At 31.9% G+C, this 144,179-nt stretch overlaps 4 protein-coding genes across 6 annotated transcripts in view; 3 read left to right on the plus strand and 1 right to left on the minus strand.

Annotated features, from left to right (window-relative positions):
* The first annotated feature begins 22,592 nt into the window (after positions 1-22,592).
* Positions 22,593-120,145, plus strand: LOC115887806 (voltage-dependent T-type calcium channel subunit alpha-1G-like). Of its 2 annotated transcripts, none has more exons than XM_030907315.1 (26): positions 22,593-22,706; positions 23,843-24,077; positions 43,718-43,901; positions 56,810-57,089; positions 59,797-59,889; positions 62,666-63,013; positions 64,477-64,656; positions 68,833-69,016; positions 79,356-79,621; positions 80,692-81,071; positions 83,712-83,924; positions 86,005-86,155; positions 91,574-91,864; positions 93,984-94,172; positions 96,813-96,986; positions 101,054-101,301; positions 101,362-101,473; positions 102,413-102,568; positions 105,943-106,283; positions 107,383-107,575; positions 110,096-110,245; positions 110,304-110,874; positions 112,820-113,193; positions 113,962-114,576; positions 117,011-117,710; positions 119,438-120,145. In XM_030907315.1, exons 1-26 carry the CDS (start codon positions 22,611-22,613, stop codon positions 119,485-119,487), a joined length of 6,774 nt encoding a protein of 2,257 aa, XP_030763175.1. In that variant the 5' UTR covers positions 22,593-22,610; the 3' UTR covers positions 119,488-120,145. The 2 variants fall into 2 exon arrangements, with proteins under 2 accessions (XP_030763175.1, XP_030763174.1); XM_030907314.1 differs by lacking the exon at positions 86,005-86,155 and adding an exon at positions 89,965-90,130 and having other exon boundaries at positions 22,603-22,706; positions 117,011-117,695.
* Positions 120,146-128,785: 8,640 nt separating this feature from the next.
* On the minus strand, positions 128,786-139,734 carry LOC115887753 (luc7-like protein 3). Its single transcript, XM_030907240.1, has 6 exons — positions 139,591-139,734; positions 139,412-139,523; positions 138,611-139,350; positions 138,381-138,547; positions 135,250-135,347; positions 128,786-129,066 (listed from the first exon to the last, which is right to left on the minus strand). Exons 2-5 carry the CDS (start codon positions 139,514-139,516, stop codon positions 135,292-135,294), a joined length of 1,068 nt encoding a protein of 355 aa, XP_030763100.1. The 5' UTR covers positions 139,517-139,523; positions 139,591-139,734; the 3' UTR covers positions 128,786-129,066; positions 135,250-135,291.
* A 1,643-nt stretch (positions 139,735-141,377) lies between these two features.
* LOC115887815 (GTPase Era, mitochondrial) lies at positions 141,378-143,272 on the plus strand. 2 transcript variants are annotated; one of them, XM_030907327.1, is made up of 7 exons: positions 141,378-141,483; positions 141,602-141,858; positions 141,914-142,038; positions 142,098-142,272; positions 142,389-142,563; positions 142,808-143,011; positions 143,070-143,272. In XM_030907327.1, the coding sequence occupies exons 2-7, from the start codon at positions 141,646-141,648 to the stop codon at positions 143,246-143,248; spliced, it is 1,071 nt and encodes a 356-aa protein (XP_030763187.1). In that variant the 5' UTR covers positions 141,378-141,483; positions 141,602-141,645; the 3' UTR covers positions 143,249-143,272. The 2 variants fall into 2 exon arrangements, with proteins under 2 accessions (XP_030763187.1, XP_030763186.1); XM_030907326.1 differs by having other exon boundaries at positions 141,403-141,858.
* A 616-nt stretch (positions 143,273-143,888) lies between these two features.
* Positions 143,889-144,179, plus strand: part of LOC115887755 (RNA polymerase II transcriptional coactivator) — a 958-nt gene continuing 667 nt past the window's right edge. Inside the window, exon 1 of the mRNA XM_030907242.1 lies at positions 143,889-144,179. This exon is cut by the window's right edge and continues 31 nt beyond it. Within this exon, the coding sequence (XP_030763102.1) occupies positions 144,148-144,179 (32 nt within the window). The 5' untranslated portion in view covers positions 143,889-144,147.

Consider the following 144,179-nt stretch of genomic DNA (forward strand, 5'->3'; position numbering starts at 1 on the left):
ACGACATCCAAAAAATAACAGAAAATAAAATTTACCTGTAAATAAAAATGACAGAGAACTGTCACTGTTGTTGGGTAGACTAGTTTTGTATTGTATACGATATTAGATTTAAGAATAAAAAAAAATTGATAGTAATAAAAATATATAACGTCTAACATAATATTAAATAAAACTTTTCAAATATTTTTTTAATAAATGTTTTTAATAAGACAAAATTATTTAGGATAGAATATAATATATATATATAAACATCAACATGTTCAATTTTGGCTTGTTAGGTTTTGTGAATAAACATGTCCCTTCTCTATATAGCCAGACAGAAACTACAAATTGAATTTTACTAAACAAACTTCGGTTACTTAGTCGGCTGATGCGGCAAATGTTAAAGTATTTCGTGTTTGTATTGGACGGAGATTAGTGGTAAATTAGGATAGTATAGAGGCTTAGTTTATTTTCCTAAAATTGAGGATATATTTAAGTATCTATTGATATTTCAAATATGATGAACAAAAACGCGTCTTTTCAATCAGATTCATGCAGATGGGAGGGGGGAAGTTAATCACCGAGACCTTATGGATCTATTGTGTCCCTCTTTCTTGAGTTATAACTCATCATACAGCCTCAGGGCTTTGACAAAAGTCAGTATCTGAGACGCTTTTATAGAAGTTAGTTCTCCATCTCCGATATCAGTCGTACCAAAATTTATGGCACGAATTGATGATGAATTGATCACTCAGTGATGAGGTGTTCTGGAGTTTCCCCATTCTCCTCACAGAATCTGCTTACGACGTTGCTTCTCAGCTTAAGTCCACAGAGGTGTTCATTGAGGAGATGAACTGTCAAAAACCCCGTAATAATCCGAAGATTATTCTAACTTAAATCAAAGAAAATCTTTGATTTTTCTCAGTCATAAGTGCTGAGAAGAAAGTCATCCAGGTTCATGAGTTCTGCTTTAAGTTGGGAAAGAGAACAATTCTGATCCAGTTAGTGAAGTGTTCGTTCTTTTTCTAGCTAGATAAATAAATGTATGGCTCATGCATCTGTAGATTTTAGTAGATCTTAAGATAGTTTATAATTTCTAGATAATTCTACATAGTATAAATAATACATTCCATTTTCTTGATTCTTAAATAGCTGCAAATTAAATAGTAGTAAGTTTTTAGCCGACCATACCAACAGGTATGGTAGGCTTTATTAAGATCGGCAAAAAAAAAAGTTTTTTTAATTTCACTCAAAATGATTTATTTGGGCCATAAATGACCTAAATACAAAATATTTTCATGGTGTCTGTCTGTCTGTCCGCCTGTCTCTAACACGATAACTCAAAAACCGCTAAACCGATTTTAACCAAATTTCGCACAAAAATACTGTGGCACCCGAGAATCTGGCCATTAGTTTTTGGTGGGGATGGGTGGTTGGTAATGGGGTATGGGAGGGGGTTAAAAATTTAAAAAAAATCGTAACTCCAAAATTACCGTAGCTAGCGAAACGCGGTTTTCAATTTAAGATTAGGAATAATATTTGCAACAAAATTTGTAATAACATCAAAATCAGTCAAAGTCGCAGTTTTTGAGATAAAAAAAATTGGAAAAATTCCTTTACTTTGAAACTAAAAGAACTGCCTACCAACTTTTTATTAACATATTTTAGTATGGGCGGTTATACGCGCCTCCCGGCGCCAATTTTTTCACATATTTTCACTAGTAATACCACTAGAAGTCAAATTATTTCCGGAAATTTTTTCGAGCTCATGAATATTTTGAAAATTCTCCCGAGTCGAAAACGAGGGATAATTTTCTAAAAATATTCATGAGCGAGAAAAAATGTCCGGATTTAATTTGACCTCGTGTGGTATTCGGTAAGAAAATTCCACACCAAGAAAAGAAATGATTATTTAGTTACTATGATAACTAAGTGACACCTAAACCTAAAAACTATTTCAGTTTTGAAGCTGTCAAGCGGCACGACTCAAAAAAAATGTTTCGCTTCGGTTAAGAAAGCGAAGAAAATATTCTCCAGGAGATTAAGCAGTTGACACCCGCGAATACTAGGAAATCGAAATCAAGCGTATGGAAGCACTTTACAAACTTTCATCTCAGCTTTGTAATTGAAATGTATCAAAATTATCATGTAAACAAATAAAAACCAGACTCTCAAAAATATATTCTGTCATTATAAACGTCAAAAAATTTCCAGTATAATTCGCTATTGGGTGCCCACAAGGAAAAAATGTTCACTAAAATTTATCCGTTGCCATGGTGATTTGTCAAAAAAACACGTTTTGATTGGTTAAAAATTACAGGTGTGGAATTTTCAGTAAAATAGTTTCGGCATTTTTTTCTTTTTAACGTATTTTTAATATCTGCTTAAAACGTCATTTTTTGGCGGTATTTCTGTCATATTATGCAGCAAATTCGATCAATCTGCATTATAACTATTGCCACTAGAACGCACGACACTACCGCAGTTTAATGCCGGTCTGAATTAATAAAAGCCTTCATAGCTGGCTCGATGGGACCGGCTTAAAACATTCAAAACCGAAACGTCAATTTTGAATTGGTCGTCGAACGAACCTCTGTGTGAAATTCGTCGGTCTAGTGAGATTTCCAGTTCGACACGCGACATTACGAGTCGGTTTTATTTTGATAGCATAGCATCGACGTTGGGGTGATACAATATTTCAAATATTTGTATGAAATTATACTTGTTAATCCATGTCATTCATATATGTAATCAATGTTTGAATACTACCAACATTATATTTCTTTATTTTTTTTTGTTATTAGGTTTAGCATTACCATCATTTTTATTTGAAAGTGGTAGACAATATCTCGTTTAGTCATTACCAAAAAAAGTGATGTTATAGTGTAGTCTAAACTAAACTTTTAGGTATCAACTAGTAAGTAGTTTAAATTTTTGGATGTTGGGACTTTATATTTTAAGGCAATTCATTATATAGTTTTGTAATTCAATATCTAAAAGAACTTTTAAAGAGGGAGGTATTCTGGTAGGGAATGTAGGAAGTCTGTCCTGTGACCTAAATAACACTGTGGGAATTTTCTCTAAATTGAATTTTTTGGTGTGTTGATGCCGAAGTCGACCCACATTTTTCTTCAATATCAAATCGTTAGTCCCACTCTGATGAAGATGTAAACAAAACGTCGTATCCAACTTTGCATTGTGGGACCGTGTGCACCGTCCCTCACATAGCCTACCCACCAAATTTGATTGCGTACATAGTCCAAGTTGGCCTTAGTCAAATCTATCGACATACCAAATTTCATTTAAATTGGACGATTTTTTGATGCCATTCATTGATGATGGGGTTTCGTAGTGCACGAAACGTCGTCAAAATATCATGAAAAGATGGGGTTCGAAGAGCTTCGTCCCCCTGGCTCATATAGGGCCCGAATTATGACGCTCCTAGATCGTTACCACTTTTCCTCTCGCGTTTCGTATGTGGCCGTGTCACGACTTTCAATTTTTACTCCCATCGCGCCTAAAGAAGTTTCGATGACGATTAATGATATTCTCCATATAATTTTGCGTACAAAATCACAGCGATCTCCATTTCGTATTCATCGCTGACGCCGTTCTTTTTTCGATCATATTGTATTATGATATAGACTTATTGAGCTTAAACATTGTCTATCTTTCATATTAGGCGAGTCCAATTCCTGAAGTGTATATGAAACATGGCCAATTTTTTTAGATTAAAAATATACCTAATAATAGCTCTCCTGTATAGCGTTTAACGCCTTGACAGTAGCAATGTACAGCTTGCCATGCTAGAGTCGTTTGGTATACAAGGAAGATAATGGGCTAGCACTACTTTTCAACCGCCTATTATTACCTCAGGATTGTGAATCGCAAGTACTTATTTAAGGCTGAGTCGATCTAGGTACCTAAACTATTTTTATTTTATTAAAAATAGTCGGTTGATGAACTGCCGGCTGTAGGATTCAAACCCACAACCTTTAGATTGGTAGACGAGAGCTGTACCTCTACGCTACTGGGCACCTAAAATAATAAACATATAAAAATATACTTCAAACTTTTCAGATTTCAAAGGTTTAAGCAAATCTTCAAAGATTTTTTGCTTAACGCTTGCGAATATAATGGATTTAGCCTTTAGCCTTTTATTATTACTATTCAGATAAAAACGGTAAGGGTGCAGATACAATACATACCCACTATATGTAAAATATCTGTCAGTTATAACTCTCAGAGTTTTCTCCTTCCAAGTTTGTTTAACCACATCCAGCTTAGCACCATCAATTGATAACTTCCCCTGACCAAAAGGAACTGGATAATGATTTCTATTGCACCAATATTTTTTTCAAGGGTTTATACTATTTTGTATATAATTTATTTTTGGAGATATATATTATGTAAATATGAGTTAATTTTATCATAAGAGTAAGGTCAAATTTATTTAAGACGTTCTAGAAGATAGTACCAAGAATCGTACTCCTTGATGATAATAGAAACCAGAATCAACATAAAGATTTTACAGAATTAGATACAGGATTTTAATTTTAAACATAAATTTAAGCATCATCAGTGTGTGAACGCCGGAAAAAATACCAATTCCACGATAATAAAATTATTCGTTTAACAGAACGAAATTTAAAAAGGAAGTCTTTGCAGCTGAACCACTTTTTCTGATTTCATTAACAATTGATAACTGATTTGATTGAAATTTACATCTATTGAAAATTTTACACAAAAACGTTTAGAAATTTATTAATTATTATACTAAATACACGTGATACATCTCTTTGGACTTTACTATTTTATTTTAACTATACAAGTACTATATTACCTTGATTAAAGCTTCCGCTTACTGCAAGCGATTGACGCTATTAAAATGTTCAATTATAAAATTTTCTCATTGTGCTTTATCATTCTCTTAACCTATTGTTGTCATGTTATACAGTTTACTCGCAGTTTATCACATTATATTGTATCTATTGTTATCGGGATACACTAGTCAGCTACAAATAAATGCACAGTTCGCAATGATAAAAGCTCAACCGATAGAGGCCGCTTAAAACATTCAAAACCTGTCAATTCCGAACTAAACCTCTGCACAAAATTCGACGGTCCGTCGAGATTTCCAGTTCAGCATGCGAGCATTACCAGTTGGTTTTATTTTGATGGCGTTACGTCGATGTCCGACTCGTAAAATATTCTGAATATCTGTCTGGAAACTTTCGGGAAGTAAAGTTTTATAGCGGTATTGCCAGGCGCCAATTTGTATATCGATCGATATAGGTTTTTTCTAGTAGTGCGGTCCAGACAGACCTATTTGGAGCTGTATGTGGAAACTATATAGTTGGTAAAATGCGCTAGTTTCCCGCAAAATATATTAGGTAATCCTAAATGATTATTGGTAATTGATTTGTAATAATTTGGAGATCTAGAGCACCAAAATATTTAGATCGGAACTTTTTGCAAATCATTATTTAACAAAAAAAAATAGATACACCCATTTTTTAATATATTTGATTTCTTTATAATATTTCATGAATTTTGTAATTATACACTCTATACCTTTGTATACCCAGTTATACAAGATGTTTCAAAAAATATGTGCCATCTCTCATGGGGAGATTCTTCTCATAAAAATAAAATTTATTTTTCATATTAACATAGGTCAGATTCTGCTTTGTTTCGTAGCTACAGGGGGTTAAAGTCTTTTTTGGATTTATTATAATTTATTTTCCAAGTGCTTTTAGCAATTTGAATGAAATTTTGAGGGTAAAAGTTACTATAAGTGTAACATTTATTTATCTCGTGATATTTTATCGATTTTGGTCTCTTTGATGAGATAAACGCAATTTAATTAATTTGCCTTAATTCAATTCTCATGGCAACCTTTAAAAAATGTAATGTCATTAACCAAAATATTAAATAAGTACTCAGTGATTATGAATATGAGTACAGTTACAAGATGTTAAAACTTTAAAAAATAGGGCTTTTGTAACTATCTTAAATACCATTTTTTTGTAGGGAATTTGCTGTGTTACACTGTTACATCAGTGTTATAAATAATTCGTCATGTTTAAATAATTCTTTGACAGAATTGCGTTTATACCATCGAGATGATTGAAATGAACAAAATATCAAGATAAAAGGAAATTAAAACAACTTTCGTTGCACGTCATCAATGACACCATGCGTCGTCTTATGGAGTTTGCTGGTGGTCGTATTATGATGTGCAACCAAAGTTATTTTAATTTCCCTTATATAACTTTTATCCTTGTTTTAGATTTTATAGAAGAAGAAGAAGAAAGAAGAACTTTTATCCGCCATTAAATGGCCTATGGAATTTTTAGTTATAACAGGAAAAAAATCAGTGGCGCACATCTTTTTTTAGAAAAATATTCCAGTGATAACTCATAGAAGCTAGATATCTCATAAATCGAGATAGATAAATCATAGCACGTATCTGGTGAATCTCTCGACACTTTTTTTAACATTAAAATATGTAGCACCCTAGCATAGTAACTTTTACCTTCCTAATTTCATTCGAATCGATAAAAGCACTTGAAATAAAATTATAATAAATAAAAAAAACGTGAGGAATCTCCCCACGAGAGATGTCACATGTTTTTTGAAACACCCTCTATAGCCTAAACATCATTATTAGTGAATAGTTCAAACATTGTATCTTAAGAGTCCATTTCACTAGTCCGAAAAAGTAGCAAAATAAGCGTTCGGCATTTAACGTTTTATGTAAAACTGGCTAGCTATTTTTACACAAATGAAGAAGGAAATTAAAGATAAAGGATTATACTGTCAAGGTGTATTACTGGTTGCATAACTGCATACTGCTAAAAAGTCGCGGCGTGCCTTGAGGAACCTGGCGCATTCGCCAGAAAGTAAAGAAAATTATAGAATTCTTTAGAAAAATCTAGAAACAACCGCCAGGGGGTATATAAGGCCCGCGCTTTGACAGTTGGACAAGTTTAAAGTTTAAAGTTGGAAGTCTGAAGATAGTCTGAAGTTTGATAATACCGCGAAATACCGTTAGAGTAATAGTAGTTGCATAAGTTGTGTTGTAAATAGTATAAGTTGTGTGTACAGAGTGAAACAAATAAATTCGTTAAGTATTTTATCGTGAGTTTAAATAGTGGACCCACGGAATCCGTAACAATTGGTGTCGGAAGTGCGATTCAAGAGGATTTTAAGAAGAAATTAAGTGGATTGGAAGATATTTAGACCGAATCAGAGTATTTTTATGGTTGGTACAAGGGAGCAATCGAAGAAAATGGAAGAAGTAAGCAAATTATTGGGCGATTTCATGGAGAATATGAGAAGAGAGAAAGCAGAAGAAAAAGAAGTAGAAAAATTACGCCGTCAAGAAGAACAGGACCGGCTTGACAAAATTTTTGAAGATTTGAAAATTCAACGACAACAAGAAAAACAAGAAGAACAAGAAAGACTACGTAAAGATAAGGAAGAGGAAAATTACAACGACAACAAGAAAACAAGAAGAACAGGACCGGCAAGACAAAATTTTCGAAGATTTGAAAATTCAACGACAACAAGACAAACAAGAAGAACAGGACCGGCTTGAGAAATTCTCGAAGATTTCAAAGTTCAACGAGAGCACGACAAACAAGAAGAACAGGACCGGCTTCAGAAAATTCTTGAAAATCAAGAAATTAGACAAGAACGGTTGGAGAAAATTGTTGAAGATTTAGAAGTGCGTCGCCAGAAAGAAAAATTAGAAGATCAAAACCGATTTAAGAAGAACTTTGAAGAACTGGAAAAAAGGCAAGACATCCACCTTCAGGAAGCCGTAGAACATCTCGAGGAACGCCTTCAGCAGAAAATGGAAAAATTAGAGATGGACCTACAGAAGACCAAGGTACTAGTAAACACACCTGGCGTTCAAGGAACAGCGAACCTTAAGGCCCCGACCTACGATGGACAAACGACATGGACAATGTACCACCGTCAGTTTGAAGCAGCCGCCGCTGCCAACGGATGGACTGACAAGGAGAAAGCAGCGGCACTTGTCATCGCGCTGCGCGGCCCTGCCCTGGAACTCTTGCAAACTATTCCTGCAACCCAACAGCAGGAATACGAAACCTTGGTTGCTGCATTGGACAGAAGATATGGCGATCAACATCGACGTCAACTTTACCAGGCCCAGATCAAGTCACGCCTGCAGAGGTCCGGAGAGAGTCTGCAGGAATTTGAAGCAGACTTACGTCGGCTGATTCACCTAGCGTATCCTGAAGCACCGGAAGGATTTAGGGAGGAACTCGCTGCTCAGTGCTTTATCAGGCGCAGAGGGCGCTGCAAATATCCTGATTTTCTACCAGCAGCGAAGCACTGGTCAGGGCGCTGGAAATCGAAGCTGCTTTTAGCGCCATCCCTAGACCGAAGATAAGATCGGTAACGGTAGAGGAACAGCCCGAGAGTACCCACAGAAGTTTGGAGGAGATGTGTAGAAAATTCGACAAACTATGTGAGCTACTAATAAACAAGTAAGTCAACAACACCCAGACAGAGAACCAAAGAAGATTCCAGGACATGAGGTGCTATGGATGCGGCAGGAATGGCCACATCAAACGGTATTGTCGCATCCAAATGCGATTCCATTCACCATCCAGAGAACATCGGCACATCGGAAGATCCCAGGACATAAGTTGCTATAGATGTGGCAGGAATGGCCACATCAAACGGGATTGCCGCGTCCAAATGCGATTCCGTTTACCATCGAGAGAACATAGGCACCCGGAAATCAACACTAATGAGCGAGTATTGGCTGAAGAAAACAGAGCCCCTAGGATGTTTTCCGTTAGGAGTCTAGGAAAAACCGCTGACAGTTTGGTGATCAACGGGAAGGTCAATGGTAGAAGAAATCGAATGACTGTGGACACAGGCGCTATGGTATCGTTGGTGCAGACTAACTCAGTGCGAGGATTGAAGATGATGCCTCTTAGAAGAAGAGTGTATTTACGTACAGTTACGGGGGAAATGGCCGTTGTACGGGGAGAGGCTTTCATGGAATTGGAGTTAGGGAATTTGAAGTTTCGGCATAGCGTTTTAGTGGCGGACATTGAAGATGATTTTATCATGGGTATGGATGTGATCAGTCAACATGGTTTTTCGTTTGATCACCATAGAAACATCCTGAAAATCGGAAATGAGGAATTTTCTGTATCTAAAGAGAAGAGACCAGGAAATATGGAAGAAATATTATCGAAAATTGTGATGATACCTGGTGATACCAAAAGACTGTGTTCGGGAAAATAGAGAAAACCTCTGGGTGCCGTGTAGGACGGATACAAATTATCGGCAACGAGCCAGATCGACGACGGGCTAACCTGGACAAGAAAATGCAACATCGCGAAAGCACTATCAGAGTAAAGAATTTTAAACTGAGAACTGACGAACAATGGACGACGATACAATTGAGGAAAGATCAAATGGAAGATCCAGACATTGGAGCAATACTACGGCTCAAGGAAGGTAACGGCGAGAGACCACCGTGGCAGGATATTGCGGATAGAGGGCTCGTTTTTAAAGTTCTCTGGGCTCAGTGGAATTCACTGGTTATTGAGAATGGATTGTTAAAGCGTACGTGGGAAAGTGCGGATGGCAGGACAGTAACAACTCAGTTACTGGTACCAAGGAAGAAAGTTACCCAGGTATTGGAAGAAATTCATGGTGGTAAAACTGGAGCCCATCTTGGGGTAAACAAGACCCTGAGCAAGCTGAGAGACCGTTTTTACTGGGTGGATTATTGCGAAGATGTCAAGAAATGGTGTCAACGTTGTAAGATTTGCGCAGCTAGACAAGGACCAAATACTCGATCTGGGGAAGAAAGGGAACAGGATAGCGTTGGACTGTCGTTCGAAAGAATCGCTAGGAAGGAAAGATTATTGGACATTCATAAGGCCGCTAGAAGTAAGATTGCGCTAGCCAGTGACCGGATGAAAGCTCGTTACGACCTCAGAGCTAATTCTACGGGATTTCAACAGCACGATAGGGTATGGTTGTATAACCCACAGCGCAAGAAAGGAAGGTCCCCAAAGTTAACTCCAGCTGGGAAGGTCCTTATACAGTCATCAAGAGGATAAATGATGTTGTGTATCGGATTCAACGCAGCCCTAGAAGTAAGATGAAAGTAGTTCATCTGGATCGATTGAAGAGATACCAGACAGGAAACCTTGATCGGGACGATCAAATTTGAGAAGGGGGCAATGTCAAGGTGTATTACTGGTTGCATAACTGCATACTGCAAAAAAAAATCGTGCATTGAGGAACCTGGCGCATTCGCCAGAAAGTAAAGAAAATTATAGAATTCTTTAGAAAAATCTAGAAACAACCGCCAGGGGGTATATAAGGCCCGCGCTTTGACAGTTGGACAAGTTTAAAGTTTAAAGTTGGAAGTCTAAAGTCTGAAGATAGTCTGAAGTTTGATAATACCGCGAAATACCGTTAGAGTAATAGTAGTTGCATAAGTTGTGTTGTAAATAGTATAAGTTGTGTGTACAGAGTGAAACAAATAAATTCGTTAAGTATTTTATCGTGAGTTTAAATAGTGGACCCACGGAATCCGTAACAATACTATATCCGTATTGTAGCACATTTTTAGACAGCTTCTTTACTTTAAAGATTTTGATAGTCAAACATCAACAAAATATTCCTTATGTTTGAACTAAATTTTCTCTAAAATAAAGACATAATTTAAAATTCGTTACAATACGGAAATAGATTGAAGTTTTGTGATTACAGTGATATATAATTTATATGGTTTTGTTTTGGTCGCTATTTTATGGCAAATGCTGAAGCTCTGCAAACCTTAATCAAAGCACGTGTGTTTTCGAGGCAGATTTCTGAAATATAATATATATTTCCTTCTGCCACACACCCGAATAGTACAGCATAATAGACTCTTATAGAGAAGACACTTATTAACCAGATACTTATTTCAAAAGTAACATTTCGAAATATTCGTATATCATTGACTGAATCAAGTAAATAATAATAAGACTTTGAATCAAGCAAATCAAAAAAGTTATCATAACTCATTTTTTCTGTTGTAAGTATCAGTATCATAGACTAACTCAAAATATAAGAAAATATTAGACAAAATTATTACTCGAAACCATAAACATGGTGTAATAAACTTAAATGGAAAATCGGTGGAAATAAAGTAGCGACTGTGTGTATCGCGGCAAGGTCTGCACCCGAACTAAATCAAAATACAACGGCACGGAAACCGACGCGTTGTATTCAGCAGCTGCTGTTTCCTGGCTGTAATTTTCCGAAATAGCACAAAGTGGCCGGATCCAAATTTCCGCCATTAAGGTGCGGTGTAGTTTTCGGCGAAACACCGACCGTGAAGAAGGAATCTCATGGATTCCAACCAACAAAAAAAAATAAAATAAAATAATAATTTTTCAAATATTTTCATTGATTATTTTCTTGTTTTGTCACATTTATTTTCCTCTAAAAATGGGTAATAGTTATGACTGTAATTTACTACTGTTGTGATTATTTTTAGACAGTTGTTTAGTCTAGATTTAACATAAAAAATCTTTTATAATGTAAAATAGTTTATTTTGAATAGTGTGTATGATTATGGAGAGTTTCAGGAAAATAGCTAAAAGAATTCTAAATATTTGGATCTACCATACGATAGAAAAAGACGGCGTCAAAGACGGCCGGTTAATGACAACTAATAATAATTTGCGCGAGGGAAAGCCCTAGATGTCATTTACTTGACGGCTTCTTTATTTTTTAATAGCGTTTGTTGTTAGTTGATCTTAAGGAGGATGTAATATTTATTTTTATATTGAATAAAAATGATTCCTAAATTGAAAATTAAATAAATTAAAATATTTGTTTCCAAATAGATTTGTGTTTGGAAACGTTCTATTTTTTTTAAATCTTTCTATAATTATTAGTGTTAATTTTTGACGTTTTATGTACATTTTTAAAAAATTACGTCTATTATAGAGATTGACCTCGTCAAAATTATCATAAATTCTCATTCCCCAGCTGACTTTGACGCCGTTTTTTTCTATCGTATGGTATCATATCTATACAGTGCAATTTTTAATGCACTACCAACTACCAACTACATAATTTTATAAGTTTTCTGATACTTGTTGATTCCTTAGTTATTCTTAGTTATAAGGAAAATATACTCCGAAATATTAACTTCTTTGTAATTAATAATTGGTAAAAATTCTTCTAAACCAGGTACTAAAATGTGTAGTTAATCGAAATTAACACATTTTATTAAAAAAATATCTAATTGAATATCACATCCGGGTTAACGGAAAGTGGGCATAAGCAATATGGATAACTCCTAAAATTCTACCATATGGAATATGTATATTAGTTTCGCTTTTCGCTTTTCCTTTGAAAGTATTACCAATTTGTGATACATACACTGCTGGCAAAGGAATATTAGCAATAGGAGGTTTTCAATGCGATAAAAAAAGATGGTAAGGCTGCAAAATACACTGCAGTGCAACAGAGACGGATAAAGTGTCTTTTCCCTACCATCGTATAGGGGAAGTGATCATAGAAGTGATACGACGAGAGAGCCCCTGCGAGAAGGGGCGCCGGGCGGGTCTTTAAGACGCTTGTGTGGGGGCTACCGCCTACTAATAGAACAGAATCGAAAAAATAGAAACAGGACGGACAGTGTTGCCATTCAATTAAATCGAAATTATGTTGGCTTGTCAAAATCCTAAATCTTCTAATCCCATTATCTTGCCTACTTAATGAAATATTAAATAAAGTACGAAACAATTTTAAGAATGTTTTCTCTAGGCACATAACTTCTTTCTAAAACGAAAAGTAACATGCAAAACTTTGAAATCATTTCTAAAATAGCAAGTGCAATTCTATGAAATGGCAATACTGTACGATCTTCCTAGCAGTCGCCCCGACACAGTCGGTCGGCGGCGGCGCTTGACAAAGCCGCGGCTGTGACAAAGGAATTAGGCCGAAAAAAACTTTATAAGGAGTAGCCGAACAGGGTTGCCGGGTTGGTTAGATTATAATTCCATACGAGAACAAAATTCTCGGTAGATCTTCAACAAAAATTAAAAGTACAGAAACGAAATAAAATATAATATTTAAGTCCAAAATTAGCATTCCTATGTGTCGTAATAATAGATCACTCAAATAAAATACAAATATAATAAATATAACAAGAATTAGAAATAGCTAGGTATATTATTTGATATTAAAAAAAATATTGAATTAAATAATATTAATATATTAATAAAAACATATAAAACTATAACAAGTAGGGATAGCAGTCACAAATTAGTGTAGCAGTCACTTTTTACCTTTGTACAAATTTTGATCAGTGATATCTAAAATTAATTTCATTTCAATGGGAAAGCTGTAGCAACTCTCAACTCTTTTTTCATATTATATATTTTTTGACGGGAAAATCACTAAAATATTTGTCCGAATTTAGGTTGTTTCTTAACTTAAATTTTGTTTTTGTTTACATTTTTGGGGAAAATATGGGTTCAACTTTAGTAGATGAATGAAATAAAATCTTTTCAAAAGATATCAACTTCTTCGGGCATGTCGCCAATACCGCGCCTAATAAGGAGTAATAAGGATTTTTAGGAATATCTCTGTAACTCTGCAACTAGACAGAACGATGACCTGTATGTGTGTTATTACTAAATAAAATTTAATGAAACCATAATAAAGTCAGATTATACAGATTCCAACGCGGCAGTCGCTTAATTTTTAGTCAAATAAGTCAGCTTTTTAAAAGTGCTTCTATTGTAAAAACTAAAGACGCAGTTGAATATATCGTTAGATTTTTCTTTAAATCGGTAGATCGGTAGCTTACAGACGAAACCGGGAGTGACGGTAGTCGGAATAGCGAGGTGCGGAGGCGCGGGAAGGGAAATAAAATAATGGCGATAAATAAAGGGCAGGGAGATGGGTATCATGAGTGGATGGGAGGTGGCGGAATTTCCAAAATTTGTTATCTTATTGGAGTTTGTCTAAGTAGACAGTCGTAGTGGAAGTGGAAACGGGGAAGTTGTTGTCCATCTCTGTTTAAGCATAGACTTTTTATAGGCGTTTCATTCCAATGCATGTAATTCCTATGCCTAGAGATCCATTGCCGGGCCTGTATATCGTTGAAAAGGCGAATTTAATCTCGAAGGAAATTTGCCAAAAATATTTCGTTTAAAATTCTTTATTTTTTTCTTCATTTCCTGTTAAGTCCATAATTTTCTCAGTTCATTTCCTGTTAAACCAAAGGCGATATTTAATTGATTTAAATAGAAATGTGTGTTAATAAAGAAGTCAAAAAAGTTAAGGATTTGAATAATTCATTCATAGAGAGTTTGACCAATCAGAAAGTTTAAAGTGAAGTTGCTTCATCAAATTAACAAACAGTGATAATCTCTTTAGAATCTAGTCTTTGCTCCATTTAGTTTCTTGGTTTTTTGAGTGCTAAAGTCAAAGACTAACGCAATTAGCCATTCTTCCTCTACCGGGTGCGTCTCAAAAGTGGCTCACTCCCTATAACTTTTTTATTTTTTCAGATAAAACAACGAGATTTGGTATGTTAGTATATGACATAAATTAGGATTAATTGACGTACACAATTGTTTTCGGTAACTTCCGGTTTCACCGGAAATAACTACAGCTTTTGATTTTTAAATGGCATCCTCGGTATTTTTTTACTTTAGTCGATAGAAAATGACACTCTTAATAGAATGACATATCATATGACAACTTCTCTATGTCAATAACTATTTTATTTTGTAGATTTTCTTATAGTGGCGAAATACCCATAAGTCCTTTTCGAATTGCTTAGGTATGTTTTCGATTTTCCAAAAAATTACGTGTCCTTTTGTAATCTCGTATAATATTTATTATCAATTTCCTCTAAATTTAATAAAATATATGCGGTTTCTCTTTACGCGGTGCTTTCAACTTTTACTCCTGTACTCATAATTAGAAAAAAATAACGTCAAAAATATACATGCTTAGTTACATAATTCAATTTTAACTGTAAAATTAGACGAATAAAAACGGGCACACGTCTCTTATAATCAGATTTTGCAAAAAATACGCCACGTTGTCGGCAGTCACGCAATCAAATCATGCGCTTATACCAGTCCAACTAACCGAATTCACGGCACTAATCGACTACGCTTTTTAAATTAATATGTCCGGCATTCCGATTCGTCCATCTCTTTATCGTTTGGAGGCATCTGCAGCGGCAAATTACATTCGTTTCCTACTCGATTCGCTTATCGCGATTGGCTCGCAGATAATTTCCTTTAAAAACTGTTTTTCGCTCCCTTTAGGGCACCACGACCAAAAAGACAAAATGTCGCAGCTCATTTCCTCTGCGAGCCGATTTGGCAGTTTCCGTTTGATTTCCTCTCGGGTGATTGGATCAACTTGACCGCCAACATTTTAAATAAATATTTTTTGGAAGGAGGCTCATAAGAGTACATTTCGTTATCATTATCATCATTCTCAGCTTGTTCAACCGTTTCCAATTATGGTGTAACCTTCCTCATATGTTTAGATACTCTCTTTGTAGTTAAGTCCATTGTTGTCTATTGTTGGATATGCGGGCCCAAGTTATCCATACTAGTTTCCTAATATCATAGTCCCATTTCAGGTTTTGTATTCGTCTAGGTCTTTTAATTACACGTGGGTACCATGCTGTAATTTTTGTGGTCCATCTGTTGTCCGTCCTTCTTGCCTGGTGTCATGCCCATTGCCACTCGAGGGATTTTATTCTGTAAATGACATCTATTACCTGGATCTTTTGTTGTACCCACTCTATTCCTTTACGGCCTTTCTTGGTTATTCCCAGCATATTTCGTTCCATTGAGCGACCTGCACTTTTCTTGTAAGAGTCCAGGTTTCGAATGCATAGGTCATCACTGGTAGTACACATTGGTCGAATGTTTTCTTATTTAGATAAAGTGGCATTCCACATTTGAAGGACTTGACATCAGCGAATCTTAGACGGTTAGGATATTCTCCATCTATTTTTAATCCTATGTTGGTCCAGTCTAGTTAACGTTTCTTTATGTCTGCTAAAATAAAACTACAATATCCAATTTTTTGTTTTACTAGTAGATTGTAGCTGGTATGGGAGGGAGGAACATAATCACTGCGACCTTTTAGATCTATTGTGTCTGCCATTCTTGAGTTATAACGCATCATACCTCAGAGCCTTGACAAAAGCCCGTATTTGAGAGGGTTTTAAAGAGGTTAGTTCACCATCTGCGATATTAGTTGTGCCAAAGTTTATGGCACAAATGATTGATGAGGTGTTCTGGTGTTTCCCCATTTTCGACACAGAATCTGCATTTGCCGTTGTTTTTTTAGCTTCAATCTACTGAGGTGTTTATTGAGGAGACAGTGTCCTGTTAAAAACCCCGTGACAATACGAAGATTTTTCTTGGTCGTAAGTTCCGAGAAATTTCTTTTTTTTAAGTGTCTTAAACCGATGGAGAATTCGCATTCCCGCTGCTAAAGATTAACAAATCCGCCTACACAAACTCCTACACACAATTCTTATAAAATAAATCAAATTATCTTCAACTGTATTTAAAGATTTTTTAAGAATTTCTCTCTTTTTACAAAGCAAAAATTTACGAGTATAACTCGAGTTTTACATTTCCTGTCAAAAAATATTCTAAGAAAAGATAGCGCGAGATTTACTAATTTTCAGAAAAAAATTATATAATAATCATGAAAAGATTTAAATCCTAAATTATTACAAAGTTCTCTCATTCACACAGATATTATTACTAAAACCGTATGCCTTTAGGGCAAGTATTTCTTGAAATCTGCTGGTCAGTGGTTTTTTACTAGTCAAAAATTTGACTAGCCAACAAAAAGTGCTTTACGTTTAAGCTTTACATTATCTCACCCCGATGTCAGAAGCAAAAAAACAGAAAATTTAAAGAAAAACTATTTAAACTGTGTAAATGTATCTACAAAAACACTTTAGTTTTATAGTACAGACGCGTCTATTTAAACCATTGACGTTTTATAAACTGACAAAAGTTTTTAGTAGCGAAATCCTCAGGATTTTTTTAAAGGATCCTGAAAAACATTTGTAAAATCAAATATCAAGTTCGATAAATAAAGTAGCTATTAAAATACTTTGAAAGTATTTCAAAATCAACTCTCCCTAACAAGGGTGACAGTCTCTTGGCGAACTTCAGGTTCGTCACGCATTCTGATATGGCATTAATCTAAGTTACTTCAATCCGACACTGAAGCAGTAAAGCTTTACACCGAAAAATAAAGTCACGCCTACCGAGGACGATAAAACAAAGTGTCGGCCCGGACAAAATTTCGTAAATTTACGCCATCAATTGTCACGCCTATCGAGCGGGTAAAGCTAATGCCCCCATAAAATCTAAAGCCTACGCCCTCCCGCCTGACGTAATCATTAGTGGGGATAATATACAAGTGTTTTAGTAGCTCTATAGGCACTAAAAATCGTATCGTGTAACATTTATAAACGCAATACCAAATAAAATTATAATTATTACTCCTATTAAATGATATATGCCAGATTTGTTAAAAAACATTTCATGGAAGAGAATTATACAATATGGTTGAATGGTAGAATTAAATTCGATGTCTATTTATTTGCTTAAAAAAGAGTGTATTCTATTTTTTATTTTCGTTAATTGTTCAACAGTTAGTTGTTTTTAACAACTAACCTTGTAATGAGTTGAGATAAACAAACCATATTTCCCTCTTGATCATGTAAATTGTAGAAATGTAAATAAAAAAAATGTAGAAATGTGTAAAAACTTGTAAAAATAACAAATGTGAAATATAATAATAGTTTAAGTGCCTCAAGGCTGGGACGATTCTTTTGTTTTTCTAATAATAAAGCCCAAGGCTCTAAAAGTCCGCAGTACAATCTTCGATAAGTGTGGTGTACTCCCAAATCACGAACAGTCAATTCACGTTGGATTTCTTCGTTATACAGGGTGTCCCAGAAATGAGTGCAGATATTTTAAGGGGTGCTAGATCTGGTCAAAATAAACATATTTTCTCTTTACCATTTTTAAAATAAATTGAAAATAACCGAGTTATTTAAGTTTGAAAATTTAAAAAAATAATCGCAATATTTTGAGAACCGCCGGCAGATATCGCCATCTACATCCAATTACCCGGAGCAAGCCCGGATTTCAGTTAATTCGACGCACTGTGTTGCCATAGGGACAAGAAAGTATATGTTAAAAGTAAGTCATAAAATCACAACACCTGAGGAGTTTGCAGAGATGCATTACATTTTGGTGCACCTTACATTTTTAAGATTGTGATATTATTACATAAAATAAATTAAAAGTTAAATGTTTAATAATGTGTTAAAAAATGTGTTAAAAAAGTTAAATTAAAAAACTTACCCAACATTAAAAAAGATACTTATGACAGATTGATGTAACTGCGACAGTTCTCTTTTTCGATATACACTTAACTAAAATACACTTCACTGTGCTGCTTTACTTGTACATGCTATTATAATAACTACTAAAATAACAGTCCCCATTTTTAACACATTATTTTCATATAGGCCTCATCACAATTTGAATCACTCATTTACAAAACACCTTGAAAAGCACACATTACTTTGAATACCTTTCTGAATGAATAAATGTTGAGAATTATTGTCTCTTACCGCCACTATTGTCACTTCCGAACTACTTTCAATCTAAGAAAATACATGTTTCACTCAACAATTTTAAATACGTATTTTGTTTTTTCGCTATTTTTTCTATGTATTTCAACAATTCCATCGACAGCCCAATCGTCGCGTCGGCCGTCGGCCAAGAGAGCGGCGCATCACTGGTAACTGCTCCTTTGTCGCGCCGCCGTGTCGAGCTTGCGTCATGCGAGGTTGCCGTAGTTTCAACAATTTCAAATTCAAGACACTCGAAGCAATCAAATTCTTATTAAATTTTAAAAATAAAACAGAAAAACATGAAAGGAAACAAACAAAACACAAATGAATTGGTTATTGATAAGGTCACAAAAAAGAAATTTCTAAAATGTTTATCGTAATTCAGAATTCAATACATCGAAAACAGCCCGACGAATAACCAATTCATTTTTATTTTGTTTATTTTCTTTCATGTTTCTCTGTTTTATTTTTAAAATTTAATACGAATTTGATTGCTTCGAATGTCTTGAATTTGAAATTGTTGTAACTACGGCAACGTTGCTTAACATCATCGTCTGACGCAAGCCCGCCACGACGGCGCGGCGACCGGCGACTCAAAGGACCAATTCACACGCGGCGGTTCTTGGCTGACGGTTAGGCCAGAGAAGAACGACCGGTTAGGCTGTCGATGGAATTGTCGAAATATATCGAAAAAATAGCGAAAAAACAAAATACGTTGTCAATAATTGTTGAGTGAAACATGTATTTTCTTAGATTGAAAGTAATTCGTAATGTGGCGATAAGAGACAATAATTCTCAACATTTATTCATTCAGCAAGGTATTCAAAGTAATGTACGCTTTTCAAGGTGTTTTGTAAAACAGTGGTTCAAATAAAACAGGGAAACATGAAAGAAAACAAACAAAACAAAAATGAATCGATTATTCGTTGGGCTGTTTTCTAAATTTCTTGAATTGAATTTTAAATTACGATAAACATTTTAGGAATTTCTTTTTGTGACCTGATTGTGAATAATATGAATCATTTTATTAAATTTATTCCAAAATAAAGTTATTTTGCAGCATAACAAAGATTTTCGTAAACGTCATAAACGTAATGTTTTAGTTAATATTCGGTGGTTTTTGTTAAGTTTTCATTGAAAGGGTAAGTACTAAAAATAATTAATGTGTTTTTTTTCTATCATTATTGATAATGAGCACTGATAAAAGATTAAATTTAACATTCCTAACTAATTTTTTGAGTAGAAATTTGTCTATGAATTTATAAATGTAGAACTATGTTCCGCCGAATTATGTAGAATGTGGATAACATAGGAGGTTGCAACACTGCAAGGTTTAGATACACCGTAGGGAAATCTCAGGTGAATAATGTCAAGAAAAATTTTAAATTTTCAACATTTTTTTTCGCAAAAAAACCTCATAGGCGTGTTTCTGGGGTTGAACTATACTACCAGTTAAAATATTTGCACTTATTTCTGGGACACCCTGTATAATAAATATTTATGCAAAATTGGGTTTTAAGCTGCAAGAAACGACAGAGCATTTTTCAATATTTAAGAGGAGTTTGTTATTTGTACACCAGTTCGCTGTTATTTCCAGCGATTCCTGAAACTTTTGACAATCATCAACAGAGCACACCTATGAAAAAATCAATTAAATGTCATCCGTATACAATAAAATGTTGACATTTGAATGCTCAACAACACTATTTATAAAAATGTTGAATAAAAAAACTCTGGGGATGTACCAAACAAAGCAACCGAAATATTATCCAAATATTCCAAAACAAGGTACTACGAGGTATTGTTGACGCACCGTGGTATATTCGCAATGGCAATCTACATAAGGACTTAGAAGTGGATGATGTCGACAATGTTATCGGGAAATATGCCTTAAGACATGAAGAGAGGCTCCATCAGCACCCCCAAGGCCCACCAGCTCCTGGATAGTGATGGCTTAGTTAAAAGAATGAAAAGAACAAAACCATTTGAACTAGTGTCGTGAAAAGTGTTACTATAGCCCAGTGCATTCCAACATAGTACTCCAACAGACCTGACAGAACCAAATTTACTATCATAGGATTAGTATTTTGTATTTAACCGTAGCAAATTAAGTCAAAAACAAATAGTTTATTAGTGAAATTTTACTAGATTGCTATACTAAATTGCCCAAGAGTGATAAAAAAATAAAAATGTTGAATAAAAGAGGATTCGGAATTGACCCCTGGGGAACCCCATTCACCTCAAAAGACATTTGACCACAGCATTCCACAATTAATTCGCTGCCACTCAAATACGATTTAAAAAAACTTAGTAAACTGAGGGAAAAACACAAAGTTTCCAAATGGGAAATCAAAACACCGTGATCCAGCTTGTCAAATGCCTTTGAGAAATCGGTATACAGTACATCTACTTGATGTCGATGGTCAAAAGCGTCCGCAATGAACTGCGTGATACACATGAGATTTGAGGTCGTCGATCTATCCCTAGTAAACCCATGTTGCTGAGATGCCAAACTACTCCTACATTCAAAAGTGAGTATGTCAAAAAGAACCAGCATTGGAACAAGCATTGGACAAAATTAAACATTAACGAAACATATATGCTCGAAAACACACGAATGCAGACATAAGTTGATCAATCTAGTTAAAATACAAGCACAGTCACGCAGAAGAAAAGATGAAATTTTATCAGGGCCAATGGTTCCCTTATTTATTTTATTTATATTAATTATTTCGTTCTCAGAAGCCTAGGCAGTCTAAAATGTTTTTTTCGGATACTTTGACAATATTGATTCTGGGTGGTAGGTTGCTTAGATGTAATACACTCCAATAAAAAGGAATGACACCAAGAATCATTATGACTGTAGCTGCATTATTCTAGGAGGTATTGCTAAAGCACCTTGTTCGAATACTGATCCCCTAATGTCTGTTCGGTGGGGGCGAAGCGATACCGCACCGAAAGTCGCGATAGACGCGCTAAATTGATTTAGGCATCGAGTGAAATCTTGACAAGTCGCCGCCGTATATGTAAGGTCGTTGGGATTGCGTGGAAGTGAAATTGATCCCGTTCCGCGTGTGCCTGATAAAGCTGCGAATTTATGGGGCTCCGAATAGGGAAGATATTCTAATGGTGCAAGCTGAATCTCTAAATATTACGCTGTGAAAAGTGATTTACCTTGCCAGACGAGTTTCGTTGCATTATAGATATCGCGAACTTAAGATATAGAGTAATTCTTATAGTAGAAAATCGTTAGGGTCTGGAGTTAAATGGAAGATATACTAAGTATGTTCTCGATATCAGTGGGGTCTCTCTAGATACTACGTCAAAAGCTGATAAAAAAAGCAACCCTAAAAGCAACCATTGGCACTAACTTAACAGATTTTAGATATTAAGGATTGATGTTGCTTTTTATATTTTTATTTGGACTAGGCGCCTGTATTTGCCAAAAAGATATACAGGGTGGCCCATTGATGCGATGAAGTCCAATATCGTCGTTTATGTCGAAGATATGAAAGTTTTATACAAATGTTTTGCATAGTTTATAAAGGGGCATATATTAAAAATATTTTGTTGTATATAGATTGTCACAAAAAAAAGTTATGATAAAGTTTTAAGTTTTTTTTTAAATTGCACCCCTCATTTTTGCAATATATATAATACTCATTTTTTTACTCTAAGTTAAGGTAGTAGGTTTTCTCTAAAAATGAAATAAAACTGAAAACAAATTAAGAACCACTCTGAAACGAGCTGTTAACACCAGGTTAGTTTTATTAATAAATCAATATTTCAAACTAAAGCATAATGCAATTATTTTTGATTACTTTACATCAAAAATGACAAATTAAACAATTTACATCTTTATCAATTATTTCCTTAACATATTAATACATGGTTTGAGAGAGTATCTATGATGGTTATTCTCTTAAACTGCATCACGCTGGGCATGTACCAGCCCTGTGTGGATAAGGATCCTTGCGTTACCAACAGATGTAGGATACTTCAGGTAAGTTTTATCTTTGCATTTTATGACTTAGAATTTATTATATAAGATTTCTATTTGAAAATTAAGCGGGGCACTCAAAATTCTCCTTCTTGAAAAGCAATTTGTCTGCCTACAAGAATTTAATTAAAATTTTGTCAGCTTGTGCTTTATGTAGCTTTTCATTATGCCAGTAGTTTTGAACTATAGCTATAATACCAGGAATATTCTTAATTTTAGTTTGCTTTATTTTCCGTCATGTTGCAGTACAAGGTATCCCATTTTCGTGTATTTTATGGGGTTTCTCGTTTATGAGTAGGAATACAAAGATACGGTTTTCACATCACTGTCCTACTTTTTTATGAAACAAAAGATGCTACATACAGGTTTGTCCTAGCTTTCTTGTTTTCTGAAATACAGGGCTAATTTGAAAATGTTTGAAAACTGAATTCTGTAGAGTTTTTCATGTAGAATGCAGTGGCGTAACTAGTTTTTTGTTGGAAGCTGTCATTTTCCAAGTATGAGTCAATGTATATTATTTATGCCTTGTGAGCTGCCTAAATGTAATACACTTTATACTTATTTTAAATAAAATTGCATTAATTAAGTTTTTAACATAAATCTACTTAGTTTAAAAAAGCCATTATGGGTTTATTTTATTTAATTTAACCAGGTAATTTAGCTTGCCATCGTGTTATTTATATTTTTGATGCTTTGATGATTTGCCTTTGATGATTACCTAATTTAAACCAGCCACCTATGTTAAAAAGTTAAATAATGCATTTTCTACCTTGTTTATGAGAATAAGTATAGAGAATATTATATTTTTAGAAAGATCATAACAAGGCAAATAAAATATAAAAATAATATACAGGGTATTCCATTTAAAAAACATAATTTTGAGTCATTGAATTCTACGTAGGTTCTGTGTTTCTTTATTTTCATAAAAAAGTAACACATTATTGTGAAAACCGTATCTCTGTACCTCTACTCATAAGCGAGAGTAACTAACTAACTCTGTAAAACACACGAAAAGGGGACACCCTGTACAATAGATTAATTACAAAAATAGAAAGATTCGGAACTATTATTTTTATTTCCCATAAAAATAATTCAAAATATAAATTAGTCAAATACTATAATTTTTTTTCTTTTTTCAGACGTTTGATGAGTTCATATTTGCCTTCTTCTCATTGGAGATGACGATCAAAATGATTGCCATGGGAGTCTACGGTCGAGGGGCGTACCTAGCAGACTCATGGAATAGATTAGATTTATTTATAGTTATTGCTGGAGCTGTGGAATATGGGTTACCTAGTTTTAATAACATCAACCTCTCACCTGTTAGAACCATCAGAGTCCTTAGGCCACTCCGGGCTATCAATAGGATACCAAGTAAGTATATTGATTATATTTCGTATCATTTTGACTATTACAGAATATTTCGTAATGTGTTCATACTACTACTACTACAGCCATTACTCGCTGACGAGTATTTAACACGCATCAAAAGATGGTTACACAAGGCGTTTTTTTTTCAAGAGTTTTACTGTGACTGAAAAGCCCTATACCTAATGTTATCTCTCTTTCGCGCTCTGGACATTCAAAAACCTCATTACTTTGTTGCCTTTTGACTTTTTGGTTGTCATTGTTAACTGAGTTTACAATTCTTCCCCATTGCGTTCTATTATTTCTCTTCTTCCCACTGATTCTGCATACTTATTCCCTTTAAGTTTTCATGGAAAATATCCTTGTTTCTTTTGAGTTGTCCACCCGGTTTCCTCTTACCATTACAAGCTCACGGTAAAGAAGGGTTTTCGGTAGGCGGTATCTTAAGCGGGACTTAGTAAGCATGACTTCGGCGCTCTCGCAGCTAGGTTTTTAAGGACCAATACGTTTGACACATGGTAGTACCATTTGATTCTTAACAGTTGTCTAAGGTGTCTCTGGGGTTAATTAATTAATACATTAGGTTTAAACTATCTGAATATTTCGATCAAAAGGGTACAGAACTCGATTCGAAATGTCGAGATGAATTAAACTCTCTTGATTTCCACTCCATTCACGTCATTTATATATTTATTTATTATGGAAATAAATTATCCTAGTACAAGAATATGCCCCTATATTTTCAATTTCAAATACAGCTAATTTTCAAACCATTTTCGAATGCATGAATGCAACTGTTAGACAGCATAATAGATCATGACTTGCAAATCTTTTAAGTAAATTATTAATCTGAGAACGATTCTACACATTAGCATCAATCTGGACACCACACTGCACCAAGTCAAATAATCCTTCCCCGTACTTTGCATAGTTAAATCTAATTCCTGGCGAATTGGCTTGTTCTACATCGGATTTCGACCGTTAGATTACTTCTAACACGACAGTTTCGGAATTTTAATCTGATTTGCTTCATGTTTCTTACTCCATTTTGAACAAATTGGACAATAAAAATATGAAGTGAGTTTTTTGGAGACAACAAAAATTTGAATAAAACGAGATTAGAATTATTTTTATGGTTAAATTTATTATCCTGTTTATTATTCCTGATTTAGGTAATGTAAATTAATTATCCCTATAATGTAAATTAATTATCCCTATAATGAAAGGATCAATATTAATTAATGGTAGTCATCTACCAAAAGTGTGATTTCTGTCAAAAGAATATGATATATGTATACGCATAAAAAATCTAAAAATTAATAGAAAAATTATTTTCTTTTATCGAAAAATTGCAAACAGTTAAAAATATCTTTAGCGATCCAAGTATGGAAATCTTCACTATACCGGATGTTTCACGAAAGTGGCTCACTCCTATAACTTTTCTATGTTTTCAGTAAATAAACGAGGTTTGGTATATTAGTATATGACATAAATTAAGGACTGATTGACGTATTCAATTGTTTTTGGTCACTTCCTGTTTCACCGGAAATGACTACAACTTTTGATTTTTAAATAACACTCGGTATTTCTTACTTCATTCATGACGAAAATGGCATTCCGAACAGAATGAGATATCATATGTCAGCTTTTGACATTTTCAGTTAAAAAATAGCATTTTTTATTTCAATTTTTCAAGTAGATTGCCATGGCCATAAATGTAATGAAAATTTGGCTCGAAATACTAAGTATGTCATACCAAATTATTCGTAAAAAAATGCTTTTACCAAATATGATAATGAGCCACCCTCGACATCAGACGATCAAATCTATGTTTCAAAGACTCCTTGACTAAAAATTAGAATTTTTAACACATCCATTGCTCTTTAGATTGAAATTTAAGCGAGAATGTTAAAAGTTGATATATGAAATATGAAAGTGGATATATGGGAGTGTTCTTTTCTATGAAATAAAGTAAAAAAATACGGAGGGTGCCATTTAAAAATCAAAAGTTGTCGTCATTTCCGGTGAAACTGGAAACGACCAAAAACAATTGAATGCATATGATTTATGTTATACAGTAACGTACTCAATCTCGTTGATTTATCTAAAAAAAATAAAAAATTTAGAGGGGTGAGCCACTTTTCAGAAACATATACATACATACATACATACTGCCATTACTCGCTGACCAGTCTTCGACACGCATCAGAACATGGTCACGCAAGGCGTTTTCTTTCATGAGCTTTTCTGTGACTGAAAAGCCCGATACGTGATGTTATCTGCCTACCGCACTCCGGACATTCAAAAATATCATTGCTTTGTTGCCTCTTTACTTTTTAGTTGTCGCTGTTAACTGAGTTTACAATTCTTCTCCATTGAGTTCTATGGTGAGCTGCTTCTTCCCACTAATTCTGCATGTTAATCGCCTTTAAGTTTTCGTGGGACATGTTATTGTACCTTTTCAGTTGCCCACCCGGCCTCCTCTTACCGTCTACAAGTTCACCGTAAAGCAGAGATTTTGGTATGCGGTTTCCTTGCATTTGGGAAACCCCTGGTGTATGGCAACCACTAATCAAATGTATAAATGATAACATCATCATAAATGAAGGACATATGCTTAGCACCCAACTCCTTCACAAGTGACTTGCTCTAGAATAGAAGCACAAGTAGTTTTATTATTTAAAATAGTTACACTTGAAAACGTTCAGTTATAAATGAAGACAGTGGATATTCAAAACTCTTTTACTATCAATACTGAGCCATTATCCACCACATTCAAAAAAGATAATAATCTTTTAAGTAAACTATATTCTATTGCGCCTCGATTGATGTAATCTTCTTTGGATATCTTTACTAAAAAACACATTTAAAAAAATCCAGATTTGTTTTGTGTAAAACTACTGAGTTTACAAGCAGACAATTTATTACTTCAGCAAAAACGAAATACCTAATGATATTTATCTTTTATTTAATTTTTAATACGCGGACCTGGATTATTTTATTTCACGATTTAGTACCTGAGAGAAAAAATACTGCTTTAAAAGTCATGACGCACCGCTTGATTTTATTGAGAAAATAAACTTTATTTGGAGAATGCCAAATATATCTAGCGACCATTAAAAAAGTCATTGCAGTTCAATTTATAGCTCCACGTGTAGAGCACAATAATCACTTTTTTCCGACATTAAGTTTAATAGAAACAGTTCATTCCAAATAGATATGTTTTATCTTTCTCCACCACGTTACTGATGGAAATACACAAAAATCCATCTGAAGCAAAAAAAAGTGCGTAATTGGTTGAAAAATGCAGAGCTCAAATTTTCAACATATCCGAATTAAAAAAAGCTAAAAGCACATTTTTAATTTTGCGTTGCTGTTAGACCTCCTGGTGTCTAGAATCTGAAAATAATTTACAGCGGTTTCTCTATAAATACGTTTTCCTTATTATAGGACCACCTTGTACAGGGTGGTCGAAATTGGTCTGCTCTAATAGAGAAGACCTATCCCCCCTCTCTCTCTCTCTCTCTTTTCAAATTTTCATACAGATTTCAATTTAAAAACTTTACACGACTTAAATAATATCAAAATTTAATAAGTGAATGACAGCTGTAATTTTACAATTTAACACAAATAACATAATGAATGATCGTGATCCTTTAAGGCCAGCTACCTAGGTAGAGAGAAAAAAACCTAATATTTCGCTCATTTTTAGAAATAGACACCCGCAACTTTATGTTGTTGAAAGGGCTAAATACCGGTATGTTTTAGAGTTTATAACCAACTGTTCCATTTAAAAAAATATATAGTTATTTTTCACAAAAAGTGCAATTACAAAATAAAATCGAGGGTTTAGGTTGTTAATTTAAGGTTGTAGCTGAACAAGTGCCTTAATAATGTTTTTACAGATTATTATTGAATTAAGTTGTTCAACTTTTTTTTGTTTTTGCGTTGAGGAGGGAAAAAATCTTGCATAAGATACCCAAAGTTGGGTAGTGCCGGATTCCTACCGGCTAAAAACCCTCCTCCGACTACCATTTTACACTGGAATCCGCTCTCACATTGCTTCAGTGCAAAGGGTGTCTAGATTTATCTTATCATGCTCTTTGTCTCTCTTCGCTCTCTTTACAATTTATGATATTTCGGACTATCCGATATATTAGCGTCCATTGTTCTTCCCCTTCAACTAAGTATATGATAAATGTGGGTAAGTCGATGATGCACTATCAACCCTACAACGATCATACAAATATTTTTTAAAACACCCATGGCCAGACAATGATTGACTCATGAAGTAATCCACTTCTCCGTATGATCTGTTCAACCATAATTGAATGTCGGGTATTAACTTGTATGTCCATCTGCCATATGTTCCGGTATTCCATTTGTCCTGCCACTGTTGAAGAAGTTTTGTCCTCGCTAGATTCTTATCCATACCGTTCCTGTATGAGCAGTTCAATAGGTACTATTTCAGATAAAACCCCTATAGCCTCTCCAGATACCGGTTTGTGTGTGCTGCATACTCTAATAGCCATGATACGTTTGTATTGTATATATGACATGATATCTATGTCGGCTTTGCTATATCTAGATAGGAAATAGACTTTATCTACAATTTCATTGCTTTGTTGCCTCTTTTTGGTTATCGCTGTTAACTGAGTTTGCAATTCATCTCCATTGCGTTTTATTGTGCGCTGCTTCTTTCCACTAATTCTGCATGCTTATTCCTTTTAAGTTTTCGTGGAAAATATCTTTGTACCTTTTGAGTTGTTCATCCAGTTTCCTCCTACTTTCTACAAACTCACCGTAAAGAAGAGATTTTGGTAGGTAGTTTTCTTGCATCCTGCATAGGTGACCAGCCCAAGTTAAGCGGGATTTAGTAATCATGACTTCAACGCTCTTCACAGCTAGCTTTTTCAATGCCCGTTACGTTTGAGACATGGTGGAACCATTTGATTCTTAAAAGTTGTTTAAGGTGTCTCTGTTGCAAATTGTTCAATACGTTCATGTCGCGGCAGTATGGCACCCAGGTTTCGTTTCCATATAACAAACTTGGGGATTATTATTGCTTGGTACATTGCAAGTTTCCTTTTTGTATTCAAGTCATGATTGTAGAAAACACTGTGGTTTAATTTCCAGAATGCTTTTGAGGGGCTGCTAATTATGTGCTGAATTTCAGAGTCGATATTGGCCTTTTCCGAAATCATCCGAGGTAATTGAATTCTGCTACATATTCCAATAGTTCTTCTCGGATTTTTATAGCATTGTTGTGATTTTCCGGAGGAATGCACATGATTTAATTTTATCCATGTTCAGCTTAAAGCCTGTGAAGAATTCTATTCTTGGTCAGAAATAAATATAAATATTTTATACTCCTTCCTGGTTAACAGAGTAGAAAAGTAATAAAATATATAAATGAGTATATTTTCGAGATCTAACATTTTGATTGATTATACGATGTAAATTTCCGGATTGTTAAGAGCGGAAGAATTTCATAAATTAGTCATAAATTTCAAAATCAAAGTTATAGAATTCGATCGGGACAAGTGCCAATTTCAAAGGAACGTTTCGCGTTCAGCAAAAAGATTACGTTCGAGGAATTTATAGCAGTTTCGTGAAAGTTGTTTTAATTGAATTAAAGTTGCCTTATCGAGAGAGGGAAGGGAAATGGAAAAAGTTGTCGAGGAAATCAAAATACTTCGTCTTTTTGGGAGTATTTAATTCATTAACAAAGTCTTGTAATTGCTAATTAGAGACCCTTGAAATATTCAATTTGAATGTAAATGAAAAAATAATGAATATATATTAAGTCAAGCATGAATACTGCTCATTGTGTCGATATTAAATATAATATTCTGTACACCTCTAATTATTTCTTAACTGTTAATCCTGAACAATTTTTTCTTACCAATCGTACATTAGAAATATTAATTATAGTACAATTACAATCGTACTATATTGTTCTATAAATTTTCGTTAATAGAACAATATATTCATAAAAATTTGATATCAATACAATCCTCAAAAATTATTTATCCTCATGTTCATCATCATTTTCAGCTTATTCAACCACTTCCAATTATGGTATAGCCTCCCTCAAATATTTAGATGCTCCCGTTGTAGTTTGGCCCATTGTTGTCTATTGTCGGCTATGCGGGCCCAAGTTATCCCTTCTAATTTCCTATTATCATGGTCCCATCTCAGGTTTGGTCTTCTTCTAAGTCTTTTAATTCCTCGTGGGTACCACGCTGTAATTTTTATGGTCCATCTGTTGTCCATTCTTCTTGCCAGGTATTCTGCCCTTTGCCATTTGGGGGATTTGACTCTGTGGATGACATCTATTACCTGGGTCTTTTGTCGTATCCACTCTATTCTTTTACGGTCTCTCTTGGTAATTCCCAGTTCTATTGAGCGTTATGCGACCTGCAGTTTCCCTATGGTGTCCGTTTTAGTGTCCAGATTTCGCATGCATAAGCCATGACTGGTAGTACACATTGGTCGAATGCTTTCTTCTTTAGATAGATTCGGCTTTAGATAGATTTCGGCATTCTAGATTTGAATATGATTAAGTTTCTTCCATAAGTATTCCATGCTAACTTAATTCTTCTGTTGATATCTGGTAGTAGAGATCCTGAGCTTTATATTAGCTTTGTATTGTTGTAAATATAGGTATATATTCTTCTACTATTTCCAGTGTTGTGTTATTTATTAGACTGTCTTTTTTTCCACTAGTTCATTGTACATTAATTTAGTTTTTTTCTAAATTCATTTTAAGACCCACTTTATTGCTGGCTGTATTTAATTCATTAATTTGTGCTTGTAGTGCTTCAGGACGATTGGCAATTAGGACTACGTCATCAACGAATCTTAGATGGTTAAGGTATTTTCGATTTATTTTTAATCTTTTTTTGGTCCAGTCCAGTTGACGGAAGATTTCTTATAATATTGCTGTAAACATCTTTTGGGATATTGTGTCTTCTTGTCGTACCCCTTTGCCAGTTGGAAAGTCTGGGGTTGTTGGCGAGAGTTTCTATATAAGGCCTGTCAATACCTTGTTTCGCTAGGGCTTCTATTATTGCCTTAGAGTATATCGAGTCAAAAGCCTTCTCAAAGTCTTTAAAGGCTATGGCTAGTGGAAGTTCGAATTATTTTGTATCCTGCTCCTTCTCGTGGTTATGCAGCGTCTAGCGTGTTTTGTCAGATATATCAGACGAATATTCAGATATAAAGATGAATAAAAATAAAAACAAAGTTATTTAACATTTTTTATAAGTTATGGATTTAAAAAAAATGAAAATACTAAACGGAGAAATAATGTCCTACAACAAATTGATAGCAGTAACACATTCTTTTTAAAGTAAACTACGTATGAAAGGCGAATAAAAACAAAATGATTATGTCAGCTTCGTAAATTGACGCCTGTTTAAACGAATCTTCAATTTTTACACAACATAAAACTTTTACGCTCTAACGTGGAAAGTGACTATGCATAGCAACTTTGCTAGCGAATTTTAAACCATTTGTAACTTGACGAAGATAACTTTTCATCGCGTAAACTTTTTACATAGCAGCGCGCCTCTCATAAAATAGGGTCTATCAGCGTTACGATCGAAATTTCATTTCAAAATTGCTTTATTTTACAGTTAGAGTTCGTGTTAGAGGGGAGTAACGATATGCAAAATACAATAAAACGATATAAGTAATGTAAATTCTAATATAAGATACTGATAACAGAATAAGTATTTCAATGTAGTTAAAAAATGTTTTAGAAGTTTTATTTTAAATTATTCATGTATAATTATGAATTGTACCTTTTAATATTTCATTTTATTTATTTATGCCAAATATTTAGTAATAAACAACTAAAAAAATTATAAATCGCATTTTACTTGGAAAAAAAGTATTAGAGAAAGAGTCCATCACAGCCACGTAAGTTATGTATAGATCAGACTCACGAACTTCAGGTAAAGTCGAAGAGGTCAATTTCTCGAAGTCAAAATTATAATTGTGTTGATAAACCCTGGCATATAAAATAGACTCTTTTACTTACCTCCCTTTATGTTTGAAAAAGAGAAAAGAATGAGTAATCTATAATAGGCTTCGTTTAGGTCATTGTAAACAAAATATTCATAGCCTTTTTCGTTTCTGAGCTACAGGGTCTTTTTGAAAAATTTTCAAAAGTCCTAGTTTCTTATTCTGTAAAATAATATTTTTGAAGATATATGAACTAAAGTTATGTTTTCTAATATAGAATACCCTTACCATATGATCTGGCTTGCTATAAGCTACTGAACACTATATATCACTCTATATTTATGTTCACTCTCTACTGCAATATTTAAAAGTTTTCATTAAAATATCATTTTTGTTAATAGGCCATGATTGATAATAAAAGAGACTAAAGAATAATTACAAGTATATTTTTTATATTCTTCTATAACTCTATTTTGATTTTGAGACCCACTAATAAATTCTTTATATATCATTAAAACTTAACATTCTACCACTATTTGTAAATCTTGGGAGCTATCGTACCCGAACTTTTAGAAATTCCTTTAGATAATTTACGTGAAATATATTTTCAGCAAGATGAGAGCAAGATGGGCTCACCACATTGAAAATATTAGAAATTTTTTAACTTCCCAAATCAATGAATTGGAACTAAGTTTCAACTACAACAATGTCGAAGCGCTAGCAAATGCTATCAAGCAAGGTTTTATATATTTGCAAACCCATCCCGTCATAAAAACAGAGATTCAGTGGCAATATTTTAAAAGTAAACTATTTCAGTCTCAAATAAAATTTTAATATAAAAATGTAACTATATTTCATTAAATATCATTGTAATTTTTTTGCTATCAATAGATAATGATGATGATGATGATGATGCAAATAATTTTTTATTATTAGACCGTAATAACGGTCTACTAATAAAAAAATTATACCTTTTAAATATTGCAGTAAATAGTGAAAATAAATGGGACGTCAAGTTGCAAAACCCATCTTGGCCCAAAAACGTTGTTTCGAGATAATAAGCAAAAACTGTTTTAGCAAATGTTTGAAGCGTTATTTTATAAGAAAAACGTGTCCATTAAGTAGAATTATTGTTTTGTATCTGGTTTTTGTAGAAATAAAAATTAATATTTAATTTTATTAATAAAAATTCATATTTAATTTTTATTTCTACAAAAACCAGATACCAAAAAATGATTCCACTTAATGGGCACGTTTTTTGTGTGCGTTTTGGTTTGCGGGGTTTGCTACAGCAAGATATTTGCATTCTAACAGAATTATTAGGTATGCTATTTTATTAAAATTAAGTAAGCCTTTTGAAATAGATAAGACCTCAGTAGTAATACTATACTTGTGTAAAAATGACTGTAATAATTAATTAAAATGTGTAATATGACTGTAAAAAGCAAATATAAGTGGATAAGGCGGATTTTGCTGCAGTAACGTAATTTGTAGTTAATTTTTTTTATATTTTTAGGCGACTTTTTCTGCAGTTTGGGACTATGTTTATATCGATTGTAGCATAAAACTATTAATGTATATAATTAGTCTATTTTTTTAAAATGAATAGGGCGTGTCTTGCAACTTGACGCCTCAAATATATAGTGATATTTTAGAGAATCTCATAGCAAGACTGATCATATGCTTTATAAATATACAGGGAATCCCATTTGAAAAAGAAATAACTTTAGGTCATATTTTCAAAAATAATTTTTGTAGGAAAAAAGCCCTACGCCATTGTATTTTAGGTAAAAAGTTCTATAAGGATCATTGTTCACTTTCTCGATAATTTTCACAATAACGGAGATACGGGGACTGCTTCCAATCTTCCATTTGACAAAAAAGTGGGACAGGTTTGTACAAACCGCATCCTCCTATCTTTACTAATAACAAAGATACCGTACGATTTCAACGAAAAAGGGACACCCTGTGCAAAAAGGGACATACAACTGCAATAAATAAAAACGTAGAACAGACAACAACTGGTGATTTCCTTAATTGGTCAACTCCTAAATGAAAGTGGTGAACGGCTTTTCGCGCTCGGTTAATTCTAAATTGAAAATAATACCGTCATCTCTTCGCCGGGACTGTTAAAAATTAAACTCCATCTGTGGCTCTCTTTCCGACCAATAAAAAGCCGGCGCTGAAAATAATAATAAGTACGTGGGTCGACCTGGACGGCCGACGTTTTATTTATACATTTAATTTCCCCTCGGCGAGTTCGCTAAAGGCACTGGACAGGACGTGTAGGTCCGTGTTTGCTTTAAATTTTGCATAACGGATTTTCGGAACACGTAGTGAAAAAGGAAACGGTTTGCGGTAGGTTAGAAAAATGACTTGAATTTCCTGCAAAAGTTCTAGAAAGTATCGCATTTTTAATTAGGGCCATTAAATTCTAACATTACGAGGGCTGAGGCCATAGGGTTCCAAGCGACATTTTCATTTTTCTTAGAAAAATGAATTTTAAAATTTGATACTTGATAAATTCATTATAACAGAAATCAAACTGAAATATATTTGGGAACGTTGTATAGGGATTTATCTATAAAAACATACACAAAAAGCTGCTAGAAAAAACTCGAATTATGTATTTTTTCGTTTTTTTAGAAAACGCTGTTACTGTACTTGGAACCTTGTGGCATTATAAGCACTGTACTTGAAACTCTATGATTCTAAAAAGAAATCTGGCTGTGTAAAAAAGCTAAAGTAAAATTTGGAAATTACTGTAATTTTCGTATAAATGTATGTTCTAAAATGCTTAGTTTCAGAGATACAGGGTGTAGAAATCTTATATTTATTTCGATTTTTTCGAAATCATTTATGATGTAACGTCAATATTTGGATTAAAATTGGTATCTGGAAGTTTTTTGACATGAGAAATCTGATTTTAATGCCAATATTACTCCTACTTGTAGAGGGTGCCACATACATATTTTTTAACTGGTTTGAAAAGTAATTTTCAAACCAAAAAAAAATGGTCTTTTGTTAGAAGTCGCTACGAGTAATGGTTCTCGAGATATTTGGAATCGAAATTATGAATACCTATCATCATTGACATAAATTAAACATGTTGACTAAATATGTAGTTATTAGACTGAAATCATAAATTTGAAATGTTTTTATGTCAAAAGTTCAACAGAAACTGTTTTATCATCATTTTTTCGTAGAAAAATTTATGACTAATTTGAAAAAAAAAATTCCCTAATTTATTATTTCAGTCAAATAACTATCTACTTAACGTGTACTTTTTTGTCAATCATGACATATTAACTATTTGCATTTGAAATATCTTGAGAACGGTTGCTCGTAGCGAATTTTACCGAGAGACATTTAAGTAAAAAGGTGTGAAAATGTATACTTTTTCACTCAGTAGTATTATACAGGTAGGTAGTAAACACATGTACGTGGCGATCCCTACAAATAGAAGTTATTGATATAAAAATCAAATTTCTCATGCCAAAAAACACCAATTTTTATCCAAATATTGACGTTACTTCAGAAATTATTTGGAAAAAAACCAAAATAAGAATGAAACTTCTACACCCTGTATCTCCGTAACTAAGCATTTTAGGACATACATTTATAAGAACTTTTTTACTATTTTTATCTACAGAATATGCTGCCGAAGTTTCCCGAATACAGTTCGGACCACCCTGTATATTTTTTCTAAAAAGAATTGTTAAAACTTGTAGTAAAAGATAATACTTAAGAAAAGTATGCATGACCAAAAAAGAGTTTATAAAAGATTTGAACTAAAAAGCTAGCAAGCTTCTCAATCTAAAGGAAAAGGACTTAAAGAACCCCATACAATTACTCACTTAACGCTCAGTGAGGTTAATGAGTTCTCACAATAGCCTACCTTGTTCAGTAGGTTTATCAGTGCCTATAATGTAAATAAGTTACAGTTAACAAATCACACCTCTTCATGCCGATCAAAATTAGCATTTTTGATCAAATTTTAACGACCTGGAAAAATTTCCAGGGTACCCATTTTGCAATCTCTTTACATTCATAATATTACAATTGTACTGTAGAATACGCAAACTTTTATTTAATTTGCATTTGTGTAAACAAAACTCCGAATATATTACAAGTATTAATTATATTTAACATTCCCATTTTGGATAAATCTCATATTATCATGTTCATGTAAATACGCCGATATGGTGCTATATTTTCTGATTTTAAACTGAACCAGCCAACACTTGATAGAGTTATATTTTAACTATATAAAACCATTATAAAGCGGGAATGTTGATTATGTTTGTATATTATAACAAATTTAAATGATCGTAATAATATTTATCAACAGCACTGGTTGAAAGCCGAACGTGAACTCCAAAATTACAATAAAACAAAAATTACTTTATTATATCATCCGTTTGATGCAAAAACTCAACCAAAAATATCAGTTTACAACATAAGGTTTGTTCTCTCAGCGTGTTCCCAACATGTTTGTTATTTCTTCCAAACCGGTGTTAATGCGCAGGTCTCAAATAATGCAGTTTCTTGTCGATTTCAAACCTCTGTGCGAACAGCGAATCCCCTACTCTTCTTTTTTAATCTAACAATGCCACTAATTTTAACTCCTACGTAATACCGAATAAAGAAGAAAACGAACAGGGAATTAACCAAAGGCATCTTTTAATGTTTTTGGTTTTGTTCTTTTTAATCTTTTAATTTCTTGTAATTTTGATTCTTGGGCCTGACCAGTTCGTCCACCAGCTCTTCTAGGTCTGTGTCTGTTTCCGAAAATTCGGACGCTTCAGACTCTTCGGAAGATACAAAATCGCTCATTTCTTTTCTTTATTTTTTGAAGAAAAAAAACACTAAACAAAACAACACACGTTTTGTAGGTTAAGTTTACCAATTAATGACGTCGGGTCGCAATACGCATGCGCCGTACACTTTACTTGCGAAAGATCCGCGAACAGGTCTGACTGTCAACTAACCATCAGAATTTTCTGTGCGAACAGCGTACTGTTGGTTGGAAACCAATCAAAAATTTCTGTGCGAACGCGTTATACTCTATTGCGCATGATTATCTGTTGGAAATATGTTTCTTACAGCTGTGAGTCAAACCTATAGTCAAAACACTGACAAACCTATAGTCAAAATTAAACTAACATTGCAAATAAATAGTACTCATTCTGTGGTTGTTTTTTTGTGATACATCGGTTAGAAAGACCGTTTAGAAAGTACGTTTATCGTTTTTTTAGATGTATCAAATTTAATGAGAGTAACTTTACCTCTACACATGTTTCGGCTTGTTATGCCTTGTACAAGAGTTTTTTAGATCTAACCGTCCGACTACATTGTAATGATAATATATTTGATATGGTGATGGTTTGGTTTAAGGAGTTTATAATAAAGGTAATAAAAAATGTGTGTTAGAAATCTTTTCGTAGAAAAAAATTGTTTTTAGATGATTTTAATATTTCCAACTATTCAAGGTAATTTAAGCGTCTGTCTTTTGTTTCTCTATGTAATAACTTAATTGAGTTTTATTAATTGTGTGACTATTTAATATGCAATGGGTGCTAGACCGGAACTTTGCTGGAGATTATTAATAGTTTTTAAAGGTGTGCCGTTATAACAAGTCGAAACATATGTAAAGATAAAGTAACTCTCATTAAATTTGATACATCTAAAAGCGTGTTTTACTAAAATACTAATAACATTGTATGTGTGTTTATAGTGTTCACCATAAGTTGTTTAAATTCATCACTGTTACCTAATTCTCTAAGCTTTTCTCTAATTAATTATATTATTTAGATATTTTTTTTACTAAAATTATCAGAAAAAGAAATAAAACTCAATTACTCTAATGTACAATATAGTGAAAACCACAAATTTGAGATAATCTTCCCCTCGCTGAAAATTTACCTAATGTGTTCTCTCTAAGTCATACTAAAAGGTCTTTATCTCTCTCTAAGATTTCGGATTAAGTATCTAGTAGACTCTAAATTTAAATTAATCAGTTTCTCGATTGAATTCCACTTAATTATTAGTAAGTAATTTGTGAATAAAATATTAGCTCTCTCATTGAGTAATTAATAATTAATACCTTTCATTACATTAAGTGCAAAGGAGCAAGACTTTCTATTCGAACTCAAGACGGGAAAAATAATCAAAGAACATCTATAGTATGTCCCCGGATTGTCTTTACAAGAGGAAAAAAACTTTTTTATTGTTGACATTTTGAGAAAAATTCATTCTTCATAGAAATTGTTGTTTGTTCTAAAATGGTTAATCCCGTTAATAATTTTCCAAATTTCCATACCGTTTTAGAGAAAATGAAAAAAAAAACTGGAAATACAGTTGAAAAATTAGTCTTAAAAATCAAAAAGCGTTTCTATGGTAATATAATTTCGTTTTTATTTTTTGACAGATTGTTATTGATATAATTTTAATTAACGTCATATTTTTTGCTGTTTTAAAATGTTAAAGAAGCACAAAATGTTTTAGTTCAATGCTACGGAAAGGGCGATAATAAACTCACCGGCAAAAAAAACGGCCACCAAAAATTAGACCCAATTTCAAAGTTGGATCTCTCGCGAACCACTCATTAGATTTTGATATTTTTTTTTAAATTGTAAATTAATTCCTTTTTAACGAATGCTACGTTAGAAATTTTTATTCCGAATTTGTTTTGAGCATATATAGGGCACAACAATCAGACGAAGTTTTTCGACCGTACTTTGTAACACCCTGTAGGGTGCAGCAGAGGTAGTAGCTATTGCTAAATTAAATCACATTGTAGCTTCATCTTTTGTGAGCATTTTGTTTTTTTAATCACCACATTATCTCTTTTTGTATTGGAGATATGCTGTTTTATAACGAACGTCTCGGAAAAATGCTTCGCAGGCAGAAAGTTTTATGTATAAATAATCAAGACGACATAGGCGAAAACTGATTTATGAGTATTTGCAATATGACAACAACGGCTGTCAAATTAAAAAATGCTATTATCTGTCACGGATGTTGTTCGTATTGTGGCTTTAATTGGGGATGGGAGAAGTCAACCTTATGTCTCCGATACCCTGGGTACTGGGTATATTTCAAACAACAGTCCAGGATACCTGGAATCGGTATATGGAAAAGGGAAATTTCACCAGGCGAGTGGACACGAGATATTAGTCTCTTAAAATTTCCTTTACCTTTCTATTTAATTTTCATGTTTTAGTTTTCAGATTAAACTTACCTACGTTCTGATGTTTGATTTGTTTTTACAGCTTTTTTCGATGCGTTTGTTTAAAGCAGCGTATCTCCAATACAAACAGAGATAATGTCGTGATTAAAAAAATAAAATGCTCACAAAAGATGGGGCTACAATGTGATTTGATTTAGCAATAGCTACTGCAGTTGTTGCACCCTAGAGGGTGTTACAAAGTTCGGGCAAAAAAGTTCGTCTTATTGTTGTGCCTTGTATACGCTCAAAATAAATTCGGAATAAAAATTGCTGACGTAGCATCCGTTAAGAAGGAATTAATTTACAATTGAAAAAAAAATCATCAAAATCTAATGAGTGGTTCGCGAGAAATCCAACTTTGAAATTGGGACCAGTTTTTAGTAGCCGTTTTTTTTACCGGTGAGTGTAGTTATCAGAAAATGTGATACTTTAACAACAGCAAAAAATGTAGCGTAGTATAATTACTGAAAAAATAGTTAAAATTAGAACCAAACATTCTAAACTTTAAATATTTTTTTATTAAATTAAGCACAATAGAGCGGGATTTTACTCGAATTACAAACAAAAGAAAATGCTCAAACGGCAGCTGTACAATGGGGATTTGATTTCCCAATTTATCTGTCAAAATCAATATTTAAATAAAGCCGACGCCTTTCCTTTCCCTCAAGGCAGATTTTCGTCAATAGAGCGGCCGCTCACTGGCATCGAAATAAACAAAATTTAATAGAGCCGTCAGATTTTTCCCAATAGCGCTCTATATATTTGGAAAAGGCGACAGTCACAAAAAAGCCACCGCAAGTTATATTCGTCAAAATAGGATTCAATTTTTTGGGCTAAGAGATCGCACCATGTTTCCTCAATTTCGCAGTTTCGAGAACATGGGTTATTGTTGTTTGCCTGTTTGATTTGACTTTTGTTTATCTTTGGAAAAAATCTCTATGCCAAGGGTCTAATTTTGTTATTGCAACCGAGAATTATGCGAAAATATAGGGTCATATTTTTAAATATAATTTGCATAATGAAGAAAATTTTGAGAGGTATTTACAGCTTTTCGGTATTTTATCGTCTCTGAATATTGAGAGAGCAAAAACATTTTTGTAAATTACAAAATGAAAATTATACATTAATAAGTTATGATGAGATAGAAGTTTAATCAAAAGTATCTATTTAATTAGAGTTAGATTTAATTTTTTTATATATTTAAAAAAATAGTTCCACACTATACAGGGTGTTTTTAAAAAGCATGTGCCATCTCTCGTGGGGAGATTCTTCACGTAAAAATAAGATTTAGTTTTTATATACCACCATAGGTCCGATTGTGCTTTGTTTGCCAAAATACTGCAACAGGGTTTTAAAGTCCTAACTTTGTTTTCGATTTATTATAATTTTTTTCCATGTACTTTTAGCGATTTCAATGAAATTTTGAGGATAAAAGTTACTATCAATGCGACATATTTTAATGCTAAAAAAGTGTCGTCATATCCACCAGGGACGTGCATATGAGTTATCACTGGAATGTTTTTCTAAAAAAAAGAATGTACGCCACTGGATTTTTTTTTTCATTAGAGAAATAGTGTAAGCCGTTTAATGCCAATTAAAAGTTGTCTCTTGAAACTTTGTCGACATCAGCCTTCTTGATGAAATAAACGCAAGTTTATTTATTAATTTGCTTTGATCCAAGTCTAATAGCGATTTAAAAAAAATAATATCATTAACTTGCAAAAGTTTTAAATAAGTATTCATTGATTCCTCATCAAAAAATATAAAAAAAGTTCCTATAAATATCGGTGTGGAAATGCATAGTTTTAAAATTGCAGGATGTTAAAACTTTTTAAAATTAGGTCTTTTGTAATTATCTTTAATTCTATATATTTTTTATTTAAAATTGTAGTAGGTTGGACTAATAATAATTAAAACTAACAGTAATAATATTTAATAATAAATTAGATAAAATAAATAGTTTATTAATTTTATTTTTAATTTAATTTTATTAATTGTGATTAATAAAATTGCGTTTATCTTATCAAGCAGATCGAAATCGATAAATTATCAAGATACAACTTTTAATTTGCATTAAACAGACTATACAATTTTGCTATCAAAAGAAAAACATTAGTGGCGTACAATCACTAAAAGCACTTGGAAGAAAATTATAATAAATCGAAAAAAACGGAGACTAACCCCTTGTAGATACAAAACAAAGCTGAATCGGATCTATGTTGGTATGAAAAATAAATCCGAGGAATCTTCCCAGGAAAGATGGCATATGTTTTTTACAAACAACCTGTATAACATAGTAACATTCTCGTTAAAACATCCAAATAATTCAATATTTCATCTTAAAATATATCTTTTATTATCTATTGACATTTATATATAGTATAATTATTGATTATACTAAAGGTGCCCGGTGGCGTAGAGGTACAGGCTCTCGTCTACCAATCTCAAGGTGTGGGTTTCTATTCCCACACTCGGCATTTCATCAGCCGACTATTTTTATTAAAATAGAAATAGTTTGGGTACCTAGGTCGACTCAGCCTTAAATGAGTACTTGGGATTCACAATCCTGAGGTAATAATAGGCGGTTGAAGCGTAGTGCTAGCCACATTACCTTCCTTGTACACCGAACGGCTCTAGTATAGCAAGCTGTACCTTGCTACTCCCAAGGCGTTAAACGCTATATACGGGAGCTATTATTATTATAATTATTGATAGTATAATCAAACAAGGATAGGGTTTTTCAGTGAAAAATATCAGAAAAGTGCAGAAAATAATAAAAAAAATACTCGATCGCCGGTTTGGACTTTTCATTATAGTTTTGACTTTTATATATATTGAGAAAATATGAATATATAATCTATACCATGATAATGTTTACTATATTTGTAATAAAAATAAGAAAATATTTAAAGTATACTAGTGAGTCATTACCCATCAAAAATGTATAAAATCGTTGACAAAAACATAGTGTTTGAGGTAGAATATCAAATTCTACTTACTTATTTGTACATTCGATCCATATAGTATTTATTATTTTACTTGTTATTTCGTCTTTAATTATACATGGAAAAATGGTTTAATATTGTTAGATATCCTGACTTTAGTTCATCAGTTGAGAATAACAAAGCTTTTTTGCAGAATGTCATTTAACTTTTTAGCTTAAGTTAATCTCCATTTTGCTGGAGAATATAATAGGCGTGTGTAATAATGTATAAAACAATGAGAACTGTTGGTTAGCTCGACTAGAGGCTGTCAGTTTCACATTTCACAACGATAAATCACATTTTAGTTAATAAATCATCGTGTCTATTAAACACCACCAAATAATACACTTAGTGCGTTGATGTAAGTTAAATTTTCTAATTCTATAACTAGAGTATTAAGTGATTTACCGTGTGCAAGGTCTTGCAGTTGCATAATTAAGACTTAAATTAAGAACTGTTTGAATATGACAATGAATGCATTATTTTTATAAAGGTAATTTAAAAGCATAAAATCGATTGAGCAACCATTATGGGATTTTAATTATAATAGAATAGTTAAATAAAAAACTACATAATGTATTACAAATTTAGCATAAATATAATTCCTTATACTTGTTCAACAACACAATATTCTCAAACCTTCAGTAAACAGATAGATCTTTCGAAATTAAAAGGAAAAAGCTCACTTACGTACACATTAATATTCATTATTACAATGAACGAAAAGAGCTTCATTGTTGTCCTTCCAAATTTTGTCATTATCATTTCAGTAAAAGACTGTGAAATAAGCTCCACTTGACTGTTACGGTTACCATTTACAATTCAAATATATTTATTAGTTAAAGTGTATTATTAGACTGCTGCTAAATTTGGCGTTGTATCTTGAGAGAAAACATACAAATCAAAATTATATCAGTTAAATTAACTAAACTGTTTTTATAATTATTTAAAATTTAGATTAAATCCTTAAAGCATATTTTTGATGCCATTCAGTTTCCTTAATTCTTACCGTCAGATCAATCTTCACCATAACAATTTCTTAATATGATAGATATGTTATTATGTATTAAATAGCCGCTACACTATCCCCGATATGTTTCACGAAATATTTCTGAAAATATTTCGTGAAACATTTCGCAAAATATTTCTGCAAATAGTACGATAAATATAAGCCCGTGTTATAAAAATTAGTTCCCACCTTTCCTGAAATTCATCGAGACCGGCCGTGATTGGTTGTTTGTTTTTTATTGTTAACCCAGCTTAACAAAGAATTACCCAACCTACACAAAGAATCATAAAGTTTGTATTTGTTTTATAATGTCGAAAAATATAAATTTATTGTTACGTAAAACTCTGTAACCCGACGTTTTAGTTATGACGCAGCATCTTTTATAATAAATATTTATTAAAAAGTTATAACAAAATAACTATTTTATTATATCATTTTTTCCCTTTTTTAGGTATGAGAATATTGGTGATGCTGCTGCTGGATACGTTGCCCATGTTAGGCAATGTCCTTTTGTTATGTTTCTTCGTGTTTTTTATATTTGGAATTGTTGGCGTCCAGTTATGGCAAGGCGTATTGAGACAAAGATGTACATTTAATACAACGTTATATCCTAACATTACATCAAAATGGCCCAAGTAAGTATTAAATAGTTAGTATTAAGACTATATTTTTAAATTTGACATGTTTTTATCTGTATGGTTGACGTAATTTTGTCAAGTATACTTTTGTATTGCTCTAGTACTATCATAAATCGTCACATATTTTTTTTCTAGTAAAATAAATAAAGATATACTATGTATTAAATTTAAGTTAGTTTCAAACTACAAAGTAATTTAGTATTAATCAGTTATATATGTATAATGTAGTCATATCGCAGGATTAATCTTAATGGTAGTTTAATAATTAATAACTTCTATTACGCTCCTTAGACTTTGACATGCAAACGTTATTTATCAACATAAACTAGCTTTTATAATTAACAAGTGTTTAATTTTTACAGCTTTATTAACGCTTTAATAAATTTTTATGCTAAACTTTCAAATAGATTTTATATTCTGTCTAATAGATTTTATATTTAACTTCTTTATTAAATGCATGTATTTTAAGAAAATCTTTTTAGACATTTATAACTTAATATTTTTTAAAAATAAATTTAACTACTATAATCACGTTTGCGTAAAAATAGTTATTTTATAGTAACTAACATGCAGAAAATTCATCACTAACATTTATTTCCATTTTTATTCCAACATAGTAGATTAGAAGATCATTCATTTTAAATGTGAATTTTAAAAAATTAACTAGGAAAGAATTTAAGATTCTTTTCTCAAGTAATTTTTTACAAATAACATCATGCATTAAAATTGCACAAGAATGTTGGTACAACAATGACAAAGTGAAAGTTAATTATTTATATTTTTCTTGTATTATTCTGTACTTATTGTCTATTTCAACTGTTCATGTTTCGTCGTTCTAGAAAATTTTATAAAATTTAAGTTTTTTTCTTTATGGAGACAAAATTCTTAATTCAAAAGACGGAGATCATAATTCAAAATTTTTAATTTCAAAAAATTTCAAGTTTACTATATTTTTTTATATTTTACATTCTATGACTTTGTTGATGAACAATCAACAACAGATACGGTAGGTACTTAATTTATAATATTTCAATATCAAATCTAATAGATCCCTTTATACGCCAATTAAAAGTTAACCTTAGCAAATTCGACTTCATATTATACACATTTTGCTATATACGTAATAAATTAATTGATATTATGTGAGTGAACATTTTAGAGTAATCACCGACTAGAATAAATATTTGAATCAATTTTGAAACTTATACAGTGTATCCCAATATTCTACAACCTCTATTCAAAAGTGCTACATTTGTCCGTTTGAGGCCATCAAACTTTAATAAACACATTTTTAGGATATTTTAACCGTTATTCCGTTTCAATGAGATTTTGGATGTCTATGTTTTGTTAAGTGCTTTAACATTTAACTTTCACAAAAATCAAGAAAAAATACGGGAAGGGTGAAAACCCTACATATAAATTTAAGTATAACAATTTTCCAACTCAACCGACGATCAATTTTTTTTCCGTAAAATGGTCCCTCTAGTATTTACTACATTTTTGTCTCTTGTAAAAAAACGCCACCGCGCATATTTTTTGAGGAAAAAATATGTTTCCAAACGTTACTTCCAAAAAATGATTTTTGTCGCATCAAGCTATGGACGCGCATAAAATCTATTGTGCTCTAATAATCTAGTTTGCAAAAATATGTCTAGTTGCTTAAAAAATTAATAAATTTAACGTTCAGATTTAATTTTGATTGATGTCCTCTCACAGACAAACGAAACCCTTTTGTATAGAGGTTAATTGTGCCTAATAAACTTATTTTGATTCCAAATAATACGTAGTAGTTCTCTGTCCACGGAATAATGGGACAACCTATAGATTGTTTGGTGAGACTAATATTTACTAAAATGTTAGTTCCTAAAGTATTTAGGCATAAAATTAACTGTACATAAAATATTCTCTACCTAGCAAAATGAATATAATTTTTATGGTTGCATTTTATTAAAATTTAGTTTCAAAATAAATTAAAATAACTCAGCTTCTATATATAAAACTAGAATTAGTTGTGAATCTTCATGAAGAGATTTCATGTAAATCTAAGAATTGCTGCACGAAATATTAACAGTTACCTATAAGTTTTTGTAAGTTTTAATAAAGAATAAAATACTTACATTTTTAAAGATATTGCTGTACCAACTAAATCCTTATCCCGCCATATTTTGAATGTTGTGGCTTTGATTTGTTCCAGGGAATTACCGGAACAGTACACTATGCGCATACCCATAACGTAAGATCGCATTCCGTTGGCTGGTAGCTCTTGATGTTCGTGTGCACACAATCTATCAACTATCCTCTTCCGATTTCAAAAAAAATAAATCTTTGTATATAAACAAAACAAACAAATCTATGTATATAAATATATATTTTCTTAAACTTCCAAAAAAATTAAGTACCAAGTTTATTTTTCTTTCCATTGCATATTTTCATTAAAAACACTACATATTTTTCTCTGTGCTACAGGTTCACTTTCTATGGTAAATTAAATTCATTGTGCATTGTGTTTAGATGTTATTATGGTGTAACATGGTTATTCATCCACTAACATTAAAAAATCTATACATGCCGTACAATAAATTTAGCTATAGCCAACAAACAAAAGCTCTGCAAAACGTACATTTTCAAAGAAAATATATAGTGGAAAGTGAAATAAATGCAAGTTTTACTGTAAATTTGGTAATGAATATCCAGCAAGTATACGGTGAATTAATTAAATATATTCTCTTATTTTTAGAAAAAAATATCGTATATTTCTCAATAATCTTATAAATCTAATAATCAAAGAAATATCTTAAACTAGTTAATTTTTTACTATGTACCACATTAATCATTTCAAATTTATTTCATTGATTTTTCACATATCAAATATCACTAAAACAACAACTTGATATCATCATATCTAAAAAAGAAAGAACATAAATTAATATATTAACTAAATAAATAAAATGCATCAATGGTACATAGGCTTTATAACAGTTTTCGCTAAATCTTTAACTTATGCTCTATTATTTATAATTATAATTCGTGTTAATATAAATAAATAAATAATTATTCAAATAGTTTTTCGTTTTCATGTTTTCACATAAAGTACCATTTGATACATAAACATGAAACTATAATATCAGGAAATGTTTTGTTAGTAGTAATATTTAAATAAACCATAAACACATTGCGCAAAAAATAGTTTTCGTCAATTGAAAACCTTTAAAAACATTTACGTGCAGTTTTCTCTAAAATTTCTTACTGAATCTGAAGTAAGACTGTAATAAATGATATATCAGGCGACCTATAATATTCTCCAATTACAAGATATTTACAAGAGCACCAATCTGATATTCCGACAGCACGAAGTATAATGTAATCCTATCTTCATCTTCTTTTTGACAAAACTTAGAATGTGTCAGAATCATTAGAATAATAGACATCTTGCATGATCTGAAAATCTAAGCTCCTTTCAACTATTTACATAACTTTGTTACATTTCCTAATTAATAATATAGTTAAAAAAGTCTACAAATTATGAAATGCTCCTAATACACATTTATACTTGCCTAATAAAGAATATTTTTAATAAACAAAAATTGAAAATATATAAATATTTACGTAATTTATCACTGATAAAAGGTTCGTGAAAACTCGGAAGCTTTGTTAAAAACCTGATCCTAAATAGATTGAATAAGAACTGAATTTGCTTTTCCAATATCAACATAAAATCTCGAAGTTCACCTCACAAAGCCTCAACGAGATTTTTAATGTTCTCCTTTGAAGTAAGAATATTCCGAGGCTCCTTGAACTAAATAAAATTTTGTTCAAAAAAGGTGGTTGCTTAAAAATCTCATTCGTGTGAAACGTAACAAATTTATGATTTTTTTTATATTAGGTACCCTTTACATCTGTGATTCTAATCTTGCACCTTAACGTACATATTTATGTACACTAAAATAGAGTATGTTATATTTATCCCTTTTATGAGTCTTTAAATATTTTTGAAATTTCTTAAGCTACTTAACATAAACTTCTTATTTCTTGTAAGTTTACAAATTCAGGGTAGTCTAAAATTTATGAGTTTCTATCGTATTTTCTGTTTCAACCTTCCACTACAGCTGCAAGGTCCTAACATGGCTTATAAGTTTTAATAGTTTACAATATATTATTATTTAAGTATGTTTACAGATTACTTCTACAATACCGGGTGCGTCTCAAAAGTGGCTCACTTTTTATTTCAGTGAAAAAAACGAGATTTGGTATGTTAGTATATGACATAAATTAGGATTGATTGACGTATTCAATTGTTTTCGGTCACAGTTTCACCAGAAATTACTCGGAATTTACTCGGAATTTCACCAGAAATTACTACAACTTTTGATTTTTGATTACCCCTTCGGTGATTTTTTTTACTTTATTCGATAGAAAATGACACTCTGAATAGAATGACATATCGTCAGTGAAACGTGATAACCTGCTAATTCCATTTTTGATTTTAATTGAATGATATGTTAATTACATCATTTTTACTTAAATTTTTTAAAGAAATATTGAGTTTTATTGTTATCCAACAAATATTATTCGCATGTATATACTTTCTACATGTGTACATATTTTTTGTACCGGTTCATTTCTCTCTAACAGCGCTTTTAGAGAGGACCATACGCACGGAGCGTCCGCGCGGATGTTTTTTCAAGATAGCTCATCCGGACGGAGCATACGCAATGTGAAATTGTTCATATAGGCTCATGGTAATTGCTCGAAGTCGCGGACATAAATTTATGAATAATGGAGTTAGCAGTTTATCACATTTCACCGACGATATAATATTGAAACTTTTGACGTTTTCGAATATGATTTATTTGAAGTTGTAACATGTTATTTATGACGACAATTTGAGTCAAAATACCAAGTGCGTGGTATCAAATTATTCGTAAAAAAATGCTTTTTCCAAATATGCTAATCGTTCCATGCCACCCTCGTTCCATTTGAAATAATTGAGATATGATTAAAAATACGACTTGGGCATCTTTTAACCGGCACTAAAAACATTAGACAATCAGATCTATATTTCCAAGGTCTTTGATTAAAAATTAGTGTTTTTAACATAGCCATGTCTAGATCTTTAACATAGACTCTAGATTGAAATTTAAAATACAATTTTTTATAATATATTACGCGAGAATGCCAAAAGTTGACATATGATATGGCATTCTATTCAGAATGTCATTTTCTATCAAATGAAGTAAAAAATACCGAGAGTGCCGTTTAAAAGTCAAAAGCTGTCTGCTGAAACAGGAAGTGACCGAAAATAATTGAAGACGTCAGTCAATCCTAATTTATTTCATATACTAAAATGCCAAATCTCATTTTTTTATCTGAAAAAAATAAAAAAGTTATAGGGGAGAACCACTTTTGAGACGCACCCGGTATAGCAAAAGCTTACTATAAAACTTGAAAGTTTTAAGTCATGTATGTATTAATCTTTTCTCTTAAAAAAAATATGTTGAAATCCATTAGTTATAACCATTATAGTAATATAATAACATTATGTTTATAATGTAATTATAAACATAAATAAATAATATTCATTGTATTGATACATGGAATAACATAATAGTGGCATTCTAAAAGAATTAAAAGAAAATATTACATTTTTGAAACACCTTGTAAAGAAATCAAAACATTAATTAAAAGTATTTGATTGTTTTCCGAATTAATAATTTTTAAAATTACATTATAAATATTTAAAATAATAATAATACTTAAATACTTACATTATAAATATATAAAAATACTTAAAAAATAATAATAATCTCTAAATAAGCAATGATTATATAAAAAATCTTATGTACAAAAAACTAGTTTAGATCGACAAATAGGATAAATTATTTGGTATAAATTAACTAGGCTAATTAACTAAAGGCTATAAATATACAAAGAGTATCTTATTTATACAAGTTTTTTTTTATCTATTTCAACATACAAATGACAAATTTTATTAAATACGTTTATCATAATAGAGGAAGATATGATATACTCTTTTTTATAATTCATCATCTTCAGTGTTGTGTGTGACTTTAGTCGATGTTAGTGGCATAACATAGCCCACGTTTGCAATCTAATACAGGCTGGAAATTTAGGCAGGGACGGTGTGTTTTCCTTTTACCTTATTACCAATTCAGGAGCCTATCTCTATTCTAAAATATCGAATTCCCTAGGCTACCTTCTCGGTGTTATCGAAGGCAGGTGCGTGCCCTAAGCGGACCGATATAAAGGCCGTCCGTAATGATTGGGAAATTCCGAGACATGACTAACGAGGAAAGCAAGGAAATTAATGCAGGAACTTTGATGTCTAGCGAGACTTCGTCGAAATTCAATATTTAATATCCCCGTTCTGTGTTAGTATAACCTTAATTTGTCATTAATGATTGACTAGTAATTGAGTTGTTTCATTAAACTCCTATAAATTTGGGGAACGATTCGTCGGAATCGGAATATATTAGGGTAAACGCAATTAACCACATATAAAGGTTTAATAACAATTTCGATATTTTTTATATCGTGTTTTCTATGTGATTATGTAGAAAATAGAATTCTACAAAGTTTATTGATAATTGCTTGACAATAAATAAGCTTTGATTATTTGTATAGTTGTTTTACTCACATCTAACATATAATATATAGAGTAGGACATATCAGGATTAGACAAACTACTTCTACACCCACCGCACCGAGAAACGGGCACCTTATAATTTTCATGTATTTTAAAATGTAATATATTTTGTTCTAGTCGGCCGATTTTGGGGATTTTTTAAGCAATTTGCAGATAAATTATTTGACTTTTTAATATCTTTTTCTAAATTAAAAATAAAAAAAATTATCTGTCAATTATACGAGAAAAAAAATGTTGATATTTTGTTGAAAGTCTGAAATACTTGTGGAGTACCAAAACAAAACAAGGAATTTAAAAATAAATTTTATCATCTAAGTGTATTTTTTCTCATTACTTTATGATTCATTTCAATAGCTTTTTTTTGGAGATATTCGCTTTTGAAGAAGACATTTAAATGTTTTCATATTTTTTATATTAAAACCATACCTATGCTTTTGGTCCGATGTCCTAGTCAACAGACCTATAAAATAGTGTTAATGTAGAGTCACTGTCTTTTGGGTAGTTACTCTAGCATATAAGGTTTTAAGTCAGTTAAAAATTAACCTCTACCATAATCAATTAAAGCAGCAATAGCCGATACTTCAGAACCTAAAACCATCTCTACTAAAGTAAACGTTAATAAACAATAATAATATGACTTTTTTCGATTACATTTCAAAAACGATAAGCACTATTTTATAAGTGTGTTGATGAGGACGCTAAATAAATGCTAAAATTGCTATAAATGGTTAGTCTTATTCAAAAGCGAATATCTCCAAAATAAAGTTATTGAGAAGAATCAAAAAACAAACCATAAAGAAAAAACATACCTAGATGATAAGATTATTTTTAATTTTTTGGTTTACTAACATATTCCACAGGGTGTTGGAATAATGGAAATTTTTAATTTTAATAGAAAAAACTAAAAAGTTCAATAATTTAGCTACAAATTGCTTAAAAAGTCGTCAAAATCGGCCTACTAGAACAAAATGTATTAAACTTTAAAATGTATCAAAATTTAAGGCACCAGTTTTTTGTGCCGAGAAGTTCTTGGAATATCTACTAGAAATCAAAAAACTAAATTTGCAAGTAAAGTATGACGTGTTTCATCAGTATACGAGACCTACACCAATGTATGGTCCTAAAATATGTGTAGGAACGTCATTTGTAGAACCAAAGGCTAGCCAGATACTGTCATTAGCAGAGCCAAGTTTGAATAGTTTAATATTATGATTAAGTTGTTGGGTATTGAAGTATACAAAAATTACAAAGCTGTTTTGTCATAAATGGACTCTATAAGTTACCGGAAACATTTTATACAAATACTTAAATATATTTAAGTAACTTGAATTTATTATTTGCTTCAAAACATTTAATAAAGGTAATACTTAAAATTTCTACGTGCGAGAGTGTTAACAGAATAAAATTCATGAATGTTGCAATTGTGGATGGCTGGAATAAAGGTATCTATTCTAAAATCAGAACGCGTTCATTGCGAGCGTACCGAATCCGTTCACAAAAGCTTTTCAAAAGCCGTATTATACACTAGCAAATTTTCTTTCCCATTATACAGGCTGGGGTTTCTGAATGTGACAACAATTGAATTAACGTAGCGTCGTTTCTGTTCGCTAAATATTAATTAGTACATCTGTTTGCGAGTACCACTTAAAATCTGCAACGTATATCTCTTATTGTGATTGAAAATGTCGCATTGTATCTGTCTTTTTTAATAATGGCAATTATTTCTTTAAGAATATTAATTTTTATTTTTTTACTTGTGAACAGTTGATATCAAATCAATAAAATCAAACTTTATTTATATACAGGTTGGTCCGAACTGCCTTCCGGAAAATTCGGCAGCAAATTCTGCAGGTAAAAATAATGTATATCCTAAAATACTTACTTTCAGAGATACAGGGTGTAGAAGTTTCATTTTTATTTCGATTTTTTCTAAATAATTTAGAAAAAGTAAGTTTTTTAAGTAACGTCAATATTTGGATAAAAATTGGTGTCTGGAAGTTTTTTGACATGAGAAATTTGATTTTGATGTCAATATGACTCCTACTAGTAGAGGGCGCCACCTACATGTGTTTTAACTCTTTTGAAGCGTAGTAACTTTTTGTTTTTGTCCGTACCTGTATAAAACTACCGAGCGAAAAATATACATCTCTGTGAATTCTTACGTAAAAAATATATCTTTGTAAAAATCGCTACGAACAACCGTTCTTAAGATATTTAGAATGGAAATAGACAATACATGTCACTATTGACGAAAAATAAACACATTGAGTAGATAGTTATTTCACTGAAATAATAAATTTAGGAAATTTTTATTTTTTTTTCATTAATCATAAATTTTTCTGCAAAAAATGATAATAAAACAGTTTCTGTTGAACTTTTGGCACAAAAACATTTCAAATTTATGATTTCGGTCTGATAACTATTTAGTCAACATGTTTAATTTATGTCGATGATGACAGGTATTGATAATTTCGATTCCAAATATCTCGAAAACCATTTATAGAAATGAAGATGTCGTCAAGTGTAAAGAGACATTTTTTTTAAACAAAACGTGAGTGAATTATTTATATACATTGATGGCGCTCGTTTGTGCGCGCCTACAATTTCCTGGTAATTTTAGTCTAATTGGAGATATAAGCATATATCGGCGACTTGCTTACTCTGCACTTTTGGGACTTTTAAATAATTAAAATATAGTATATGTTTAAATTTAATTTGGTGTTGGGCTAAAAATAAATAGACTATTAATATTTAAATATATAGTAAATACATGGACGTTTATAAACCAATATAGATTATTTGTTTCTTTATTAAAGGTATTTGGAGTATATTGTAAAACAAAAAAATATATATTTTATTTTTTATTCTCTTTTGAAAAATTAGGTGTTTCCGATATGGGTCAGATTGCAAGTTAAATATTTAAAAGCTTAACATATAAGATAACAATGAATTCATATATTAGGGACTTTGAAACAAGGTTGATTGAGGCAGATGTGGCGGATGACATTAATATATGTAAATTTGACATTGAATTATCATCATTTAAACTTTTTCATAATAATATTCGTAGCATAGATCACAATTTTGATGAGCTTCTTGTTCTTTTACGTGGAATAGATTTTGAATTTGATTGTATAGTACTTACTGAAAGTTTTAAAATTTGGAATATTGATTTATATAGGATACCGGGATACAACATTATATATAAAATGAAGGAAGTCTAAATAAAAATGATGGAGTAGTAGTACTTATAAAATGTTCGTTAAATTATTCCTATAAAATACTAGATATAGGAGATAAGACCGCTGTGTAATAACTTGTTTTTTGGCGTGCTTAAGTGTTGGACAATGAAATATATTAATTTGATACATTTAGATATAGTTAAGAATTTAGTATAAAATATTGTAGTTATTGTTGTAGAAATAAAACTCCTCAGACAAGGTTCTACCTTAAGAGGATATTATGTTTATTCACTATTTTGTATTCGTAAGTTATGTATAAGTCTTGTATATACTTTGTAATTGGATCAGTTTGAATAAACATTATTTATTTATATTATTTATTATTATTATTACTCGTAGCGATTTTTGCCAAGAGACCTTTTTCGCGTAGAAAACGTCATAACTGTATATTTTTTCACTCAATAGTTTTATACAGGTACGGACGAAAACTTATTACCCTTCAAACCAGATAAAAATATGTAAGTGGCGCCCTCTAGAAGTAGGAGTCATATTGACATCAAAATCAAATTTCTCATGTCAAAAAACTCCCAGACACCAATTTTCATCCAAATACTGGCTTTACTTCAGAAATTATTTGGATAAAATGGAAATAAAAATGAAACATGTATTTATAGGACATATATTTATATGAATCAAAATCAAATTTCTCATGTCAAAACACTTCCAGACACCAATTTTCATCCAAATATTGACGTTACTTCAGAAATTATTTAGAAATAATCGAAATAAAAATGAAACTTCTACACCCTGTATCTCTGAAAGTAAGCATTTTAGGACAGACATTTATACGAACTTTTTTATTTATTTTTATCTGCAGAATATGCTGTCGAAGTTTCCGGAATACAGTTCGGACCACCCTATATAATATGCCATTTTTTTGAGAGATAAAATTCATAGTATAATAAAGAACATTTTTTTAAATTTTTTTCAAGATTCGTGTATTTTTACAAAAAATATAATAGAATGTACTGACATGTTTTTGCGCTAAACCAAGTAACATTTTTGGACACTTTTTAGGTAATGTTTCTAATAATCGTGTCTGTTTCTTGGCACAAAATGGAAACGGTATGATACAAATAGAAAACATTTTCGAGACCTGTATATTTTATATGGCTTTATTACATGTGTTTCCCATGTGGTGGCACAAGCCGTTTCCTGAAATGTTTCGATGCGAAATCAAAACAATTTTAGGGGAAATGTTTTGAAACATTTTCTACAATTTGTATCCAAGATGTTCCCGTTTTCAGCAGCCATGTTTCTAAATGTGAAGAAACAAAATACTAAACTAAAATAGTCTATGTCTGTGTGTGGATTTCAAAATGAAAACAACCATCAATAACGTCGACCTCCGCCATAATTTTATGACTTAAAGTCGAATTGTATGAAGTTTTTAGGTTTTCTCGCACAAAAAATGTCTAACAAAAGCAAATTTATCGTTTAATTTAATAATGTAATTTCATATTTTTAATGCTTCTTCTGTCCTAACAATATAAGCATTTAAAAGCTAAATTTCTCTAAAACGCTTAAATGCCTAAGCCCCAAAATGATTTTCATTGTCATGTCTGCCGAAAATCAACCGAAATCTTCACGGCTTTGCACCTGTTAAACCTAACTTGACCTTCTTTCATTTACATAATCCCTCCTACTCTTTAACGGCTCTAGTGTTTCCGCTCCGGCATCCTGTTTTAGACTATTATATTAAAATGAATTTAAATAATAAAGGTAAAGCACACCAGCCATTATTCTTAAATTACCCGAACTCATAATGTATGTACATAATATTTCAGGATTTATTTTGTATCTACTCAACACAAATTCAATTGTATATTTAGGTTTCAAATTTTTAATGGACTGGTTAATGGAAAAGTCTTAAAAATATTATTTGAAAAGTTCTTCTATTTCGACAAAAATACTATGTGATCGAAAGAAAATGACGTCGTAATAAGTGTAGAAAAAACACTTCATTTTGATTACAGTTGGGGGTTAGGCACTAATTCACCACAATACACCAAGACACTTCTATTTTGCACTGTTAGCTTCATCAGCAGATGATTAAAACAGATTAAAGCGCGCGTCCAGTGCAAGAGTTAAAAGATTTTGTTGTATTGTGGTGAATTAGTGTTTTATTTTACTATAGCTTTAATGTGTCAACGTTTTTAATATGATCGTAAATGATTTCACGACTTCGTTAGACATTAAAGCCATAATTAGTTTAGAATCAAACAATAAATATTTGAATAACTCTACCAGTATTTTATATATTGGAAATATTAAATTGTTAATAATAATAGCTCACGCCTTGTTTCTAACACCTTGGAGATAGCAAGGTACAGCTTGCCGGTACACCACGCTTCAACCGCCTATTACCTCAGGATTGTGAATTCCGAGTACTCATTTAAGGCTGAGTCGACCTAGGTACCCAAACTATTTTTATTTTATTAAAAATAGTCGGCTGATGCAATGCCGGGTGTAGGATTCGAACCCACAATCTTGAGATTGGTAGACCAGAGCTGTACCTCTACGGCACCGGGCAATAATTGCCCGGTGCAATAAAATAATTAACAATTTAAGGTAACAATTAATGTTACCTTAAATTGTTAACAAAAGTTTAAAATAGGCCACGATCAAATGCCAATGTCAAAAACATCAACGACTTTCTCTTTCGTATCCTAGCTATCTATCTATCGGGGACCGTTAATGATAGAACTTAGAAGAAGTGCGTAACACCAACATTAAATAGAGGTATGTTGCAAATATTTCGGTACTGTATTATTCAACCAACTATGCATTTTCTGGCTTTAAATTATTTATGCCTGTTTTCAAGATTAAAATTTTGGGGAAGGTTATTTAATTATCTCTGTCATCTCTGTTTAAAATATTTCTAAGCGTACTATGACGTCGTTTTCATTCGATCATACGGTATACTTTCTGTAATATACACTCTTTTTAAAAAAACATTTTTTTTTTCAAAACATTTAAAATTTTGCTTGTATTTTCAGAGAGGTTTCATACTATTACAAGCCAGTCGATACAGACTACATCTGTAGCAAAAGTAACTATTCCGGGATGCATACCTGCCACGATTTGCCGCCGTTTCTAAACGGTACAATCGAATGTACCCTCACCTACGAGGAGAAACAGTTGCCCGAATATGCGGAAGATCAATATTGCATCAACTGGCACCTATACTATTCCTCGTGTTCGGATAATCACCTGAATCCATTTCAGAACACGATATCCTTCGATAATATCGGATTAGCCTGGATCGCTATATTCCTGGTACGTATTTTTGAAATATGACTTTAAATTAAAATGCATATACAGGGTGAGTCTTAAATAAGAGCAAATATTTTCAGGGCTAGTAAATTTCGATAAAAGAAACATATTTTCTCTTAACCGTTTTTCAAATAAGTCCCAAATAACCGAGTTATTTTATTTTTGCATGAATTTTGAGAACCACCAAGGATCTTTTCTAAGTTTCCTTTCTTATAAATTTAGTCTACTGTATAATATCAAAATATTATGTTTTTTTTAAATAATAATTGAACTATTTTTCAAAAAATTCTAATTTTTCAATTATTATTTTTTCGCAAAAAAATCTAATAGACGTATTCCTGGGGTCAAAATATACTACCCCTAAAAATATTTGCCTTTATTTAACCCTGTATTATTAACATTTAACTAATAGCTGAATATTTAAGTAACAAGATTACATATTATTTTATATAATTTTAAATGCTCCATTTAAATGCTTAGATTACTATTTCATATTTGATTACAAAAGGTCTTACTCATTGGTAAAATAATTAGTGAGTCACTATAAATAATAAAATAACATTTAATGCATTCATTACTTGCATTTGCAGTAACTTAAGTGGTATTAATGTGTGACTTTCTTTTACATAGATAATTATTTTTTGTATTTCTCCATTTAAACAGTTTTTAGTGGGTGTACAATGATCTAATCTTTATTGATTATTTTCCATAAATAATGATTAGAATTGTAGCAGGATAAGAACAAACAGTATATAATAGAGTACCTATATCGACAAATGTAAATATCAAAATCATGAAAAAATGTGTTTAACAAATAAAACATAAGGAAAATATTGATTATGGATTTATAACTAATCATATTTTTTTACCATTCAATCATTCTTTATATAGAAAATGAACATTTTATATCAAGAGTCGTTTTCACTGATGCAATGGGAGTGATTACATTATAAAACTTAATAAATATTTTCATGATGATTTCCATAATTATTTGGAGTTTTTAATATTTTTAATTTTACACCGTAATTATAAAAGTTATACAAGAATTATTGAAATGTCTTATTTAATTTTATTGAAAATTTCACACCTCTACTTTTCAACCAATAACATGCTTTAATGTTGACTAGTTACCATGGCAACTGAAAAAATTTCCGGAAATTTTGTCGAGGCGCCACGAAACTTTAGTGAAAATTTTTTGACAGTTGAAAAGGTAAACATAAGATCTACAATCATAATGTGAATGAACTACAATGTCTATATATTGAAATATTACCCATTTGAGTTTTAGCATTTGATGTAACTAAGGTTGGTAATATTTTTTATTTAAGGAAATATGTTAGATATACCTACATATGAATTTCTTCGAAATTGCCATGTTCTAAAAAATATAGTTCTGCCGCCTTTATTTAACTAAAGCTGGTATTTTTCTATTTAACGAAATATGATGGATATATCTATATGATTTTTTTAGAATTTATTTCATGTTGAATTATCTTCAATGCCAAATCTTTAATGATATATTATGTACTACACTCATACACTCATGAATATTATACGACTTTTCATCACAAAATTCAACAAACTGTTTCCATACACTTGATTTTGATTTTCGGGTGTTATCTGGTTTTATATTTTCAATTTCTTCTTTAATGACTTGTTGGTTTACTTTTCCAAATCGCGACATTTCGCTATACACTTCTTACTCTACGTACAGACGTTTTAAAACTAGTAATAGCTTAATGACAGAATCGCAAACAAAAATGACAAAACACATAATATGTCAAAAACATCAATACCTTGGCCAACTTAACAAATTGAAATTATTTTAAAATGTCATGTTTTAATTAATTTTTTTCAAATTTAGGTGTGAAATTTTCTTACCGAATACCACGCAAGCTTAAATTATTCCTGGAAATTTTCTTTCGGACACGAATATTTTAGGAAAATTATCCCTCGTCTTCGACTCGGGATAATTTTCAAAATATTCGTGCCCTCAAAAAAATTTCCGAAAATAATTTAAGCTCTTGTGATATTATAAGTGAAAATTGATAAATTTTTAATTTTGCAAACATGGGCTGACAATGATAACAAAATCATAATTCTCATATACGCTACAGTTTTTTATTACGGAATTATATTATTTTTACAACGACAATATTATTTTTAATAACTACAGACCTGTTAATCTTTATTCCTATTATTGCACTTATCTAGATGATACATATTGCAAACAAAACACAAATTTTAATTATTCCAAATTCTATAATAAATTTTATATATCAAAAATTCATCACTAATATTAAATATTAAACCATCCAGATATTTGTTTGAATTTGTGAAATCTCGTATAAATAAATATAATGTATAATTTGATACCAATTTTAACGTGATGAATAGACCTAAATAGCATGTTTGTTTTACGCTTTGCTATGTGTTAAAACCGAAAATACCATTTTTAATATTCCATGATTTATTCGACCAAATATAAATTCGTCTAATGAATTTTTTCTTGCCAATTATGATGATATATGGACAATTATGTTCTTTTCATATTAATGTTCATAGAGAACCTTAATAATCTTTTAAATTTAAAATTAAACATTTTTGGTTGATTTATAAATTATCTGCAAAGTCTTGAATCTCTAGCATCTTTAATAATTTTTTTAATAATCAAAGAATATATTATTAAAAAAATTACTTATATTTCTAGGTTATATCTTTAGAAGGTTGGACGGAAATAATGTATTATGTCCAAGACGGACATAGTTTTTGGGATTGGATATATTTTGTATTACTCATTGTGGTAAGTAATTTATCAAAAAATAGATAATAATTTGATCAAACTTTTGTATATACGGGGTGAGTCTTAAGTAAGTAGAAATATTTTAGTGGCAGTATATTTCAACCCCAGAAAAACGTCTATGAAGTTTTCTTCGTAAATTTTTTTTGGAAGAATTGGAATTTTTTGAAATATTTTTTTGGAATTTTTTTTAATATTTGGTTAAAAAATATAATATCTTTATAATATGACAGTATAGGTAGTAGATTAAATTTACCAAGAAAGGGAACCCAGAAATGATCCAGTGGTTCTCAAAATTTAACCAAAGAACCATTTTTTTTTAATTTTCAAAGTAAAATATCTCGATAATTTTGGACTTATTTTAAAAACGGAAAATAGAAAATATGTTTCTTTTATCGAGATCTACCAGCCCTGAAAATATATTTGCACTTATTTAAGACTCCCTTATTGTAAATATAACTGTACCGGAAGGCCAACTAAGAATGGACGCCGGCTGTATCTCAGAAACTACTTGTCGTATAACTTATAACGGAAAAAGATTCTAATAAGTAAATCGGCCAAGAGAAATCGCTGGAAATTATTTTCAAGTTCGAAACTCCGTTAGGTCCTCTAGGGGGCGATTCTCTGATACCCAATCAGAAAATAGGGGTTTTCTCAAAAATATGCAGGTGAACAGGTATATTAAATACTACTATTGTAATCATCGAGAAATTTGTATTTTTTTTATATAAAGTATTTTGCTCTATCTCATTAAATAAAGTGGTTAAACTTGCTTTTATTAAAATAAGGATAACTCTGCTTTAGGTTAGCCGATTTAAACAAACTAGGGCTCGTTTAAAAGAGCTTTTTCTTCCTTAATGATCTCCAGTATAAATTTTGTTTCCATAATTTTTTTCGTTGCAGCTGGAGGGCGCTGTTTGACATCATAACAGATATTGCTGTTTTCCATAAAACAATTAAATAGGAGGCTGTATTCATCTTTGCACTGTTAAATAGCGCACAAAATGTCCAAAATATCAGCGCAAACCGCAACTGTCTATCTTCTCTCTAACCGAAGATATTAAGAGAATAAATCATGTTAGGCTGCCGTTTATATAGGATTATATGGTCTAAAAATTATAATAGTAAGCTAGGAAACAAAAAGAGGGAAATTGGTTACATCAAAATATCAAAGCGTTTAAGTTCAGTTTTCATGCATCCGAATTTCGGCCGTTTTCTTAAAAAAATGACGTCATAATTTTTTAAACGTATTTATGTAACATTTTCGTCCATCCATATAATTTTTACGAATTTCTTGGTTAATTATACGTAGGTAGTTCACAGATTAAAATATCCCAAAGTCGGACAATCAATAATTTTATTAAAATTTCTAGGAATTTTGTGCCGCCATACTAATTTAACAGAAAACGGCCGAATTTCGTATGGCCGAAAACTAGGGGGTTTATTTCATGTAACGTCATTTAGTTATTAATCCAAGTTCGTCCTTGGTTTCACTTGTTTTCGTGTTTTACCTGTTGTTTGTGTTATTTATTATTATATTATAAAGTTTATGTCGTTTGGGTCACTTTTCACATGTCACTAAAGGTGCGAATCTTAACAATATGTAGTATTGGTCCAAATCTACCCTTGATGCAAGTAGTTCAGCACCAAGACGTTCAGCGTTGCGCGCTTGTCGGTAAATGTTTAGGCAGGAATTCTATAATGGCGAATGATTGCACCTTTTTAATTATCTGAATGAAATGAACTATCCATAATTTCTAAGAGATGAATTGCCAATTTTGTTAGGATACCACTTACTGTAGTAGTAATAATAACGGCGCTGGAGCGGCATATTTCCATGGCCAGCTAGGTCATCGGATTCAATATGCCTGGGTTTTAATTTATGGGGTCGAATCAAGAACTAACATGGATAAAGACCAATTAAATGGTATTAAAATGAAATTAAAATATTTGTTTTGATATTTTGACGTAACCAATTTACCTCTTTTTATTTTCTAGCCTACTACAATAATTTTTAGACCTTATAATCCTAGGTGTACAGCCTAATATGATTTTTTTTCTTAATATCTCCCGTTAGAGAAAAGATAGAAAGTTGAGGTTTGCGCTAATATTTTGGAAATTTTGTGCTCTATTTAACTATGTAAAGAGAAATATAGCCTCCTATTTAAATTTTTTATGCAAAAACGCAATATCTGTTATGATGTCAAACAGCGCCCTTTAGCTACAACGAAAAAAATGTATGGAAACCAAATTTATACTGGAGATCATTAGGAAGAAAAATCTCTTTTAAACGAGCCTTTAGTTTGTTTAAATCAGCTAACCTAAATCAGAGTTATTCTTATTTTAATAAAAGCAAGTTTAACCTTCCCCCACCACATTATTTAATAAGCAAAATTACAAATTTCTTGATGATTACAATAATATTATTTAAAATATCTGTTCACCTGCATATTTTTTATAAAAACCCTATTTCCTGATTTTCTATCAGAGAAATGCTCCCTAGCAGCCATTTTTCGAACTTGTAAAACAGAAGATGCGCGGACAGCGATTTCCATCACCTCAAGAAGCTGTTGAAGACTTTCAAAACCATGTTTCTAGAATATCAGCTTCAGAGTGGAAAAAATGTTTCCAGAATTGTTTTTTTCGAAAAGCAATAAAACACTATGTTTCGAATTTGTTCGTTTCTGTTTCACTTTTGTAAAAACTTAACAGGCAACCTACGTATCATGAAGTTAATATAAACGTTCGGTTGTAATTAAAATCGAGTATGTGCTTCCAGATCGGATCGTTTTTTATGATCAACCTCTGCCTGGTCGTGATAGCCACCCAATTCTCCGAAACGAAGAAGCGCGAAATGGAGCGGATGAGGTTGGAAAGGGCGAGGTTCCAGAGCAGCAGCACGCTGGCGTCCTCGACGAACAACAGCGAGCCCACCAGCTGCTACGCCGAGATCGTCAAGTACATAGCGCACCTGTGGCGCCGGTCCAAACGAAGGCTGTTGAAAAAAATTCGGTTATACAGGGTACAAAGAGATCTCCGAAGAGATCAAAAAATAACTATGGGAGAGACAATAAGACTAAACTGCACCAAGAGACATCATCCAAACTGTCCAAAAATGAAACCGGTGGTGAGTATAATTATTTTTGTACTGTCTGTTCAGCCATAGTTCAACGTTACGTCATCATTATTTGTCAAATATGCGTTTTAGGGTGTGTCTGAGATCAGTTCATATTATTTAGAAAATTTTAAGTACGTTCTGAAATTATTAATCGAGTGAGTTCCGTTTTTTCTTTTTTTGTTTTTCATTTCTTTCTTATTCTTTGTTTCTTTATGCTTTACCTTTTCTTTCTTGTTTCTTGCCACTGTTGTTAGGCCTTTATTAATATTGATAGTCTTTCATTATATAATTTTAGGCGCATATACCAGTTTTTTCCTGGTAAGTCTAATTTTAAAAATAAGCTTATGAAAAAATCTGTGATTCTGTACTACCAAATACACTTTGATGCTCTAGAAGTTCAAGAGACCTAAAACCTAAATTTAATATAGTATTTTTTTAATTAAATATGTCTAAAGTTGACTTATGATATATCATTTTATTCAAAATGTCATTTTTATAAATAAAATAAAAAATAGCAAGGGTACTATTTAAAAATCAAATGTTGTAGTTATTTGCAGTGAAACCGGAAGTGACCGAAGATAATCGAATACGTCAATCAATCTCGATTTATGACATAAGCTAACATACCAAATCTTGTTCTTTTTTCAGAAAAAATAAAAAAACTTATTGGGGTGAGCCTCTATTGGAAAATACCCAAGACAAATCAATTTCAGATTATTTCTAGAATATATTTCGACGAAATTATTTCTCTGAAATGATTTAGTTTGAATTATGACATAAGCTAACATACCAAATCTTGTTCTTTTTTCAGAAAAAATAAAAAAACTTATTGGGGTGAGCCTCTATTGGAAAATACCCAAGACAAATCAATTTCAGATTATTTCTAGAATATATTTCGACGAAATTATTTCTCTGAAATGATTTAGTTTAATTCAACTTTTTAAAATTGCACAAGGAAAATACCTGTAATTGACATCTTAATTAATTTTACTGCAATTTTATTAAAAAAAATAAAGACTATTTGTAGTTTTATAAATATAAGAAAATCGTAGAGTTTCAACGCGAAAAGGCTTGGAAACTGCTTTAGAACATAAACGTTCCTTTCAATCAATTATTTTTCCGTTTTAAAACAAATGAGAAATTCTAGAGATAATCAAAAATTGGTAAGGACAGCTTTAATTTCCTCACGTTTCAGAGCGTTTCAAGAACATGAAACGCTAGAACTAATTGAAATTGATAAAGGTTTAACTACTTTAATTTTATTGAAATAGTCTGCAATTTTAGATCCGAATAAATAGGGCTTCTTGTAAATACAAACTTTATCACTTTGGTTAACTGGATAGAAAATCAATTAACACAGCTGTCCCCATCTTTCCATAAAGATAATTAATTGTAATTTATTTAGAGAACTATTGTTAAAAATAAGCTGTGAGGATTTCTTCTGCAAATTGAAGTATATGTATTTTTTACAGCAAACAACTCAGAGCTTACCTAGCACAAGGGCAGTGTCCAGAGCAAGTTCAATATGTCTGAGTGATCCAGGCTACCTCAGATCGGAAGACGTGGAACTCTCGGTAGTGTCATCAAGAAGACCGGGGTTGCTAAGGGTACCTGCTATTTCCAATCAAGATATATCCATTAATAATAATGACGTAAGTAAACTATATTTTCATTACCTATCTATATTGTTTATTTCTTTAAAATGTTGTATAATCGAATTTATGTCAAATAGGAGAATTAAGGACTAATTCAGTAAAATAAAACGCCCATTTAGCATCATACATCAAAACATTTTACCAAGGTTTCGTACCTCCGTAGGTACCTTTATCTGTCAAAACTCTTTATCTCGGAAATGCTTGGAGTTATCGCTTTTAAATTAAAACCATAGACTCATGTCTGCACTCCTTTGAGGTTGTGAAAAAATCAAACCTTTAAGTTGACTTAAAAAAAAGATACGGCCGTTTATGCCGCAAAAAATGTTTATTTTTTGAAGATTGTTTCTTGGGTTTATGGTCCGTAATAAAGCTGTTTTTAAGTCGAACACATTATTGTTAACGTTTCGATCTTTATTAGATCTTCATCAAAACCTTTTTCTGCAAAGTTAATACATCACTAGTTAACATCAAATAGAGAAAATTTAAAACTTACATTATAAACTTGGAGGTCACAAAATGAAAGTTAAATATTTACATTTTAACACCAGTAATAGTAGTAATAGTAAATACACAAACAAATCAAAATTTACAAAATTCATAGTTATTTCATAGCCCTTTCATGATATTTGTTTAGAAGCATTCAGTACATACCAAATTGTAACAAGACTGTATCAACTCTGATTTCTAAGTAAAATGGTTATTCTCGTCATGTGTGTCACGGAGTTACAGCCTCATTTAATATTCATAGCGTTCGCACCTTTGCTAATTATACGATTGGTGAATGCGTAAAGCTACTTCCCCATTCATATTCTAATGAACTCCAAACTTTCGCCGCCGTGTTGCCGATTGTTCAGATAGCGACGTATAAACTTGTTACCCGTCCGCGTCAGAAACGTGTATTTAGTAAGTAATTAACGGTGACTTTTTGTATCACAAAAGTTAATCTACCCAAAGAGAGAATGCCTGACAGTGACAGATGTGTCTGTCATCTAATTCTAAAGTAATCCAGAACAGTTATAAGTTTTAGGGGGAAGTTGAGCATTCCAGTTTAAATATTTATCTCTCATTTAATTTTAGAATGGTTCTCTTGGTTTATAGAATAGTAGAATGGTAAGAGAAATATGATGATCTTATATAGATTATCTTGATGATCTTATATAAAAAAGTTTTAATGGCCCAGATTTATAGTCATTTTTGTCAACGCAGCGCGAATAATCGCTGCAAGTTAGCATTCACTTAGTAGCTCATGCAGAAAGCAGGATGGGCTTATACGATAATCTGATTCTAGAAAGAAATAAGTAGAAAATGCATGATAAAGTCACGTAAACATAGTTGTGTGTAATGTACTTATGGTATAGCTTTATCCATGACGTTTCTTAGATCTAAGAAAAAATATATAGTTCATATCAAATAAACTTTTAGTCACGTGATTAAGATTGACCGGCACAGCATTGCCCACTTTTACATATTTTCTTTTAAATAAAATATTTTAAGAAACAAAAATAAATTAATAAATAAATATATAAACAGTTATTATTTATATCAACAAAACTCACCTTCTTAATAGCACTTAAGGGACATAAGGGGCCAATACCACCGCTTTCCTGTTCAGAATATTCTAATAAATTTGCGATGAATTTGTTACGGCTATTAAGCTATCTAGAAAGAACAATGTTTGACTGCAATGTAATAATAAAATGAAACTTTTAATCACGTTGAAATATCAAGAAAAAATATGGAATCTAGTATCTAAATACAAATCCTAAATATAAAAACCTACACATTAAATTTTAGAAAAAGAGATAAAACAGATGTTCTATTACAAATAAAAATAAAATAGTTAGTCATCTTTCCAGGGCGTTGTTATTTACGAATAGTTTGATATATTTTAAAAAATCTATGCTTAATTAAAAAAATTCGTAACTTTTTTTAGTAGTCTTTTCTTCTATCATCATATGTAGACATTTCTTTATCTCGTGGAACAGACTTTATTTAGTAATTAAGAATGACTTTTAGTATCTTTTAAGTGAGAGGAAATACGACTATCTAAAGTAATAATAAATTTAGTCGAGTCAACAAGTGAGGACGTTCCTCAAAAAGTAAACATTAATCTCGCCGAAAAACTAAACGAAGAAGACGAAAACATTTGTAGCTGTTGCTTACGATCATGCTTTTGTGAAGACAAATGGCCTGGTTTATTTTACGATTTTTCCCATTCTCTAAATGGCAACACGGACCATTAGCAAGGGTTGTTTCCAAAATAATATTCTGGTACAAGGAGATTCAAGTTTTATCAGTCCAGTTACACAACTTTAACGGGTATAGTCTGTCTATCAAAAAAGTATATTATAGTGGGAGTTGTTTTCAGTCGTTTTAATCAAAATTTGATTGCTTTTTCTATTTTTTCATATATATTTATCTAGCTGCACAACTGCTAAATTAAAGAAGTTCATATGTTGTCTATCAAAGAACACAATATAAACATGTATTCTAAACTGATTTATTTTCAATTTAGGAATCACTATAATTTCTCAGAGAAAATAATATGTATATACTTGGTAATATTGTAAGTATGCATAACTTTACTGAACTTAAATTTATTTACATACTGTATATAACAGGATGAGTCTAAAATAAGTGCAAATATTTTCAGGGCTGGTAGATCTCGATAAAAGAGACATCTCTTTGTCGTTTTTCAAATAAGTCCAAAATAAACAAGTTATTATACTTTCAAAATTATAAAAATATATTTTTTCCTTAAAATTTTAGAACCACAGGATCTTTTCTGGATTTTCTTTTATGTAAATTTAATCTACTACCTAGGTATGTTACCATATAATCAAGGAATTATGTTTTGTAACTAAAAATTTAAAAAAAATCCAAAATTTTAGAGTCGTGGTTCTGGGGTCAAAACGTACTACCCCTAAAAATATTTGCACTTATTTAAGACTAAACTTCGATTCTTCAAATAATACGGTATATGTTCTGATCTAACTTTTTATTATTAATAATAATAATAATAGCTCCCGTATATAGCGTTCGACGCCTTGGAAGTAGCAAGGTACAGCTTGCCATACTAGAGCCGTTGGGTTTACAAGGAAGGTAATATGGCCAGCACTACGCTTCAACCGCCTATTATTACCTCAGGATTGTGAATCCCAAGTACTCATTTAAGGCTGAGTCGACCTAGGTACCCAAACTATTTTTATTTTAATAAAAATACTCGGCTGATGAAATGCCGAGTGTGGGATTCGAACCCACTACCTTGAGATTGGTTCTCGTCTACCAATCGCCTGTACCTCTACGCCATCGGGCACCTACACTTTTTATTATTAACATTTTAAAACAAATTAATCCTTTATAAAAGAAATATCTTGTTCTAAAATGGTTAATCCTATTTATACTTTTCTAAATTTAAATACCGTTTTAAATAGAAGGAATAGTAGTAATAACAAATGTAAATTTGGTTGAATTTCTTTCTAAAATTATTTCGTTCTTAAATTATCACCTTTTCCGGGAACTGATATTAGTGTGGATTTACATACATCCGTCATGCATCGTCAGTGGTTGTTTTTATGGAATTTTATTAATTTAATTCAAAAATTACAGCTCACAGTAACTGCCCAACAGACAATAATAATTGACTTTTCAAAGACAGTGACATTACATAAATCACAAACCCTATTTTATAGGTCTGTTGACTAGGACCAAAAGCAAAGGCATGGTTATATTGTAAAAAATATGAAAAAATGTTAGTATTTTCTTCAAAAGCGTATATCTCCAAAAAAAGCTATTGAGATGAATCAAAAAACAAACTATCGAGATTAGAAGATACATCTATATGATAAAATGATTCTTAACGTGTTTCGAACTTTTACCATAATATAAACATTTTGTTTTCCCTCGTATAATTGACAGAGGCAACTTTCATTTTAATTTATGAAGAGATACTAAAAAGTCAAATAATGTAGCTACAAATTCTTTAAAAACCATCAGAATCGGTCCACTAGAACACAATATATAAAACTTCCAAATACATGAAAATTTTAAGTTGTTTCTCGTTTCCCAAATTGCTTTGCTTCTAAAATACAGACAATATTTACATTGTTTCGGAAATGAACAATACAAAATATTACGAACCATCCCCACGATACCATTTATTTTTATTTCCAGAGTCCCACGAACTTGCTATCGCCAACTTCGCTGCAAAATAACCGGAGACGGTCCTCGGTTATGTTCAGCGACATCATTGTGCTGCACGGACAACACGTTTCACCTTCCACATCGGCCTCCAACCTCTTATCGGTCAACATTGATAAGAAAAATGTGTGCTCGAGCGAGAAAACCACACAAGCCGGTAAAGTATTTCAAAAACCTCTTTTATTTAGGGTTGAAATATATAAACGAAAAATTCTTAAATATCAAATAAATTAAAAAGAATTAAAAGAAAAATCTTATCTTGTGTTATTCAATATAATATTAAATAAATTAAGATATCTCCTATTCCCCAGTTATATTAATATAAAACATATTTTAGGAATGATGCTGAGAGATGATAAAGAACGGATAAAAATACTCTCTCAGATTTCATAAAACACGGATTTAATAAAACACGGTAATCGTGGAAAAATATAATCCATACTAACTGAGAGAAAAATATATCTAATACAGCTTTATAAAAAAATGCAAGCGTAATATATTTATTTCTTCGTACAGAACTCAAAATTAGATTTAAACAAACTTTAAAAAATAAAAAATGTCAACATAATTTTTTAATATATGATTCCCTTTTACTTATTTAATAATATAGTATCTAATTGAAAATCTAAATAGATGTAATTCACATTAAATAATTTTATTCTGGGATATTATACTAAGGTGCATTTTTAATAATTTTTTATATAGTTTCCATTTATCTTGCCATATTTTTATTTTTTAAAAACGCCTCAAAACTCCTCGTAAAATGTCGGAGAAGGGCATGTTTTTTTATCGATTTCGGTTGTCTCCCGCTATCTCATTCAACTTCGTTTTGTCTCGAACTGTCGACGTGTCAGTTTCTATACTCGAGACAAATGCCTTTATCATATACAGGTTGTTAATATGTTTATTACTCGCGGCAAGAACTTTATGGTTAAAATATGGCAACCTCGGCCCGCTCGTCGCTGACGACGCGACGGGACGAGTCGGCAGAAAAATCAATAATGCATGCGTTCTCAGTAGGCAGTGTTGCCATTCTGTTCCCCTATAAGTAACTGTCGAGTTAACAACCTGTATATTCCACAAGTTTAATATTTGAACAGGCCTTTAATAATATTAAAATACAGGGTGGTTCATCGAAAACGTTCCGCAAGGCATAACGGCCAGGGTATTCTTTTTTCCAAAAAATTCAAAAACACGTCAATTTTGTTTGTGAGGGGGACAATTTTTGTCTCAAAAATGATTGCAAAATCTTCAACCCTCTAATCGGGGGTGTCATCCCCCAACTTTTTTCAAATGGGAAAGGGGGTCAAGTGGCACCGCAATGAAAAGAGCTTTCTATTTTCTATATTTCCCCGGCTCGTTTTTGAAAATCGGTCGAGTCATTGAGAAAATATGAAAGATTGAAATTTGAAAAGTTTATTTAAACATTTATCAGAGTAAATGATAAGGATAAATTCCTTCGACCAATTTGAGGTTTTTTCTTATTATTTCTAGATGTTTACGTATTTTTTCACTTGCCACAAGGTTGAACGATCAGGTGCGGTAGTTGCTAGATAGCTGTTCTGTGACTTGTGCGTTGAAGTTCTTCTCAATATCGTTAAACTGACCCACAAAAGAATTTCCAAAAATACCAGCCCTGACGTTCAATTTCTTAGGGTTTTGTGTGGGCACCTAGTGAAAAATCCTGTGGTTGTCCTCAGCCCAGTACCGACAGTTGTGCGAATTAACTACACCGTTCAAAAAAAAATACACTCATCCGAAAAATACATCTTATTATCATTCGCCACTCGTTCACTCATAATTTCAAAAAATTGCAAGTGACGATCAAAATCGTCTTCGTTGAGTTCTTGTACCAACTGAATTTTGTACGGGTGGAACTTGTAGTTTTTAATATCCTTTGGACACTTATACGATTCACGCCGGTCTCACTGGCTAATTTTCTTGTACTCAACGTACTATCCATGGCAACTTGGCCCAATACGAATACTTCCATAGCTTCATTTACTACAGGATTTTCCCTCTGCCTCTTTTTATTCATAACGGAACCAGTTTAGCGAAATTTTCCTACTAACTCGCGAACAATTTTGCCATAAAGGTATTTGTCAGGATGGCGTTCATTGAATATCTGCGCAACCCAATTGCCACATTCATTATTTTTAAAATAAAGTTCGATTATTTCCACTTTTTCTGCAAGTGAGTACACCATAATTATTAAAAAGTATAACAATATTGAGAAGAACTTCAACGCATAAGTCACTGAACAGCTATCTAGCAACTACCGCACCTGATCGTTCGACCTTGTGGCAAGTGAAAAAATGGGTAAACATCTAAAAATAATAAGAAAAAACAACAAATTGGTCGAGGGAATTTATCCTGATCATTTACTCTGATAACTGTTTAATTAAACTTTTCAAATTTCAATCCTTCATATTTTCTCAATGACTCGACCGATTTTCAAAAACGAAGCCGGAAAGTATAGAGAATAGAAAGCCCTTTTCATTGCGGTACCACTTGATCATTGCGGTACCACTTGATTTTACACCTTTTCATTGCGGACCCCCTTCCCATTTGAAAAAAATTGGGGGATGAACATTTTGCAATCATTTTTGGGGCAAAAGTTGCCCCCCTCACAAACAAAATTGACGTGTTTTTGAATTTTCCAAAAAAAAAAATTACCTTGGCCTTGCGGAACGTTTTCGATGGGCCACCCTGCATAAATATGAACACGCGTTTATAAAAAACTAAAATTTTCACTTAATCTGCAGGCGTACAATTACAAAAGGCGTACCGCCAGAACACAGACTGTTGCCCTGCAGTTTTACGATTTTAAGTTTTGGAAATCTATTTTTTTTACTATATTGTAATTAATAATATTAAACAATGATTAAAACTATATATTCTTGTGTAACCTTAGAGGAATAGCCAATTCATTCTACCATCGGTCACTGTTTTCTAAATTTGCTCATATTTGAAGTGAACTTTTTACTAACAGCTATTAAATTAAAGGACTTGAAGGACATGCTTGAAAAAGTGTAGTTTGAAATGTTGAAAAAGTATCAAATTAAAAATTAATAAATAATTTCATACACTTTCACAAAATTGGTATTAAAATGACCGTATGTTTTGTATAGTAATTTTGTATAGTGTATAGTACCTAATTAATAAAAATAGTTTGATTCACTTTCACAAAATTTGTATTAAAGTGTCATAATTTTTGATAAACACGTGGACTGCTCACAAATACACGTCGCGTCACTACGTATTTCTAATCCGCTACCACTAATCGTCTTGCGCTAGCTTCTGTGTCACGGCCTTGAATTTTTAGTGCGCGTAAAGAAGTTTCACTTCAAAAATCTGGTGCCTTTCGTGATAAAATTATTTTATTTTTAAATGCTTTTTGACAAAATATTTAGGTTTATCAATTCATATACAAGGCAGTATCTCAAAAACAAACCCATTAATAATACATAAAACCATAATACGTTTGTGGATATAAAATGGCGCCAATCGAAGTATTGGTAGTTAAATAAGTCTTTATGTAATTGATTATATACTGTAGCCATGTAACAATCGGCATAGTTGCAATATCCTCATTTCGCTAAGGAAGTTCGCTTACCAAATCTTGCATTTTAGGTTAGCATAGTTCCAAAACTATTCTAACTGGCTGGAATATATTTCCCCGAGTTGTGCTCGTTAAAAGTTAAGATTAATTTACTTTCAGCAAGCAATTATTTCTATTATACCTTGTGACCTCGTGACTCAATTAATATTAACGTAGTTTTCTTCGTACAGGGTGCTACAAATTCGCGGTACGAGCATTGGTATCTCGGAAACCGAAATAGATACAAACATAGTTAAATTGGATCAAACTTTCGTCTTGGGATATTCGCCAACCAGCCATCAAAAAATTTTCAAAAAATTTAAAGATTGCTTTAGAAAAGAAGTTTTTAGAAAAAGTCCAGGATTTTTTAAATATCTATTTTATTTTTTCCTGTCGTTACTTTTCAGAAAATCGAAAAACCAATTGTACATTCTCATATCTACTTTGTCAGGGCTATCTGATCGTAATTTTGAAATTAGCTAATACTTTCTGAGATACATATCCAACTTATTTTGTTTAAATACAGACCTGCGTTTTTTATTTCAAGTTTTCAAAGAATTCGGTCTTCTGAGTACAACAACATGCCACATTTAATATTTATTTTTTGGAGCACATTAATGTAAAGTAATATTGATGAGCGCTAATTAACATTGAATAAGGCCAAAAAATTGATTGCCAATTGAAAGATTCAAATAAATAAAATAATTTAAAGATATTATTTTTAACTTTATTTAAAGATATTATTTTTAACTTTATTATCAATTTGAAATCTCAATGTACGATCTAATAATATGCATAATATTGATCGTAATTACTACAAATAAATGAACTTCTACAAACTAGTTTCTAATGATCTACATGTTCGAAAGGATTACAACCCTTTCTAATGCACAAATTTATTTTTCGTTTACTTTTATGTATAGCCCTTACAACAGATCTTCTTCTTATACTTACGAATGTGTACATTTTGTAGTTTTAAAGCTCATCAATATTGTTACATGATTGATGAACACATTAAATATTTTCAAAAACCAGAACCGGACTTGAAATTAGTTTAAATAAAGTGTGTTTAAGTCCCAGAAATAGAAAAAAAATTAAGTGTGGAATATCATTGTTTTTGGGAGACCGAATTCTTTCAAAACCTGAAATAAAAAATGCAGGTCCGTATTTAAAAAAAATAAGTTGGCCTATGTACATATGTCACAAATTATCAGCTAATATGAAAATCTAAAAATACTCTGAGGTAGCCTTGATAAAGTGGCTATGAGAATGTGCAATTAGTTTTTGAATTTTATAAAAATTAACTACAGGGAAAAATAGAATCGATTTTCATAAAAATTGTTTTTTTTTTCAAATAGTTCAGCAATGCTTGGTGACCATCCCAAGACACAAATTTGCCCCAATTTAACCATGTTCATATCTATTACGGTTTCCGATACCGTGCTGGCAACTGTTACTCTTGGGTCGGTACTTACATGTGTGGAAGTAAATCGCATAGAGATCTTATTAAGTCGGAGTGAGAGAAATGCGGCGTTGCCGGTACGCCTTTCCCGATCAGGTAAAGTAAAATCACTATCGCAAACCGCTTATTTTTAAACGACTGTTTTTTCGAAAAGATAACTAGATAAAATCTTTAGATGTGTTTCTGAACATCTGAAATGGAATTATAAGGATATCGATATAACGATAAAACGATTATAACGATAAAACGTCAGTAATCGCGATACTTTAAAAACTTAACTTTTTAAGACGCCATAACTTAAGAACCACTTTAGATATTGAAACTTTTTTTTATTTTGAAGATCGGATCTTTTACAATATGTTTAAATAAGAAAAATTCGATAAGGTTTTTTTTCCATTTTCCAAAAATTTTAAACAGCCCATCCATTTACTTTTAGTGCATAGCAATTTTTAGCAATCGTAACTTTTTATTTATAAAGATTTTCACATACTGTCTCCGAAGAAAATATAGCAGAAATGTTAAGAAAGCTTTTGAAAAAACTATGATCAATTATTTTCAATAGATTTTGAGATATCGATTCATTTTGAGTTCTAATAGCGCGACCACTGTCGAACACCAACTCAATTCCACTTATTTTTACCAAAAATGCAAGTGTTTCTAACTTACACTTAAAATTTTTCATGCTATAGGGAAAATTACAACGACTCGTTAATAAATAAACAAATAAAGTATCACGAGACGTAATTAAATCGTGAAGCTGAACGCATGATGTGCACCTTTGCTTGGAACTTTAAGTACTGACAGAGGTACTGATTGGGTCGACCGGTGGACTGCGACAAATCTGCTATATCCCCTTCCACGTCTCTTAGCAATATACGCAGTTTCTCGGTTTAGTTCGTACGTTTGGCAACGTGTTTACTGTTCTCTTTTTGTTCAGTACATTATAAACGCATTGTACTCTTCTTACATACGGAAATCTCGACCCAAGACTAACCTTTGCCAGCCCTTAGTATATCAATACACGTATCCCTAATTTGTAGCCCCCTGTATAGTATTTAACATCTAATATTAAAATTGTTATTGTTAAATTTGATATGCCGAATAATGTAGTAAATAAATATACCAAAAACGTCTAGGCATTCGAATAAAAATGCAAACGCAACAGTAGCAGTCAATTCAAAATATTTCGTGTCTGATCTCCATAATAATAGGGTTATCAAAGTTTCAACGTTTGCAAGAAAAGTCTTTCTTTTCGGTTCTAAAAATGATGTGCAGGTGAGATAACGAATGATTTGCGTGCTTTTCTTATTCTCTCTGGCACCAGAAGCTGGGAAAAATAAAACGAGGTTCGGGAAGGTCAGCACACGTAAACATATTTCGCACAGCAAGAGGCCTGCCTTTCTTTTCATTGCTTTTGTCGAATAAATTCGGCTTTGTCTCCGATATTTACGGTTTGCATGCAAAAAGGTGACTGTTCTTTCAAATCGTCGAATAATTTATGAAGCTAGAAGTGTTTTCGAGGATAAGCTTTCCTCGTTCGGTGTTGTACTGTGGCTGGATACGATAAGTTTTTGTTATGGAAATGAAACAAGTTATAAGAGTTTGTTTAAACATTGCTAGAAAATATTTGCTTAGGACTGGAAAATATAAGATTTGTTCTCTTTGTTTCGATCTATATGGAATAAAGAACTATACTGTATGAAGGATAAAAGATCAATTTAGCTCCGACAAGCATATTTTACCGGGTGTTGCATCGTCGGACGGGACGTAGGAAATCCCATGTAAATTTTAATGGGGTCAATTATTGGCTTTCCTAATTATTTTAGAGAATAATCCTATTTAGGTTTATTGAAGAGCACTAAAACCCACATTCAAAAGAATAACTTTAGATATTTTTGATTAGCTCGTTTACGAGTTATCGCCGATTTCTTTTTAAATATTTCTCCTTTCTTATGGCCCCGTATTTACTTATGAGCACCAGTCAAGGTAAAAGATAACTGTCAAATGAAGTTGTCATTTCATGAATTTACCTATTTAGTGCTTTACTATTATTGAAAACTCATTCCTACATCGGAAATCTTAAAGGTGTATTTATAAATACAAATTAATATGAATTAAAGTAAAATAAAGTAATCAATTACAAGGTTAATTTATTTACAAGGTTAGTTTATTATTACAATATTCAATAACTTATTAATTTAGGTACTATTAGATTGTTAGAACTTAAGGATTTAAGGAGATGTTCAAATATTCCTCCATCGACTGCTAGACAAAAACCAAGGCGATCATAAAATTCTCTTCTTACATTCGATAGTTGGTAAACTGAAATTCTATTGCATTCGGCAGAAATAGCATTTTTAACTCGTCTAGATTTGGGTATTTTTTATCCTTGTATATCCTGTTTTTTAAATGGCCCCAGAGAAAGAAAACATTTGGCGAAATGTCAGGAGACCTTGCTGGCCAATTTATTGTATGATTAAGGCCAATAACGTTTCCGTTAAAACTATTGTCTAAATATTCCCGAACAGCCAGGGTACTATGTACCGGGCAGTCATCCATTTGGTACCAAACTTCCTGGTTTTCCCTAGCGGCATCATGTAAAGCAGGTAAAATATAATTTTCGAGTAGTTCCAAATAATATTCTGCATTTAAATTTCACGTAAGAAATAATGGCCCGATAATATTGTGTCCGAATATCCCTGCCCAAACATTTTCTGTGGATATTGCGTCCTTGTTTCGACAAACCTGTGTTGGTTTTCTTTGTTCCAATATCGATAATTTTGAACATTGGGTTCATTATTTAAGGTAAACGTGCATTCGTCAGTAAAACATATGTTTTTTAAAAATTCCCTATCCGTGTTTGCTCTTTCCATCATATCAAAACAAAACGCCTGCCGCCGTATTTCGTCCCCATCTCGTAGCTCTTGGTGCTTTTAATATTTGAAGGAATAGTATTATGTCGTTTCAAGATTCGAAACGCTGTAGTGTGATCTATTCCTATTTCATCCTCAAGTTTCCTTGTGCTGATCTTTCCATCGTTCTCTTCCACGCACAATAAAACTTCCAAGTCGGTATCATTTCTTGCATCTTCTCTTTGTTCCTGCCTTGCTTCACATCTGCAGTTATTTGTTAGGGTACTTTTGGTCTCAAATCTCTGGATATTCCTTGCGATTGTAGATTTTCCAGGTATCGGTCTATTCGGATACAGAGCAGCAAACATGTCCGACACCTTTTGATAACTATTTCCTTAATAATACCATTTAATCATCAATACTTTTTCTTCGGTAGTGTAATTCATGGCTAATATTTTCGATGTAGGTATGAGTTTTTAATAATAATAATAATAAAGCACTAAATAGATAAATTTCTGAAATGACAACTTCATTTGACAGTTATCTTTTACCTTGACTGGTGCTCATAAGTAAATACAGAGCCATAAGAAAGGAGAAATATTTAAAAAGAAATCGGCGATAACTCGTAAACGGGCAAATCAAACATATCTAAAGTTATTCTTTTGAATGTGGGTTTTAGTGCTCTTCAATAAACCTAAATAGAATTATTCTCTAAAATAATTAGGGAAGCCAATAATTGACCCCATTAAAATTTACATGGGATTTCCTATGTCCCGTTCGACGATGCAACACCCGGTATAGAATAAAGAAATATACTGTATAAGGTATAAAAAATAAACTTATATGCATATTGTTCCTATCGTTGTTTGCTCAAATGGTTTCAATTTATATATGAGAAGTATTGTAAGATATTTTAATGTTGATATTCAACATTAATAATTCTTCATTAAATAAAAGCACTATTCATATTTATTTAATTATTAAAATGTAGTTTATCTATTATCGAAATTTAAAAATAAACGCACTTCTCATTAATACATTTTTGTAGTTTTTCGTATAGTGCTTTTAATTTATATTGATGAGTTGTTTCACAGCGACTGAGTTAAAAGGTTGGTTGGTTTGGTTTGGTTTGATTTATTCCTATAGCGTATTCTCTATATACATTACAAGTATATACGAATTTCCATGTACTTGGGATGTAATATCTATTAAACTAATTATTTTAAAATAAGGATCTCAAATACATATTGGGAAATTGAAGGGGGAAAGTTGGGTTCTGAAATATGTATCTCGAATATTTATAACATTGTTGTAATCCCTAGTAAGTTTGTAAGACCAAAGAGGATTTGCAAGGTATAGTAAAATTAGTTCTCACATTTTAAACGAAATCTAATTATTATTTTTATTTGATGGCATATTTTTGTTTAGATAAAAAATAATTTTTGATTAAGCCGGAAATACATTGACCCTGTGAACTATAGTTTTCCAATATAGACGTTTTATTTTTCTGGTCCACAGCATACGTATTTTGAACAGTTATTTTTAAACTAATTCATAATCTAATTTAATCGATTATTTTAAGTTGAATTACTAAAGGGAAAATAATTAATATAATAACAGCATAAATGTACAGGGTGTCCCATTTTCGTGGTGGTGTCCCATTTCCGGGGCGACCCATAAAAAAATGCGGTTTTCACTTCACTTTCCTAGCCTCCTGGTTTATAGCCCCCCAATATCTTAGTTATCTTATAACTTATTATCGAAAAGGTGAAAAAATAGGTCGAATCCCGTAGAGGAGAATTTTTTGAAGATATGAATCTGTCACAAATGTATAAACATTACTTAAAAATAAACCTAGTTTAAAAAGGGATTATCATTTTCTTTAATTTAATTTAACCAGATAACTTTGCTTTCCATCGTGTTCTTAATAAACTCCACTGAAAATAAACATGTGTAGTTTTTAGAAAACACCCTGTTAATCAGAGTTATTGATATATTTAATGCACTTGTTCAATAGTTCTACAAACAGAAACTAGTATGAATGTATGAAATAATGAGTAATCAAAAATTGACGTAGAATAAATTATTCGATTAGTTCGATTACTTCTTTTAAATCGGCCGCCTTTGTTAAAAAGTTAAATAAAGCATTAAAATGCATTATTTAATAAAAATAAAAGAAAATATACAGGGTACACTATTTAAAAAAACATAAGTTTGGGTCACATTTCACGAATGACAGCTAGCAAAAATCTAGTTACGACACTGAATCCTACGTGACAAACTCTATGGGACACTAAGTTATAAGATAACCGAGGTAGAAAGGTGTCCAAAAATGCAGCGTTTTCAATTTCGCCCTGAATTTCAGGAACTAAGGTGGCTAGGATAAATCTGTGTGTGGCATCTTTAGTTTCATAAATAAATTAGCACAGTGATGTGAAAACCGCATCCTTGTAGCTATATTCATAAAGGAGAAACCCTACAAAAATGGTACACTATGTGCAACCATAAATATATTAATTAAATTGTTTTATTTCAATGTTACTTTATTTTCTCGTTGTTTATATTAAAACTGATATTGCAGGCGACGGCAACATCTGGCAAATAACGACGCCGACAAATCCCCAGCAAATGCTGGAAACAAAGCAACAGATCGCCCAGGAGTGTAACGACTTAATGAACGGCGAGGCAATGACTTGTCAGGAACTGTTGGCCCTAGGGGCCATAAACGCCGCCTTGCCCACCGGCCAAATCGTGCTCGATTCCTTCTTCGATTCGCTGTCAAAGGGAATGAACAACCGACAGAAGAACAACGAAGAGTATAGTGTTGCACACGTTGTTGGCGAAGAGGTAGGTGGATAAAAGTGATTCATTGAGTTTCAAGTACTTGTATGCTCTTGGTTGATACTTTCATAATATTATAAGTAAAAAAATATTACAAAAAAATTTGTGATATAAATATATGTAAAATTTTTGCGCTCAAACCAATTTGAATATTGGTACTTTTAGATAACAAAAACTCCTTTTGAATTTCTTTTTTCTGTAACACTGAAAAAAGACATAATTTTCTCTTCAAATAAGTCTTATCTTAATAATTAATATTATTAAAAAATGGAAAGAAGTATTTTGTTGGACTCATTACTCCACAAAGGTTCCTTCTTTTAGTATTAATCTTAGCACCCTTTATATTTATTCTACGTATAACATTGAAGTATGTATAAAACATAATTTTTCTCCTGATTCTTTTGTACAAAATTGAGACTGAAAAATCTGAACAAACAGAAATTTTTCCTTTATACAGGGTGGTCCGAACTGTATTCCTGAAACTTCCGCAGCATATTCTGCAGATAAAAATAAGTAAAGAAGTTTGTATAAATGTATGTTCTAAAAGCTTAATTTCGAAGATACAGAGTGTAGAATTTTCATTTTTATTTCAATTTTTTCCAAATAATTTCTGAAGGAACGTCAATATTTGGATGAAAATTGGTGTTTATTCTTTAAAAAACATATTAAGTACTTGAGTTGTAACTGATTTTTATATTTTTAAATATTTTTACGTACATTCAATTGTGCTGGTATTCCTAGAAGATAACATCTATTTAACTAACTTTATTATTACTTTATTTTAATAGCATAATCTTATGTTTCACTTTATCTCTTTAGACCAAATCATAATTTTTAATTCGTAATTAACTAATATTGTATCAGTAAATTATTACAAATCCATTTATTTTTTTTTGCTTTATAAAAAAATACAAAAAAATCGTCCATAATATTTATGTATATGATACATATATTTTTATAATGTTGTATGATTAGTAGCTCCAATTCGTTTATGATATAGCAAGTATATTGCGTAAATTTGAATGCATAATATCAAAAAAATGTTGCATTAACAAACCATATAAACTTTTTTCCAGGACTTCAGCTGTTGTATCGATCTATGGCACTGCGAGTCGGAGTACAAAAACGAAACGCGTTCCAAATTTTACATCTGCTCGTGTATGATTATCAAGGGCATACTGGCAGGAATAAAAACGGTCAGGAGATACATCAAGAGACTTGTAGAGCACCAGATATTTCAGCATGGGATTCTTCTAGCGATCCTAATCAACACTCTCTCGATGGGTATCGAACATCACGAGCAATCCGAGTGGCTCACCCATTGCGTCGAAGTGACGAACGTGATATTTTCCGCGGTGTTCGCCGTAGAAATGATACTAAAAATTTTAGCAGATGGTCCATTTGAATATATTGCTAATGGATTTAATGTATTTGATGGTGTAATTGTGATCTTAAGGTATTTATTACATTTTTTTAACTTTTTCACTTTTATTGTAGATTTAATAATTATATTTACTTTAGTTCATCTTTAGCAGTATTTTTTTTTATTTTTTTATCTCATGTTTTTATCTTATGTCTCATGACTAGCATATAAGATAGAGAATAATGTTGTGAATATAAAATTTAAACATGAATTCATGTTGGATATTTCATGGAAATTTTGTAATATACTTTTGTTTCTCTATTTTCCTCTGTAATTAATGTGCAGTGATATGAAAAAAATCAGGAAAGTTCCAAAACCAAATAACTTTAAAATTAAATAACTGCAATGTACCGATCGGTAAATATCTGTTAAATAAAATAAATCAGAAGCAAGCTGAAAATATAAAGTTAAAACAAAAGCTCATTTTGTAATTTATATATTTAATAAAAAGGCTTTTACATATTTTATGATGAATTAAAAATTATGTACACTCCTAATGTATTTTGAAAAACAATATGGGTATAATAGCCTTTTTGTAGAGTTTTTCAAGTATTCTAAGATTTCTTTATATGAGGCGTCAAGTTGCAAAACCCACCTTATCCATGTTTTAAAAGAATTACCTAATGACAAATAAAAAAAAAAAAAAGTAAAAGTAAAGTGGGAACCTAAAATCTAGATAAACATCGTCCCAAACTGTAGGGAAAGTCGCCTATTCCTATATAAAATTCATTACAAATTAAGTTCCTGCAGCAAAATCCGTCTTATCCACATATATATTTGCTTTTTATTATCATCATTTGCTGTCCTCCATTCGCGAATTTCAAGTTCCAGAGCTTTACACCCTGGCTACTCGAGAACGGTTCTGAAAGGAGCTGTGCGCGATAGCCTAGTCCATATGGCGCGGAACAGTTCTGGAACTTTGAGAACGTGAGAATATCGCGTTCTTGAACAGTTCAGAGCTGCACAACTGCGTGAATGGAGGACAGTAAATGTTGCAAATCCCGCATTTTTTCATAGGCTTTATACACAAGTATAATATTACTACCGACGTCTTATCCAATTCAAATCCTTACCCAATTTAAAAAAAATAGCATATCAATTAAATCAAGTTAGGATGCAAATATATTGCTGCAAAACCCGTAATATGCATCATACTGCAACAAAACCCGCCTTAAGGTGCTCGCGCACTTAGCCGAAGCGTAGCGAACAGAAGCGCCGCGAGACGAAGAGTCATTTAGCTGATATCCGCGCACTGGGGCGAAGCGTGGCGTCTCGAACGACGCGACGCGAATTTTATTTATTTCATGATTTGAACGCAGTACGTTGTCTAGTGTAGATGAGCAGTTCGTCAGAAGAGGACCTTTTTGTACTAAGTTTAATTGCCACCATGGAAGAAGATAAAAACAAGAAAAAATGCTGGGTTCATAATATAAATCAAAAGAGAGACACCTACGGTAAATTTCATCATTTGTTTAATGATCTTAGACAAGATAAAAAGAAGTTTGCCCCAACTTTAGCACCTCTTCCTACCAAATAACGCAAAAACTGGGATATGAGACAAGAATCATCAAATATTTGAATCTTCTCGCTGTCTATCACCGCGCATTGATGCGAAGCGTCAAGAGAAACTACTCCTAGTTGGTCCGAAGAGAATTCGCGCGTCGACCGACACGCCTCTTCGCTTCGCGCCGCCGTCATGCGCGGGCTGCCATTACCTTAAATGTAAATTTATCGGGCGAAAAATCTACGATTTTCTTCGCGCCGCTTCCGTTCGCGATGCTTCGGGTGCGCGAGCACCTTTATTCCAATTATTTTTGTGTTTTTTCTCTTTAAAAATTAAATATTAATTTTTATTTCTAGAAAAAGACGATACAACACAATGATTCCACTCAATAGACACGTTTTATTTTGTAAAATATCGCTTCAAACATTTGCTAAAACAGTTTTAAATAATACTTCTGAACAACGTTTTTCGGATAAGGCGGGTTTTGCAACGTGACGTCACCAAGTCTTTATGGACTATTTAAAATTATTTGGGAAAAAATATAGCAAAGATAGTATAAATAGAGAATCAAAGTTAAAAAATGTATAAAAAATGTTACTATAATTATTGAATAACAGAAATATCTCAAAAATATATGAAACTGTATCCCATATATTTCTTTCCTGTTTTATATATGGATCTGAATCCATACACAGGATGAGTCTTAAATAAGTGCAAATATTTTCAAGACAGGTAGATACAATAAACATATTTCTTCTCTTTATTGTTTTTCAAATAGGTCCAAAATAACCGAGTTATCTTACTTTGGAAATAAAAAAAATCTGCTTAAAGTTTGAGAACCGCTAGATCTTTTCTGGGTTTGCTTTATTTTCAGTTTTATCTACTACCTATGTTGCCATATTATCAAGATATTATGTATTTTAACTAAAAATTAAAAAAAAAGCCAATTTTTTTATATTCCAAATTAAATTTGTTTATACTCTGATAAAATATTTGCGCTTATTTAAGACTCACCTTGTATATTTTATTTGCAGAAACTTACTACTTAATTATGTTGCTTTCTTTTTACGAGATTGTATATTTTATTGTTACTTGTTTCAAGAACAACATAAAAATACTTTTCGCGCCATTATTTTATAATAACTATTTAATTGTTTACTTCTTTTCAGTGCCATAGAATTATTTAAGAATTTTACAAAGGACGATGAAGAAGTGCACACAGATTCAGGTCTGTCCGTTCTTAGAACTTTTAGGCTCTTGAGAATATTGAAATTAGTTAGATTTATGCCGAATCTCAGAAGGCAACTCTTTGTTATGCTAAGAACAATGGACAATGTAGCCATTTTCTTCTCTTTGCTCATTCTTTTCATTTTCATATTTAGGTAAGTGTGCTTCAAGCTTTAACTTATACTTTAATTCATAAGCAAAATACCAAAACAAGAAACCGGACATTATTACAATTCTATTATATAATCAAAGTCAAATAAGTAAAAATAAGATCTTTAATTTTAATTATCAACTTGAAATAAAAGTTATATTACTGCGTAATTCAAGAGTTAATCCATTAAATGTCTGTTTTCGAGTAATAAAAAATATACATCCAAATTCAAAAAATATCAAAATTTTTAATGGGTAGGGGTGGCATTTGATTATTGTTTTAATTGTGTACATACGTTATTAGAAGATTTTGATTTAATTTTATTTAGTTTGATGTGTTAGACAACTCTATACTCTATTACATCACTCTTACTTCCTGATATACACTTTTCTTAATTTCAGTACTTAAAACTTCCTTGTACTACATCTGCACTTTCACACTCTTCTACCAAAAACAATATCTACACTTGTACATAGTCCTGTATACATTATTTTAAGCCACAGAACATGTATATATGTAAAGCTTAAATTGATGTAAAAATTTAAGGCGTCTAACATTCCAAATATCACTATATAGTTAAAAATATGTTTTTAGTATATCTAATTTCAAATCTTAAGTATCTGTGAAAAAAAACTAAAAAATGAAAGTTCATAGATATAACATATTCGCGACGGTCCGGTCATTGTTTTTACTGCATTTATATAGCTGCCGAGACACGACTAAAGATTATAAGGGTACTTAAGATTTATTATCATTGGTTTTACTATATTTATATAAATGCTGAGATACCACTAAAGATTATGAGGGTTAAAAGGTTTAAAATTTAGGGTTAAAAAGTTAAGATTTTTATAAACTGTAAGAAATTAATATAACTTGAAATAGTGTTGGGATGAATCAATTCAATTTATGTATCCTTATGCATAGATTTTTTTATTCAAGTTTATTTAACTTTTCTGATATTTCCAATTTTCATTTTAAACAAAATCGAGAACAAAATGTATATCATAGTTTAATATATTGTGAAGATTTCTTAAATACAATTATTTTAAAATTATACATAAATTAATGTGATTGCTGAAAATATTTTCTAAAATAATAATTTGGATTTTTTATTCTTAACTGAAAATATTTTTGTCTATTATCCCATTTTCGTTTTAACTGATGTTTTTTTTTTCGCTTAAAAGATAGAACTTTGCAATTTTCATAAACATGGGCCACATTTTTGTGGCCCAACAGTTGAGAGTAACCTTTCTTTTCTTACAGTTGACCTTTAGTGTTTAACAGCAAAATAAACAGCAAAATAAAACACTACTTCACCACAATACATAAAAACACTTTACTTTTACACTGGACGCGCGTTTTGTAAACCATGTTAGCCAGTTTTAGTTTTAATCATCCGCTGATAATGCTAACATGGTTACCGAAACGCGCGTCCAGTGTAAAAGTAAAGTGTTTTGGTATATTGTACTGAATCAGTGCATTTTGCTCCTTAGGTGCTGCAAACAAAATTGTCGTACATACTTTCCGCGCTACAGGGGGTGATATTGGAGATTTTACAATTTCAGATTTTCTGACTTTTTATTTTCTAGTTAGCAAAATTATGTAGGCTGTTTGATTTGGGCCTCCTTGATGAGATAAACGCAATTTGATTAATTTGCCTTAACACAAGTCTAATACCAAACCTTTAAAAAAATAATATCATTAACTGGCCATGAAATAACTGGTTACTGAACATTAAATAACTGATTACTGGTAAAGATTAAATTTTCATACGGTTAATATTTTGTTGTAGACCATAAAAAACAATACTACTTTTTATCTTTTAATTTGAGGAATAATTTAGTTGTAGAATTGCATTCTACACAATTATTTTTTAGTTCAGGTTTGGACAAATCGCAAAGATATATCTTAATTAATAAGCGAAAAAGAAACATAACTCCAACAAAAAAGGGACCCTGTACATAAACAGAGATTTCAAACACGTTAATCTGGATACTATCTCGAATAATCCCATCACTTAAACATCAATTTAACCCTACGCTCGGCTCGAGCAAAAAACTAAATGATTTTTGGGATGTTTTTAGTATTCTCGGTATGAATATTTTTGGGTGCAAGTTTTGTAAAGACGAACCTAAATATAATTCAACTACCGAACTGTGCAAATCGAATTCCGACGAGGACAAAGATCGAAAAAACTTTGATTCCCTCCTCTGGTCGCTCGTGACCGTATTTCAGGTATTTAACTATTATTCATCCAACTAAAAATGAAAGAAAACTGTATTTAGTACTTTTTTAACAATCCAATAATAGGTGCACCTTAGATAATCCACAATCAATCGCTAAATACAGTTTTTATTTTGATTTTTTCCGTCACTAACATTTTTCGTTCAACTAATTTTAAGTGAAAAGGTCTAGAATTTAAATATACCGCGCGAATAACGACGACAAGGTAGGTGGTATAATTAGTTTTAAAGTTGGTGTTGCACGTGTGTTTTGTTTATGCATTACAGCTTATGTTGTAGCTAGGTGTTTACTATTTACGATTATTTAAAAGCTTTTAGTATTAATCGATTAGCGTCACGATCTATTTCATCACTTTAATTTGTAATACAAAATTTATTTTAATGGACCTGTTAACCCTTTTAAATACACTCACCGGCACGAAAAACGGGCTTAAAATTTTGATGTGTTTTAAAGTTTTATATATTGTGTCCTAGTGGATCAATTTTTATGATTTTTTAAGAAATTTGTACATAAATTATTTGACTTTTTAGTACCTCTTTCTAAATTAAAGATAAAAGTTGCCATTTATAAATTATACGAGGGAAAAAATGTTGATATTTTGGTGAAAGTTTGAAATACCCTGTGGAGTACGTTAAAAAAGCAAAAAGTTTAAAAAATAATTTATCATCAACAATGTATCAACGACAGATGGCTTCATAACCATCGCTGACGCCGTTTTTTCTTCGATCATATTGCATAACCTAATTATTAGGCTTTCTCTCAGACACAATTATTTTTATTGTAATTTGTATACTAAACATTCAATTACAATAATGGGTTATACATTTTCATATGTAATTTCACAGTTATTGATTCTAATGTTCTCAATTGAAGTATTCTTTTAGGTTACTCGATTTTTGTATATAAAAATTATTCATGAGCATGAAATCTCATAGAAACACACTGCTTTTATTCCTAAATTCTTCACATTCTATAGCGTATGTAGTATTTTGTGATGCTTATTTGTGATTTGTATCAACATGTCACCCCTGCAGATGTGTATGGTTAACAGCATAATCTCGAATTTTTTAACACTCTAATTTTTTAGATATTTTTATACGAATAGACGATAAAATATCATTGAGTTTAGGTAGTAGAGCCACGATTCTTCTATTACTTGAACCAAGTAATTACTAGTCTAAATGTAGTGACGTAAATGTAGATTATATCTAACAATTTAATTTTTAGTTTTACTAAAAGTGGAGTGCCTACACTACCATACTAATAAACATGTATAAACAATGAGTCTATTCGCCAGACACGTTATAGACTAATTAAATAATTATTGCACATTTGTTATTATTTAATAAAAATATATCGGGCAGTAGCGATAAAACTTAGCTATTCTTTTAATCAATAGTGTAATAATAAAGTAAGATCTTGTAATTTTCATCCTCTGTATTCAGTTTTTATTAGGGGGTTTAACATTAGTACAGAATGATTTCAGATGAATTGTAATACATACATGAAAGTCTACCAACAGTTCCTGCTTTTTAACAAATTTGTTTCAATGTTAAGTAGTTACATGAAATTTAATGTAAATTATTTCTTCTTTTTGTTGTAATAGGACATGGTCCTGTCAGTTCTGTCAACTGTCTTCTTGTGACGTTGATGTCCAGCTCTCTTACTAAGCAACCTACCAAGTGGACGTCTTGTTACTGATTTTTGTGTTTTGGCCAACTTGTCATCTGATCTTTACCCATCCTTTCTACATGGTTTCTTAAACAGCAGCGTCTTGCTCTTATCCATCTGACATCTACTAACTAAGCTCTTACCCATGACCCATCTACTAACAGGGCATTGTAAGCTAAATAGGCATATAAAGCTAATGGGATTGACTGACAAAGCTATATGTAGGTTCTGCCAATCTGAAGAAGAAACGACAGAACACATTTTTATGCCAATACGACAACCTGGCAAATGTGCGATTCTCGGTTATAGGCAATAATAGGCCTTTACCAGGGAGCTACATGGAGGGTTCAGTCTCCAAGTTGCTAAACTTTGTGAAAAGGATAGGACTGGAGAATGTAACCTAAAAATCAGAAGAGGACTACAATAGATCTGAGAAGGTCGCAGTGGATCAGGCCATGAGCCACCTCTAGAAATCAAATCTAATATACCCATCTGACAACGTTCTGTATTCCCAATTCTCTTAGTAGTCTGCATTGCGTACTCTCTCGTGCTATGTGGTCCCTTTGATTGCTCGTAATATTTTCATCTCTGTTTTTCTCACTTTTCTTTTTGTCTCTGACGTTTCTGCTCTTGCTTCAGCAGTGTAAGTCATTATGGGTCTTATACACGTCTAATAAATTCGCGTCTTACTCTCTCTCTCTGCTCATATATTTATTTCTCCATATTATGACACGTAAATGCTGCGATATTCTTGAGGCTTTTTTAATCTGATTGTCCACTTTAGTAGTTATACTTTTGCTGTGCTCGATGTTTCTACTCCTAAATAATTGAAAATGAGAAACTCTGACATACGTGTCAACATGTGTGTAACTATATGGGATTTTATTTGAAAAAGTGGTCACATAAATGGGAAGAAATAAGGGGAGGAATAATTCACCAAATGACCACAGTGGCGGTAATGACGCATAAATCTAAAAAATGAAAAGTAACCTTAGATAAGAGAATAAAAGAATTTTTTGAAACCGCGCCTCCACATCAAATATTTATCTCTTTTGAATCATTTCCTGTTCTAAAAATTTTCGGCGCATATTTTAAATTTTAAGTTTTTGCTACAGCAGCGCCATCTTAAGTCTTCCCTTTTTTATTACCATTTTTAATGCACGAATATATTTCTCCTTACCTCTACACTCTATACTTGTAACAATCAAGTGGCGTTTATTAGATTGCATAAAGACTCTAGCCAATTAAGCTTTACAAGAGTAATTGTAGGATGACATGGACTAGACCATCAACGCACATAATCCATCAATAGGAATAACTAGGAAAGAAAGCAGAGCTGATCGTCCTCTTTGAATGGTGACAACGAAATTAACTGTCATTTTAGAAATTAAAATCTGATTGACGATAGTTAGTTCTTGTCAATATTGTATATGTTTAAGATAATTAAGAACATGTATTATAGCTGTAGATTGTTTTTACAGATGTTAGTTTTCCATCTACGATATCAATCGTACCAATGTTTATGACAATAATGGTTATCGTCTCGGTGCACTCAGTGATGTGGTATTTCTCCTTTTCCTCACAGAATCTGCATTCGCCGTTGTTTCTTAGCTTCAATCTACTGAGGTGTTCATTGAGGAGAGGTGTCCTGTTAAAAACTCCGTCACAATCCAAATATTGTTCTTACTTAAATGAAGGAAAATCTTTGATATTTCTCGGTCGTAAGTTCTAAATATACATAGACCAGGTACACTTGAATAGTACAAGTAGACTGGCTGCCAACTTACTTGAATATTCCAAAACCATCCAACTTTACTTGGATAAAACAGTTGATAGATAGAAACAGCGTATTTGGTCCTAGTATACTTGGACCGTGTCAACCCAATTCTAATCTTAAACTTATTCTACTTCCTATTGTTTTTATCACAAATAATTTAGCTTGTTCTGTATAAATATATAGTATCTATACTAATAGATATAAAGTTTCAATACCAACAATTACAATTTGTAATTTAACCAAACCAAATCATATAGACTTGTTTTTAAATAGTTCTTATCGCTACTGCCTTAGACTAAACCCAAACGACTTAAAATAGACCGCTCTAACCAAACCCCGTGCATTTTCCTAGCATCCTGGGTATGTACCTCTTTGGCGGTAAGTTTTGCAATTATGTAGACGAGAAAGGCGTGACCAGGGATTGCGGCTGCGAGATGCTCGAAAAGAAAGACGAGAGATGTCAGTGCGATCGCAAACACTTTAACAACATCCTCTGGGCAACTGTAACCGTTTTTCAAGTGAGACCAATTTTTTACTGTTCCTAGTCCATTGAACATTATTTTTCGATTTTGTCTATTAATTTTACAATAATGTAAAAAAATCACTTTGAACATACATTTTTTAAACTGCTCATTTTTTTAATATTCATAAACATATTATGTTCAATGTGGTTATTTTACAGTGTTTTTATAACATTTTAACAAGTATTAATTTCAACAAAATAATAAGTGTATTATCATGAAAATAAACGCTGATGGTGCTTTTAAACAAAGATTAGCAAAATCAAAAAATATAAAAATAGGAAATATATCGATATTTTAAAATTTAATATTGTAATATTAAATTGAAGCATAATATTACTACTAGTGCTTAATTCTATCTACGTTTAAATTCAGTTTTATGTCTAACTAAGATTTATGAGGATTATTTGAATCTAGGCAATTTTATATTATTTTTAATATTATCGCAAAATACGAAAAATTCTAATTAACATTAATCACCAATTATTTTTTTTTTTGTATTTTCACTAAAAATGGTTTGAAATTATCCATATTGTATACTACAGGGTGAGTCCTGAATAAGTGTAAATATTTACAGGGCTGGTAGATCTCGGTAAAAGAAACATATTTACTCTTTACCTTTTTTAAATAAGTCCAAGTTTGAAAATCAAAAAAAAAAAAGATTTATTTAAAAAAAAGAGAGCCACCGGATTTTTTCTATATTTACATCCCTTTTAGTAAGCATGGTAATATCAGAGATTAGAAAATTATACCGTCGAAAAATTTGAATTGAACAGGCAATGCTAGAAAGTTTTCTATAATTATACAGGAAAATATAAAAGAAAATGTACGATTTTGAACATCTTTTTTGCGAAAAAAATCTCATAGTCGTGTTTCTAGGGTCGAAATATACCATCCCTAAAAATATTTGCACTTATTCAAGTCTCACCCTGTATAATACACTAGATACCATTACACTCCATTTTCGTGGCTCAATTAATGTACGTAGGTAAACGATGACAATTTTATTTAATGTTTATAATATAAACTTTTATAAAATATACTCTGTGGTACAACTATCAATTCAAAGATGATAAGGATCGAATGAGTCGAAAAAGGAGTCGAAATATATAAGACGTCATGTAACTTTTGACAACCTTAAGTCTAAATTAGATAAAATAATAGATATACATTATGTAAATCGCATTCAAGAGTAAAAAGTTTACAGATTTGTCAGTATGTACTATTACTAAAATTACAGTAACTAAAATTAAAAAAATATTGCAATAAAGATCCAAGAAAAGAAAATAAAAACTAAAAAAACAAGAAACAGCACACCAAATATCTGATGCAGCCGATATATTAAAAACAAATAACTGTTAAGCATAATAAATAATTTTGCTAATCTTTGTATACATACCAACCAACATAATGTATATAAATCATACCCAAATATTTTAGATATTAACACAGGAAGACTGGAACATGGTGCTCTCAAACGGAATGGCGAGAACGACGCATTGGGCGGCTCTCTACTTCGTCGCTCTCATGACATTTGGCAACTACGTTCTCTTTAATCTGCTGGTAGCTATTTTGGTTGAAGGTTTCAGTTCGGAAAGAAACGAAAGGAGGGAACGGGAACAGAGGGAATTGGCAAGAAGAAAAATGTCCTGTATACTAGAAGCAAGCTTGAGAGAGAGTAATGAGACTAGTAGCAGATCGGAGAGTTCTTCTTCTGATAGTTACTCACAGGTATAAATCATGAAATAATATGTACAGTCTGACAAACGAATATGAAACAACGGGACAACAGTAAGGCGAGGCGGACGCAGCTTTCTAAAAATATGGCCAATTTTATTCATTATACAGAGTGGTCCGAACTGTATTCCGCACACTGGCAGCATATTCTGCAGATAAAAATAAGTAAAAAAATTCGTAGAAATGTATGTTCTAAAATGCTTTGTTTCTGAGATACAGGGTGTAGAAGTTTCATTTTTATTTCGATTTTTTCCAAATAATTTCTGAAATAACGTCAATATTTGGATGATAATTGATGTCTGGGAGTTTTTGTGGCATGAGACATTTGATTTTGATGTCAATATGACTACTATTTGTAGGGGGCGCCACCTACATGTGTTTAAACTGTTTTGATGAGTATTAACTTTTCGTCCATACCTGTATAAAACTACTAGGTAAAAAAATATATATTTGCAACGTTTTTTGCGTAAAAAAGGCCTCTTATTAAAAATCGCTACGAGTATTGGTTCTCGAAATCTTTGGAATCGAAATTATCAATACCTGTCGTCATTGGCATAAATTAAACATGTTGACTAAATAGTTATTAGACTGAAATCATAAATTTGAAATGTTTTTGTGCCAAAAGTTCAACAGAAACTGTTTTATCATCATTTTTTCGAAGAAAATTTTATGATTAATTTAAAAAAATAAAAATTTCTCAAATTTATTATTTCAGTCAAATAACTATCTACTCAGCGTGTTCATTTTTTGTCAATAATGACATGTATTGACTATTTCTATTATAAACAACTTGACTACTAACTACGTTCCTCGTAGCAATATTTTTGAGAGACAAAAGTCACGGAACTGTATATTTTTTACTCAGTAGTTTTATACAGGTACGGTCGAAAAGTTATTATTCTTCAAAACAGTTAAAACACATGTAGGTGGTGCCACCTACAAATAGGAGTCATATTGACATTAAAATCAAATTTCTCATGTCAAGAAACTTCCAGACACCAATAAAATTTTCATTTAAATATTGACGTTACTTAAGAAATTGCATGGAAAAAAATAGAAATAAAAATGAAACTTCTACACCCTGTATCTCCGACTAAGCATTTTAAGACTCACATTTATACAAACTTTTTTTACTTATTTTTATCTGCAGAATATGCTGCCGAAGTTTCCAGGATACAGTTCGAACCACCTTGTATATTTATGAAAATATATCAGGAATCTCTATAATATTTTCCAAATGTATCTGCATTTTGTTTAGTGATTTGCTCAATATAATAATATTTGTTAGAAAGCGTGTACAAATTATAATATGCACAAGACAAGTTAAAGGTACAAAATATAATACAAAAACAGCGCCATTGGATATTTGAATACATAATTGACATAAAAATGTGGTAGTACTGATCAATAGGAAAACGTTATGCGCATGGCTACCGTCTGGTAATAAAATTTGCAAGTATCTGCATCAATCAGATCATTTGAATCTGGGATGACACGATGAATTTTCACAGCGTTGCCACCTTGTGCGAAGCTGATATCTTTAGAGAATAACTTTTTATAATAGACAAATTAAAGGAAATAATTTAAATAAATATACATCTACCATCAAGAACTACGTTAAAATAATTAGTATACTATACAGGGTGCTACAAATTCGAGGTACGAGCATTGGTATCTCGGAAACCGTAATAGATACGAAGATGGTTAAATTGGGGCAAAGTTGCGCCTTGGAATGTTCACCAAGATGCTATCAAAAAAGTTTTTAAAATTTCAAGGATTGCTGAGTTTTTCAGAAAAAACTAATTTTTTTGAAAATCAATTTTATTTTTTCCTGTCGTTACTGTTTAGAAAATCAAAAAACTAATTGCATATTCTCATAGCCACTTTATTAGGGCTATCTGACAGTATTTTTAGATTTTCAAATTAGCTGATAATTTGTGAGATACAGAGGCCGACTTCGTTTTTTTTTAAATACGGACCTGCATTTTTTATTTCAGTTTTTGAAAGAACTCGGTCTCCTGAGTACAACTATATGCCACACTTTATACTTTATACTAGGTTAGATGCTTATTTAATAAGATAGTTGTAATGTAAATGTTGATATTTTTAACAGAGTAAGAAAAACTTTTGGAAGTCTGCCGACGAGATAAGAAAAATAAAAGACTTGAATGACCAGAGGACGTTGGTTGCCCTTACTAACTGCGATTTCAAAGATAAAACCAATGCAAGGGAGGGTTGCTACATAAGAGAACCCAAGTGTAACATACAAAAAGAATCATTACTGAAACAACCTATAAGACAAGTGAGTAGAAGCCCTTACAATTTTTTGTTGGTTTTCTATTGCTTTTATTTAATATTACTCATCTCTAATCAAAGCTAAGTGTAACCCCATAACGTTTAATTCACTAAAACATTTTTTCTCTACAATTGATAATAAAAAATAGACTAATAAACATGTTACAAAAACAGGAAAAAGCAAATATTAATTAACAAAACTTTCGCAAAAAAGTATCAAATTTTATCAACAAGCTCAAATGGAATATAGGAGCTAATTTTACGAACCTAAATCATTTATTAATTAGGAATTAATGCGTGGAATGAAAAGTGAACATCGAGTTTGTTGTTTTCCATAATAAATGAGGCCCTTTAGCGCCTGCACTGCTGAATAATTTATTCAATACATTTGCCCAGCTAATAATACGGAATCCGTATTTCTTACGGTCGGGTTTCATTCAGTGCTCAGTCAATTTGTTTATTAAAGAGTTTTTATTAGGAAGTGGGAAAATCTAAATTAAAAATTCATTGAGTTAATCTTTTATAAAACAAATAATATACTATAAAATATGGAACTAATGGCACAAATCATTAATGAACGCAACATCGCAACTTGTTGTCGATAACACAAGGTACATTAAAGCAAATGTAAAAAACTTAAAAACAAATCTTATTAAGAATAAAGGGTATTTCGTCAAATTTAAAGTTTTATATTTTTTTATTATTAGCCCAACTTTAAATCAACGTAAATTCAGTTTTTTTTATATAAACATTAACATTGAGCTTTATTATGCAGAGTTTATCGAATGGATGTTACAAATAATAAAAATATCATACAATTAAAAAAAAAACGTCATTAAAATTACAAAAAGAACATACATGGACATTGCAGAACACAAAAAAAGACATATCAATAAAATTTTACAATAGGAAAATTGTAAATGGACATAATCATTTTAAGAGTTATAAAATATTAAATACTAGACTTTTAACCAGTGTGTGAGATGATCAAAATTTTAAAATTCAAAATTGTTCAAGATTAAACATCAATAAAAAAAGTCGTTTACCGCATATAGGGCTCTCTTCAGTATGTATGATTTCAAAGCTTTGCGAAATGCGGGAAAGAATGAAAGCGACTTGATACCCAAAGGCAGATGATTGTACATTTTTTGGCATTGCAGCCTTAAACTAGTTCTGAGCTCGGGGTTGACAGATACAGATCGTGCTCCGCATTTCTAAGTGGATAGTTGTGATGTGGCCTTTCGGGAATAGCAGATATGTGCTTGCGGATTAAGTCAGTATTTTGAAATTTTTAAACAAAATTCTGGCAGTGAGTTCTACTGTTCAGTCACAATATATATCGAACTGCTCTCTTGTGAAGTTTGAAAAACCTAAATTTTATCGCGCAGCAAGTACCATAGGAATGGGAGAGCATAACGAAATGCGACTCTCTGTAGTTTTCGGTCAGAACCATGTCTGGATTAATTTTTAAGAGCTGTATGAACTTGCCACCAACAATTTTCCATTTTTTCAACTATCACTACTTTATGATGTTATTTTTGAATATCTTTGGTGACTATTGGCATAATATCATATTACGCTGCATTGGATGCACTATTCTAAATTATAAAAACGTTAAAAGTAACAATACAGGCCTGGTTTTAATAAACATTAATAACGATATCACAAATAAAGTTAATATCTTTAGTTAGTAGTCTGCAATAATCAAGAATACAACAATACCTTGGTTGCTCTAACTTGATCAACCAAAGCTTGAGATTTGTTCATATTGCAATGAGGCTACATATATCATATTGCGTTAAGTTTTCCCATTCTTCTTTAAGGACCAACCGAAGTTCATTTAACGAAGCTAGTGCCGTTCGCTAGATTAAGATCTGTCAAACATGCTGGGCAGGGTATAGCAGTATAGTATATAGTCCAATAATGACCAAAACTACCTCCTCATATTGAAAAATATCATAAAAAAGAAATGATAATTAAAAAAATTGAAAATTGTTGGTGGCAAGTTAATTTTGCTCTTAAAAATTAATCAAGGCATGTATTAACATGATCCAAAAAACAAAATACGCAGGAGACATGGTTGTAGTTGTTGAAAAATACTATTTTAGTAAAATTGGCTTGCAAAATTATTGCACAGAGTGTTTTAAAGTTAGTGTAAAGACAACCCTTCGATTAACCCTGTAAACTGAGTTTTTAAATAAATTAGAGCTAAAAATAAAAAACACAGATACACAAAATCAAATTAGAATTTTTTCAAGCACTCGTGCTACTTGAAAGAGGTCTTAAGTATTACTGGACGCCTTGTTGTGGTCTTACTAAATAGACCACCAGGTGTTTTGCTAATTATAAACTAGATATTTAAGAAGTACGATTTGGGAGCCGGTAGAGTAGTAGTACTTTCTCATATAAAATGCTATCAATCTTCATTGCGATCTAAAGACATTGGACATTATCAATGACAAGAGATTCAGCGATTTAATACAATACATATCTCTAAAGTATAATTAAACTGAATTCGAATAAAATGTCACAATCCTTTATTTCACAACTAAACTAACTTTAATGTAAGCTTTGTGTAAACGATGTTCGAACTTATCCTACTTTTACTTTATTTTCTAATAACACTTATTAATGTTTTCCAATTTAGTCGTCACCCCCTATTATAACGCACACTGCCGCCACACCCCAAGACTCCCCCAGCAACACCCTTGACGCTGACTTCCCCGAATTCCTATATAACGTCACCAGTGTGGTCAGTGACGTCGATGGCGAAAACTCCCTATGTCCATCTACTACAGAATCAACCACCCAAAAAAGTTCTGTGAGTGTCCCAATAGTCTAAATAAATAATGTAATAATAATATGTGTTCACTAGTCACTCGATAGTATGAGCAGTTTAATGAACACACTAATTGTTGGTTTGATGTTTTATTTAAGAAATTTAAGTTCTTGAACATAATAAGTTCTTTTGATATTATTTATTAAAACTTTAAATCAACTTATAATGTTGCCAATGTCAAATTATATTTCCTAAATTTTAGGCTTTTAACTAATATGAACAAATTTTAAATTACATAAAATACATATCAGGCGCACTTACTGTAGGTACTGTAACATAGTAGCGTAGACAGCACAACAAGGTTTGGCAACTTAAAGTATATTGACTTTTACCCGGATTTGTTTTTCTTTAATTGGCTTGTACAAAATTGTTCAAATTTGACGTGTATTCAGCATACGCAGACCTTTACTATACCTATTTACGACTTCGCTATAAAATATACAGGGGAGCCAATATTTGGACAGTTAAAAATTTGCATGGGTTTCCTGTTTCCAACGCTGATGCACCACCTGGTATATAATTTAACTCCACAGATGTGATTTGATCAAGCTATAGGCTTGGTGCATTTCAGTTGATTTCAACAAATTCCGACCGCAGCGCTTCAACGGCAGAAATCAGAAATTATCAGTATGTAATTCAAGCCGCCGCGCCGCGCCGGCCGGTGCCGTCATGTTGATCGCATTATAGGCCAGTAAACGTAGCCGAGTATGTATCATATGTAAAGGTGGAAAAAATTAGTAACCAACCAAGCTCAACGGGAATGTGTAGATAATGATCTCCTATTTAACCCCTCAAAAGTCCCATTCGGTCCCAGTGGGGGAAGTTTGAAAAAAACCGCCGCCATCTTGGTTTTTTTCGTTTTTTTTAAATATCTCCGTTAGCATAACTTTTTTCGAAAAGCTAAAGATATGTTTTTTGGAGAGAATTAAATTTAGAATATTTTTCCTTTAACAATTTTTTTTCTAAAATAATTATTAATAGAGATAGAGCAATTTTTTACTATGCGTTTTTTAAATTTTCCAGTTTTTTAAACCAATCAGCTATAATTTTTGGCATTAACAGTATAGTGTTAATATAACTGCAACCAAGTATAAATTTAAACATTAAAACAATTAAAAATAACGTTCAAATATTATTTATTAAATAAAATTATTGTTAAAAAAAAATATTATGAAATTATAGTTATTAAATAAAATCTGCTATGACGTCATCCTGATCGTCATTTTCGTCTTCAACTAAAATACAGAAGTTTGTACAACTGATTCCGTAGCACTAACCACACTTTGAAGAACATTTAAGACCCAGTTTTCTACAAGAGCAATTTTTAGAGCACTGACTCTCTTTGCAATTGCAAAAAATTAATTTTAGTATGTCAGGAAGCGAAACATCTTCGAAACATCTTCTGTTGATTTAATAGGTGTCAGATTACCTTTTTGATCTTTCTTCCATCCATATTGTAAAGGATCTAACTTGTTACCAAACCATTCATGAATCTAAAATATACAAGTTGTAACATTTTCTATAATAGATATATCTTTACAGTTACCTGAAAGTATGTCCTGAGTAAATGGAGTTTTGCAGAGTTCTCAGTTGGAGACAAATTAGCTAAATTAACGGTAGTCTTAAGGGCCTGTCTTGATGTAATCCTATTGTATAGAGTGTATCTCAGATGGTTAATATGTTTGGTATAGATCTTGGGTAGTGATATAGCTTTAAAAGATAATTTAATCCTGACTGAAACAAGTCATCTTTGTTACCATTTTTTTCTAAAAATATTTTGAGGTATAGACAAAGATTGTTATTTTTTTTTCAGTACTGACATTTTTTATTTTTAAAATAAAAAAAAAATATGTGTTTTTTTGAAAGTCCCATTTTGTCTTGTACCTCAGATATTTTATCACCTTTTCCTGCTTTTCCCGGATGAAGCATGAATATATTTTTATGTTTTGAATGGTATATAAGTAAAACCATAATATCGGTATTCTCTGAGACAACTGTTATATGTTTTTTTTGACATAGATAATTCCGCAGCTGTTGAGGTGATAAGAAAATTTGAAGATTTTTTTCAAAAAGCACTAAAAAGTCGATTCTAAAAATATCCAAAATATCTGAGGTACAAGACAAAATGGGACACTGTGATACTACCTCCTTTTTATTTAAAAAATTAAAAAAAAAATGTGCCTGACGATACTAAAAAATACTAACAAAGGTGACTTGTTTCAGTCAGAATTAAATTATTTTTTAAAGCTATATCACTGCCCAAGCTGCAAAACTCCATTTACTCAGGACATACTTTCAGGTAACTGTAAAGATATATCTATTATAGGAAATGTTATAAGTTGTATTTTTTAGATACAGGAATGGATTGGTAATCAGTTATATCCATTACAATATGAATGGAAATCAAAAAGGCAATCTGACACCTATTCAATCAATAGAATATGTGGCGCCTCCTGACCTACTAAAATTATTTTTTTGCAATTGCAAAGAGAGTCAGTGCTCTAAAAATTGCTCTTGTAGAAAACTGGGTCTTAAATGTTCTTCAAAGTGTGGTCAGTGCTACGGAATTAGTTACACAAACGTTTGTATTTTAGTTGAGGACGAAAATGACGCTCAGGATGACGTCAGAGCAGATTTTATTTAATAACTTTAATTTAATAATATTTTTTTAACAATAATTTCATTTAATAAATAATATCTAAACGTTATTTTTAATTGTTTTTATGCTTAAAATTATACTTGTGTGGTTTATCTATATTATGACTATACTGTTAACGCAAAAATTATATCTGATTGGTTTAAGAAAACTGGAAAATTTATAAAACGGTATAGTAAAAAATTGCTCTATCTCTATTATTATTTATTTTAGAAAAAAAAATATTGAAGGTAAAATGTTCCAAATTTAATTATCTACAAAAAGCCTATCTTTAGTTTTTTGGAAAAAAGTTACGCAAACGAAGATATTTCAAAAAAACGAAAAAATCCAAGATGGCGGCGTTTTTTTTTCAAACTTCCCCCACTGGGACCGAATGGGACTTTTGAGGGGTTAAATAGGAGATCATTATCTACACATTCCCGTTGAGATTGGTTGGTTACTAATTTTTTCCACCTCAACCTCCAGATTGACTGGCCTATTAATATAATATTGAAATCGTAGTTTTGTCATAATATTTAATTATTTTAGTTTTTTTCTAGTGCAGTTATTGAGACTATAAAACACTCAGGTACGAGGTTTGTGTTATATAATGCTCTGTCGGGTAGTAAAAAATAAGTGAAAAAGAATTCGAACTAGGCGTCGCCGTCGCGTCCTGTTGTGTTGTAACAATTTCAAATGTTAATAAAATTGCCGAAAAAATGTTAACGCGTAAAGGAGAGCGTAATTAGGGCGTTGTTGGGTGCAGTAACATTCAATAACTCAACTTTCCCGGATATTCAACTCTCCCGAAACAACATTTTGCAGCTTCGTAGTTTCTCACACCGATTTTATCAAATGCAAAAATGGATTCAAGCAGTTCGACGAAACAAGTGAGTAAAGAAAGTGCTCGTTACATAATTAAAAAATTAAATAGACATATGTATACTATAAGAGGATACAATATAATTTGCAATATTAACGGTATAGTTAGCGGTTTTTAATTAACTACTGATTAAATGTTTTATGAACATTTAAAATTATAGTATGTACCTTTAAAAAAGTTCGTTATATCCGAAATAATAAATTATAATAGAAGTTAGACCTTCTGAAGATATCAAAATATTAACTTTTTTATTTTTAGAATTTTCACAAATTATACTTCCTAACACTTTTAGATTTTTTAAATAATACATTTTTCGTATGCTCGCTACTTAAACCCGTGTATTTGTATACTAGTTGTTTAAGATATTCTCCAATGGTGGCAGCACTGGCGGAGAGTGCACCAAGCCTATACAGTACAATAAATATTATCATGCCATAAGATTTCTTTTCTTCATGCTATCGAGTGTCTACTTTTATGTGAGCTCATCATAAGGTATCATTGTAGGGTCTAACTTTATTGTATCCTTTTCAGAGTCTAACTTTATTGAAACCGCCAACATTAACGCCGCCCCCAATAACGTTTCGTAATTTCGAGAAACTTCCAGAAGGTCCACTGCATACACCATCTGGGAAGATAGTTATTCACAACGAAAGGGTCGGTATGAAGACTATGTCGTTTTCCGAAAAAGTCGTTCAGCTAAAAAACAGCAACAAGAACGAAATGAAACAACATCCGGATAAAGAAAAACTACAAAGGAAGATGTCCTGGAATCTTCCAAAGTAGAGAACCAACACGTTGATGGTATATAATAATAATTTATAAATAATAATCTGTTGTAGGAGGCCAAGTTTAAGAAGAAAAAGAGACAAATCAGGGTCAGATTCTGAAGCAGTTCCCCTGAATAATGGTAGAGATCATTCCCAATGTAACGGTCGTGGAGTTACTAGACATGTAAGCTGAATATTTAATAGTTAGATTTTACTCTCTTACTTTCTTAGCCAATTTTAATGTTAGTTTTTATAAAAGCGTTTTAAATGGTGATGTAATATTATTATCACAAGAACAGATACATATGTGTGGGAAAGACTTTTTTGTAGTAACTTCTACTTCCCGGAGATACCTTATTTTACGCAACCCACACTCTTTTTTTATAAAAAAAGAAGAGATGCTAACTATTGCAGTGCAGTATTAACAGTGCTAACTATTGCAGTGCAGGGACATACCCTAGTATGTATGTCAAGTAAAAGTAGAAAATAAGTGGTACTTAAAAAATTCTTTGTTTCGAAGATACAGGGTGTAAGTTTCATTTTTATTTCGATGTTTTCGATATAATTTCTGAGTCAATGCCGATATGTGGATAAAAACTAGTGTCTGGGTGTTTTTTAGCATGAGAAATTCGATTTCGATACCAGTATGACTCTTACTGGTAGAGGGCGCCACCTACATCTTTTATAGCAGTTTTGAAGAGCAATAACTTTTCGTCCGTACCTGTATTACACTACTGAGTGAAAAAATATACATTTCCGTCACATTTTACGTAAAAAAAGTCTCTTGGTAAAAATCTCTACGAGTAATGGTCCTCAAGATATTTGGAATCGAAATAGTCAATACATGTTATAATTGACAAAAATTATACATGTTAACTGGATAATAATCTACATAAAGTTTAGTAATAGTCTAGTGTCTTCCACGGCAAGACACTAGCCTATTACTAAAGCATTATGGGGGCTATATTTAATAAATAACTATTATAAAATTTACTAATTGTTGTAAACATTCAATTGAATTTCTTTACATCACTGTTTAAAACTTAAAAGCGCATACAGCTAGGGGACTAGCACCCAGATTTCATCATATCGCTTTTGTTGTTTGCACGTTTTGTTATTTCAGGCCAGCTTAAGGAATGATTCATTGCTGCAATCATCCATTCGGATCCAAAACGATACACGAGATACGCCAAATAATAAGGTTGCCAAATCTGCCATTAGTCCGCAAAATTCTATTAGATGTAGATCAAACACTTGCAGCGGCGCCATGCCACAACAAGTAAAGTCCTGCCCAAACTTGCTTATTTCCTCACTCGATGGTCACTGGCCCAACAGAAAACACCACATTTTTTACACTGTAAACTCGATCGTTTTCATGTGCCTTTTTGAGTTTCTCCATTTAATTTTACTTTGCTTAAATAATGTCTGTCCAAGGAGTCAGGGAACCACCCAAAAAAATATATATAAAATATTATTTAGCTGGATTAAAATGACAGACAAAACTGTCACTACCTTGTATCCTCTCTCATTGGGCGGACTATATATAGTTTAAGCAGTTACAGAGAATAAATTACAAGTTCGATGTATATTAACAGTTTTGTTTGTTATACAAAAGAACTTACAAGGATATTATAAATCACAACATATATATAAAAAGGTTATATGTACAAATTTTCAGTTTTTTTCTATAATTTGCAGTTCTTATATCTACTTGAAGAACACTTACTACCAGTTTTTCTCTTCATAGACAGAATGACTTGGTTTTTCTTCAGAACTTGAAAGTGATCATCTATATTCACAATTCTGAAGCACAAAATCGAGTTGTATACCGGGTGCGTCTCAAACTGACTCCTGTAACTTTCTTATTTTTTAGAGAAAAAAAGAGATTTGGAATGTTAGTATATGACATAAATTAGGATTGATTGGTGTATTCATTTGTTTTAGGTCACTTCCTGTTTCACCGTAAATGACTACAACTGTTGATTCCTAATGACACCCTCGGTATTGTTTTTTTTACTTTGTGCGATGTAAAATGATACTCTGAATAGAATGTCATATCATATGTCAGCTTTTGACATTTTCCAGATTTGATAGTCTAATGTTTTTCGTGTCTTGTCCTGGCCGGTTAAAAGATGCCGAAATCGTATTTTTAATTATATCTCAGTTTTTTTCAAATGGAACGAGGGTGGCTCATTAGCTTATTTCGAAAAAGCATTTTTACGAATAATTTGGTACCACACACAGTCAAATTATCGTTATGAACCGCTTGTTACAATTTCAAATAAACCATATGAGAAAATGTCAAAAATTGACATATAATATGTCATTCAGAGTTAATTTTCTATCGAATAAAGTAAAAAAATACCGAGGGTGCCATTTAAAAATCAAAAGTTGTAGTCATTTCAGGTAAAACAGGAAGTAACCAAAAACAATTGAATACATCAGTCAATCCTAATTTATGTCATATAATAACATACCAAATCTAGTTTTTTATGTAAAAAATTAAAAAAAAAATTAGGGTTGAGCCACTTTTGAGACGCACCAGGTATATTGTTATTGTGTTGTAATCTATCTCCAGTAAGAGAAAACTTTCACTCAAAAATTATGTACAGGGTATCCCATTTTGGTTAAAATCATACGGTATCTCCGTTATTAGTAAAGATAGGAATATGTGGTTTGCACAAACCTGTGCCACTTTTTTGTCAAACGGAAGATGCTGTCAACAAAATTTTCATAGCCCTCTTCGTTTCTGAGCTACAGGGTCTTTTCGAAACTTTTGCAATTTGGGACAGTCCCCGTATCTTCGTTATTATGGATGATATCGAGAAGGTGAAAACTGATTCTTGTAGAACTTTTTACGTAGAATACAGCGGCGTAGTCTATTTTTCTAAGGAAAAAATATTTATGAAAATATGAACTAAACTTATGTTTTTTCAAATGGAACACCCTGTATATTTATAAATCATATGATCCGCCTTGCTATGAGCTTCTCGAAAATATATATCACTCTATATTTATTTTCACTATTTACGGAAATATTTAAAATATATCGTTTTCTTATTAGAAGGCCGTGATAAATAACAAAAAATCAAAAATCATATTTACTAAAATTGTCATACACTTATTAAAATTTTGTTTGGAATTGATATATTTTACTTTTGAACTGTTATCACTCAATCTCTGAATATATTTTTCTTTTTTTAACGGAATTAATTATAACGGGATGGGTTTGCAAATATCTAAAAGCTTGCATTAATAAAGAATTTTCCAGGTGTTTAACATTGTGTTAGTTGCCACGATATATTTCAAATTTCAAAAATCCTCAAAATCAGAAATCGAGAAAGGACAACTCCAGGGAGGCCATCCTATGAGTTCATATGATGGCCCCCATCATATGGGTCCATTGGTTTGGTTTGGTTTGGTTTGGCTGAAAGTATATTTCACGTAAATTAGCTAAAGGAATATTTAAAAGTTCTGGTACGATAGCTTCCAAGATTTACAAATAGCGGTAAAAAGTTAAGTTTCCCTAATATATAAAGAATTTATTAGTGGCTCTCAAAATAAAACAAGAGACAGATAGCAGTATACTTTTAATAATTCTTTAGTTTCCTTTATTATCAATCATGGCCTACTAATAAATATGATCTTTTAATATATTTTTTAAATATTGCAGTAAATATTGAAAATAAATATGGAGTTATATATATTTTTCAGAAGCTTATGGCAAGCCAGATCATATAATTTATAAATATACAGGGTGTTCTATTTAAGAAAGCAAAACTTTAATTCATTTCTTTAAAAATATTATTTTCGTAGAATAACCGACTACGCCACTGTATTCTACGTAAAAAGTTCTACAATAAACAGGTTTCACCTTCTCGATACCTTTAACAATAACGGAGATACCGGTGATGTCCAAAATTGCAAAATTTTCAGAAAGACCCTGTAGCTCAGAAACGAAGAGGGCTATGAAAATTTTGTTTACGGCATCTTTTGTTTGACAAAAAAATGGCAGAGGTTTGTGCAAACCGCACCCTTCTATCCTCACGAATAACGGAGATACCATATGATTTCAACCAAAATGGGACACCCTGTACAAGTATAATTATTAAGCCAGCCATGAAATTTCTATTTCTATTGTCACATCTATATTTAAATAACAAAATGAGCAAATAAAAAACGTCCTACAGAAAAGTCTTATTCAGTATACAAATTTATAACTTCTGCTAAATATAAGATTGCAGTCATATTACATTTCATTTATCAAAACTTTAATATTTGTATAAAAAAGTACTAAAAGAGTAGGTAACAGTTGATAATAGAAAGAAAAATTGAAGTTGAAATAGAGTCAGCATAATTTTGTGGGTTCTGATAAACCTTTACTATTTCAGTTTATTTAAAAAATCGTAAAAATTTCATAAAACAGTGGCATTTTCTGGATAAATTAACATACTACGCTTAAAAATAACTTGCAGTTAACTACTGTATAAGTGAAATAGCTGTATTTTATCTATTATAAGCGTTATCATTCAATCGTTTTGTATTTAATCAAATTCAGAATTAATTTATTCTCTGTGACTACAGATTATGTAGTAACTAGTTTTCAACCCCCACACGCACACAGTGCACACAGTTCATAGAGTGGATTTTTAGGTAAACACACCCCCACCGGCTTTAACTAGACGCAATTCACTGACAAAATCCCCCAAAAGCACCACCAAACGGCACCATCACCACTCCTCCAAACTGAACCTCAAGAGTGTCAGTCCGATACTGTCCAAAAAAATCGACCACATCGAACTCAAGCCACTGAACAATTTGAAAGATAACACACTAACGGAAACGAATTTATCACAGACGAAACTGGATGAAGCCTCGACTCACTCATCGCCGAGGTTCAGCATCTTGAACAGACTGGAAATGTTACTGGAACCTACCGGGTGTTTGAAAGGGAGAGAAGAATATTCGTTGTACCTGTTTTCACCAGAAAATAGGTAAGGATGCTTTGTTTGTACGGAAGGGGGGAAGTTGATAACCGGGACCTTATAGCTATCCCTATTTCTTGAGTTATAATTCATCATACAGTGTCAGGGCTTTGATAAAAGCCAATATCTAAGACGATTTTACAGTGGTCATTTCTCCATCTCTGATCTCAATCATTATCAAAGTTTATGGCAAGAATGGTTGTCCCCTCTATGATGAAGTATTCTAGTGTTTCCATTGTATTGCCATTGTTTATAATTCTAATATTTTCTAATCTACTAAGGTGTTTATTGAGGAGACAGCGTGCTGTTTAAGAGTCTATTACGCTGTACTTTCGGGTCGCTCGCAGGGGTCGGGTAAAGCGGGTGTGTGGCCGAAGGAAATATATATTATATTTCAGAAATATGCCTAAGGATTAGCTGTTAAGGTGTTAAGCCGCACCCAAAATTCCAAACACACGTACTTTGATTGAGGCTTGCTTAAGGTTTGCAGAGCTTCACCATTTGCCATAAAGTAGCAGGCAGTTTGTTACAAAACCATATAAATTATATATCACTGTAATCACAAAACTTCATTCTATTTCCGTAATGTAACGGAATTTTAAATTATGTCTTTACTTTCGAGAAGATTTAATCCAAACAAGGAATATTTTGTTGAGGTTTGACCATCAAAATCTTAAAAATAAAGAAGTTGTAATGTGCTACAATACGGATATAGTATAATCCTTTATCTTTAATTTCCTTCTTCATTTATGTAAAAATAACTAGCCAATTTTACATAAAACGTTAAATGCCGAACGCTTATTTTGCTATTTTATCGGAGTAGTGAAATAGACTCTAAAAACCCCGTGACAATGCGAAGATTGTTCTTACTTTAATCAAGGAAAATCTTTGATTTTTCTTGATTTAAGTATCATGACTAAAGTATCTATAACTTTAGTGATAATACTTTGAGAATTACCCCAAAATACCATGATTATCATGACAAATATGAAGCAATCATTAAAATTCATGGATGTAAAAAGATTTTTTTCAAACTAATTTTCTTCTTCCTTTTTTTCCACTACGATCATATAGGAGATTATTATGTATTTATTATTTTATTTTTCAGTTTTCGTAAAAAGTGCACCTGGTTGGTCGAACAAAAATATTTTGACAACATGGTACTCCTCTTCATTGCTATGAACTGCATCACTTTGGCAATGGAAAGACCAAACATTCCACCCGATAGTCCCGAAAAGATCTTTCTTCAAAGTTGCAATTACATATTCTCTATTGTGTTCGCCTTTGAGATGTTTGTCAAGGTAAGATTAAATAAAGACGATTTAAAATTAAAATTATTTTATTATATGTACTTTAAACATTAACAGTGTAGGAATGAAATGGTAAGATTTCATCAGTATGATCAAAATTTCGATTACCCTTATAAAAAATGCCATGGAGAAACCAATGTTTTACACCAATCCCTAACTATATACAGAGTGAGACTTAAATAAGGGCAAATATTTTCAGCTCTGGTAGATCTCGATAAAAGAAACATATTTTTCTCTTTACCGTTTTTTAAATAAATCCAAAATAACCGAGTTATTTTATTTAAAAAATTTAAATAATATAGTTTTGCTTAAATTTTGAGAACCACTGGATATTTTTTGTGGTTCTTGTAAATTTAATGTACTAACTGATTGGTACTATGTTGCGCCATATTATCAAGAAATTATGTTGTTTTAACTAAGAACTCTAAATCTAAATCTTCAAATTTTTTTTCGCGAAAAAACCTCATAGACGTGTTTCTGGAGTTGAAATTTACTACCCCTAAAAATATTTGCACTCTTTTAAGACTCGCCCTGCCCTGTATTTTTCTTTTTCTTGGTAATATTTTTCCCTATGATAATTACCGATTGCTACTTTTCAAACTGTCACTCTGTGTAATAGGTGTACAAAATCATATCTACTAAATTATAAAGAAATAACCCCTATTAGACTATTGAATAAATGACAGAACTTCTATACCGGGTGCGTCTCAAAAGTGGCTCACCCCTATAACTTTTTTATTTTTTCAAATAAAAAACCGAGATTTGGTATGTTAGTATATGACATAAATTAGGATTGATTGACGTATTCAATTGTGTTTGGTCACTTCCTGTTTCACCGGAAATGACTACAACTTTTGATTTGTAAATGGCACCTTCGGTATTTTTTTACTTTATTCGAAAGAATATGACATTCTGAATAGAACGACATATCATGTCAATTTTTGACATTCTCACTTAATAAACAATCGTATTTTAAATTTCAATCTAGCGTGCTATGGCTATGTTAAAAATACTAATTCTTAATCAAGGAGCCTTGGAAACATAGATTTAATCGTCTAATGTTTATAGTGCCTTATCCTGACCGATTAAAAGATGCCCTCCTAATTTGCGAGCCATCGTAATTTTGATCATATCTCAATTTTTTCAAATGGAACGAGGGTGGCTCGTTAGCATATTTGGAAAAAACATTTTTTTACGAATAAAACCATATACGAAAATGTCAAAAGTTACATATACACATATAACATATGATATGTCATTCTATTCAGAGTGTTATGTTCTATCGATTAAAGTAAAAAAATACCGAGGATGCCATTTAAAAATCAAAAATTGTAGTCATTTCCGGTGAAACAGGAAGTGACCGAAAACATTTGAATACGTCAATCAATCCTAATTTATGTCATATACTAACATACCAAATCTCGTTTTTTTTAACTATATTTATTTATTCGTGTCAGAAGCATCATCAAGATTACATTTCATATACATATAATATCACATACAACAACAAAATAACAACAATAATTACATATAATAATAATAATAATAAGTAAAATTGCAAACATAAAAGTTATACATGAAACCACAGTACATTAAAACATAGATATAAAACAAACATAGCATGTATAAACATCATTTGAGACGGGAAACTAAACATATTTTGCCCAGAAGCGGGCAACGTCAATTGCGTATTTTTTTTAACTGAAAAAATAAAACAGTTATAAGGGTGAGCCACTTTTGAGACGCACCCGGTATTATAGTCGTGCTTACTTATTTAGTCTAAGCTACCGTATGATCGAAAAAAAGGCGTCCAAGTCATAGCCATCGTTGACGCCGTTTTTTTTTTTCATCATTTTGTATTTATTTTTGAAATATTATAGTTAAATTAATGTGTTTATCTACAACCGTTTAGTTATAACGTTTTTACATCACTATTTTTTTAGTATTTCAGTTACGTTATGAGATTCATAACACAACTAGTTGTGTTATGAATCTATAACACAACTAGTTGCTATAATAATTAAAAACAACTACGAACATCTAAATATATTAACTTTTCCGGCAATAATGATTCCGTGGCACGTACTGCGGCAAGTTCTACATCTGAAGGGAGACTTTCGGAATCGCTCATCGTAATTTTTAAAATTATTTGTCTGAGCAAAAAGTGCTCGCGTTTACTTGACAGGGCAAACTGACTTTTCAGCATAAATGTGACAAATGTCATAGTTAAAGGTGTTAAAGGTGGGCGACTAATAAACGAAAATTAAAACAACATTTTCTTATTTTTCGGTTGTAGATAAAACATTGTACATGACACGTGCGTTTAAACATGATTACAACACTCGTGTGATTAGAACGACTCGGTCTACGACCTCGTTCTAATCGTTCACACTCGTTGTAAGCATGTTCATAAACACACTTGTACTGTAAATAACTATTATTACACTTCTGACACTAAAACCATGCTTATTAGATAAATCTAACTTAATTTCTCGGTGCAACTCTTTCTAGGTTGTAGCAGCCGGTATGTGTTACGGCCCAAACGCCTATTTTACATCAGGCTGGAACATAATGGACGGATCGCTTGTAATCATCTCAGTGATAGATATCATCATGTTCCTTATTAACGACACCACCTCAAGAATCTTTGGAATACTCAGAGTAAACTACTTTATCTCAAACCTCAATTACAAAAACACTAAATTAATTCATTTTTTAGGTTTTTAGGTTGCTTAGATCCCTTCGACCTTTAAGGGTAATCAACAGAGCACCTGGTCTAAAATTAGTAGTACAAACTCTCCTTTCATCCTTAAGACCCATCGGCAACATTGTCCTTATTTGCTGTACGTTTTTTATCATTTTTGGAATACTGGGTGTCCAGTTGTTTAAGGGAACGTTTTACCATTGCGTTGGAGAAAACTTGACAGGCATAACAAACAGGAACGAGTGCGAATTCCGAAACTACGAGTGGAAGAATGAGAAGTACAACTTCGATGACTTAGTGCAGGCACTTATGTCACTATTCGTATTAAGTTCACGAGATGGATGGGTGAACATTATGTACACTGGCTTAGATGCTGTAGGCGTGGACAAACAACCTGTAACCAATTTTAATGAATGGAGACTGCTGTATTTCATTTCGTTCATTTTGCTGGTGGGATTTTTCGTGCTGAACATGTTCGTGGGAGTGGTGGTGGAGAATTTCCACCGATGCAGGGAGGAACAGGAAAAAGAGGAAAGGATTAGAAGAGCTGCTAAAAGGGCATTGCAGCTAGAAAAGAGAAGACGAAGTAAGTGTAGTAAATATTTCTTTAGCACAATCGTAATTCCAACTATGAAAGAATTTCGGCTGTATCTCAGAAACTTTATCCTATAACTTCTGGGACAATTCTAGTAAGGTAAATCGGCCAAGAGAAATCGGTGAAAATGATTTTAATGTTCTAAAAATATCCCTCTAGAGGGCGCATAGGTTATGTCCAATCAGTAAAGGAATTTTTTCGAATAATATACAAGTGAAGAGGTATTTTAAATATTGCTATTATAATCAATGTACACTTTGCATTTTTTCTTTGGTATAGAGTATTTTGCGAAGGATGTCTCACTGTTGGAATTATAGTACATTTTCTTAGCAGTCGCTGGCATCAGTCTTACGGCAGTTGACTATAATTATATGGCAGACATAGGCAGTCTTCTTCGCAGTCAATGGTAGTCGCTTGGCAGTAAAATTATATCTTGGCAAATGATGTACATTTTTTACCCAAGTGAGATACCTCTCGGTATTTTGTTTTATCTTATAAATAATGTTAAACCTACATTTTTAAACTAATGATAGCTCTGGTTTGAGTTAAAGGAATTAAACAAACTGGGGCTCGTTTAAATGAGCTTTTCTTCCTTAGAAATCTTCATTATAAACTACCTCCATATGTTCTGCCGGGATTGCTAGAAGGCGCTATTTGACATCATAACCACTTTTCATATTGCGCTTTTGAATAAAAGATTTAAATGGAAGGCTATAGCTCTTTTTTTTAGTTAAATAGATATTAAAATTTCCAAAAAGTTAGAGCAAATTGAATCTTTCCAGCTTCTCTTTTAATGGGAGATAATAAGAGAACAAATAAATATTGAAATTAGAAGAATTTTGATTTCCATTGTCTTTATTAATTTTACTTAACGTTTCAGTCAGAAGTATCACTGACCTTTATCAAGGGTGAACTAATTTCTAAATCCTCAAACTACTGAGCTTATATACTAGAACAAAGTATTCACCTGTGAAAAATTGAGTGCAGTCAAATATGAGAGTGTTCACTGAGAATACCCGCATTAGTATGCTTTATATTTTATATTGAAATTAAAACTTCCATACATGGATAGCTAAAGATGTTATTATTGCTAGAATATGAATACGGTTTCCTTGAAATTGCGCTTTTTCCGATGAGGTTTTCATGGACAAGGCTTCCGACCATTTTATGGTGAGGTAATGCTGTGCGGTTACTTTAACCACGCATGATCGGCAATACCCGACCTCATTGTTTCGCCTCTCTGAGTATATTTTATATGTCAGTTAAAGGTGCGTCCAGACCTGACGAGATGAGAGCGAGGCAAGAGCGAGACAAGAGCAAGACGAGAGCGAGACATATTCTATCCATTTTTTGAGATAAGCCCGCCATGAGACAAGCGAGTTAGATTATAATGAAAGGAACCCAAACACATTTTAAATTGTAATTGAATATAACCCACGATGGCCAAATACGGTAGTAACACGCATACAGTAGTAAATTTTTGTATTTTTAACATGATATTTGGTTCGTCGTATTTTATTCACCGTCAGTTTTTTTTCCTTTTGATTGTTTTCCCCTTTAACTCTTCATTTGTTTCGAGACACGACGTCTTTTACAAAATACGTTTGCTAACGTTTTTTTATGACAAAATGTTAAATAGAAGAGTTATAGGGAGGGTTAAGAAGCACATTTTAAAATTACTGTAGAGTATACGGGGTACTTAAAAAAAGATGGATTTTGCAGAGTAACCATTCTGAAGCAAATCCGTTTTAATACTACATTTGTGTAAGTAAAATAAACAAAGACAATGGAAAGACAAGTCCGAAATTATTTTAGTTTCAATATTGAATCATTGTTCTACCAGATTCAAAGAAATAAATATTTCTAAAGATCAGTATTTTCCAATGTGAACCAAAACAAACTAAAAATCAATCCAAACCAAATTTCTTCATTTTAGAAATGAACGAACCACCCTACTACATCAACTACGCGCCATGGAGGCTGTTCATCCACAAAATAGTGACGTCGAAGTACTTCGACCTCGCCATTGCGGCTGTGATAGGTTTAAACGTCGTCACCATGGCAACGGAAAGCTACAGGATGCCCAACACGTGGGAATACGTCCTGCGAATCTTCAACTACTTCTTCACGGCCGTCTTCATTTTGGAAAGCATCATGAAACTGGTCGCTTTAGGCTTTAAGATGTACATAAAGGACAAGTGGAATATATTGGACGTAGTGATCGTTATATTATCAGTTGTGGGGATTATTATCGAGGAAATGAAAGAGAATGAGATGAAGATTATTCCTATCAATCCTACCATTATTAGAGTAAGTATTAATTTAAATAACAAATTATAAAAATGAACAATTAACGTAGTCATAAATGAAATAAAGTGTGGTTATTAAAAAAAATAGTATATACAGTAACGTCGATTTAGTACCTCATATTACCACCTAGGATTTCATGTAAGTGTAAATCCCGTCAAAAACATAAAATGTAAAAATATATCAAGTCTCGCAACGATGTTCTTCCGCTATAAAAAAAGATGTGAGATCTCATGTAAAACCAAATCAGTTGTTTTAATTAATCTCTATGCAAGCATCTATACAGTAACTTTGTTATAATGTAGTTATAATGACTGCATGGTAACAATTAGTGAGACTAGAAGAATAATTTTGATGAAAGCTGACTGTGTCACTGTCGAAATTAAGAACTTTGTTTTGCGATAATTTCAGGACATTCAAGCACACAAAATAACAGAAAATTATCAAAAAAGGTAGATATACAGGGTGTCCCAGAAATAAGTGCAAATATTTTAAGAGGTGGTAGACCTACATAAAAGAAACATATTTTCTCTTTATCTTCTTTTTCTTTTCTCTTATATTTTTATAGTAATTGAGCCTTTTAACCCCTACGGCCATTTCTAACTTGTTATTCTAAACTCTAAACTTGGACTATTTTAGATTTAGGTGTACTAGCTTTGTCAACAGAATATTTTTTTATGACAACAAAGCATTTTGTATTATTTATTATATTTATTATTACAAACTTAAAATAAAAATATAACTTAAATAAATTCTTTTCAATATTTTCAGGTGTTGAGAGTAATGCGGATCGCACGCGTCCTTAAACTCCTAAAAATGGCAAAGGGTATCCGTGCACTTCTAGACACGGTCATGCAGGCCCTACCCCAAGTAGGCAACCTCGGCCTGCTCTTCTTTCTTCTCTTCTTCATTTTCGCCGCCCTCGGTGTGGAGCTCTTTGGCCGTCTAGATTGCAAGGTCACCCATTGCCAGGGTTTAGGAGAGCACGCACACTTCGAAAACTTCGGCATGGCCTTCTTGACGCTGTTCAGAGTGGCGACCGGTGATAACTGGAACGGGATCATGAAGGACACTTTGTACAACGAGGAATGTAACCCCGACGACGACTGTATTAAGAACTGTTGTATTTCGCCGATCATCGCACCGATATTCTTTGTGATTTTCGTCCTGATGGCCCAGTTCGTGCTGGTGAATGTTGTAGTGGCTGTACTAATGAAGCACCTAGAGGAGTCGCATAAACATCTTGAGGATGAGCAGGATATGGACATTCAGTTGGAGAGGGAGTTTCAAGAGAAACAAGAGCAGAATGAGAGGAGAGAATTGTGTTTGGCACTGCAACTGGATCAAGAATGTCACCGTCAGCTTAAGCCGAAACAACTTAAAAAGGTGAGTATAAAACTTCCATCTATACTGATCTCCAAAACATCAACACGAATCGTATTTTTTTAATATTAAATTGAATATTATATCGACTATAATTATTAAAAATATTAACCACCTTGCTGCATTAGACAAAAAAAAGTTGAACAAAGTTAATGAATGAATGATGTATTTTTTCCTTGGTCTTCCTCTTCTTCGGTGTTCTGAAGGGTTCCAGTTTAGAATTGTTTTGAACCATCTAGTAGTCTCCATTCTGCAGATATGCTCATAATTGCTTTGCTTCTATGATATATTTATATAACGCTTGTTTATCCTGTCATTTATGTGCTTATTTCTTACTTTGTCTAAATCAATCAGTCAATCTCTGCAATCTGCAATCTCTTTTTCATTTGGTCATGTCGTCTCCCAAACCTCTGCTGCATATGTCGCAATACTTTTTACTATTGTTTTATATACTGTAATTTTGGTAGCATATTTTATTTGGTTACTCCACAGAACTAAATTTGGCTGTTTAGTTACAATTGTTCCTTAATTTATATTCCTCCTAATCTCTTAGATGCTTGAACCATCACTAGCGGTTATTGAGCCAAGATATTTATATGAGTTCATACCCTTTACTACACTTCTTCTTCCTTCTTCATACTAGGCGAATCGCCTGTTTTGTTTCGTCGTCTCTGCCGGTTAGACTGACAAGTTGTCGCTCCATCGTTTTCGTGGACGTCCTAAGCTTCTGCGACCTAGCGGTGATTTGTCGCGTGCAACTCTCACTATCTTTCTGTTGTCCATTCTGCTGATATGGTCGTTCCATTCTTCCTTTCTGCTGAGTACCCACTCATTTACATTTTCCACCTTGCACGCTCTTCTAATGCTTTCATTTCTCTCCCTGTCCAGAAGCGTCTTTCCAGCTATTCTGCGTAGTACTCCCATTTCGGTTGTTTCTAGTAATTGTTTAGTTTTCGCTGTATCAGGTCGAGTTTCTGCAGTGTATGTCATTATTGGTCGTACCATTGCCTTGTAAATTCTCGCTTTAGTCTCCACCTCAATGTTTTTCTTTCGCCATATTGTATCATTCAGGCATCCTGCTATTCTGGTTGCCTTCGTTGTCCGTTCTCGCACCTCCGCTTCTACATCACCATATCCTGAGATTTCTATGCCTAGATACTTAAACTTCATCTCTTGCTAAATAACATCGCCCTCGACTTCCAGTTTGCATCTTAGTGGTAGTTTTGATGTCGTCATGCATTTAGTTTTCTGGGTCGATGTTATAATATTAAGTGATTTGGCAGTGCAATTAAATCGATGTAATAAGCGCTGTAGATCGTTCTCATTTTCAGCTACCAATACGGCGTCGTCGGCATAGCATAGAATAGTAATTTCCTGGTCGCACATACTGTATCCCTTCAGTAAACGTACATTTCCTATTATTTCGTCCATAATGATGTTGAAAAGAAGAGGGCTCAGGGAGTCACCTTGTCGAATACCACAATTTTAGCTTGAATTTGGTTCGCTTCATATATGTTTTGTATGGTTTTAACGAGGTTGTGTGGGATTTGCCTATTGTAAAGAAGGTGTCAACGTCTCTTAGCTGCACACGGTCGAACGCTTTATTTAAATCAATAAAACACATATACGCTGGTTTGTTATATTCGATTGATTTTTCTGTTATCTGTCTTATAACAAAAACCGCGTCTGTGCATGATCTGCCCGATCTGAAACCTTGCTGTTCATCTGCTAAGCATGTTAAGTCGTTAATTTCCTTTACTACACCTTTCTGTAAATGAAGATTTCAGTCTACATTTCAAACTACAATATTTTCAGGCTTATCAAACGATTTTTTTAATCCTTCCAGAGCAAGTCAAAAATTATTTATTTTTAAATTACTGTATGTATTCAAATTGACACATGGGCGTAAAATCGGATTATAAACATTTCTTTGACACTTTTTGGCATCTTGTCCAAACAATATATTGCAAATTTTAGTTCATACTACATTCGACTTAAATTTCTATACCGGGTGCGTCTCAAAGTGGTCTCAAAGAAACAAGATTATTATGTTAGTATATGACATAAATAAGGATTAAGTTGTCTGCCGGCATTTTAGCGACGAGAAAAATATCTGACAACAATTTTCCACGTTTCTTAATAATAAAAAAATATATATGGTCAAAATTTCACCCTTTCGTTTGGCCGCCCCCGCTTTAAGCCCCGGGATCGCGCTGGCGGACATGACTATTTCAGAATGGCTACACAAAAGGTTGCTTCCCAAGAAAAATTGGCCACGTAACGATGATAAGATTTATTATGTAGCCAGCTCTCCGTCTATAAACTACTCGATTCCATATTATTAAAGTGAAATAATTTTCTAAAATTTTTTGTCAGACGCTTCTTTCTAGCATAATTCATAAAAAGAGTTAATAGTTAATAATTAAATTTCTTATAGGTCCTTTCCTTACCATCAAATTTCACATTCGATTCCTCCAACACGGCAAAAGCAATCCTGGAAAGGCAGCCATCCCAGTCACGTCGCCAAACCCTTCACAGCCACCTGCCAATCATCCTTTCCAATCTGGACGACATGAAAAACATCGACGACTCCATCTCGGACATTTACAGTATCCAAGAGGTGGTCAACTTCGAAGACTCGCCCGAAGAACACAGAACTTGTCGAGAATCGATAAAGCTAAACGTAGACGAAATCATAACGTATCCTCCTATAGAGTCGCTCACATCGTATCAGCTCAAAGTGCCAAAGTTCGAGGATCAGAAAGAATTGAAAAGAATAAACGAAATGCAAGAGAGCAATAATAGACTGTCTATTCCTTCGGAAACTAAACCCGTTAGCAGACATTACGGCAGCACTAAGCACCTTTTCACCAAACAACTTAGCATGGAAGTATACGAAGAAACTCCATTCCTCTTTCCAGGTGAGGCAAAACATATACCCAGTAACGAGGGGGAATGCTCATCCAGATTACCCAAACACGACAGTCAGGAGAGTGTCCAACGAATTATTACTGAACGAAGAAAACTAGACGAAAACTTGAAGGAATTTGATCATTACGACATTTTCGACACAAAACATAGCAGCGAAGAGAACTTAGTTGATAAGGATAGAAGCAACGACAGTAAGAATGAAAATTGTTAGTTCGGTACTCGGTTGTGTTAGATAAGTACCGTCAATTGGGATGACGTCAGTTATTAGGGAACTGATGAGCTGGTGTTTCTGACTGACAGCATGGTGTTTCTAAATGTTTTATGACTACCTAAAAAAATATTGACTGAAGTCCAGGTAAAAATTCGAACCCAACAAAACAGAACAAGGAGGAAGAGTCATCAAATACACATTCTTCTTGGCCGACTTCATCCCAGTTGACATTCTTTAGAGGAATATACAGGGTCCTGCAACACTGCGTCTATAGGGCATCTATAGCATTTATAAAAGAGAACTTTCATTAATGACAGAAACTCTACTGTGTACTAGGCTAGGTACTACGTTCGGAAAAAAATGTTGTGATTATGTACTTCCTGATATATTTAGTTAATACTAAATTATTATTAAAAAAATTTGTTTGATAATTCAAGATAAATAGAGCAAGAATAAAAAAATAGTTTGAATTGGCGTACTGAAATCAAAACAAGCTCGGAGTTGGTTGTACTGCAGTTGGTCTGTTCTTAATTAATTATAAGTAATTATAATTGTAAAGTATACAGGGTGCTCAAAAAATGTCAGAAGTGCTAAAATATAAAGTATTTTTTTTATTATGTAATATATTTAAATAAGAAAAATTCGATAGGCTTGTTTTATTTTCATTCAAAAATTAAAAAAAACGTTCATTTACTTTTAGTGCATAGCAATTTTCAGCAATAGTGTAACTTTTTTATTTATAGAGATTTCCACATACTGTCTGCGAAGAAAATATAGCAGAAATATTAAGAAAGTTTTTGAAAAAAACTACAATCAATTATTTCTAATGGATTTCGAGATATCGATTTTTGAATTCAGATTTCTAATAGCGCGAGCACTGTCGAACACCAACAGAATTCTACTTATTTTTAACAAAAGTGCAAGCATTTCTAACTTGCACTTAAAAATTTACAAGCTATAGGAAAAATTACGACTTGTTCATAAATAAACAAATAAAAGTATCACGAGACGCAATTAAATCGTGAGGCTGACCGCATGATGTACACCCTTACCTAGAATTACTGAAGAACTGGTCGATCGCGACGAATCTGCAATATCCCCTTCCACGTCTCTTAGCAATGTGCACAGTTTCTTGGTTTATTCACGTTTATTTCATACGTTTGGCAACGTTTTTACTCTTCTCTCTTTGTTCAGTACATTATTTAACAAATTATATTTGATTATAAACGCATTGTACTCTTCTTACATACGATAATCTCGACTCAAATCTAACCTTTGCCAGCCCTTAGTATAGGGCGTTCCATTTAAAAATACTTTATATTTTTAACAATTTTGACATTAATTTTTGAAGATCCTATATAATTTTAATTATTTTTTAAAGAAATGCCACACAACAGACTTTTTTAATTATTAATTTATTTCTCTGGAACTATTTAATAACAAACGAATTCTATAATAATATAGTATTATGTAAAAAAACAAAAATATAATAAACTACAAACAATCTACTACAAAGCCTAAACCTTTTTAAAAAAAATCGACCCAAACCCACTCAGTTTTTTGAGACACCTGGTAGAAGTGAACATATTTTCCTGAAATACATCTTAGTACACAGTTTAGGGTTGCAGTCAAACGAAATCCCAAAGTTCTTTATTATGGGATCTATAGATGCTCGATGCGCTATTGCTGGACTCTGTTGATGTCAATAACTATACTTTTTAGATCAGCGATGTCTAATACTCTCAAAATGTGTTGTGAGCATCCTAGTATAAATCGCTCAGTGAATTTTATAGTATTAATTTAGGTGTATAAAATCTGTATAGTATTAATATTAGTCTTGTTTATTTTTACATATCTTTTAAACGTTTACTACTTAGGTAAGCTAAATGTGAAAAATGTTTTTTAGGAATTGTGGACATATTGTAAAATAGATATACTTAATGGTATTTTTTCTATGTAGATAATATAAGACGTAATTGTTCATTAGACGAGGTCGTTAGTTTAAGAAAACGATGTAAAAATAACTTTTAGTATTAAATGGATAAGAATGTACAATGTAGAACAAGAAAGTTACACATGGTGTTCCTAATGGTAGATGAAATAAGTAAGTTTAAAGAAAAAAATAATTACACAACCATAAACAATACAGTAACATATAAATTTGCATTAGTTTGATAAATACTATATGTTATACAAAATTTTCTTTTAATCAGTAATAGATAATAAATCATTAATTTGCCAATTTTCATATTAACTAAAAATCACAGGCTATTCATTACACAGCCAGACGACATCATTTACAGCTTACCTATAGTTCATATCAAATAAACTTTTAGTCACGTGATTAAGCTTGACGGGCACAACGTTGCTCACTTTTATATTTTCTTTTAATCAAAATATTTTATGAAACAAAAATAAATTAATTATAAATATATAAACATAAAGAGTTATAATTTACATCAAAAAACTCACCTTAACAGCACTTAAGGAACATAAAGGGCCATTACTACCGCTTTCCCCTTCAAAATATACTAATAAAGTTGCGATGAGTTTTTTACGGCTATTAAGCTAATCTTGTACCACTTCGCACTTAAAGTCGATCTAAAAAGAACAATGTTCGACTGCAAGGTCTGCTAGAAAACCTTTTTAAGCTTAAAGTATCACCAACACTGTTCATTTAAACCAAAAGATTCGTAATACAAAATTAAAGTGTCAAAACGAATGACACTGTCAGAAAATAAATAAATAAATGTGGCAACTTGACCTTTTTTACAGCAGAGCTACCACCTGAATACCTAGCGGGAAATTTAAATTTCAGTTAGTCAGCCCGGCGCCAAATATGTACAGGGTGGACCATTTTGGTTGTTTCTATAGGGTATCTAGGAAACCGTGAGAAATATTCAAATTTTGATACTGCAATCTCGGGTTCTTTTTTTGAAAAAATTACAATGGCGCAAACGGATCGTGGCTATCTTGATCGGTTTCGAAGCTACAGGGGGATTCTCAAATTTTGTACTTTTTGAAGATGTTCGATAGTTTGTTTATTTCAGCAACCACGGAGGCACTTTTCTGTGTAGAATGCAGTGGCGTAGTCAGACTTTTTTCGAAAAAAATATTTTTTGAGATATTAACTATACTTATGTTTTTTTTTTAAATAGAACCCCCTGTATATTTTTAAATTTTCTTATTCAGCTTGGCATGGGCTTCTCGAAAATATATAACTCTCTATATTTATTTTCACTATTAACCTCAACATTTCAAATTTTTCTTAAAATGTTCACTTAGTGGATAGTAGGCCGCGCCGAGGAACAAAGTAAACGGTTATCATGGTGATCGGAACATACCTTTGATGGATGCGGAACATTTCATTTCAACAGATTGAAATGTGTGTATTTTAAATAATAAAAAAAATGAGTAAATTTGAAAATTTTGAGGAATATAATATATTAGAATGTTATATTGAGTCTAACAAAAATATGCAAATGGCAGCTGATTTATATTTTGAGCGGTATCCAGAGCGAGAGCAACCAAACCCAGCCATTTTTAAAAGGTTAGAAGATAGTTTAATCAATTTTGGATCTTTTCAAAAACAGCGTCCCAAAAAGTTATCAGAAAGAAGATGAAGAAAATCAATATATTATTGCCCTCGGAGTTAAATAAAATGGAACAATACCAAGCAAATAAAAAATAAGTGTGACAGAAACAAAAAAAAAACATATTTTAATATAAACTCAAGAGGTTACTTCAATCGGGCTTCTCAGTTAATATAAAAAAAAATAGAAACACAAAGACTACATTAAATGTTCAGACTGCTGCCCATTATTATCTAGACAGAGTTGGTACCGTCTCCGCACGCCGCCGCGCGCCTCTAACAGAATTTCAACAGCTCTACTTGATGTTGTTGGATCTATTGTTACGGCTTCGAGGACATTAATATATTGATTTTATTCATCTTCTTTCTGATAATTTTTCAGGCCCGGTTTTTGAAAAGATCCAAAATTGATTAAACTATCTTCTAACCTTTTAAAAATGGCTGGGTTTGGTTGCTCGCGCTCTGGATACCACTCAAAATATAAATCAGCTGCCATTTGCTTATGTTTGTTAGACTCAATATAACATTCTAACATATTATTATATTTCTCAAAATTTTCCAATTTACTCATTTTTTAATTATTTAAAATACACACTTCAATCTGTTGAAATGAAATGTCCCGCATCCATCAACGGTATGTTCCGATCACCATGACAACCGTTTACTTTGTTCCTCGGCGCGGCCTACTATCCACTAAATGGATATTTTAAGAAAAATTTGAAATGTTGAGGTTAGTAGTGAAAATAAATATAGAGTGTTAAATATTTTCGAGAAGCCCATGCCAAACTAAATAAGAAAATTTAAAAATATACAGGGGGTTGTATTTAAAAAACAGACGAATATTTAATATCTAAAAAAATATTTTTTTCCAAAAAAGTCTGACTACGTCACTGCATTCTAAACAGAAAAGTGCCTTTAGAATGTATAATTCATTTTTGCATAGTTGCTAAAATAAACAAACTATCGAACATCTTCAAAAAGTACAAAATTTGAGAATCCCCCTGTAGCTTCGAAACCGATCAAGATAGCCACGATCCGTTTGCGCCATTGTAATTTTTTCAAAAAAGAACCCGAGACTACAGTATCAAAATTTGAATATTTCTCACGGTTTCCTAGATACCCTATAATGGAACATAACTAAAGAATATAACCAAAATGGTCCACCCTGTACATGGTTGGCAACATTAAGCGCGGATTACTGAAAAACTATCAAAACGGACAAGCTGTATGATGAATAGGCTGTGCTAAAAATGAACCTAATTTTCGTTTAAAGGTATTACATATTAAACATTTTTTTAAATATCATTAAAATCTACATGTATGTGATTGATAGTAGGATATAATGGCGCGACTTCAAAATATGTGTAGTTTTACGATAGAAATATTGTCTTTTAATATGGATAAATTATCTGACATACAGTTTAGTTAGTAGGTAATTCAAAATTGTGAAGAATTCGTTTGAATTAGATAATCTATCTATATTTTCTTATCTCAGGATAACTTCAAAAAAGCTCATTCAAACCACAGTTACTCGAAACTTATACGGCAGAAACACACTTATAAATGAGTTAATATTCTATATTTTATTGAAGTATTGTAGTAGATGTGAACCAATTGTAATCTATTAGATAGTTCGAAATGTAGAGTAAATTACTCTTATAGTTTTGTTAAATACATTCGCAATATTAATTCTTCGTCGCTAAAGATATTAACATTGCCGAATATTGAATAATTTCTCAATCTATTAAGACTAGAACCAGAAGCAATCTAGAATACCATACGATCGAAAAAAAATAGAGTCAGAGCTAGCTTTGAAATGAAGATCGCTTTCATGTTATATGGCAAATGTCATTGGTCATCATTTACAAGCCATCGCTTGTCAACATCGTTGTAATGAAGGATTTAGCAAATATATCATAATAAAAGAACAATGTGATAAATGATGTCAAAATGTCTTGTGAGAAATTACATCAGAATTTGTTTAATTCTCAAAATCAAAGAGGCCTGTTGATAAAATTTCTTGATCACAGAATATAATGTGTATTTCTGAAAGCTGCTGGTTCTTGTACTATTTCGAATACCGTGCTGGCAACTGTTACTTTTGGGTCGGCATTTACATGTGTGGAAGTAAATCGCATAGGGATCTTATTAAGTCGGAGTGAGATAAATGCGACCGACAGACGCGACGCGCGACGGTGTGCTGTTGCGGCGTTGCCGATTCGCCTTTCCCTATCAAGTAAAGTAAAATCGCGATCGCAAACCGCTTATTTTTAAAAGACTTTTTTTTCAAGAGATAACTAGATAAAATCATTGGACATGTTACTGAGCATCTGAAATGGAATTATAAGGATATCGTTAAGGTATCATTTTTTTATAACGTGAAAACGTCAGTAATCGCGATAATGTAAAAACTCAACTTTTTAACACATAACAGGCCATAACTCAAGAACCACTTTAGATATTGAAACTTTTTTTTTATTTTCAAGATCGGATATTTTACAATATGTTTACATAAGAAAAATTCGATAAGGTTGTTTTTTCCATTCAAAAATTGTAAACAATCCATCCATTTACTTTTAGAGCATAGCAATTTTCAGCAATCGTGTAATTTTTTTATTAATAAAGATTTTCCCATACTGTCTAAAAGAAAATACAGCAGAAATATTAACAAAGTTCTTGAAAAAAACTACAATCTATTATTTCTAATAGATTTCGAGATATCGATTTTTGAATTCAGAGTTCTAATAGCGCGACCACTATCGAATACCCACTCAATTCGACTTATTTTTACCAAAAATGCAAGTGTTTCTAGCTTGCACTTAAAAAAATTCAAGCTATAGGGAAAATTACGACTTAATAAATAAACAAATTAAGTATCACGAGACGTAATTAAATCGTAAAGCTGAACGCATGACGTACACCTTTCCCTAGAACTTTAAGTACTGACAGAGGTATTGATTGGGTCGACCGGTCAACTGCGACAAATCTGCTTATCCCCTTCCACGTCTCTTAGCGATGTGCACAGTTTCTCCGTTTATTTCATACGTTTGGCAACGTGGTTACTGTCCTCTCTTTGTTCAGTACATTATAAACGAATTGTACTCTTCTTACATACGGAAATCTCGACCCAAGACTAACCTTTGCCAGCCCTTAGTATATAAACTTTACAGGGTTGATCTTGGAAAATAAAAAAGTATTTAATAAACACAATAGTAGTCAACTTAGGTATTAGAAGCTAAAGATATGAATTTAAATGAGACAATCTAAACTATCTAATCTTCATTTCGGAGCTTAGGTCCTAAATATACTAGCTTAAAACTGCAAAGCGATCTTCTAGCATTTAACTGCGAGACTGTATTATCCAAGAATAAAGATAATACAAGATTTCAGTTACCTTGCATTTAAGGGCAAGAAGATCGAAAATATATCGGGTACGTTCATGTCGTATGTCTTCCTGTTGAAGTCAAATGTACTGGTTGGGATGTCAATTAATAAAAATCAATCAAAAGAGAAAACGTATAAGATACTTGCAAGGCCAAAAAGACATGAACGTACTTCAAACAATTTCTTAAAAGGATTATAGGCGAACTTGAAGGGAAAACTTCTGTAGTTTATTTGTTAATTTTTCTAATGGTTAGTCAATAAAAATGATTTTTAACATTTTGCATAGGTCATTAAATATTTCATTATAAATACTGTTTACAGCAATTTCTTTCTATTTTTTATTAAGAATATTTCTACATAATTTACGACTTATAAAAAGACGATTTACGACTTATAAAACTTCTACAAAAAAAATTGGATTATAAACTTAAATATTAACGAAAATTTCAGATCTCAAGATTTTTTTTTCACCTGTAAAATATTTGGTTTTTATTATAAATAATTATTTGTGTATATTAACAAAAAAAATGATTTTTTTTCTCTTATTTTTAATATTATATGCTTACTAAAGACACAGTTTGTAAAACTGTACTTATCAAATATGAAATCTTGTTACCTACAATATAACTACCAAGCATATTTCATCTTATGTACTAGGTGTCGTAAACTTTTCCGGCATATTGATATGTAAAAATAAAAATATTTTAACATATGATATATGCTGGAAAAATAACCATGTTATTCCGAAAACCTTGTATATACTTGAAACGACGATACTTGACTACGTATACTTGAAAAAAAACAATAATTCTCATAGCAAAGTTCCCTAACAATATTAATATTCAACTTAAAAATATATTTCTGATGGCCTACAATTTAGTAAAAATCAAATTTTTTGATGTCTTGTCTGTGATATTTTTAGTCCTCCTTCATAGTGATTTTATTTTATTTCTAGATTGCCTTTATTTCACTTTCATTTTCTAAACATGTAAAAAAATAACAATTACTCGGGTCTTTAGCATCTTCACTATTGTACTGTTCTTAGTTACCTATATTTTTATTTACCAGCAGATTAGAGCAGTTAAAATTGCTATATTTTATTTTGGAATAACTGCGGTAACCTGCTTTTCTAACTGTATTTTGTTTATAACCTGTGCCTTCTGTCTGTACATTGAATCTTGTACATCTTCGTTACTATTTGTAATTAGAATCTAGCATTTAAAATGTCACTAGTTATTGTAAAAGGTCAATAAAGTATTAAAATAAGTGCTTCAAGAGTTTTTTTACATCTGTAAAGCTATAAGACAACCACCCTTATATGGCTTTATTTGGAGACATATGGGTACAGACTAGGGTTTCCAATTTTCGTATTTCACGGATTAACCCTAGTTTAATAGTACAGACCACAAAACATCCCCCTTTAGAATTTCGACTTATACGTCATAAAATGAAAGGAAAAGAAGCGCCCCCTTGAGTTCGTTCGTTGCACTAAAGTCATGAAATATCGATCTCTATATTTAATTTAATTTTTTTTAACAATACAGAAACATTTTTTAATTGTAACGATATAGGTATATTAAAATATTTCATTATATACCGGGTGCGTCTCAAAAGTGACTCACCCCTATAACTTTTTTATTTTTTCAGTTAAAAAAACGAATTTTGGTATATCAGTATATGACATAAATTAGGATTGGTTGACGTATTCAATTGTTTTTGGTCACTTCCTGTTTGAACGGAAACGACTACAACTTTTGATTTTTAAATCGCACCCTCGGTATTTTTTTACTTTATTCGATATAAATTAAAACTGAATAGAATGACATATCGTATGTCAACTTTTGACATTTTCGCATATGGTTTAATTGAAATTATAACTTGCGGTTCGTAACGAAAATTTGATTCGAAATACCAAGTGTGTGGTATCAAATTATTTATAAAAAAATGCTTTTCCCAAATATGCTAATGAGCCACCCCCGTTCCATTTGAAAAAATTGAGATATGATTAAAAATACGATTTTGGGCATTTTCTAATTGACCAGGACAAGACACTAAGAACATTAGACGATCAAATCTATTTTTCCAAGGCTCCTTGATTAAGAATTACTGTTTTTAACATAGCCATGGCACTCTAGATTGAATTTTAAAATACGATTTTTTATTAAGTGAGAATGTCAAAAGTTGACATATAATATGTCATTCTATTCAGAATTTAATTTTCTATCGAATAAAGTAAAAAAATGCTGAGGGTGCCATTTAAAAATCAAAGTTGAAGTCATTTCCGGTGAAACAGGAAGTGACCAAAAACAATGGAATACGTCAATCAATCCTAATTTCTGTCATATACTAACATACCAAATCTCGTTTTTTTATCTGAAAAAATAAAAAAGTTACAGTCTGACAAACGGATCTGAAACAACAGGGCAACGGTAAGGGGATCGCAATCTTGTGAAATCATGACCGATTTCATTCATAAAATATCCAGGAGCGTACGGTGTTTCATAAAAATATATCAGGAATTTTTATATTTTCCAGTAAAGTTTATAATATTATTTTACTTTAAATGTACCTAGATTTTGTTTAGTCATTTGTCATATATAGTAATATTTGTTAAAACGCGTGTACTAATTACAATAAGCAGAAATAAAGTTAAAGGCATAAAACACAATATAATACACCGCCACTGGATTTTTCAGTAGTAGTGGCTGTTTCTACTATTCCTAGAGAGGGGCATAAAGTTGGGGGTAATGGCGGCAAGACGTGCGAGAATCTCGACCAATCAGATTGGTTGAATATCCCGGATTCAACCATGATGAATTTTGTCAGCGTTGCCAGCTTGCCCTAAGCGGACGTTATTTTTAGGAAATACTTTGCCTTTTATAATAGGCAGAATGAGGGAGATCAGTTAATTAGATAAATATACATTAATACAATAAGAACAACGTCAAGATATTAGCATATATATAATTATGTATGCTGAAACTAAAATATATTCAATTTATAGGTAATATTGAGCAACTTTGCTTCTCTATTATTAAACGTGACAACGTCGCCTTTTTTTGCCCGCATTCCTCTTGCTGTTTTAGATCCGTTTGTCAGATAATATAGGGGTGAGCCTCTTTTGAGACGCACCCGGTATTAAAAATTACAATAAAAAATTGTAATTTATATATGACATAATTTAATTTTATTTTGTCACAATAAAAAAAAATGTTTATCAATACCCAATTGAACGTTTAAAGAGATAAAACAATTATTGATGTTATTGTAAATTATGTAGTTTACATACCTATAAACTGAAAAAAAGTACAAAACGATTGGAATCTCTCCGGGATTTGGAAAACGAAAAAAAGAGCCATTTTTGTTGTCGCAATTAGGAACGCTACAGTTCTTCTTTGCAGGTTTGCGTTCTCGGTCGAAAAAAGCCATAGCAATTAAATATGAATAATTAAAATAAAATGTACTTGGTAAAATAGGCACAAATACACCAGTAATTAATGAGGACATTGCCAAAATCACACAACGAAATAAAAATATTGACATATTTAAAAAACAAATAAATATTTGTTATTTTTTCAATGACTAGCAGCGCCTCTAGTGTTTGTTCGCACAGTATAGCTTTTACTTCCAGTCATTGCCATTACAGAAAATGTTTTAATGGGGGATGTTTTGTGGTACAGACTTCTCAGTGTCACTAATTAAAGACTTTTCAGTGTAAATAATATGTAACAGCTGTCAATTTTGACTTTAGTTACTAAACTAACAACTATGATTGTTTGTTTTCGTAGTTTCGCCAGCAACACAACGTAGTTCTGAGACCAAGACTTCTATTACAGAATCTATTACAGCTGTAGTAAAATGGGTAATTGTGGAAATTAAAAATCCAACCCTAGATGTGACTTTTTCCATAAACGCTTACTAGGACGGTATACGGCACAGAATGTATCAACCCAACTTTTTTGCTCTCTTTAATACGTTTAATTGTTTAGTAAACTATCTCCATCACTATCTTACACGTTAAATTCTAAACCACGCTCCAACGGTGATCAAATCTGTATGTCAAAGTAGGACAATTAAGTAAAACAAATCCACCAACTATTCATTTATTTGTAATTATTTAATTTGATACAAATAACTTAAATTAACAATATTAAATATTATATTTAAAACATATGAAGCCAATGCATGTATTACGGAAAAAATTGTGAGAAAGTTTAAATCTAAAATATCTACTATGCTAAATCACCTGGAATTAACGGCTGAACGATCCGAACTTTGGAAGGCTTCAGAGAGTGCAAGCAAGTTGAGAGGACCAGTCATTTTATTACAAAACCACCGAGAGATTTGATCTTCCTATGACCTCACCTGTTGGTAACTGTAAAGATCCAGACGATTGCATGAGAGAGGGCCCTCCGTCGGTTGGAACCAGACTTAATTGTCATAAAATACTTTTAATTTTTCATGATCTGCAAGTTGTTTTAATTGCCTAGTGAATACTTTGAATATATTATTAAAATATATAGGGCTAAATATTGCCTCGAGCATTTAAAATGACAATTTGCATTAACTTACAGCGTCTATATGATAAAAGAAGCTTGTATAGGCTTGGTGCATTACAACCGATTTTTTTTTAAATTGCGAGAGCAGCGCTCGGTACGGCATAAATCAGAACTGTTCATGTTCATTCAAACGTTCGAGTTGATAGCATTGAAATAATATTGAAATCATGGCTATGGCTATGTCATAATATTTAAGTATTTTGGTTTTTACTAATGCCAGTTATTGAAACTATAAACTTCTCAGGTATAAAGTATGGGTGATGTAACGCTGTTTCGGGTAGTAAAAATTAGGCGAAAAATAACTTGAATTGGGCGTAGGGTTGGGTTGTGACAATTTCAAATAATAATAAAATCTATAAAGTTCATAACATAAAAAAGAGGGCGTAATTGTGTGGTTGTTCGGTGCAATAACATTAAATACAACTCTCCCAAAAGCAAAAATGGATTCAGGCAGTTCATTGAAACAAGTGAGTAGACAAAGTGCCTTTTACATAATCAAAAAATTAAATAGGAATATGCTATAGGGATAAAATATAATTTGATCAATATTAATAGTAATTTTTTAAAGCAACTAATACTTAAATTTTTGATGAACATCTTCCAAAATTATAATTATGTACCTTTAGAAAATGTAGTTACAACCCAAATAGCCCCAGTTATGACCCACTGGCAAAACCGGTACGTAAAACTATGCTCGCTATCATAGTTGAACTGACCTAAAAAGTTTATAACTCGAATAATAAATTATAATACACGTTAGACCTACTGACGATATAAAAATATTTACCTTTTTTTGAATTTTCACAAAAAATAACTTACTTTTCAATTATTATAACAAAATTTTCGTGTATTCGCTATTTAAGCTCGCATATTTGTATATAAGTCATTTTTTACGAGAAATTCCGATGGTGGCAGCACCGTCGAAGAATGCATCAAGCCTATAGAGGTAGTGAAAAAAAATATCACTTGTTCGAAAGTATTTGGTACGCTTGTTTGGTTTAACAATCAAGAGAGCGTAAAGATGTACTGTGTAAAATATATCAAGGTCCATAAGCAAAAATATAGTACTTAATTTTAAATATTACATAATTTTTAATTTTTCAGATACAATAAATAAGAAACTGTATATCTGTGTATTAATAAAGATTTGAAAAAAATTATTCTTCTAAATTATGTGAACATTTCACAGAAATATGTTCCAATATGTGTTTTCTTAAACACAATTTAAAAATATGTTCTAAATTAATAATGAAGAGTAAATTATATTTTGGAGTAGTTTTTAGTTAACAAAATAAATTGAAAAGATATAAATTCGTAAGAAAATATTTTAAAGTTATTTTGTTTATTAAAAATGTATGTAAAACTATTATTGTTGTAACACTACGAAAAAAATTATGTAGGCAATAGAAATATAGCAACAACCGAATATTGCCCCGTTGTTTCTAATACAAAAATATCAGTAGCAGAAAAACAGAAATAAATGTTAGAAACCATATTTTATGAATTACTCTGATTTGGTAACGGTTAAATATTTATTTGGATAAAACGTTTAATATGATAATTACTTTTCGACCCCTTCTTCTTTTATAAAAATTTATAGAATTTTACATACAAGGTGGCGCCTCTCATAAGCCGCCGAAGCTCCACGGAGAACGGTAGTTTATATCGAAACGAAATTTTGGCAGCATATGTAGGTTAACTGAAACCATCTTATAAAAATATATAGAATTATACAGGGTGTCCCCAAAAAAAGTTACACATCAAAGTTGTGTTTTTTCTAATGGAACACCCTATATATTAATTGATTTTCGGATTCTAGGCAAAAAATAAAGGTGAGTTTTATTAAAGAAGCATATACCTAAAATCTAAGGATTTTGGCTTATTTCACATTTTGTGAAAATGAAGAGTAAATTTTAAATTTTGACAACAGCTACCTAAATTTTAGTTGACCTTGTATAGCCTGATATTTAATTACAGTAACCATTGTATGTTAAACCAAATTGAAATTTGACCCGAAAAGTTATACAGGGTGAGACAAAATTAATATGGAACATTAGTCGCTTTTAAAAGCAAGTTATTCCTTTATTTTAAATGGAATACCTAATATATTTTTCCGGTGTTTAATGGCGAATTTATATATCTTCAAAATATTATTAAGGTGCCTATCCCTCAGACAAAGATTTTCTTAGATATTTTAATTTTTATGATTTTGCGTCAGTAGGTCTTTGTTATTTAAAAAGATCCAGGGTGGCTGTGTATACCATTTGTTAATTTAACAAAAATTAAAGATTGTAGAATAAAATACTCAACGGTTATAAAAAGATACACGTTCAAAACATATTTTAATTATTACAGAATAAAAACTAGATATAAACCTATAATTATGTGATAAAAATTAGCTAGATAAAATCAAATGCTCAAAATGTTTCCTTTCCTGTTAACTGCATAAAATAATTGTCTTTTCAAAAGGATCTTTTCATTTTAAAAGAAGTTCTACCTCGAAAAGTAGATACAATAATTTCTCTCATGTTGTCGACAATAGTTGGTCGAGTTTTGTAAACACTGGCTTTAACATATCCCCATAAAAAACAGACTAGATAAAATCAGGAGTATTTAAGTATTCTATTAATTGGTGAATGCACACTGCATTCACCAACTAATACAATCATATCAATTCTCTCTGATGTATGATAAGTTTGCATTTTCTGAAGATCTATCTACTCAGATCAAGTCATGTAAATGAAAATATCTATGAAAATCTTTGTTTCAGGGGTAGGCAACCTTAATAGTATTTTGAAGAGACATGAATTATCCATTGAATATCGGAATAATATACTGGGTCTTCCATTTAAAATAAAAGTAATATGCTTTTAAGTTTTAATTTGATTTAAAGTACAATAGTTAATTTAACTACAAAAAAAGCTATACCGAGTAAATTCCAATTTAGGTAGCTTTTATTGTAATTTAAAAATTGTTCTTTATTTCTAGAAAATGTTTAATATGTCAAAAACCTTACATTTTAGTCATATACTTCTCTTATAAAACTCACCTTTATTTTTCTCCCAGAATCCGAAAATCAATTAATATATAAGGTGTTCCATTACAAAAAACACAACTTTGATGTGTAACTTTTTTTGGGGACACCCTGTAGAACTCTCTATATTTTTAAAAAGTCCTCTGAATTAACCTACATATGCTCACAAAATTTAATTTCAATACAAACTGTCGTTCTCCTTGGAGCCTCCGCGGCGTATGAGAGGCGCCACCCTGTACAAGTCCATTCACTCTAGAGAATGTCAGTTCAATAAATATGAAAAAGAGTTTAAAAAATTCCATTGTTATTAAAAAATCTTAAATTTTATCGGAAAATGTAGTAAAATAAAGTAATGCCTTAAGCAGTTATTTTTGTATTCAATTTTGTACTTCTTGCTTATAACTCTATACTTGCATATTTATAATTATTAACATTATTACCCCAAAGACATGTGGGTTTCTAGAATAACAATTTAGTACTAGACAGAATAGAACTAAGAGTACTATTTAGAAACAAACAGAAATAAATAATTAAAAAAAAAGGTCAGAAATTACAATAAAATATTTTCCAATCATAAATTTTGACTTGTTGTTACAGAACAACCCTATGGAAGACCAGCTACATCTGTCTAATTTCACGTCACTCAAAACGTCAAACCAAACAACCTTATTTATCACAAGAGTATACATCAAACTGTACAGAGTGATATAATATCTTCTGAATGATACATATATTAAACGTACTATAATCAAAATTAAAAGTATTTCATAGACTTATCAATATATAAATGAATAAATACCTCATTTAAAAATGATGAAACCGATATCGAATGTTTCGTGTGGTGTAGGTACGGAGATAGTGAGCATTTGCCACAACATAAACTAATTTTATATAAAACTTTTTTCAAACTTAAGCTATAAATACCTCGTGGTACAAAAGTACAAAAAATCGCGGACAGTGTTGCCAACTGTTTGTAGCGTCTGGACGTTTCACTGCTGAAAACTTATAAGACACATTGGCGTTTTTTACCAAGTCCTATTATACATAAAGAGTATCTATATATATAAAATATGATTAACCACACCAAAAAGTTGGGTTCTTATTTACATTTACTAGTTACTTGATTAACAATTTTGGGAGTCCTTCAGTAACATACCAGCCTGGTTATTCTAAATTGGTGGTCCATATTTTAATGAGCAAGACAAATATAATGATAGATAACTTCAGCTTCAGTAACTACTTAGAATGACTAGCAACGTAAAATAGACTTTAGTGAAGACCTGAAAAATATGTGAGTACAACACCGCCACAATTCTACTATAAGTATGAAAAGAGTATATTTTAAGTTAATTAGTATTTACTAATAAATAATATTTTCTTGCCTTTAGCTGTGTATTTTTTCTAATTTTGAAAAATCGAAAGTAGAAAAAAAAATAAAAAGTAAAAAGAAAATTGTTTTGCTTGTCGTAAAGGGGGGAACCAAGCTCCACTCCCACAACCGGTTTCTGGGCCTACCCTTCATCAGGTGGGCTGTCCAGGGGCTGGTTCTCACCGATACGGCAAGCAAAACTTCTTCTATATCAACAGACGATGTCGTAAAGTGTCGGTGAGATATTAGTGCATCTCCCGTCAAAGATGGTAAAGAGCGTTTTTCGGCCCGCTCAAATATATATGAATGAACATAATTCTTACAGCTTTAGTGTATATTAATAAATAATATTTTCTTGTCTTTAGTTGTGTATTTTTTTAATTTCGAAAAATCGAAAGTAGAGAAAAAATAAAAAGTAAAAAGAAAATTCTTTTGCTTGTCGTAAAGGGGGGAACCAAGCTCCACTCCCACAACCGGTTTCTGGGCCTACCCTTCATCAGGTGGGCTGTCCGACACTTTACGACATCGTCTGTAGATATAGAAGAAGTTTTGCTTGCCGTATCGGTGAGAACCAGCCCCTGGACAGCCCACCTGATGAAGGGTAGGCCCAGAAACCGGTTGTGGGAGTGGAGCTTGGTTCCCCCCTATACGACAAGCAAAACAATTTTCTTTTTACTTTTTTTTCTCTACTTTCGATTTTTCGAAATTAGAAAAAATACACAGCTAAAGGTAAGAAAATATTATTTATTAATATACACTAAAGCTGTAAGAATTATGTTGTATGTATGAAGAAGTTTTGCTTGCCGTATCGGTGAGAATCAGCCTCTGGACAGACCACCTGATGAAGGGTAGGCCCAGAAACCGGTTGTGGGAATGGAGCTTGGTTCCCCCCTTTACGACAAGCAAAACAATTTTCTTTTTACTTTTTATTTTTTTTCTCTACTTTCGATTTTTCGAAATTAAAAAAAATACACAGCTAAAGGCAAGAAAATATTATTTATTAATATACACTAAAGCTGTAAGAATTATTTTCGTTTCATTAATATTTACTTATATTTTTTAATAAATACAGTATCTCAATTTATAACACAATGTAACAAAATGTCACAATTTTCATAGCGTCTTCTCTAAGTAAAAAAGCGGCATGTGGTAACGTTATAACGCCTCCATAATATTAAGTTTTGGTTTCCTCTTAGAAATGTTTTCTTGTTTTATTTTACATTTTTAATGAAAAATCTGGCAATACTGCATAGAAGAAACGTATCAACCAACTTTTCCTCTCCTAAGACATTTATATTTACATTAGCGTATCTCCATTATATCTTATACATCAAAATCCAAACCACCAATTTCAGAATGACCAGATACAAATAAAAATAAAAATAAATGACTAGAAATTTGACATTAATCTAAAATTTTACTGAAAAACTCCATTCAGGTTGTTGGTAATTAATATAGAACTTAATTTAAAAAAAATCACCTTTCAATTTTGTTTTTTTTTAGAAAGTGAATTACTAGGTGAATGAATTCATTTCACTAACCTGCACTAAGCCTGGAAGAAAATTTTAATTATATCTCAACTAAAATAACACCTACCTGTGGTAGATGATCTTACTGGTCAACTACGTTTTGAAGATATTAACGTCGATGCCTGTGAGAACCGTGGTGATGGTGGTGGTGGTGTCTGTGGCGCTCTGTAAAAAAAATGTAAATATTTCTGGAAATAACTTTTTTATTTTTTCAGTAAAAAAATCGAGATTTGGTATGCTAGTATATGATATAAATTAAGATTGATTGACGTATTCAATTGTTATGAGTCGCTTCCTGTTTCACGGGAAATGACTACAACTTTTGATTTTTAAATGGCACCCTCGGTATTTTGTTACCTTATTCGATAGAAAATGACACTCTGAATAGAATGACATATCATATGTCAACTTTTGACAATTTCGAATATGGTTTATTTGAGATTGCAACATGCGATTCATAACTACAATTTGACTCGAAATACCAAATGTGTGGTACCAAATTAATTGCAAAGCAATGCCTTTTCCAAATATGTTAATCAGCCACCCTGGGTCCATTTGAAAAAATTGAGATATGATTAAAAATACTATTTAGGCATCTTTTAACTGGCCAGGACAAGACACTAAAAACATTAGATGATCAAATCTATTTTTCCCAGGCTCCTTGATTAAAAATTAGTGTTTTTAATACAGCCATGGCACTCTAGATTGAAATTAAAATACAATTTTGTTTTAAGTGAAAATGTCAAAAGTTCTCTATTCAGAATGCCATTTTCTATCAAGTAAAGTAAAAAAAATACAAAGGGTACCATTTAAAAATCAAAAGTTGTAGTCATTTCCGGTGACACAGTAAGTGGCCGAAAAGAATTGAATACGTTAATCAATTCTAATTTATGCCATATACCAACATACCAAATCTAGATCTTTTATCTGAAAAAATAAAAAAGTTATAGAGGCGTTGTAAATATTCTATTTAAAAACCAGTGTTTTTAAATGCCTTTAAAACATCTTACTTGTTTTAAACATGTTTATGTAATATACTCTATTATGCTATAATGAATTGAATATTTAAAAAAAAACACTGTTATAAAATATTTACATTTGAAAAAAAAATTGAATTTGTTATTTTAAAAATATTGCTAAAACTCCTAAAAACGCACTTGGTAGATCATGTGTATTTTTCGAATACATAGGAATTTTATAGCAAATATACCCTCTGAAAAAAATATTGCATTCTATTTGAAAAACTATATTAGCCGACCATACCAATAGGTATGGTAGGCTATTAAGATCAGCAAAAAAAGTTTTTTTAATTTCACTCAAAATGAGTTATTTGGGTCATAAATGACCTAAATACAAAATATTTTCATGGTGTCTGTCTGTCTGTCTGTCCGTCTGTAACACGATAACTCAAAAACCGCTGAACCGATTTTAACCAAATTTGGCACAAAAATACTGTGGCACCCGAGAATCTGGCCATTAATTTTTGGTGGGGGTGGGTGGTTGGTAAGGGGGTATGGAAGGGGGTTAAAAATTTTAAAAAACCGTAACTCCTAAATTACCGTAGCTAGAGAAACGCGGTTTTCAAATTAAGATTAGGAATAATATTTGCAACAAAATTTGTAATAACATCAAAATCAGTGAAAGTCGCAGTTTTTGAGATATTAACATATTTTAGTATGGGTGTCTATATGTGCCTCCCGGCGCCAATTTTTTTAATATAAAAATATATTTGAATCAAGCAATCTATAAAATATATTTTTAAAATATACACTACCAATTCCCATATTTTTTTGTAAAAAAGATTAGACTAAAAAACTCAAATAGAAAACAGCACAGAAAACTATTTCAAAACACTGGATCACCCTGTACATAGTTATTAGAATTTTTAGAATTTAGAATGAGTGGGAGGGGGGTTAATCACTTCGACCTTCCAGATCCATTGTGTCCCCCTTTCTTGAATCATAACTCATCATACAGTCCCAGGGCTTTGACAAAAGCCAGTATCTGGGACGGTTTTATAGAGGCTAGTTCTCCATCTCCAATATCAGTCGTACCAAAATTCATGGCACGAATGGTTGTCGTCTCGGCGCACTCAGTGATGAGGTGTACTGGTGTTTCACCATCTTCCCCACAGAATCTGCATTCGCCGTTTCTTCTTAGTTTCAATCTACTGAGGTGTTCATTGAGGAGACAGTGTCCTGTTAAAAACCCCGTGAAAATCCGAAGATTGTTCTTACTCAGACCCAGGAAGATCTGTGATTTTTCTTGATCATAAGCCCTCAGAAACTTCTTCGAGTGTCCTAGACCATTGCAAGATTTTCATTCTTGAGTTCCGCCTTGAGTTGGTTACCACTTGGAAAGCAGAACGGTTCTGGTCCAGTTAGTGGAGTGTTCGCTCCTTTCCTAGCTAGATTATTTGCTTTTTCATTGCCTTCTATCCCTTGGTGAGCAGGCACCCAGTGTAGGAGGACTTTGTTTTCTTTGCCTAATTTATTCAGCTTCTCTATGCATTCTTTGACCAATTTCAATTGATTGATACTGAGTTGATCGCCTTTAACGCTGCTTGACTATCAGATAAGATGGCTATTTCTTGTTTCCGATAGTTCCTATCTAAGATAAGTTGTACGCATCTCTCGATAGCGTAGATTTCTGCCTGTAAGATACTAGGGTAAGTGCCCATTGGTTCGGAGTAATTAGCTATCGGCCCAAACACTCCGATCCCTGTTCCCGTATTGGTTTTGGAAGCATCTGTATACCAAGTTATGGTATGGTCTTTTAACTGCTGGGCAAGCGTTTCGCTCTTCCAATCCTTCTTATTGCTCAATACTACATTGACATGTTTGTCAAAGTTGTACGTTCTTGGCATATCGTCCACTGGGAGTTGCAGAAGTGGTATTTCCTTTTTGAGGGTGTTCCAAGCCCCTGATCTGACAATTCTCCCAGTACTAATACTCCCAGTACTAAGTACATAGTTATACTCTATGATCGAAAAAAAAACACGTTCAGTTGGCTTGGAAATGAATATAATTTTAAATATGAAATGATAGCGATCTTTATTTCATAGCCATTGTTGACACCATTTCTTTTTCACTCATACGATAGATCTAATAAGAACATATTCACATAATCCGAATCAAATGAAGTATAGCAGAAATATACTCATGTTTTAAAAAGTTAGAAAATGTTTCATATATTTACCTTCACGGTCAGAGCGATATCTTCTTTCTTTTTCTCTACCCCTCTCACGGTCCCTCTCCTTTTCATGATCTCGATCCCTCTCCCTTCTCTCCTTCTCTTCGGTCTTCCTTTTCTCATAATCTTTGTCTTTCTTTTCACGTTCCTTGTCCTTCTCCCTATGCTTGTCTCTAGAAGATATTATAACAAAAATATAACAAATAAAAATAGAAACCTCTAAATCAAAGTACTACCTGTGCCCTGACCGACTCCTTTCCCTTTCCTTCTCTTTTTCCCTTGTTGGTTCTCTTCTCTTTTCCCGATCCCTATCTTTATTCCTACGGGGACCCTCCTTGACTTCCTTAACAATTGCCATAATTTCCTCTACAGCACTTTTGAGCCTCATATATCCCATATGTTGCTTGCCCATTAAATGATCATCAATCCTTTGCTGGGCGTCTCCGACAATTAAAAAAGCCCCACAAACTTCACATACCTCCATTTGCTTTTCTTGCTCAACAGCTAACTGAGCAGTCATGTTTAAATGACCAATTTCGGAATGTTTCTTTAAAACATCTCGTTCTTCTTTCAATTGATCACAAAGTTTCATCAAGCCTTGAGCCTGCTCCACATTACCATCAGTGCCAGCTTGCTCAGCTTCTTTTTCTAATTCATTAATTCGTTCATTTAGAATATCTATTTTTTCCTTATCTTTTTCGTTCTGAACAGGATTGGCGTTGTTTATGGCGTTTCGACCACTAAGAGCTAATCTTTGTTTGCCTTTTACGATTTTCCTGTCCACCTCATTAATCATTGAAGAACAAAATCTTATAAAATCATCAAAATATTGTAATTTCTTATAATGGGTCTTCTTAGCTTCTTGAAAAAGCTTTCTCGCTTCCTCATCATGAGTTTTTGCGCAAGGCCCTAAATCGGCTCTAGTATTAACAAACAAATCGTGGGGACAAAATTTTACCATAAAATAACTGCAAAACTAAAATTTTAACACAATAAATCGTCGCTTTATATATTAACGTATTAATGGATTAACTTACCTCAGAATCTTCCCAGTTTGTTCTTTTAACTTCTTCATTAGGAGCAACATTTCGATGCCTTCCCATAAGCTCGTCCAACAATTGAGCTGCAGCGAGGACCGCCATTGCAAATCTGTTTTATAAATTGAGTAATAATAAATAAGAAGCTATACTATATTTTACAACTATTTCTTAATTACCTAAGAATGTTTCGACACCAGTTATATTTGAAACCACGAGGTAACTAGCATATAAATTATAAACAATTATCAGCTATTTACTATAAATAAAATGTGAAAAATCGGGACAACCAGGAAAATGTCAACTGTCAACTGGGCTATCAGAGTTTATAACACAAGTTTATAATTTACTTGTATCCAGGGTTCGGAAGTAGTTAATTAAGACGTAATTTACCTGATTAACTACGTGTAGTTTTTCTTCAAAAACTACGTCTTTTCCCGTTCATTAACTACATGAAAACTACGTTAATAAACTATGTATTGATATTATGAATAATTTTCATTTGTATGAGGTGTAATAGAGATAATATGATGTAAATATTATATTTAAAGCCATATTTCTTCTGTTTTCTTAAATACATTATGTGTTTTTAAAGCTTCATAAATAAAACCAAAAAATAATTATTCACATATATTTATTTGAAATATGGAACAACGTGACTAAATAAATATAAAAATATAGAGGATTGTATTGTTTCAATACCAATTAGTTAATTATATGCACTTTTAACGTAAATTAGTTAAGGTATAAGCATGACTTACAGTAATTTGTAAATAAACACACGCATTCGCAAACTTCAAGGACAGAAAACGGACACAGGAACATGAAAACGGGAGCCTTATACAAAAACCTGAAAACAGAAAAACAATTTTTTTATACAAAAATTAACAATGTAAAAATATCAATAGGTATAAAATATAAATAAACTGTTTAAAAAAAGCGTCCATTATTCCCAAAGAACCTGGCTTATAAATCAAAAAGATGCAAAAAGAGACTTTTAGTCGGATAACATAATCAGATTATCAGTCCGATTTATTGCTTTATTGACAATAAATCGCACATACTGGAGATAACTAATGTTGGCTATAGTTAAAAATGATCTTACCTTGCTGTAAATTGTTTCCATTTTCAAAAAAATCGCCGATCAAAGAGATTATAACACCATTTTCTTGCATCTAAAAAATGTAAAAACAGTGTTTATTTACTACCTATTTTTGATATACATGGGACATACCTACTACTGCAGAAACGTCATTTTCTCCAGGATTCTTCATGTAATTTATATTTTATATACTTTATTACCTTTATATTTATAAATTTCAGCCGAAATATTAATTTTCCCGTTCATTAATTACATGAAAACTACGTTAATAAACTATGTATTGATATTATGAATAATTTTCATTTGTATGAGGTGTAAGATAATATGATGTAAATATTATATTTAAAGCCATATTTCTTCTGTTTTCTTAAATACATTATGTGTTTTTAAAGCTTCAACTTATTATAACTTCACCTCAAACCTTTGATATTTGAAAGTTACATACATAGGTTACATAAACTACACCCTCTACATAAACTACATTAACTACATGTAATGTGGTTTATGTAGTTTTTAAAAGTAACATGTAGTTTTCCGAACCCTGCTTGTATCTTTGGAATTTATATTTATTAGCCTGGCAGTCCTGGCACCACAGAACATTTACCTAATATTTAGGGACTTTATTTTAATTTGGTTTTGATAGGCAACTTAAAATCAATTTATTTTACGTGTAAAAAATGTTTTAAACGCAGATGTTTCTGGAAATTAAATGTCTTCATCATAAGTTTTTTATTATTTTTTTATTTGTTTGCGATTTCTATGTCTTTTTAAGTACATTTATCGCTGCCTATAAAAATTTAAAGAAACACCCAGCCTTTTTCTCCAGTATCGATCAATGGATTACAATGGATTTGAAATTTTAGCCGTCATGTGTCAACTGTCAACATGCAATATGTCATTTGTCATTAGCAATAGTAAGGTTAAGAGCAAGTTAAGAGAGAAATTCACAATTTTTCATCTCATATACTAGGTATCTTTTATAAATATTCCCTTTAATAATTTATGGCCTCAATTTAGGCACATTAAAATATTACTTCTTGTATACACATACTCTCATTTAAAAAAAACATACAATCTTCTGTTTCCAGAGTCATTGAAAGTGGTATTCAAAAGTTTAATATATAGATAATTAATGTCCCAAGTTAATATGTTTATATATTCTATAAGATGTGAACTTTTAAAATCCACTTCTATTATAAGTTTACTAAGGCGTTGTTCTTCGCTTACAAGCAATGCTAGAAACCTTGAGGTTCCTGAATATGATACTAAGATCTTAAAAGTTGGAATTATAGGCGTTCCTAATGCAGGAAAAAGTACATTAATTAATAATTTAGTGAACAGAATGGTGAGGTAGGTTTATTGTAAGCCGAATAAGGCATACTATTTTGAAAGGTTTGTAGGTTTGTCCGTCATCAAGTAAAGCGCACACAACAAGATCGAAGTCAATGGCAATATATACTGAACGCGACACTCAAGTTGTATTTCTTGATACGCCAGGATTAGTTAGTGAAAAGGAACAGAATCGGTTAGTTACAATTTCACTATCAACAAAATACCTATATAAACTCATACTTCTCCTTGTAGATACAATCTTGAAAACTCATTTAAAAGAGACACGAAAAAAGCATTAAAAGATGCAGATATGATAGGTGTTATTCATGATGTGTCCAATATAAGTAGAAGAGAAAGACTGGACCTAAAAATTATAAAATTGCTCGAATTTCATAAAGAAAAACCTAGTTTTCTAATTTTTAATAAGGTAAGTCTGGTCTAACAAATTTAAAATATGACAATTAAGAATAATTAAAAACTGCACGTAATTTATAAACTAGTTTTTCAGATTGCTATGATATTTATTTTAGAAATAAATTTAAGGTAGACATATTAAAATCAAAACGGAAGTTATTGGACTTGACCAGAATTATAACAAATAATTGTATAAGAGGGAAGCCTATACCAGGTCAAATAAAGTCAAAACATTTATCTTCAACAGATAAAATGAGAGGTTGGCCTAATTTTGAGGAAATATTCATGGTTTCAGCTTTAACAGGTATTGATGATTGTCTTTTTGTATGGGAGACACTGGATTATCTCTGTCAAACAATATGGCTTTGTAAAATTAAAAAGAATACTTAATTTAGAAAAATATAGCTATAAAATATGAAACTTGATACATTTTCTATCAAGATGTTATTTATTTTTAAGAAGTAATACTTATTAAGCAATCACCACTGTTTCCTATTGTTTTAAAACTGTGAAATTACATGAAAATTACCCATGGATATATATTTAAGGTGATGGATTAGCTGAAGTCAAAAAACATTTGATAGCGAATGCAAAATTAGGTAAATGGATGTTTCGTGAGGAAATTTGGACAGATCAAAGTGCTGAAAATATTATTGTAACATCAGTACGTGCCAAATTATTGGACTTTTTACCTCAAGAGATTCCTTACGGTTTACAAACAGAAATTGAATATTTTGATGTAAATGATGAAGGTAATAAATTTTATTTGAATTTAATCAGTAACTTTTATAAATAATATACTTTCTTTAGGGATTATTAATACTGTTGTCCTTGTAAAATGCCCATCAGCTAGAAAAGCAAAATTGATAGCGGGTGTTTCAGATGGGAAACTGAAACAGATAACTCAAAGTGTACAGGATGATCTTCAAAATGCTTTTCAATGTATTGTTACCATAAAAATAGTGTTGTATCCTCCTTATAATGAATAAAATGTACTTATTTTTTTAACATGATTTTGTTCTTTAATAATAAGACAGATTATTATATATGTATAATAAGTAGGGACTCTGATAGGGATGTCTTTATTTTAATGTAAGGTAAAGATAATAATATGTACTTCTTTAATGTGGTAGATTTGCGTCCTTACGTTACAAAGGATAGTAACTATGGATAGTAATATCTTATTTGCAAATACGTTTAAAATAAAGTATACGGAGGGTACCGCTTAAATTCCTGTCCCGATATTGAAGGATGGCTATAGAATTTCAATGCATTTCCTACATAAGTCTATCCTTGGTTTGTAGGAGGTTTGACTAAACAAGGATGAACCTATGTCTTGAACATTCGACTCGATTTTCTGTCATCCTTCAATACTGGGACGTAAATCCTCTCATTGCTCTTATGGGGAGGCCGTCGTATATTTTATTTAAACGTATTTGCTTATTTGGAACTTTTTTTCGGCCTCATGTTGCAAAGAATATTAATCTCTTATTTGGAACTTGAATCATATAAAAGTCAAGTTATTTTTTCTATTTTCTTTATGAATTGAAATGAGACATGTATGTATGTATTGTGTTTTTAATGACAGTAAAGCTCACGACGTTTTAAATAAGGCGCCAAAACTAACCTAACCGCTGTTTGCCGACTTTGCCGCCATTTGCTTTGCTATATTTGCCGTCGTTGCTGATTGTTTTGCCTGGTTTTTGCTGTGTTGCTGTGTGTAGTTTACAATTAACAATTTTCAACAAACAAGCACAAAATAGAAATCAACTCAATTTCTATTTTGTGAAACAAGTATATAATTTTGGGTTACCCAATTTTGGTGGATTTTCTTTAGCTCTCTGCTTTGATTTATTTCTACTAAACAAGATATTCAATTACTATTAACATGCCTAAAAAATCAAAGAAGGAAGACACCTC

This window comes from Sitophilus oryzae, unplaced genomic scaffold, assembly GCF_002938485.1.
Source record: "Sitophilus oryzae breed Bouriz unplaced genomic scaffold, Soryzae_2.0 scaffold_637_pilon_pilon, whole genome shotgun sequence".
Taxonomy (NCBI): Eukaryota; Metazoa; Arthropoda; class Insecta; order Coleoptera; family Curculionidae; genus Sitophilus; species Sitophilus oryzae.

Excerpts from the sequence above, each read along its gene's own strand:
- LOC115887806 (XM_030907315.1), top strand. The coding sequence starts at position 22,611 with ATGATGGTTATTCTCTTAAACTGCATCACGCTGGGCATGTACCAGCCC. Across the intron at positions 22,707-23,842 it reads ACAGATGTAGGATACTTCAG|ACGTTTGATGAGTTCATATT; the intron begins GTAAGTTTTATC and ends TTCTTTTTTCAG. Across the intron at positions 94,173-96,812 it reads TGAAACAACCTATAAGACAA|TCGTCACCCCCTATTATAAC; the intron begins GTGAGTAGAAGC and ends TTTCCAATTTAG.
- LOC115887815 (XM_030907327.1), top strand. The coding sequence starts at position 141,646 with ATGTCCCAAGTTAATATGTTTATATATTCTATAAGATGTGAACTTTTA. Across the intron at positions 142,273-142,388 it reads GTTTTCTAATTTTTAATAAG|GTAGACATATTAAAATCAAA; the intron begins GTAAGTCTGGTC and ends AATAAATTTAAG. Across the intron at positions 143,012-143,069 it reads TTTTGATGTAAATGATGAAG|GGATTATTAATACTGTTGTC; the intron begins GTAATAAATTTT and ends TACTTTCTTTAG.
- LOC115887753 (XM_030907240.1), bottom strand. The coding sequence starts at position 139,516 with ATGGCGGTCCTCGCTGCAGCTCAATTGTTGGACGAGCTTATGGGAAGG. Across the intron at positions 139,351-139,411 it reads CAAACTGGGAAGATTCTGAG|TTTTGCAGTTATTTTATGGT; the intron begins GTAAGTTAATCC and ends TTAAAATTTTAG. Across the intron at positions 138,548-138,610 it reads AGGAGTCGGTCAGGGCACAG|AGACAAGCATAGGGAGAAGG; the intron begins GTAGTACTTTGA and ends AATATCTTCTAG.